Source organism: Poecilia formosa, unplaced genomic scaffold, assembly GCF_000485575.1.
Source record: "Poecilia formosa unplaced genomic scaffold, Poecilia_formosa-5.1.2 Scaffold27, whole genome shotgun sequence".
NCBI classification, from domain to species: domain Eukaryota; kingdom Metazoa; phylum Chordata; class Actinopteri; order Cyprinodontiformes; family Poeciliidae; genus Poecilia; species Poecilia formosa.
The window spans coordinates 2,692,267-2,817,900 of NW_006799966.1; the positions used below are offsets into that span (position 1 = coordinate 2,692,267).

General features: G+C 37.1%; 4 protein-coding genes across 12 annotated transcripts in view; 3 read left to right on the forward strand and 1 right to left on the reverse strand.

Moving 5' to 3' along the window:
- The window catches only part of st18 (ST18 C2H2C-type zinc finger transcription factor), a 48,369-nt gene extending 28,559 nt beyond the window's left edge, over window positions 1-19,810 (forward strand). For 5 of the 7 annotated variants that reach the window (XM_016669737.1, XM_016669739.1, XM_016669741.1 and 2 more), the window contains 18 exons: window positions 172-359; window positions 3,807-4,511; window positions 5,230-5,364; window positions 6,963-7,053; window positions 7,151-7,243; window positions 7,785-7,993; window positions 8,134-8,333; window positions 10,766-11,011; window positions 12,845-12,954; window positions 13,549-13,611; window positions 13,874-13,942; window positions 14,225-14,287; window positions 14,743-14,823; window positions 16,219-16,440; window positions 17,745-17,833; window positions 17,924-18,027; window positions 18,131-18,277; window positions 18,402-19,810. In XM_016669737.1, the coding sequence (XP_016525223.1) occupies window positions 172-359; window positions 3,807-4,511; window positions 5,230-5,364; window positions 6,963-7,053; window positions 7,151-7,243; window positions 7,785-7,993; window positions 8,134-8,333; window positions 10,766-11,011; window positions 12,845-12,954; window positions 13,549-13,611; window positions 13,874-13,942; window positions 14,225-14,287; window positions 14,743-14,823; window positions 16,219-16,440; window positions 17,745-17,833; window positions 17,924-18,027; window positions 18,131-18,277; window positions 18,402-18,542 (2,956 nt within the window). In that variant the 3' untranslated portion in view covers window positions 18,543-19,810. The remainder of the gene's footprint in view (window positions 1-171; window positions 360-3,806; window positions 4,512-5,229; window positions 5,365-6,962; window positions 7,054-7,150; window positions 7,244-7,784; window positions 7,994-8,133; window positions 8,334-10,765; window positions 11,012-12,844; window positions 12,955-13,548; window positions 13,612-13,873; window positions 13,943-14,224; window positions 14,288-14,742; window positions 14,824-16,218; window positions 16,441-17,744; window positions 17,834-17,923; window positions 18,028-18,130; window positions 18,278-18,401) is intronic. The other 2 variants (XM_016669738.1, XM_016669740.1) reach the window with 1 other exon arrangement.
- Window positions 19,811-25,568: 5,758 nt separating this feature from the next.
- On the forward strand, window positions 25,569-46,521 carry pcmtd1 (protein-L-isoaspartate (D-aspartate) O-methyltransferase domain containing 1). Of its 2 annotated transcripts, none has more exons than XM_007548670.2 (6): window positions 25,569-25,807; window positions 33,422-33,886; window positions 35,051-35,153; window positions 37,364-37,535; window positions 42,110-42,233; window positions 42,621-46,521. In XM_007548670.2, exons 2-6 carry the CDS (start codon window positions 33,580-33,582, stop codon window positions 42,998-43,000), a joined length of 1,086 nt encoding a protein of 361 aa, XP_007548732.1. In that variant the 5' UTR covers window positions 25,569-25,807; window positions 33,422-33,579; the 3' UTR covers window positions 43,001-46,521. The 2 variants fall into 2 exon arrangements, with proteins under 2 accessions (XP_007548732.1, XP_007548733.1); XM_007548671.2 differs by having other exon boundaries at window positions 25,569-25,784.
- Window positions 45,317-109,311, reverse strand: sntg1 (syntrophin, gamma 1). 2 transcript variants are annotated; one of them, XM_016669743.1, is made up of 19 exons: window positions 108,716-109,311; window positions 91,668-92,004; window positions 90,946-90,995; window positions 84,999-85,133; window positions 81,187-81,243; window positions 80,972-81,029; window positions 80,827-80,870; window positions 79,729-79,770; window positions 79,303-79,441; window positions 78,157-78,239; window positions 77,731-77,861; window positions 72,872-73,001; window positions 66,769-66,807; window positions 62,426-62,542; window positions 60,734-60,805; window positions 60,122-60,274; window positions 59,906-59,998; window positions 51,875-51,985; window positions 45,317-51,215 (listed from the first exon to the last, which is right to left on the reverse strand). In XM_016669743.1, exons 3-19 carry the CDS (start codon window positions 90,970-90,972, stop codon window positions 51,033-51,035), a joined length of 1,614 nt encoding a protein of 537 aa, XP_016525229.1. In that variant the 5' UTR covers window positions 90,973-90,995; window positions 91,668-92,004; window positions 108,716-109,311; the 3' UTR covers window positions 45,317-51,032. The 2 variants fall into 2 exon arrangements, with proteins under 2 accessions (XP_016525229.1, XP_007548734.1); XM_007548672.2 differs by having other exon boundaries at window positions 79,339-79,441; window positions 108,716-109,309.
- Window positions 109,312-117,325: 8,014 nt separating this feature from the next.
- snai2 (snail family zinc finger 2) lies at window positions 117,326-119,372 on the forward strand. Its single transcript, XM_007548673.2, has 3 exons — window positions 117,326-117,601; window positions 117,772-118,293; window positions 118,487-119,372. The coding sequence occupies exons 1-3, from the start codon at window positions 117,523-117,525 to the stop codon at window positions 118,666-118,668; spliced, it is 783 nt and encodes a 260-aa protein (XP_007548735.1). The 5' UTR covers window positions 117,326-117,522; the 3' UTR covers window positions 118,669-119,372.
- The last annotated feature ends 6,262 nt before the right edge of the window (window positions 119,373-125,634 follow it).

Here is a 125,634-nt window from a genome sequence, read left to right on the forward strand (position 1 = left end):
TATATAGATAGATAGATAGATAGATAGATAGATAGATAGATAGATAGATAGATAGATAGATAGATAGATAGATAGATAGATAGATAGATGAAAATTGAGCATTTTCACAGTTTAAAATGAGCATCCTGACTCCTCTCCCGCCTCTGCTGTCCTCCCCTTTTTTTTGTCCAGCCCATATGGGTCCGCGGCAAGGAAGAGGAGCGCCCAGGATGGGGTGCAGGGCGCCCCTGTCAATAAGCGAAAGTCCCTGCTGATGAAACCCCGCCACTACAGCCCCAGCGATGCATGTGAAGAGGAGAGCGAGGACCTGGCACCGCCACAGGACAAAGAAGAGCTGAGGAACATTGACACTCCAGCAGGTAAACAGATGTCCTGTTGTTTTGTCTGTTTTGATGAACAATTGACGCTGAATTTTAAAATCCCATCTGTTGCATTCATATTTCCCCTCCCTCTGCCATCAGCCAGCAGCCGCAGTCATTGTGCAGTGGAAGTGAAAGACTACACTGCTGGGCCCATATTAGTTGTGTCTCACGTCCACAAATTGAAGTTTTGACAGCTGATCTGCCATGATATTTTTGGCGTGGCTTTACCCCCTCTTGATGAGGCCAGATTTCAGACCCCTCATCTGTCCTTTTTTAACAGCTAAGCCAAACCCATTGATTCCATACAATAAAAACTGAATGGAGGCGTGCACCAGTTCACTTGATTTAAATTAAAACTTCCCTTTTCTTTGTTGGTATCACTTTATTTATTTATTTATTTATTTATTTATTTTTTTTGGCTCATATTTTTTAACAGTTCAGATACACCACTTATTCTCCCGTCCATTGCAAAAGAAGGCAATTTTTTTTTCTTCTTTTTTCCGGATTAACTGAATTTTGTGCATTTTGGCAACAACGCTCATGGCGTACATGTGCATTCTCGCCCACTATAATCTGCACTGATTCGGTATATTTTTAACGATGTAACTAAGCAACAAACGTAATTGTCCCTTTCAAAAGCTTTTGTTAGGCCCTCTAACACAGTCTAATACATAATTAGGCATAATGTCTTCAGCTCATTATAGTACACATGTGTGTAGTTAAATGGACCTGGAGAGTAGCTCACCAAAATTGTGTGGATTTATTGGAAATGGAATTTATTTGTTTCCTGGGTTCATATTACATTACAGTGATTTAAGTAATTCACTGTTTATATTCAGGTTACTGCTGTTTATTTTTCCCTCATATAAACTTATTATTCAGTGGAGTTGGTTTAAAACACACACACACACATACAAAAAAAAATACCAAAAACTACAAAAGATAAATCTGAAATGTGTCAAAAACAACAACAACAAGAATATTGTTAAGCATATTCACGGCATATTTTGCTGTTATTGTCAGATTCATGGGGCTATTTTCTGTGAAAAAAAAAAAAAATTGGAAAAGTGGACTGGAAGCTGTAAGAAAATTTTTTTTTTTTGTTTTTGTGGAGAGAAGCTGGTCATATCTGCATTTTAACAAAAAGGGAGGAAAAAATAAGCCTCTTGTTTTGTTGAGCCACGCTGCGTTCAGCTCCAGCCAACTGCAGCCCTGCTGCAGAGTGCTGGTAATGGCTATTCTGGAGTACAAACTGTTCACCTGTTCCAACACACAAACCAGCGGAGGGATCCAAGTTTTTTTCCTCCGTCTCTTTCCTTTTTTTTCCACTACACTTCAATGTGTGTGTGTGTGTGTGTGTGTGTCTAACTGTATGCGGCTGTGTTAGGCCTGGGAGTCCATCTGGATGAAAAACAAAAACCCTTGCCTCATAAATGTAAATACGTGTTACTGACTTTAATTTTTCATTCATCAAGGTTTGCCTTTAGACATTCTTTTTTTTTTCTGTTCTTGCTCTCAGTAGGAAATATTGACCCACTGAAATGTTTGCCTGAGCCAGACAAGTAAAAGTCCCTCGTACTCAACAAAGCCCCAAATCCTGTATTTTTACTGATAGGTAGTTTTGTTTTATGAGCACCACATAATGCCTGTGATTTTAAAGCTCTTTTGGTCAGGATTAAGAGTTTTTTGTTATTAAGTCTCAGCTTTTTGCTAATGCCTGTTTCTATATCGTTCTCTGCACCATGTGATCTGATTCTCGCAATCCATATCTATCAATCTTCTCAGTCCACTGAATCCCACTTTTAGTTTGGACTCTAATTTCCAGGTACTTATGTGGATACACAGACCTCCAGTTCAGCCTGCTGAAAGTAGAAAAAAAAAAAAAACCTTCACAGTCTAAAGAGCTTTAATAACACGTAAGTTTAAATGGTTTGGGGATCAGGAGAGATTTTGTTGAATCAATCCAGATGATAGCTTTCCTTTGTTAATCACTGACCATGACTTAACATGATCAGCAGTGTTAGTAAAGTGTTGTCTCCGATTCATTTTCAGGGATAACCCTAACCCTCTTTGTCTCTTTACCGGATCGGCATTTCCTAAAATCTTCTGGCCCTCTGCACATGTGACTGGGATTTATTCTAAATGATAAAGGATCTGTGGGTTAATGCAAATGAAATGATAAAGACCTCTTTGCAAAATAACCCACAGAAAACAGATTTATTTCTTTTTAATATGGCTGTAAAATTGAAGGACGTTGAGAAATATATCCAGAATTTAATAATATTCAGTAAAGTCACAACATGTGCTTTACATGGCATCATGTCAGAGCAGAGGAATTTAACTACATGCTGATTTTTATACAAAACCAATGCAAAAAAATGTCTCATAAGATCCTTTCTTACATCTACTGGCATATAAAACAGAAATATAACTTAAATAGACTGCTGCCAGCACATATTCTACTCTATTATAATTTCAATATTATCACATAAAACGCTTTGCTTACGTTTGATTTTCAGTCATATTCACTCTTAGCAGTAGGAAGACTTGTATTTTTTTTACATATTTCAGAATTTTGGAAGGTCCTTATTTTCAGTGTAAAAGTGCAGAGGGTCACCAGTTTTATGAACAGTGGATGAGTATTCAGAGAAAAAAAAAAAAACTAAGCCAAATTAATAAATGCCTCAGCAGTTTAAGGTCATGTTTATTAAATTAGAGATTTCATGGAAATTAGACCAGAGCTGCTGACAACATATTACATTTTTTTTTTTACCAACACAAAAACTTGTTTCTGCCCTTTTTAAGCATTCATGTTAATTCATATTTTTTATTTCAACTTTTCCAAATTTCTGAATTTGTGTTTTAATCAATCCCCCCACTTTTCCTCTGATTTTACTCCTAGAAACAACACTTTGTTTTTTTGCTCCTTAAATCAGATTTGACAGACGACATGTTACTCCTCGGCTTGCACTTTGAAACGCAGATCATGAATTAGAATTTAAAAAAATGTGTGTTCTGCCCATGTTCTGTAAATCCTCTCATAATCTTGTTCTAAATCTTTATTGAGTTGTTGCTCCAGATGGAGGCGGCAAGAAAGTGAAAAGCAATTGTTTTCCTTATGTCATAGGTTTTTGCGCTGAACTAGCAGAAGGAAGGTTTTACATATGTTTTGAAAAATATGTCGGAATTGCTTGGAAATTGTGAAACCTTATGACTGTTGATCATCATTCCTCTGCAGCATGTATAAACATTATAAATCCCTGTTGATGCGTATAAAAACATGTTTTTCTCTGAATATTATTATTAGAGAAGTAAGAGAAAATCTAAAACCTTTAAGGGATTTGCTAAAGATTACTAAAGAAATACAATTCTTATTGTGCGAAGGGCAAAAACAGCACAAGTTCACTATGCAGCGCAGTAACGCATGTTCTCCTGTTGTTTCAGATGGAAATTTTAAAGCAGTGAATGGAGCGGCTGACAAAAGCAGCTGCCTGGATGTTGCGTCAAACTCCGTTTTGCTCAGATGGCCTGAAGTTGCGTCTAACGGCTCGCCCCGGTGCGAGCTGGACACCTCTGAGCATCTGATGGCGGAGGAGGATGAGGAGTTCCCTAACAATGAAGAAGAGGACCAAAGTCAAGACAGGATGAGCGGCACCTCATCGCCGCAGAGTCCATACGGAGACATGAGGGAAGCTGAGTGGGAGCCCCTGTCTCTGTCTGCCAAAGACCACAGCTCAAACTGCAGCCCTTCTCGAGCCTCCGAAGACCTTCCAGGCAGAAACAGCCACATGAAGGACGAGTCTGAACTGGGCAGTCCGCTAGGCAGAGCGAGCATTTTCCAAGCCGAAGCTTTAAGGTACAGGCTGCTCCCCGCTGAAGAGGACAGCGAGGGGGAGGCAGAGGCAGACCGGCTGCCCAGGCTCGACGGCTGGGCTCTGGGCCTCCACGACAGAGGCCTTGACATGAGCAGAGGAAGAGTGAACCTGAGTCTGCTGGAGCAGGCCATCGCCCTGCAGACGGAGCAGAGGCAGGCCCTACACCACGCCTACAGAGAAATGGATCGATTCCTCCTGGAGCAGATGACCAGCGAGAGAAGGCATCATAGGATGATGGACATGGAGAGCAGGCTCAACTACCATGGAGGCAAAGGTATTAACACTAAGAAAATGATCTGGAACATTCTAATATTGTTCAAGAATAATAATAAAAATAAATAAATAAATAAATAAAAAAACGGAATCCTCCATCTAGCGTAAATCAGATAGATGACTTGTTATTTAGAAGATTGTGTGCGCCGAAAAAACATTTGAAAGGAATAAAAGAAGCATATGCAGGGGAGTAGCGGGGGAATCAGAGGACGGAAATCCTCTTAAGGACTAAAAACATTTTGGCAACAAGTGAGGTAATAAATAAACAGACTAAAATATAAAGAAGAACATTTTTTTTTAATATGGAATTGGTGCTACTCAGAATATTGGATTTTGATAGGAATCAACTGGATATTTAACCATGACCATAAGTCTTAAATCCTGCTAAAGTACCTCTCATGTTTCCCTCGGATTCTTCAAATGACTGCAGATAAATGTGTAATCCTGGATGTAATCTTTCGATGGATGGGCATTAAGAAGTGAATGCTCTGTGTTAAACTGTAGCCTTAACTAAAACGGCAGCTTAATAGATGCATGTAGTGCAAAACGGTTTTGCCGGTGCATGATATTTCAATCTTTTGGTTTAAATGCTTCATACATGCCGAACATTGCAAAACCTTAACGTGTAGATTTAATTTCCTTCTTTGCTTTTTACGTTTGAAACAGAAACAATTCCGTTTTACTTCCTGTAAAAATCTGCTCTTTTCCTATGTCTGTAGACTCTCCCAGGACAGATAAAAAGGATATAAAGTGTCCAACCCCCGGCTGTGATGGCACCGGTCATGTGACGGGCCTGTACCCACATCACAGGAGTCTGTCTGGATGTCCTCACAAAGTCCGGGTTCCCCCCGAGAGTGAGTTACCGAAGCAACGTCGTTTAGTGGGATGATTTTTATTTAAGAAAAAAAAAAAAAAAAGCCCTCTGGTTTTACCATTTACAATCAGCCACAGTAATTGAAAACCTCTTAGCAAAAGCAAAAAGACACGAAAAGCCTGCTTATACATTTAGTTCAGTTCAAAGATGAGCAACAAAAAAACTTTACACATAAACTTAAAGGATTTTCTTTCTTTTACTCATAATGTTTGAATATTGAATTATCCTTTCTCCCCCCCACATTGGCGATTGTTAAGTCATTTCAATATAACTCAACAAACATTGAACATTAAACGGTAATGTTACAAAAGGGAACAGAAAAAGTAATTAAGTTTTTCAAAAACGCACATGCTCTTAGACTGCAGGCTGTATTTGCAAATCAAAGGGCTTCCAGGCGCAAGAATTCAAAAATAAATAGACAACTCCAATAAACTAATTGGCGGATATGTACAGAGGAGAACTTTCTAAGGATACAGAGCGGACCTTTAACAACGCATTTGGTTTAAAGAATGTAATCTGTCTTATTTTCGCTCCTCTTTTTGCTAAGCTGTTTACATTTCGGCCACATAACAGCATTTTACTCAATAGGCAAACAGCTTTTTGCTTTTTCTTCCTCATCATGTCCCTGCAGGATCGTTCTTCTTGTTCTGTGAAACATCAGTTCATGCACAGAAATATATGATGTTACATGCAGCACAGTTTTTTTTTTTTTAAAGTATTAATAACTTAAATGTTTTCAAATCTTATCACATTTTTGTGTTTCAATGAGTTTTTATAAGAAAGAGCAACCTAAGGCAGTGCATATACAATCAAAGCGGAAGAAAAATGGTTAATGGCTTTCCAAAAATGTTTACAAATAAAAATCTAAAAAGTGTAAAAGCCTGCACCGGCTGTGCTGCAGAAAAGCAATCCCACAGCATGATGTTACCACCATGTTTAAGATATATTGGGGTGGCAGCATGATGCTGTGGGATTGCTTTTCCACCTCAGAGGCAGGGAACCTGATCAGTGCTGATGGGAATAGGGGTCGGGGGGCTGGGGGGATTAACATGGTTCCGGTCAGAACCACTTAGACGGTACAAAATTCTTGAGACTCGAAGCATACAGCCTGAGCTCCAACGGAATGGTAAAGATCAAAGTTGGAGCATTAGAGTGGCCCAGTCAAAGTCCAAATCTAAATCTAGTTGAGAATTTGAGGGAAAATTGAAAACGTATGTTTTCAGATCTGTCCAATCTAACTGAACTTGGGCTAGAATACGAAGAAGAATGGGTCAAATGATCTGTCTGCTGATGTGCAAATGAAGTACAATAACAGGACAAAAGACTTAGAATGAAATACGCTTCTATAAGTTTGCTTATTATTTGTACACACAGTTTTAAAGAAATTGAAAACTATCATTTTCCTTTCGCTTCAGTGTCGCCATCCGCTTTACATTGGTTTGTTACCTAAAATCATTGAAAATATATTGAAGCTTTCTGTACTGTATTTGCACTGGCAGAAAGCTGATCTTAGAACATAACTTTTCCTTGCATGTTCAAATTCTCATGCCGTCCGTCTGTTTGTTTTTGTCTACGCAGTCCTGGCAATGCATGAAAACGTCCTCAAGTGCCCTACACCTGGGTGCACAGGAAGGGGCCATGTCAACAGCAACCGTAGCACCCACCGGAGGTACAACCACAGACAGGAGCCATTAGAAAGCCTGCACCCTGTTTGGCGATGAGTTTCAGAGCTCACCTAATGTGTTTAATCCCCTCTCCCCGACCAGTCTCTCAGGCTGCCCCATTGCCGCCGCAGTGAAAGTCTCCAAACCTCAAGACGAGAGCCTGAAGTGCAGACAAACGCCTGACCGCTCGCCGAGGTATGGCGCCAGATCATGCTTTTGGACTTCCACTGCGCTCAGTGTGAGCACGTGCGGACAAACAATGGCATTTCAGCTCAGTGGTGGACTCAGTTCTTTACACACAGCTGAGATCATCTGAAAAAAAAAAAAACTGATAAAGACTATCGTTATTGAGGAAAAGTGGAATATGTTCATTCCCTGATCCCAGCTGAACACACAGCCTAAATCTGAGCTTTCCAAGCAAACATAAGTGACGCTTGCTGCTCCTGTGAGTTCCTCTCTATTAGGAATGATAAAAGAGCAGAACTCTTTGTTCCCTGTGGATATATCATGGGCAGGATGCCCATTCCTTCTATATTAATTAGTCTGGCAACCTGACTGTGGATCTTCAACACACATTAGATTCCAGGCTCCATTTGTACAAAAGCACTGGCATCCCTCAATGAATTAACACAATGTCTACAGTTTTATTGCTTTTTTTTTTATTAGCTTTTCAGCCACCTTTGTTTGTAAATTCTTCTATACAATAAGGCACACTCTTCTGTTCTCCTACTTTTAGGGCAATCAGTTTAATAAAGAAGTTTGAAATGAACCAACTGAACTACAGGCTATCTCATCCAGTAGCAGCCTTGCAAACCAGCCTCACAAAAGAAATGGACAAGTACAGCCGAATTCGCTTCGATTACGCCAGCTTTGACGCGCAGGTCTTCGGCAAACAGCCACTGCTGGGGACCAACCAAGACCAGGAAATGTTGCAATACCCCGACTGTAAGTTTCATACTTTATGGGAATGAAAATTCAACTGCATGTATTACAAAGATTTCTTTGAAATATTTCTAAGGATTTTGACGTTTGAGTTTAACACATTGTGGCTTAGCAGCTAAATGGCCGGATTGTTTGTCTTTTAGCACCTCAGCAGTATTCTGGCATACTCGGAGCTTCGGGTGGCTGCGTGCCCATCTCTGGTCAACACAGTCCTCCAAGTCAATTCAAAAAAGAAGACAGTCTCCAGGCCACTGCAGCGACAGCCGCCATTCTTAACCTCTCCACTCGCTACCGGAAGAGCATGGAAACCATCAGCGGCCAGGCCTTGGCAACCTCAACCAAGGTAATAAAATTAGGCCATTGGAAAGATCTTTGTTGTTATTCTCTAAAAGAGCTCTGATTTGTGAGTGAAATGAAAGGGAAACCAAAGAGAGTTTGGTGCAAAGAGTTCAAGAGTGACACCAAGTAGAAAAATCTGTTTTGTTTTGTTTTTTACCTCCTTATTTACCTGCCATTTTGTGCTTGAATATTTCGTAGGAGCAAAATGGCATTGTGCTAGGGAGCAGTATGAGCTCTCCAAAATATAACAAATTAGAAAAAAAAAAATTTTTTGTTAGTTTCACAAAGCAAGTTTTTGTTATTGCTTATGTCCAGTCAAAGGGGATTAGGCAGACAACATAGTGGTGCACTGTGTAAAAAATGTATGAAAATATGAATACACAATGCAGCCAATGTTAAAGTTGGGATCTTATTCAAGTAACATAATAAATGCGACACAGAAGGCCGCTTTACAGTTTTACATAAGGGATTTAGTGTGAATTTATTCATCTTTAGTTTGCGAACTAAAATACAGTCTGGTTAAATGTGAGATGAATTATTCTAACCAGATGCGACTGTTTGCTAAATAATAATAATAATAATAAAACACAATATATAGTTACATTTTTTGTTTTGCTCTTGACTGTGGAAGGAAGGTCTTTACCGGGCCGTCATTCATGCAAGAACCGCCAGAGCATCACGTCTGAAGAAAAAATCAAATCTGCCGGCTTTTCCCTTTTAGACTGCTCGTCTCTTTCTCTCTCTCTCTCTCTCTCTCTCTCTCTTTTTTTTTTTTTTTTTGCTTTTTGGTGAAACATGTGGCATTGTATTTTGTTTTGACATCAGCTGGCATGTAAAACCCTTGAACTGATGTCTGAAGATGCATCTTGCCCAGTGCAGATGGCAGAGGATATTTTGCTTAGTTATATGATCCAGCATAGGCTGTGTGTATACACCAGATCGTCTTTAGAAGCCTTCAAACGGATTAAGCCAATTAGCAAAAGGAGTTAACATATCGAAAGTTTAATTCACACCAAATCCAAACTCTTTGCAGGAAAATGTGTGCAGATCAAAATGTCTTCTGTTTTGCGACGAATGCCCAACATGGCATTGTGCTCAGCAACTTCCCAACTCACGTCATGATTAATATTGATCACATTCTGTGGGTTACATACGTGCACTGTGTACTGTAGATGATTCAAGGTTTCCACACCTACACAGCACAGATCCTTGTCTCCCAGCTTGTTGAGCTGAGAATGTGGCCCTGTACCAGGTACCAGCCCACTGAATGAATAAAACAGTGTTAGCAAGTTAATCATCTGTTCTCGTTTACAGCTTAGTTGTCTTGGACAGACACACAAAATGAAGAACAGCTTTCGCGTCTGAAAAAGAGGGGGCCATATTTAGAGTGTTATATGTCGCTGGATGCTTTAACTTATATGCATATGTAAATATATTACACTTTGAAATATACCAGAAAGAAATCTATCCAGACGCTTAAAAAAAAGCACAAAAAACAAGGAAAAGCGTGAAACTGCTGTTATAGTTATTCAATGAAACAAAAGAGAGAGAAAAGCAAATGTTTTTGCTTTAGATTTCTGCTAACATTAAATCACAATCAATCAATAAAAGTTCTTTAATTTCACACTGGTGCCATTTTCGGTGCAGGATAATTAAACTGGACAGTCACATTTACGAAAATTACTCTTAATTAATCAAACTACCACTATCAATTGACCCTGTAATCATAGATAGGGTTTAATGAAACATATGGATTGAGTAATTGGTTTCTTTTATGGAAAAAAAGGACTTTAGCCTCTAATGAGGTACAACTTTTAATACCTTAAAACAGCCATAAGTCATCATGCCAGTACGTTTCAGTACTAAAAACGCAAATGCACAAACGACAAACACATCTGTCAGCAGGGGAAACTTATGCCACATTAAGCTTTTTAATTTTTGCTTTAATAATGATGACCTAAAACCAACAACCCAACCCCCCACCTAAAACACACACACACACACGCAAACACACGCACACCCTGACTCCCAGCTGCCATCTTGGTTGTGTGTCCTAGAAAACAGATGATACAGCTGTCACCAAAAAAAAAAAAAAAAACTACACACCAGTGATTATTTTTTTTGTGTTCAGCAGAATTAATGCTGGCTTAGTTTGGTATTTTGTCTGGTGTGAGATAACTGCTGTATGAATTATTTAAATACGTTGTTTGTTCTGCGTTTTTAAGTCATTTTATTCGTGTTTACAGAGAAAGGGGTGAAAGTTTTTACAGCGTGACTGCTGGCTTATCGTAATTAGAAAATACTTTTCATTTTTCTTTCATTCCCCCTACATTTTATCACTCGCAGCACTAAAATAATTATTTTTGTTTTATAACATGTTGTTACATGTGTCAACTGGATTCTGTAACGGTTTTTTGGTTTTCTTTTTTTCTTTAGGATATGCTAATTGAGGTGGATGAAAATGGGACATTGGACCTAAGCATGAAGAAGTGCAAAGAGAATGGAAAAGCCCGGGCCAAAACACCTTCGGACGAACAGCTGCCGCCTCCCGAGTCTGCCCTGGCGAAAGGCGGAAGTTTGCTCATCGGCCCCGCCTTCTACCAGCCGCTGTGTGACAGAGAAACCTGGGAGAACTCCATCCCTGTCAACTTCAGCAAAGCACACGTTTTACAGGACAAAGAGGTAAAAAGCTGCTTGTGGCGCAAAAACACAAATGAAACCGCTGAGGATGGAAGGGGGAAAATATGACAGAAAGGGACTGTAACGCGTAGACAAACATTAGCTTCTGCTTTATAGTAATTCATTTTTAATCAAAATTTATCCATACCTGTTTTAAGTATTTTTTTTTTTTTTTTTTTTGCCGTAGATTTTTAAAAATGCAAGAAATTTCCATTGAAAGCAAATGAAGACAGGAAAAACACTGACAAACAACCAAAGTGTTACTACTTGACTTATTTTTAAAAAAGTAAAAGGAATCTAACTTTTAAACATATTTGCTTCAAATTCTCTGAACTTTGCCAAACTGTCTAACATTTCTCAAAGAGTTTTAGAAAGATATTATCAAATAAAGTGAGATTTGACTTATTTTTTTTAGATTAATCTTTTAGGTAAAATATAATATCTAAAACATCAGTTAAATTTAAGTATAAGCAGCAGGATGTGAGTTTATTACCAAATTACATATTATATTTCATAGAATAAAAAGCAAACAATTTAAGGAGCTGAAATAACAAACACATTGCAGTTTTGCATGTAGTCAGATGAATTAAGAACAGTAAGACGAAAGAAAGGTATCCATTTATTGGTTCACCAGTTAGTCTAAACATTTTAATTTTTATGGTTCAAATGCATTAAAATATTTTTTTTTCTAATGTACAAAGTGCAAACAAACATTCTAATGATTTTAAGTTAATTAGTATGAAGTTTTTGTAATACAGTTCATTCAAAATTCATAAACATTCAGTTTTATTTTTCAATTTGGCTAGTTAATTTAGTTATACATTTTATGGATTTCTTAGAAATGCATGAAATTTGATAAACAACCAAACCTTTACTTGAGTTACTTCTGAATATGAAAAATAAAAATATGTCTGTCTGCACATTTGTTTTGTGTGGTCTGGACTTATGCTATATTTTTTAAAGACTTTCAGACACATAGTTTTTGAACTGCTTCACTTGTCCTTTAGTGAGAGCTTTAAACACAAAGCATATTTCTCTTTGTGCAACGTTTAAGTAAGTATGCGGAGTGGTAAATAGTGAAATTTTAATTTAAAGCTAAATATAGTGCTTCTACAAATTAGGAAACATACTTTGTTAATTTATAAATTACATTTAAACTTTAGTGGTGTGGTAATACCTTAATCGATGCTTTTTAAATAATTTTATAAGGTAATAAAATGTGTGAAAAGCAGAAATGGTGAAATGAGGAATGTTTGAACATATTCGCACCAAATAAATAATCAAAACATTTTAATATTTAGTCTGAACTGAAAAGTAGAAATATGTGTATCTTTTTAAGATGGCCCAGAGCGTTGCTAAAACAGAAATTAAGTCACCGTTCTCTTTAATTTTAGTGACATAGTCTCGTTTCTTATTGACACGTAGCTCCTTAAAAAATATTTACAGTGACATTTTTAAAGACATAGCAACAGCATGTCTGAAAGTATACCAAATCAGTGCTTCTGTGCTCCACATTGTTGCGCAAGGGACTCTGAGTGAACCATAATATGGCTTCTTATGTTTCAAAGACGGGACTTATTTGTTGTAGATATACGTTGCCGGATTTAAATACAAACATCAGTGCGCCGTGGCTTTGCATCATAAACACTTTGTGGGCTACTTTAAATGGATGTATGGTTTATATCCCGAGTGTCCTCGGGCCTAATCTCTTTTTGCTGCACTCTGACCTTTAGCAAATGTTTTAAGAGTATTACAAAGGGATTTTCTTAATTATTGACTTTTAGGTCAGTGAAGAGAGAGTTTCTAGCCATGTTGTTGTTTTGTTTTTCTCTTCAGGAGGATTACGATCAGGTGTCCTTGGAGGACCAGCACTATCCAGGGGACGGCAGTATGTTAAGCCCCAAAGCCAAGCTGCTGCTACGGGATTCAAAGAAGGAGCTTTTGAGGTAGGCTATACAGGGTTAAATGCTGAAACATCTTGCAGCATCTTTATTCAGTCAGATATGTGTAAGCTGATCCTCCCTTTTTAGTCGGCAGATGGTCAGTATTAATGATTTAAAAAGAAAAAAAAAAGTGTAACTCCGAACCCAAGAGCAGATTGATTTAAGTGGGTCAAATGAAACTCCCTGTGTCACATTTGACTGTAACTGATATGTCTGCAGGTTCATGTGGAGAAGAATTGTCTGTTTAAAAGTGAGTTTTCTCCCTGTAAAAGCTTCGCACAACTCTTGACTCTTGTAGTTAGAGTGCATGCTCTACTCTACTGGGTCTTCCCACCAGAAAAAGTAGGACCCTTTAGTTTTTGCACAGCACAGCTTCCCCTGAGATCTCCCGAACGGCGCTCAGAGACATTACCACACTGAATCCTAAGCACTGTGATCACAAACACTTACTAAACTTCTCGCTCTACTAACTCTTGTTTCTTTTTAACGTCAATGAGAGGGCTCTCAGTGTCAAATAAAAGATGTCAGTCGCAGCTTGGCAAAATCTGTGGGAAGTGGAGTAATCTGTGTATTAAATGCTTTGTGTTCCCTGTGCAGCTGTCCGACCCCAGGCTGTGATGGCAGCGGCCATGTGACAGGGAATTATGCATCACATCGGAGGTAGCGCAATTAATTACAGTCTCATTAGCAGCAGCTCAAAGTTATGCAGCCAAGGCAAACAGTGCTTATTGTTTAAACTTGTCACAAAACGCAGCTCTCACACTTCACAATATTAAATGACGGTTTGATGAAAAGGCTTTCTTTTCCCGAGGAGGAAGTTGCGTTTTCAAATAATATTGTATTATTTATGCATTGTGATGATTTAATCCAACAGTGATCAAAGCATGAATTAAAGTGACTCTTAGCTCTTTATCCTCTCCAGTGTGTCTGGATGTCCCCTGGCTGACAAAACTCTCAAATCACTGATGGCAGCCAACTCTCAGGAACTAAAGTATGTGCTTTAAAAACTGGTATATTTTTTGTTTGTTTGTTTGTTTCTTAAAGCCGTTTTCACATAAAACTAGGCAGCTTGTTCTTGCTTCCATTGAATTCTCTTCTGCTTTCCCCCCCATATCCGATCTGTTTATCCCTTTCATTCCCATTACACACTGTGCAAGATTTCCATGTCCTCAACATGAACTCGTTTAGCTATTTGTGCTGCTTTCCTGCATATTACCATTGATCCACTTTATGCTGTAAAAAGCACCTGGTGTCTGTGTCTCTCAACCTGCAGGTGCCCAACACCTGGCTGTGATGGATCTGGACATGTGACTGGGAACTATGCTTCGCACAGAAGGTAGAGAGACAGAGAGAGAGATGGGGGAAAAAAAGGCACCATCACCACTGAGCATGAAATATATTTGTCAGAATCGTGGCATTCAAGCAGATGGTGAAAGTCTCACTTTAAACAGCAAACATGCTGCACTTTTTGAATTCTTGTTTTTTAAAAAAAACTTAGCTGCTATCTATCTATCTATCTATCTATCTATCTATCTATCTATCTATCTATCTATCTATCTATCTATCTATCTATCTATCTATCTATCTATCTATATTGTAGGCATTCTGTCCTTTGTTAGCCTTTAATNTATCTATCTATCTATCTATCTATCTATCTATCTATCTATCTATCTATCTATCTATCTATCTATCTATCTATCTATCTAAATTGTAGGCATTCTGTCCTTTGTTAGCCTTTAATGGAACTTCTCAGTAGGTTTGTGTTATTTCACCTTCTCCAAATGTTTTCAGCTTGTCAGGTTGTCCACGTGCCAGAAAAGGAGGTTTGAAGCTCACACCAAACAAGGATGACAAAGATGAGCAGGAGCTTAAGTAAGATATTTTTTTTAACTGTCCTCATTCCGCCGTTATGTTGGTGTAAAAATAAAACAAGGCAACAAACCAAAACCGGCATCGTGCTTTCGTGCATTATATACCTGGAGGCCGTGTAGTTAAACAAAAAATAATAATACTTCTGTTGTCCGCAACATTAGTGAATTATTTTGTGGAGGGGATTAGCAGTGTGTTTTCTGTAGGATTTTATTTTCCCTAGGGTTTTGTGCTGGTCCTATTTTTTGAATGGGATATCTGGCTTATCACTTTTCGCCAAGTGCTTTCTTTATAATTATATTACATTAAGAAAATGTCGAACTGATGATGGCACGGCACTCATTTGCTCTAATCACTGTTGTCTGTGAAAGTGTTATTGGAAAAAAAGAAAAAAAAAGAGAAAGAAAGAATAATGTAATTGATTTGGAGTTTAAATCCAAAGTCAGATATATGAGCCCTTGTTTACTTCTACATCTGGACCCTGATTTTTTCTTTTTAATTACTAATGCAAGGCCATGAGCTTAGGAATTATGGTGGAGTAGATCTCATACACATTAAGAGAGAAACGGGGGATTGTAACAAATGTCCCTAGATTATTGTAAATAGTGAGCCATATGGCATGCCTCCATTGTCTGGGTGCCTTGCATCAAGCTACCTACCTGTGGTGGATGTAAGTAATGGGGACTGACATTGTTTTGTCCTATAAGTGAGGCCATGCTGTGTAGTAGCAAAATGCTGAAACAGGCTTTTTGCAGGCAGCACTCCACAGTGTGTGTGCCATTTGGATCATCTCAGGCGACCTTTCACCTTTATCAATAAGGGAATGGGTTAGCCACCTCCAAATTACATTCTTTCGCATGAGGGGGGGAACATGACAATTATCTGTAATTCATGTCACTCCATTACTGACCTGCAGAAAACAGGCCTGGAAATGCAACTGACAAACTCTTAATGACATTCAGCATGAGTTGTGCTGATGTTTTTTTGTTTTTTGCGCCCCCCCTCCCCCCTACCCAGACACAAATATTGCTCACCGCAACATGCACGCACTAACCCGAGCAGAGCGCTAATTCCAATCCAAGTTTTAGTGGATTAATAACTTACAGCTAATGTGATTATTTGAGTCTGTGGAGTTTTTTGACTTTGTTTTTAATCAGCATTTGGATGGATTAATCAAGGTAATGGTTAAAAAAATCTTCCGGTCTAGTTATTGAAAGTGATTTTTTTTTAATACTCTTTTCTTTTTTTTTTTTTTTTTTTTTTTTGTAGTTTAACAATAAAGCTGTGTTGTACCGCAAGAAAACAATAGCATATAACTGTTGCTAAATGCAAGCCTGTTAGATTTTTTTTTTTGGCAGAGTGTGAAGCATTTCAGCATACGCATCTCTTGACCTGTAGGTGTCCTGTGATTGGATGTGATGGGCAGGGCCATATATCTGGGAAATACACATCCCACCGCAGTGCAGGCAGTTGTCCGCTAGCTGCTAAAAGACAGAAAGAGTCGTCCATCAATGGCCTGCCCTTTGCCTGGAAGGCTAACAAGCAAGAACTGCCCCATTGTCCCTTGCCTGGCTGCAACGGCCTCGGACATGCCAATAATGTATTTGCCACTCACCGAAGGTAAGGTCACTTGCTTATCATTTCCTCTCTCAGCATAACTGCTGGCTGTAATGTTGCATCTTTACTGTACATTGCCACATTTACTGGTGGTGCACTGATCCAAATTTTCTGACCAATTTCCGATCTCTGATTTTTGTAAAGAATTTTTGATTTCTATTTACCAACTATAATCAATAGGCTTTTTTTAGCCTTGCTGCATGGCCAATACTTGATAGTTTTAGGAACATTTACAACAGTCTTCACAATCTAGAGAGTTGATATTTAACCCTAAAGATCCATTCATGCTCACTTTATGTCTGGAAATAGGTAACCCTGTTTCCAACTTTGCTAAGCATCACAGCCCACAGTGGAAGCCATCTTGATAATGTGCAGTCTCAGAAAGAGACATAAAAATAAAGACTGCAGTAAACAGAGGTGGTCTGTGCAGCATGATTATGCGGAAGCTCCACCATTTCTGTCACGGTCTTCTTGGACTGAACGATGAATCTGGACAGAATACTCCGTCTGTATTCTTCAGCACAAATGGGCCTTTATTCCACGTTTTCCCAAGGGCTGCCTGCATCTCCAAATCCAAGATGTTATAAGACAGATGCAAAAAAGTTTAAAAGAGTAAAACAAAACCAAAAAAGAAAACTTTGTTGTAATTAAATAAGCCATCCAGTTATCTGCTCGAAAACCTTGCGTCATCATTGCAAAAGCAATGTTTGCAATATAGTAATTACAGAAGACTGCTTGGCTTCAGCATGACACAAACATATGTGTACAATTTTAGTGAATGAGATTTTGAAGAAGACAGAAAATAGAGGGAGATAGTAATGGTGTGATAAAGAAAGAATATAAAAGATTTTAGTTTATTGTAATCAATAGATTTCTTATCATACAACTTTAAAATGGTAAAGAGTCTGTCCTTGTAGAGCATTTCATCCAGTCCAGAAGACTCCAAAGAACTTAACTGAGTCACAGATGTAACTGTACTTGTTACATCTGCATTGTTGCAGTGAGATCCTTTCTAAATAAAAAAAAATACAATGATAATGAAAGTAGCTAACGTTAATAGTTGCTTACTCAATAGAAGTATCGACACCAAGGAGGGCTGCTGTTAGCACAACATGACAGTGCTTACATTTGGCCTACTTACCGATTGGAAAAAAAGATTGGATTTTTTTACATTTCTGATTGGCCTTGTCCTCAGTTAGAAGTGATCGAGCTAAAACAATAATTTCTCTTTGCATCCCTATCCTTTACGGGTCTATGTAGATCCGGTGCTGTTCTACAAACTTAAACTGTTATTTGTGCTTAACTAGCTTGTCAGGGTGCCCGCTGAATGCACAGAGCATCAAGAAGAAGCACTCAGAGGAGGAGATGATGACTATCAAACTGAAAACCAGCAGCGGTGAGTTAATTCAAAATTGAATGTTATTGTTTACGTTGAAAAAAAAACAACCACTTTTAACTATAATACCTGGGGGTCTGTGTAATCCAGGCGTTGAAAACAAAGAGGACATTCACCATCTGGATCATGAAATCAAGGAGTTGAACAATTCAAATATGAAAATTGAAGAAGACATGATGCACCTCCAAACACAGGTAAGTATTTACTCCCACAGCTTGCGTTCAAAAGCGTCAGTTCAGGGTGATCGCTGCTGCTCGCTAAATCTGATGAGCCTCTCCTCGGTTTTGAACCCGAAAGCAGATCTCGTCGATGGAATGTAACCTGAAGACAATTGAGGAGGAAAACAAGATGATCGAACAGCACAATAACGGCCTTCTGAAGGAGCTCGCTCGCCTCAGCCAAGCTCTCATTAACAGCCTGACAGACATTCAGCTGCCTCAAATGGTACAGTAAGCTTTGACCACACACACTGCATCTGTCGAACCCTGTCAGTGGGAACTAGTTTCCTTCAAATTGCCATTTCCTGCTGCACTGTTTCCACTAATGGTCAAACTTGTTTTTGTTGCAGGGACCCATCAGTGAGCATAATTTTGAAGCCTATGTGAACACATTAACTGATATGTACAACAACTCGGAGCATGAATACTCCCCAGAGTGCAAGGCCCTCTTGGATAATATCAAACAGGCTATTAAGGGCATCCATGTTTAAGCTGCAGAGCTACCAAGAGGTTCCTTTGACTTGGGATAATGGCACTAGATAGCTCTATTTCACTGAAGAGTGCTGGCTCGGCTGCATGTATAAGACAAGGCTTTTGGAAATGTGTTCGGCATTTCCCCGGTAAACACGCTGCACTGAGAAAATTACCAGCCAGATTTGTAATGCTTTTACCATTTCTGCATTTATCCTGGTGAGATTTTTTTTTTATTATGATGATTATTTTATTTTTATCCCCTCTTGCACTTAATTATTTTGTATGATTTGCTTGATTTTAATCTGTATGTGTTTATGTCATTCTTATATTATTGGTATTTATTACTATATTTGTTCCTCAGTGTATTTATTTCCTCAGATTTTATTTATTTCTTGAACTGTAAATGCTTAATATTTGAGAAATCTGTTGGTTTTTCTGCACATTGTAAATTACACAAAAGCACATTCCAGTTTTTAATGGCATACTTTCGCCATCTAGTGTCGAAAAAGCTAGTCTATTATTACTCTTCTTATTAGTTCATGAGTTTAACTTCCCTTGAAAAAAGAAAAAAAAAAAAACTACCAAAACTAAGTATCACCGGTTTTAGGCATTGCTTTCACTTTTGTTATTGGGAACTGAATGTATTAGACTAAGTGAGATTGAAAAAAAATATATGATGATAATAAAACAAAATGCAATGCAAGAGTACTGTACCTTTTTATACTCAAGGCGGGGTGAGAATGCAGCATCATTTAGGGAAGCGAATGTGAGTTTATGCCCAAACGGAGCGCATCTAAAAGAAAAAAAAATAATAATCAAAAATTCACTTTGTCACAATGTTTTTTTTTTTTTTACAGAAATATAGATATTAAACTGCCTTCTGTGCACACACGCTGAAGTGTGCATATAGTATGTGCCTAAATGTATATGAATCCATGAAAATATACAAGTACTATGTTTTGTGGTAGGACAGTATTACGTGGATGGTGTCTAATTTATTCTACAGTACAATTATTTTCATAGGAGGACGAGTTCCTGATGACTGTTTGAAAACTGGTGTTTCAGTAGCTGTAATCTCTGAGTCAGGTTCTTAAAGTATGACTGAGACTGAAATTGTTTTTCTTTTTCTTCTTCTTCTTTGGCTTTTGTTTTACTCTTTTCTCCTCACAGGTCTTAGCATTTCAACAGCTATCGGAGTTTAAATATCCTATTGGCACATTTTAATAACTATTTTAAAACCGTGTCAAAAAAAAAAATCAATTTGGTTTAAATCAATCATCACAGATAAACAGTTGTTAAAGGCTGATCAGTTGTTATTTTGAGCAGCACTTTTGTATCAATATATTGTATGTCTACATTAGATCAACAAATATAAGAAAAGGGAACATTGTATTTACTTTACACCTCCAAATATTTTAGTCTCTCAGTTTGAAATTAATCCAAGAGTTGGGAATGCATAATATTCATTTAAGCAATATGTATTTAATTTTTAGTCCAATGTAGCCTTGACGGTTTTAAAAGCAAACATTGTAATAGCAAAGGAGCCAAATTGCAGAAAATTGAAACCATATTTTATCCAAACACAAGAATTTAAATCTTTTAAAAATCCAATTATGTTCTTAATCCTTTATACGTTTTTTTTTAATTTTTTTTTTTTACTATTATTATTTCTAAACCACACGTTGCTTGCTCAGGAAGTTTTGTGAATAATATTTATTTATTTTTTCTTCTCCCTGTTAGTATTTGATGTTTTGTAATGTGAAAATGCTCTTTTTGTGGAACGATATTAGTATGAAATTGTACTGTATTTTCTTTCTTTTTTTTTTTTTTCTTTTACATTAAAATGTAATGGTTTTTTTCAGTTGGGGTAGTTTGTAAAATGGAAACTTCCTATTACTTTTACTATTTCATAATAAACAGATATGCGCTGTGTTGTACAGTTTGTGTATGGTAGAAATAAACTTTTCAAACGGTTGTGTGATTTTTTTTTTTTTTTTTTTTTTTTTTTTAGGTTTTAGGTGCACCGGCAATCCAACAATAACGTTGATGCCCGATGGGCAAAAATTTTCATGGGGCAACACTGGCACCTAGTGGTAAATCTGAAATATTACATTAAGAGCAGGGAGTTGGTCCCGGGGAGTAAGTAAGCTCACGTTGAGGAGCTGTTGTAGTTAAATTTATAAAGATCAAACAATCATGACATCCAAGGAGTGACTGAGAACAAATGGCTACATCTTATATGACCAACAAATAATAACCTTACCTAAATTAATTGTATTTCTGCTAAATATTAATTAATCTACTGTTTGTTTAAAAGCATGTCAGCTAAATTTCAGAAGTGGGGTAGAATGTACAGTATGTCACATGTCCCATATTTTCTCTTTACTAAATGGAAAACAATGTGCATCAAACAACACAATATATTTACAGCCCGAAATAATTGGGGGTTGTCATTTTTTAAGCATTTATGTTTTATCATGTCACAAAACTTTAACATATTTTATTGAGATTTTATGTAATAGACAAACACAAATATTGCATGTTTGCGAAGTAAAAGGAAAATGATGCATAGCTCTCAACTTTTTATTCCCAAAAGTGTGGTGTGAAACCATGTTATAGCTGGGTGTCTTTCCTATATGTCTCTGAGGTTTCTTCATCAAGCTTAGAGAGGCTACATGTGCAATGTAGTCTCTGTATGTTTTTCAATTGCCTTGCCACATATCCTGTTTCAGATTAGGTTAGGACTTTGAACCATTCTACCAAATGAGTATTCTTGGATCTTAAACCATATCATTGTCGCTCTGGCTGTATGCCTGGGGTTGTCCTGCTGGAAGGTGAACCTTCATCCTAGTCTCAAATGTTTTACAGCCTCTAACATATTATATTTCCAGATTACTCCATTTAACGTCATTTGGTTTTTCATTAACACTGCAAATTGCCAATGAGGCTTCTTTTTATTTTTCTTCTAACAATTGCTTATTTTTTGTTACCCTTCCATAAATGCCAGTTTTGTGGAGTGCTTGACTAACATTTGCCAACATCTGTCAACAGATATTCCCACCTGAACTTTGGATCTCTCCAGTGTTACTATTAGCCTCTTGGCTTCCCTAAATTTCTCTAACAAATCCCTTCACAGAACAGATGTATTTACACTAAGACATGCAGGTAGACTCTGTTTAGACCTGCATTTGATTGAGGAAAACAATTATTTGCATTTTATTTAGGGTTACCAGAGTAAACAAGGCTGCATACAAACTGTGCACCTACTCCACACTTTTGAGATTTTTTTTTTAAATTTGTCTCATCAAATCACATAAAAAACTACTTTTTGTGAATTTGACAAAATTTTAAAAAATTGCTAATTAAATATGATAACTGTTAGCAAATAGTTAACAAAATAGAAAAAATAATGGACAAAAGACATCAAGTCAAGGATGACTTGTTCATCTCTCTTAGCAAATGTGTCTCTTCTTTTTCCTTAGTTCCTTATAGTTCCTCAGTTTTATTTTATTTACATTTTTGAGTTAGAAAAAATCACCACTAAGAAAATTGAACACAAAAAACTGAGCTCTGAGTGAAATCAAAGTTTAGTTACTTTGTGGGGTCAATAGTAATTGCACAGTTTTTTTTTTTTTTCTTTTTAGAAAAGGCTAGACTATGTTAAGCCACAACCCAATTACCAGCTTTCTGCCTCAAAAGCAGGTAAAATTAATAAGAAGATGGTAAAGAAAACAATGACTGCCAGCATTTGTCCTTATATGTAACCTCACATGTTGATGTGCATCACCGGAGGAAGCACACAAATCAAATGTGTTGGAAGACTAAAACAACAAAACAAGACAAGAGGTATGTGCTGCATGAAGCCACTTCCTGGAAAGTTGCAAGTCTGCCTTCCTGTAACATTCCTTCTATGGTTTTCACTGCTGCACAGAGACACTGGTGCTTCTGTATTCAATCTAGTCTGAGCATAAAAATAAAGAAAGGCATATAAAGGGCACCTACTAGAAGTAATCTAAGAGTACTGCAATGTAATATTAGTGGCTTTTTAACATACCCAATGTGTTGGATCCTCTTTAAAATATGGTAGATGATGGTTCTTTAAGCACTGGATTGGCCGCAGATATCAGCTAATTTTGTCTTTGTCATGTGCTAGAGAAGACTAAATGCTGTGCCCCCATTTCCACATCATCTAGACTGTGGCAAAAATAAAAAATAAAAAAAAAATAAAAACATTTAAATAAGATATCTGACAAAAGTAAACTTAAAAATTTACAGATAAACAATGTAATCAGAGCTAAAGAGTTAACGGTTAAAATTTTCCGTGTTAGTATGATGTAGAGAAAGTGTCAATGTGCGGACCACAGTTTTCCTAACCTCCTCTCTCCATCCCTCACTTCAGATCTCATGAGACTCTAATTATAACGCAAAAAAACAAACCCTTCTTGTACAGAGGTGTGGATTTTGTTTGATTCAGGGACTCTGAGAGTGGCAGTGAGTGACATTACTAATGATCCTGGATGAGCAGCTATTCAGTTACGAGAGACACTCAAATGTGCGTCAGGGTTTATTTTGAATTAATAGTTTTGGCTCATGCAAGTGGATCTCAGCACCTCTGTTGCGTAACAACACCACTGGGGGAGAAAGTAAGCAAAATCTTCAGGTACAGGAAGAATAACTACTCATAAAAAAATATTTATTTGTGTAAATATATATATATTTTTTTTACGAAAGCTCAAAAAAAAAGAGAGAGAGAGAAGTAAAAGATAAGGTAGTTCAAAGTGTCTAATTTTCTCCCACACAAGAGGAAGTTTGAGATGCACTAATACATGCAACAAAAGATCACGTGCTGCCTCACACATGAGAAAATTCAGAGGAAAAAGCCCGTTAATGCAAGCTGGCCAGCTCAGAGCCAAAGCGCATGTGATGACCGGAGCTTCTTCCACATTAAACCAGGTGATCATCCATTCCCAATCCTCCACAGGTAAATTTAGGTCTCTCATTATAGGAACTGTGCGGGGTTAGAAGGTGCATGACACTTTCTACAACCTTTCTATTTTTAAATTCTCTTGTCGAAATAATGAACAGGTTGATCACAAGGTACAGTGCTGCTTCCCTCTTCCTTATTTCCTTCACTAAATTTGTAGATATTGGGAGATGCTGATATAAAGATATAAACAGTGATTTTTAAGTAGGGCTCTATAACTTATGCTAACAAAAACAGTATTCTTTACACAGTGGTTTTTGCATCATGTCCTTCCCCTTGTGCGCTCTGAAGAGACCCCATACTGAAGTATAACCAGATGTGTGAACACGTCTTCAGCAGGTAAGCTCCTGCTATATAGTGCTCATTGAAAAAAGTATGGGTGAAATTTTACAATCTACTGTGTCCTTAGAAATGAAGCTTTCTTCTCTGACCTGACAAAGAAATCACATTATTGGGACTGAATATTTGCAAAAGTATTCATACCCAATGAAACCCATGATCAAAACCCCTGCGTCCTCTGGGGCCATGAGATGATCCTCACATGCAGATACTGTTTGGAAGAAGGTCCAGCAGAGACTGCACTTTCTATAGCAACTCAATTGTCATCTTTCACATGACCGTTATTTAGTCCATCCTGTGCACATCCATCACTCTGTGGTTTGGTTGTTCCACAAAGAAGGACAGGTGCAAAGTGCCATGAACAACTAGGTCTGCAGAAAAGGTCGGCCTTCATATATTCTCAACATAGGAAGGCCTACTCAAGCTGTAATAAAGCTATAGCTTGAGTGGTTAACTACTCTGCTGTGAAACAAAAATAAGAAAAACAAAATAAGTATTTTGCCATTTTTCTTTTTCTTTAAATAAACAAAAAATGGCTGTACATACAATCACATGTACATACTTTTCCTTTCATTCTTTATTTTATTTCTTCTAAAGAAATAATATTTCACATTTGATGTGTACATACATTAAGCAATATTTATGTTTAATCTGTACACTGCATGTGAAACAAAAGTCAAATTCCTTATTTGAGGTTTATAAAGCTGATTTTAAACTTTCGTTTTTTTTTTTTTTTTGCATTTATTCACATAGCAAAAAGCTTCATTTGTTATATGAGTTTATAAAACAGTACAAATGAATAGATAAGTATGGAGTGGTAGAAAAATTACACATTACAATAAAAATATCTTGAAATTGTATGGTGATTAGATCAAGCTGTGTGGATGCTTTGGTATTTCACCGGCGGCCGAGGAAACTGGTCGGACTCATTTAGTGCGTAGGACTAAATGTAGAGAAATTCTGAAAGAAACCCTGTTTGGGGCGGCAGTAGACTGGGGCATTGAACCGCCCTTCAGCAAAACAGCAACCCATATGTACCTGAAAGCAAATGTCATAAGACATTGTGACTGACCATCAACTCTGACAACATCATTCCCCAAACTTAATATTTTGGTGGCAGAGTCATGCTGTGGGGATGATTTTCTGTAGGAACAGAAAAGCTAATTAGAGATGGAAGGATGTTTGGAGATAATACTGTAAACAATACTGAAAGAAAACCTGCAGAAACAGACTTGGAGTAAGGTTAATCTTTCAGCATAACAAATACAATAAATATAAATCCTACGAAAAAACATCCAAATTTTAATTGAAAGGTGACAAAATTAAAAAAAAAAGTGCAGTTGTGAATATTTTGGCAAACAGTGTATGTTGGAACACAATTACATAACATTTTTCGAATAATAAAAATATAATTGCAACATTTTAGGAGCAAAAGCATCCGGACAGTATGATTCTGCCACCACAACTGCACACCACACTTTTCAGATTTATATAATAAATTGAAATAAAAAAACAGATAGATAGATAGATAGATAGATAGATAGATAGATAGATAGATAGATAGATAGATAGATAGATAGATAGATAGATAGATAGATAGANTAGATAGATAGATAGATAGATAGATAGATAGATAGATAGATAGATAGATAGATAGATAGATAGATAGATAGATAGATAGATAGATAGATAGATAAGCAACAGTTTCCTTGTTTCGACATTTCCAAACCACGTGACCCGTGTTTACATTTTCCCTCAGCTGTTTCTTTCTTCCTTCTCTCCAGCACAGCGTCTCGCCGTTACAACTCTTATTTTCCCCAACCAAACCACTAAAGTTAGCCCAGACCAGGAGTACTTAGTCTCTGGAAGAGGCTGTTATTGTCTGAAAGTGGCTTTCACTGACCGTCGCATTGCACGGTGCGTTCACTTGCAAGAAGTGAGTAAATGCGACACGACATTGTGAGTATTTTTGTTTTCCTTGTGGTTAAGTTCCGTGTGTTTGCGTTTTACCCGGGTTCATTTTTCTGTTCGGCTGCAGTTATGTCCAGTTAGTGAGGACTTGCACAACACAGTAGCAGCGTTGTGTTTGTGATAGGTTGTGTGTGTAACAGCAGGATAAAGAGCCGAGCTTACCTAACCTGCTTTGTCTCTGTTTTGATGATGGCGTACTCGGGGCCCACCAGAAGCTAACCTTAGCCAGCCCCAATCACACAGCTGTTTTTACACACCTTCTGATAAATAAAATGCTAGCCTCCGAGCTAAAGATCGTATCCACCATAGCATATACAGGTTTTATTTCTCGATGTGAGTATCAGGCTGTTGATACGTGGCAAGGGGGTACTTTTTCCGTCACAAATGTTGACATGATCGACGAGGCTGTGGAATTTTTTTTTTTTTTTTTAGTTCTGTGTTGGATTTTTAACACAACTATTACCAGAAACCCACAAGTTGTAATATTTAATTCGTTTTAACAGACCAGTTTTGTGAGTTGCAAACAGCTAAATAATGGGGTTAATCGCACTGCAGAAAGCTGGCCAGCAACTGCGTTTCAGCTCGACAAGTGGGAACAAAAAACTGCATGAATGCTCAGTCGCAGCACAAACTCTCTGTATGTTTAACAGCAGCTTTATTTAATGCACGACTCCCCGTGGGTTCATCGCTATCAGACGTGAGTGTTAATAAGGAAGAATGTTGGCTTCTAAAGGCTGAAAAACATTTCATGAAAACGGTGTTGTTGTTTTGCTCCGTCGTCACACGCAGTGAAGGCAGCGTGTTCGGGCCGCGGATTGGCTGAGGCGATTCTGTCTGTGTGGCAACGGGATCACGTGACCAGGCGCACTGTTGATTGGCTTCCTCGGGTGTCAATTGATGTGAATTCAGATCTGTGCATCTCACCGCATTTAAAAAGGCGACCCCCTTTTTTAGTGGGGTTTTCTTTGCTAACGTAAAAAAAAAAAAAAAAATTATATATATATCAGATAGGGAACCCTAGTTTTAAGATTCTATCTCAACTATCTCAACTATCTTTAGATATGTTCTAATATATATATATATATATATATATATATATATATATATATATATATATATATATATATTACGACATATCTAAAGATAGTTGAGATAGAATCTTAAAACTAGGGTTCCCTATCTGATTCAAGTCTGTGCTCTAGCTGAGCCTCTCCAAAATGTTATTATTCTGGTAATAAAAAAATGTGATGATAAAATTAAGATTATTTTAAACCTAAATCTGCCTGGTCTGTGATTGATTTTGGGACGAACTATAGTTAAATCGTAGAAACAAGCATCTATCCTGTAAGTAGTATTGTACTTTATAATCTTGTTACAGCTGTCACCCTAATAATTCAAGATTAAGCTCAATTTACACGAACAGTGTAAAAGTTTTATTGAAGTAACTAATTTCAAAGCTGCTAAAAATGGCCACATAGCAAAGAAAGGAATGTTTTAGGACTGGAAAGGGCAGAGAATAACAGATACAGACAAAACATGTAAAACTGTAGAATTTAAATGGGGCATACATTCTTTTGACTGTGCATATTGTGTTGTTTGTCATAATTGTTAGAATAATGTAATTCTGTTGAACATTTTTTTAGTGTCTGCACCTTTGTACTACAGAGACTGGTGTCTCTGTTGTAACAGGAAAAGTAGTGGTTGAGGAAATTCCCTCAGTGATGTTAACTGCTTAAACAGGTTTCGCAAACTTGTAAAGTAAAGTTGGAGAGGTGGGCAAACTACTTCTATGCAAGTTGGTACACCTAAAAATAAATGTTGGTTGACTAAATGAACATGTTTTCTTTTGACATCACACTTGCGATGAGATCTATTACTGTATGTTTATGCACAATGCAGAGAGAAAATTAACTAAATTTGATTGCAGCTTACATTTGTTAGAATGATACCTAATCTAATTCTTTTTTCATGTAACATTTACGTAAAGAAACAGAGTGTTGGGTATAACTGAAATAAATTTTGAATACGCAATTGAATGGCTATTGGAAAAAAAAAAGGGGAAAAAAAGTTGATTTTGAAACAAGCGGCAGTATTTATCCATCACAGAGCACTGAAAGGATTTAGTCTGAAGATGGTGCTAAAGCTAAAGTCATTATGGTAAACATTTCATAGATTCACATGTGTGGCTCTGGAAATAAAGGCAGTAGCACGCAGGCTGCTTAAAATACAGGAAAGTCCCTCTCAAAAGGCTGATTTGTTGTTGTTATTGATATACGACATAGATCCTAAACAATCTGTAAACTGTGTAATAATTGAGTCGCACAATTAAATTGATATTTTGTTACATGCATATTGCTTTTACCATATAGACTCCCCAGACTCACTGATAAAGCACTGACTGCACAGGGAAGGTTGAAAAGCCACCCTGCTTGACACTCCATCTGGTTGGAACCATAAATTTGCTCCCTGTAGATTCAGGAAGGTTGATTATGCTTAACACATTTGTCCTCCTTTTGACCCTGCAGGGCATGTCCAATTGTCACAATCTGAGAGCTTTTAAATCTTCAAGACGTGTTAGTTTTCTGAAATGAATATTAAGTATTGGGGTAAAGGTTAAGGCCTAAGAGTGTTAATCTCAAGATTATTGCAGTACTGCATAAAACCATTGTGATTTATTTTAGCGGATTGTGATTAGTTTTGCGTACTTAACAGGGATTGGATTGTTAGGGTTTGATTTACAGCGTCTTGACGTGAAATGAAACATCTGAGTTGTGGGGAAATTTGATCTAGTGGGTGAAAAACTGAAGCACACAAACACCAGACTGCAGAAGTGCTAACTCTGCTTTTCATTTATCTAAATTAATAATATGGCCTAGATTGGTTTTAGCATCTATGATGTGACTGTAATTTTAAAGCTTTTGAAGTTTTGTCAAATTTGCTTATGATATTTGCATTCATTAGCCATTGAAAAATGTAGTTGCAAAACATTTAGCAATGATTGCAACCTGATCCCTTTATAATCTAAAGTACAAACAAGCCAACAACCCCTGACAAAAATACACAGAAGCCGTATTCTTGGTGGTTATTTGAGCAGTTGTTTTAGTTTGTGGCACAGTAATAAAAGAAACAGTGTGTAATCATGTACTAAATTAAACTCTGGTTTTTAAAGACTACTTGATGTCCTTTAGGCATGACCTTTATTCATTATTGTAACTTTGCCATTCAATTTTCTTAATTTCCTTTTTAATTTACTTGAGATTAGAACTACTCTGGAGTTCAGCTGCCTTTCCTGAAGAAAAAAACAAATGTTTTTTTTTTTTTTTTGTCCTCCACACTTTGATATCCTCTGTGGTACCTAAGTGCTTGCTTGGATGGACTTGCTCCAAACCAACTGAAAGGTCTCATATTTTTTGTGAATCAGCCAAGTTTAACTATTCATTATGGTCTGCAGACCCTCTTTTTACTGCACTTTCATGTTCAGAATTAGACTTGTGCAGGTATTGGTTTTAGAAAGGCAAATTGCAGAATGATCTTTCCCAACTTTGGTCCCACAGTGTTTGTTTTGCTCAATAGATCTCACATTTTTACAAAGCCAGAATATTTTGTCAGCAAATAAAATTTCCACGAGATGTACCTTTTAAGTTTTCTAGTACAGAAATAAATAAAAGATAAAAGTAATGATTTCAAGCGGTTTGCCAGAGTGTGTACATTTTGTGCTATGTTTTGTGATGTGCCAAATCTAAATTTGTTTTTATAGTATACGCAGGGATAAACTGATCTCAAGAAATGACAAAATAAACTACAGGCATAAATTGTTTTAACAAAATGTTTGCCTTTCTACGAACTTGCCACATTTACAATTTACTTAGTTCTAGCTGTACAAATTGTTTTCCCTCATTCTTTTAAAAAGCAGCTTCTCACAGAGTTTAATGTTAAAGTAGCTGTTTTACCAGGCTGTTCATTCTTCTGGCTTATATGATGGGAGAAGATTATTTTAAAAGTTGACCTTTGTATTAATGGGCCGTGTGAAACAAAACTGTAACCAGAGTGCTAAAATGTTTAATTAAATTTGCACCTTACGATTATGTCATTAAACCTGAACTTAATAGGCAACAGATTTTTTTTTAATATACTTGCATAGTAAAGTCTATGACTGCTCTCGTAGGTAATGTGCCTTACAAGAATATCCGTGGCTTTTTAAATTTTATTTGTTTTACTGTTTACATTTTACACATTAGAACCACAAAGTTGAGTGCATTTCATTTGGATTTTTGTTATAAACCCAGTACAAAGTAGCACATACAGTAATTATAAAGATGTCTATGGGCTCTTGGGGGGCCCAAGTGTTGATAGGTGTCCAATATGTTTGGCTGAACGATATTAGGAAATCACATTTGTTAAGTATTGCAATTCTGATTTTAGTTGTGGTAAATTGACTTTTCTCTTGACTCCTCACTATGCCGCTTCCAAATCTCCCTGTGACCTTTTAGCATCTGCTCTGCCACCTTTGTTATCCATGGGCTTCTTTTTAGTTGGACTCCATCCAACGGGCTGAAAAATATAACTTGAATGCTAAGTGTTGATTTCTGACACTCAACCTTTTGTAGCCAGAAATTCTAAACATTCATTTGCAATTACCTATTTCCCATGACATTCATCTTGATTAAATATTGTGAAGCCGTCATTTGCAGTTGTGCCATGGACTTTCTAGCTTAAGATTATGTTTGATGCATATAGGTTACAGCTTCATAATCTAACCCTTAACCTCTTCACAACATTATTCTTGTCCTGTCTGCTGTATTACTTGGTCTTTATGACATCCACTGATGTTCTATGACATATCTCTTCTAAAGTCAATCGGTTGCAAAGGATTTTGTTTCCTCGCGAGGCTTGGCAAATTTATTTGCACAGCACATTTGAACAACATGGTGATTCAAAGTACTTTGCATGACGAAAACACAAAACAATGTGGGGTGAAACAAAGTTGAACTAAAGGCAAAAATTAATAATTTTTCTGTTATGAATATATCACAAAGGCAACTCTAAACAAATGGGGTTTTAAAAGGAGCTCAGAGTTTCTACAGTTTTTCAGTTTTCTGGTAGTTTATTCCATATAAGTGCTGCTTCTCCATATTTGTTTCACATTTTAGGGATGGAGAGTAGACCTGAGCCATAAGACCCATGTAATAGATTGCAATCCATGCTTTTCAAATCCTTAGAAAATCAAATGCCATTTTCCTTCCACTTACCAGTTATGCACCACTTTGTGTTGGTTCATCGTAGGAAATTCTAACAAAATGCACGCAGTTGTTTGGAAAAAAAAAGTCAATTGATGTGTATCTTTGTAAGCTGCTGTACATACTAAAGGGATCACAGATTTCAAGCTAGTCATTGTTAAATATATCTTGCGACAAAAATTACAAATTTGTCTCGAAGGAGAAAGCAGGGGTGAGTTATGTAAGTTTACTATAAGAATAACACAGTAAGCCATATTATTCTGGGATTCATTTCTGCGATATCATTTATATTGAAGGAAGTGTTTTGGTTGTCAAACCCAGAGGTTATGCATATAATTTATTTTCTTATTAGCATAGCCTTATCAATTTTACTTTACACTGGATAAGGAAACACACTGTCTGGCAGCGTGTTTCCAGTGTGCTGCCCAGACAGGCCTGTGGTATTTGGTTTCTGCAGGCGAGCCGCTAACTGACGATCTGTTACACGTTTCTTCGTTCTGGGCGAAGATTCTGGGTCACATGAGCCAAGCATGACCTCAGATGGTGTTCGAAGTGTCCCAGTACACAACTATGACATCAGCTGTGTTTCTATAAGCAAAGTTGTTTTGCGCTTTTAAACTGGCGGTGCTGTTTTAACAAATGCTTTTCTGTACTTCCTAATTTGTGCAAAGGTGTTTGTAATGACCCTGTTTCAACAAGCCTGTGGATTATCAGAGGTAGGACTAGAACATCACTCCACAGCATTTTTGCTGGAATACGTTTCTGTTTTTTTTTTTTTTTTTTTTTTTTTTTTTTCAATGTCCGCAGAGGAAAAATTGGATGAAAAATGTTCTGCCGTGGGTCCAACGATGGGGAAGAGAATCAATGATTCTTTTTTGCCTGGGAGAAAAAGCCAAAGGAAAATTACCTCACTGGGTCTCACTACAAAGTCACCTCTGATTTTAATCTTTATTAGCTGAGTCAGATGTGAAGATGCTGAGGAGGCAGAGAAGGAATTCAAATCTTGTCTCTCTGAGCTGCATTACGAGCTATAAATGATCATTTTTGAAAAAAATGCCCATATCCATCCATCCATCCATCCATCCATTTTCCTTCACCCTTGTCCCTCAGTGGGGTCGGGAGGGGTGCTGGTGCCTATCTCCAGCTCACGTTCCGGGCGAGAGGCGGGGTACACCCTGGACAGGTCGCCAGTCTGTCGCAGGCCCATATCCATATCTTTAAGAATTGTTTTGCTTACTTGTCTTGAGATATTTAAGTTTTCAACATATCTTTTCTCTTCTTATTTATGAATTTGTGAATTTTCATAGGGCTCATTACAGGGCTAAAAGCTCCAGAGATTATACAAGACATTAAAAGTAGCAAATCTGAGTATGAAAAAAATGAACAAATGTTCACAAAGTGTTACCAGTCTGAAGCCAACCATGTCAGCTCTGAGTCATTCTGCAGACATTATCTGCCTTGAGCAAAACCAGAACCAGTGTTTTTCCACACCTGAATATCTGGCAGGTTGCATCAAATAAAAGCACAGCTTGACTGAAAATGAGAAATATCCCGCACACTTTCCACTTTAGGCAGTATTCCTTAATATTAATAAAAATGGCTTTCAGTTCCTGGGTCCAAGCTGCAGTTTGAAATTGCTTTTTTTTTTAGTTTTTTTTAAAGAAACTTAATTATAAATTGAGTAAATGAATAAACTGGAGAAAATAAGAACAATTCAGCTCCTTCTATGTCTCTATGGTTTTACATTTCTGAAGAAATAATTTGAGATCTGATGCAAAAAAAACCCAAAAAAAAAAAAACCATGCAAATAAAATTAATCAAATAAATCATAAAAAGCCTAATTAATTGTCAAATCATGGCAAGGGGGAATGCTTACAAACTTCTGATCTGAACAACACAGAGAATATAGTTCTTTAGATACTCAGTGGTGTATAAATTTGTTAATATTATTTTTGTAACAGCAGATATTTTTGCCTTGTGACTGCTGGATGTGCAGAGGTTATAAATTGCATTGATGATGGCTTTGTTTCATTCCTGTAAGTCACATCAGCAGGTCACCATGTATTATGGAGTGGCTCTTGAAGCCAAATTGAGTGAAAACCTCATCAAAGTTATTAATTGCAGTTGTGCTCTTCCTGCTGTGACATGTGAAGATCTTAGGGGGGGGCATGGAAAATTCATCAGCCAGCTTCTTTCAATTGTTAATTTTTCATCATCAGACAGTCTTGGCTGTGCATTAATACACCCCCAATAAGCCTTTCCAATCTGCATTTTACTAGTTAACCTAAGAAGACATGATGTTTTTTTTTTTCTGCAGGGATTTTGAAATAACACAGTTACAATGTTGTTTTTTTTTTTTTCTTAGCTCTCTTGTTGCTCGGACATGAGCCGCATCTGAAGTGACACTCGACGACTCGCGTTGGCAGGACCCCCTCAGCCAGCGTAGATATCCATGCCGCTGTGAGGAGGACTCACTCAACCTGTGTAAAAGTTCAGCCCTTCCGTGTCTCGTCACTTTTCGCCATGGGGGGAGCTGTGAGCGCCGGGGAGGACAACGATGACCTCATCGATAACCTAAAGGAGGCGCAGTACATCCGCACAGAGAAGGTCGAGCAGGCCTTCCGAGCCATAGACCGAGGCGACTACTATCTGGACGGCTATCGGGACAGTGCCTACAAAGACTTGGCGTGGAAGCACGGAAACATTCACCTGTCTGCCCCGTGTATATACTCTGAAGTAATGGAGGCCCTCAAACTGCAGCCAGGCCTTTCCTTCCTTAATCTGGGCAGCGGAACCGGTTACCTGAGCACAATGGTTGGGCTCATCATAGGTATTTCTTTATGCAGTTTTATTTCAAGGGATTGCTTAACATGTGGGATTCTTGGACCTTTTACAGGTTCGGCTTAGCGGATCAGAAGATCATGAAAGAGTTTGTTTATTTCAGTAGTTAATTTCAAAATGGAGACCTTCAATATCATATAGATTAGTTACACATAGTGTTTATTTCTGCAGTAATGACAATTGGTTCAGGTTAATGAAGACAGTTTCTCTCAAAATCCAATATTTTATTGAAACAATAAAAATGTTTTTTTTTTTTTTTTTTTTATCACCACAGTGAGTCTAATTGATTGAGAGACTCCTGAATAAAAATTTTTTTTTTTTTTTTTTTTAACAGTAATGTTTAAAACTGCTGACTCGACAGGGCACTGAAGACAGGTCGGTTGAATTTAAGTTTAAAGTTGCTGGAGGACCGTTGTGAAGTTTTCACAGTCAGAGATTATTTCTGGAACCTTGAGATCTGCTGGTGTTGGTCCAGCAAAGATAATTTCATTCTCCGGTGATACTTGGCATATGTCCATACTTCCAACAGTTATGCCTGGTTTATTGACCGTAGCATCACTGTGCTTGATGGACCTGCGGTGCAAGCTCTTCAGATGTAAACACTCTATAGAGTGTTGTGAAAAGGAAGAGGAGAGACACCAGACCCAGCAGCAAGGAAGAGCGGAAGGCCTCTATTAAAGCATCCTGAACTGCATTAGCTGTATTTATGCTCTAATTTATGCATATGGCGTTCTAAACTGTACAGTATATACTGTACAGCACAAGAACATGCATTTCAGAGTGTGGCATTTCTGCATTAAACCAACTTTCTTTGTTGGTGGTGTGTCATTTTATCATTTTCTGAAAAACTGAAATTACTGATTAATTTACTGAAATAAAATAATCTTTTATGATATTACACTTTGTTACGATTCCCCTGTGTATAATCTAGCTAATTTGGCTGTTTGAAATCTTACCTCATTGTCCAAAAACAGAGCGGCTCAAACATTTCAAGATTGAAGACCATAAATTATGAACTGCTTTGTTTTTCTTCTCAATAAGGGACCTTGTTGAAATGAAAAGCCCATGGTATTTGAAAACCAAATGTCCAAGTGTGTTTGAGATTAAAGCATTGTTTCTGTGTTTATTTCCCCCCCTTTTGTTTCTGCTTCAGGCCCCTATGGTGTGAACCATGGAGTTGAGCTCCACAAGGACGTTGTCGAGTACGCCAGACAGAAACTTGATGAATTCATTAAGAATAGTGACAGTTTTGATAAGTGAGTAAATGCCGTCAGAGTATTTCTATTTTGTTAAGTGTCTTTGTTGTCAGATGCAAACTGTGAAAGAGTCAGTTTTTTTGTTTTTGTTTTTTGTGCCTTACTGTAATCTCTCCTGAATCTCTGACGGTTGCCTAGCAAACAGTTTCATCCAAGAAGCTGCCCAGAACAAAACCACCCACGTAAATACTCTTAAAACAGATCACTGTCAATGTGGACAAATTAAACACAAATGAACGTTAATAAAAGGCTGTAGCTCAGAAGATGGAGAGGTTGTTTCTCAGCTGGAGGGCTGCTGGTGTGCTTTACAATCAGAAGGTTGCTGCTGTTTTGATAGCCAATTTTGCCAGCTGAAGTCAAAATGAAAACCACTTAACTGCTCAAACTGTTTCTCATTTGGAAGGTGTGTTTGATACAAGTGTCTAACTGCGGCTGTACGGTGAAATTTCTTATTGTGAGGCTTAGTTATTTGCCGTTATTCAAGTGCAAACAATGATTTTGTGAAATAGTTTAACCTCTGCCAAATTTGCACAACAAAACAGCAGGGTACGTTTGGGCACAGTAGAGTACCTTTCCACCATATGAATGCATACTGTTATAAAGTGAGTTGTTAATTTTATTTTTAAAAAATGATTAATAACATGTTAGGTTTTTTTTCTGTGTGGCAAAGATCTACCAGCTGCTGTAAACTAATGCGTCAGTTTTAATCAGTGAATCTACTTCTGGGTTTAGTCGCACACTTTAGGAATCATTTTTAGTGTATATTTATTTGCTCCTTGTACATGTGGAATTTTAACACAGAAATTGATCTTTTAACGGTTTTCCACAAACAAATAGATCCGCAGTTATTCAGCACACTTGTGACCTTGCTGTCTGTCATTTTAAAAGGAGCTGCACGTGACACCATTTCGTAAAACAATTGCGCAATAACAAACTTGTCTTTAAATGGGCCACATGTGATTGTTTTAGCCAGGTATATCTGCAGTAAAACGACTTTGAGCGTATAATCCTCTTTTTTATTTATTTATTTTTTTTAACGAGCCCACTGGTTTGGTTTATAAGCATTACATGGACAATGCAGTATTCATACCCTGTGAACTGCTGTCTTACTCTTTGTCATGTAGCAATCAGAAATTTTCCAGACAAGGCATAGATGTCTGCCTAAAGCGAAAGCTCGTGCAAAAAAAAAAAATAAAAAAATAAAAAAAGCATTAATCAGCCCAGAGGAATGAGGTAACTCTGGAACAACTGCAGATGTTTACAACTCTGGTTGGAGAACTTATCTGAAACTAGAGCTTCACAATGTATTGAGTCACAGTTGTCATCGCGGTTTCGACATGTATAATGCCACAGTCGTAAAGGAGTGCCTGGTTGCAATTTCGTGTAGGGCTATGATGTTTCAAGTATCACACATTTACACTCTGCATGTCAGTATAATACCTGGCCAGTTGGATAGATGTTTATCGGCTGATGTAGATTTTAGTGACCAAAGACTCACAGGGAGAAATGGGACTATTGTGATCATGGAAGAAAAAATAGAAGCAGTAAGTGAGGGAAAAGTTGGGTGAATTGTGTGAATTTTTAAAATTTTATTACTTATTTATTTATTTTGTTAATGAATTCCAAGCACATAAGAGAACGTTGTTTGTGCCAGATGTGTTTTCACTGATAATGTCTTGTGCTAAGACATATGTGCTAATGAAGTGTTCTAAATGTATGAATATCTGGAAGATTTATATTTCTGTAAAGTTTGTGGTTCTTTATTCGGTCATAAATGTCAATTTCCCTTATACTGTCCTTTGTGTGATGGCTTACAATGTCCCTGAGTTTCTTTTTATTAGACATTTTTATCGTCATATCAAATCTCACCATTTCTTCCCTCAGTTTTGTTTTTGCCTCTTCAGTGCCTGTTGCACAAAAGATAATGAACACGCACTGCAAAGTCCCTAGATGATGCCAGCTCTATTTACAAATGGGCTCTGTCTGAATTTCAAGGGCCTTTGTCTATTACAAGTCTATTACTGCTGATTCAGACATTTGCATTCTCACTCATGAATTGTTTAGAAAACTTCAGGGCTGCGGTGGACGTGTGAAAACACTTATGCAGCCGTGCTTATTTCTGTCGCTGTTTACAAATGCGGCAGTGACACTGACTGAATGACAAACATGTTTTCCCTGACTGTATTTGATATGTTGATTATTTTTCGCAGGTTTGAATTCTGTGAACCTGCCTTCGTGGTGGGGAATTGCCTTGAAATCTCAACGGACAGCCATCAATACGATCGCATTTATTGTGGCGCTGGAGTGCAGAAGGACCATGAAAATTACATGAAAGTTCTGCTCAAAATTGGAGGCATACTGGTGATGCCTATAGAGGATCAGGTAAGTGCTGCAAGCAATGGAACTGATACAGAGTTGACACACACACACACACCAGTTGCTATTTAAAATTCAAAACATAAGGGAAAACAAGGTAAAATGACTTGCAAGACTCATTACGCAACATTCTCATGCATTATTGAGCCACGACTGCCCCTGGATTTCAACAGCTGTGCTCGGAGCACACGGTGCTGCAAAAATAACAGTTTATTTAAAAATAGACGTTGTGCTGGTGTTGACACACCGTTGGGGCATAAGAAAGTACATGGGATGTTTTGGTGTTTGTGTGGCAAGGAACCTTTGGGACCACAAAGGGAGTCAAGTAAAGCAAAACTTAATTTTGACTCTGGTAGATTTTATTACCCGAGGTTGTAGTTTTGTTTAGTCTGGCTCTCTGGGTTGTGCAATATACATCCAAGAAGACTGAACCAGTTTCTCAGCTTGGTCATTTAAAAAATACTTTCATTTTAAACAATTTATTGCACCATAGTTAAGGTATTAAAATGCAAAAAAATAAATAAATAAAATATCAGCTAGATGGTCTATATAGTGGCTTGAAGAGGTCTTCTAGGATACATCTAGATGAGAATGCAGCTGTTGGCACCATTCCCTTTTTTTTTCCGTGGCATGCTGGCGGCCCTACTGCTGCAAGCAAAAGAATCTCACTAACCAGCCAGAAGAGCAATCCACACTTTCCACACCAAAAAAGCAAAACAAACAATCAACCAAACATTAAGTTAAGGCTACTGCACAAAGATTAGTTTGCACTTTATGCTCGTCATATAAAAAAATGCAAACTTCATGAATGTGTCTGCATGGTTCCCTCTGATGACACGTTAAAAGTTCTGTTTGGTGCTGATAAACTTTTGAAATACTCATTGTTTTCTTCCTCCACAACAAGGTTGAAATTGATCTTTGAGGTGCAGAAACCTCCCGTATTTAGAGAAAATCTGTAGATTGTTAGGAAAGATGTGATTGAAATGGCCGGGGAAATGAGGCTTTATGTGTGTTCACATCAAAATTAGCCTTTTCAGATATACGATGAACCAGCTATGTTTGAAAAGTCTCGGAGATGAAGAAACTTAATCTGGATTAAATGTTAAGAAACAACTTTTGGTATTTTGTTAAGTGAAGTCAATTTAAAGTTGGCCCATTGTTCAATGTAAAGTTTGGGGGACCAGAAAAGATGCATGAGGTTCAGAGAAGGAGGTTATATTTTCCGTGGGCTGTGCTCAGTAATCCAGGCCAAAGTTTCAGAAAATGTGTTCCGATTGAGCTTTCTTTGAGAGATGCACGATTTACACTCAGTGTACACTCAGGACAATTATGAATAATGATTAATTAGTTTATCAATCCATAATTTGCCAGGAGTATCAACACAATGAAATGGATTTATGATTCAACAATCCAACACACTACAGAAAATCAATGTTTTATATATGTTGTTGCTTTATGTGGTGTTGTGCTATACACATTTGTCCTTAATATGATAAAAAAGTACAAGACAAAAACATATTTTTAAAATGCCAAGTTAAATTAGAAATTATATTAACATTTTAAAATAACATTTTGCACTGTTAACATCTCTTAGAAATTAAAATCAGGAATAAACTTGGAAAACTGCAATCTGTATTTGCTTTGTATTGCTAAATAACCAACACCCACTGATCACTGAGGAAACAACATTTATAACAAACTGCAGATCTTTGTAGGATCTGAACAGCTGAAAAATGAAGAGTCTGTGTCTGTGGTAATGCAAATCTTTTTAAGAACAGATTGTTCTTTGTTCAATCTTTTATCAGCACCAAGCTGATGTATTTTCTGCCCTCCTTCTTGTCTGGGGCTCTTTCTTTTTAAATTGATATTCAAAATGGACAAATATGAAACCTTCAAAGGACAGGGAAGGGAAGAAGTGTGCAGAAGAAAACTAAAACACTGTAGGAAAGTCATCACAGGCTGGTAGATTGCTGCTGGAATAACCAACATCTGTAGTTCCCTCTTCTCATTTAGTTTTTTTGTCAGGATGAGGAATCACTTCTGTGAATTTCATTATGAGCAGATTTTTTTTCCGGCTAAGTACATATATGAAACACTTCTGAATCCCCCTTAAAGCATCTGTCATTTTAGCTGAAGCCCTGATTCAGTAATGGTTAAAGACATCTACAGTATGATGTGTTTACACAGAAGAAAAATGTGAATTATTAAATGAAGGCCTTGCTTCATACGCTCACACTTTGTTTTATGAAACCCTCATATCTTTTAAGTGTCCTTTAGCAATGAACGGATGGACTTTGACATCTGGCCTCAAGGTGTCAGCTCTATTAGCTAATAAAAGATGTGTTGTTCCATTAGTGGCACAGCTGGTAGCTGGAGCTAAGGAGGTAAAACTTGTGAATGTCAACAACAAGATTGAATTTGTACAAAGGAAGGAATGTGGTGTCGTGTACAGCACCTCCGTAGGCCAGTAAGTCCTATTCGCTACAGCTGCAGCTATGAAGTAAACACTTAACTTGTTATTGTCAAAAATAACTCCATTTCTCAATCTAGGTTAATAGTTTCTGAAGAACTGTCACCCTGCAGAAGGTCATTTGATATTAAAGGTCTGAGCTGTCGTATATCTGTCTCATCCCGAGAGCTATTCCTGACATATCAATCTGACATCAAATGACAACGTTAGTGATGTGATTGGCCAGCTAATGATAAGCCAGAACCACTGCAGAGCACAGAGCGATGCAACAGTTTTCTTATTAATACTAATTGATTCTGCTTTATAATTTTGTTTTCATTTCTGGCACCTGGAAGAACGAAAACATTTCAAACCTTTCATTTATGTTGTGTGTATATTAATAAAGATAAAGCAGATGTGTCGGGAAGCTCATGAGCACATTTTAGATTTGTTCACTTTGCAGAATTCATTTGCGCGTTAACAGCTGTAACATACCACTAGGAGGAAAAATGTAAATGCATACAGTAAAAGTACAGCACCCTACACACGTAGTTCTATGCATTAATATTTTACTGCATTAACATGATATTGCTTTGTTAAATATTTATGTAAAATCCCATGGCATTGTTTCAAAATCACCAGTGCCACAATTACGTATTCCTCCAAAGATTCCTACAAAAAGTAGTGTTGCTAAAACATTTTTGATGTTTCATTTTAATCTATACTCCCGTTTGTCTGCTGTATAAAAATAATGCCCAAAGACTAATATATCTTGGACACGCATCAAAAATGTATAAGACTAGAATACATGTGGCAAACATGCGACTGTGATAATAGTAATGTTCATAATTCTTTGTAGTTTTATTATTGAATCTTCTTTTATTCTTTTGTTTATGCTTATTTTACACTGACACAACTTTGTATTTCCTCTTTTGTCTTGAGTATATTTTGAACAGGTGACTGTAACATCAAATTTCCCCCCAGAGGTTGATAAAGCATTCTAAGAGGTTGGAAAATAGTAACTAAAATAACATTGTCTAAATTAATATGTAGTATAAGAACAGTAATCAAAGTTTTAAACCGCTGTAATTGTGGCAACTAAGGCTGGACTTTGATCCAATTTTATCTCGGCACAACACACAGTGTGGAGGTCGGTGTGGGATGTTAAACCTCTGCACAGCTCACTGCAGAGGACTGCTACAGAAAGCTGCTAAGTCTGCAGAAGAACTATTGGGCTCCATCTACATGCCAGCCTGTTATTTGGGTGACAGAAAAAGCATTTTCTGTCCTACCATCATAAACAGAAATGGGTAAAATTTTACAAACACTATTGGAACTTCAGCACCTCAGCAACTTCGGCATCTGTGTGAAGTTCCACACACAGTGTTATATTCCTAGATGAGACTATGACATTTTTGCCACACACTGTGGAAAAGCATCCACCATTGTTAAGAATGGTGGAGGTTTTATATTACTGTGAGTTGGTTTTTACCTAGAGTGTATAAATTCTTTGAAATAGCAGGATATTTTTAATAAAATGCTGGTGGCCTGGTAAATAAAAACAAAAACAAAAAAAAAAAAACAGGTTGCCATTAGGTTATCCAGCTTAATGATAGTCCAAATCAGAAATAGTTCACAAGAAACTCAGACACAAAGGTCAGGTTTCAGTTGTCTGAAGTGGCAGCAAATATCCAAGGTTATGTTCCTGATGACATGCAGAATGCAACTCACACACATGGAGTGGCTTTCAACAGCAATTAAAAATGTTCAGGATGAATAAATTCCAAACATTTTCCAGATATAATGTAACATTTAAGACTCAGATTAGTAACATGTTAGAGGGTAAAATTACAACAAATCTACGGCCACTTGACCGTGTGCATCATCTTAATAATACTTTTGTAACGTTTGCATATTTCTGCATTCAGTCTGACTTGGCACTATTTGCACACTCTATCTGGTGGAAGCTTTCCTAAATATATCATGTTGTGTGTTTGTATGGTGTAGGAGTGATTTGTCTTATCTGATTCTAGATCATGATTTAGGCATAATTTACAGGTTTTTTTTTGTTTTGTTTTGTTGTTTTTTTTCCCCCCCAAACAATAATAAAATTTTTTGTGTGTATATGCAGCTGACCCAGATAACGAGAACCGGTCAGAGCACGTGGGATAGCAGGAACATCTTGGCGGTGTCCTTTGCCCCCTTGGTCCAGCAGAGCCGAGCAGAAGGAGAGAAGCCTGACACTGTCCAGCTGCGTGAGTTTCACTGCCTTGACAACAACAATGAAAAAAAAAAAACTTGCCTTGAAGTGGAAAACTGGCTGTATTTTTTAATATATTTTTTTTAGGCACAGTGCATTGAAATAGATTGGAAGCGATGAGTCCTAGAGCAGCGTGATACCATACTTGTTTTGTTTTATGAGATGTGCTTGCAGCTGCATCATGAAGCCACTTTACTCTTCTCTTGAAACACTGGAGCTCACTTTCCTGTCACATTCTTACTTGTTTATGCTGACCTAGTTGAGAAAATGTGGTGGTAGTAGTAGCAGTAGTTGTAGTGTAAAAAATTCTTTGTATTTTTTTTTATTTTTTTTTTTGTGACACATTGTCCTGAAGCACTGTGTCATCCCTCTCTGTCCTCAGCCCCAGTGACCGTCCGCAGCCTACAGGACCTATCTCGCATTTACATTCGCCGCACTCTCCGCAACCTGGCGAATCAGGACAGTCAGGGGAAGGGCACAGTTCAGAGGGTTCCCCACAAGCGCAAAAGGAGGCGCTGTCGTCGGCGGCGCATCAACACCTACGTTTTTGTGGGCAATCAGCTCATACCTCAAATGGTGGAGAGCGAAGAGGAGGAACACGCTGAGGAGGAACAGAAGGAGGCGGCGGCAGAGGAGGAGGAGGAAAGAGACATTGGTGACATTGAAATCATCAAGCAAGTGAATGAGCTGAGAGAACAAATACTGGCTCTGCCTCTGCCGGAGTCGCTGAAAGCGTACTTGCTGTATTACAGAGAGAAATGACTGATCCACTCGATGTCCGTCCTTAATTAGTGCTCTGCCTGCTGAAATCCCGTTTTCTTCGCCCTTTTTTTCAGTTCGATGTAGCATTATTATCACCTAATCTCAAAGGCAACACTGTATTGGAACAAGATGACTTAATGTCAGATCATAATGTTTTGATTTCCATGGGTGTTCGTTTCTCTTGACATTTTTGTTTTTGATCTGTATAAAAACATATGTAAAAAGTCTCCTAAATGGACATTTAGTTTCAGGAAACCGTTTTGAGATACAGATTTTATCAAATCAGGATGTCTGCAGATATTATGCAGATAAAAACTGTATAAATGACAAAAAAAAAAAAAAATCTGTTATGGTTTTGTTAAAATATGATCATACAAAAATGAAAACTTTACTGCACCTTTTGTAGAAGCTTTAACCTGCTGTCACTATATGGGGATTTAATTATACAGAAACGTGCGAGTAAGGCCATATCTGATCCCATTTTTCAACTAAAGATTAAGAACTTCTTGCATAGACATGAATGGGGGGAGAAATACTTGTCTTGATGCATTTTATACCTTCCTGCTAACAAAAAAAAATAGATCACTGGAAAATATGAAATTGGTTCATATATATATATTTTCTACAGGGCACATTTTAATGTTAAGTTTTCTAAAGCATGCTTACATTCTTGTGGGTTCTCACTGCGATAAACTGACATGTTATTTGATGCAATGTAAGCTCTCTACTCTGTTGTCTTTTCTCAAGGATGCATTTAAATAATATATCAGAGGTTTAGCATTTGTAAGGAAATAAGCTACAGATGTTTATGGATAGTTCACGGTTTCAGAAAGGAAGATGTTTAATTAATATTGATCATATTATATATATATATCTCAGGTGTTTCTAGGCACCGTTTCACATGTTCTGACTGATCGCTGGAGGTGATGTCACAAGTGATTAAGTTTAGGAATATGTCTTTTAAAAAAAAAATCATAGGAATTTAAAGGGCATTTATCATAATTTATTTTTTCCCTTTTTAATAGGTTAAGGATTGTAGCTCTGAATAATTATATTAAATTCTATGACTAAATGTGAAAAAAAAAAACGTTAAAAAGCAAAACGTACACAAGAAACAGCAAGCATCATGCAGCACAGAATGCAGCCACAAGTTTGATTGATCTAGTGTTTCTAACACTGAACCTACCTTTAACAAAATAACATAATTCTATAATTAAACAAGTTGGCAGCAGTTAGTTTAAAATAAAAAAAAATAATAATTAATTGTACCTGACTTCTGACCAGCATTGTTACTCTTATATGCTCTTCCTTCAAGCAAACTAGCTTATTTTATATTGGTGAGCCATGCAGTGAATGTGCAAGTCTGCCTTTTCTTCAAACAAATAGTCGGGGTTTTACTTGTGAAGGTTTTAGCTCTCTATGGTGACGTAGCTGTTGAAACGTTATACTGAGGATGTCCGTCGTGTAAACTCCAGAAATTCACCAGCATTTAATTTTCACATGCCGTTTAACCCTAAAAAGTCACGTCAAGCTAATGCTACCCATGTAGTGAAAGGAGAGGGAGTTAAAATAGCAAAGTGCGATCACATTGCGGCTGCGGTTTGGCTCAGAAACTGGAAGAACATCCTGAAGAACATTTTCGTTTTGTACACTTAAAAAGTAAACAGTGTTTTAAAAGAAAACAGTTTTCACTTGAAAACTTCGCTCTCAGCTACTTCTTAGTAGTTTGGCTGTTCACTGCCTGCTCAAGCTGCATTATTACCCATAGATGAACTTTGTAGCAAAAGTGCTCAGTCCATCTTTTTGTTGTGCTACCTATCGGTGGTCATATATTCAATCTATCCTCATGAAAATGTTGGTACTTTTATACAGGAAGCATTTCATGTTTACTGTACTGCTATACTTGATCAGGCACTGCAGATGCAGGTGATCCGCCGTCATCCTTATAATGTACTCACTTCCAGTTTTGCAGAAAAAAATGCTTTACAAAAATGGGTTAGTTTTGAAAAATAATGTAAAAGTTGATGAGGATTCATTTTTGTTTCATGCTGTTGATAGCTTTCTTTTTCCTTTTTTGTTTGCTCTATGATATTTGCCCTTTAAAATGATTAGTTGGTTCCATGGCCTTGAGACAAGTTGAATTCTGTACAGTGCTGATGTTTTTTTTTTCTTCTTCTTCATTTTTATGTTTTTAATCAAAAACAATGCAAAATCACAATTGTCCAAGATTTTGATGCCTTTTGTATCCTGGACTACAGTTGTGTCCAACAAAGCACCTTAATCTGCAGTCCTCAAGTAAAGAAAATATATATATAAAAAAAGGTACCACTCTTGGCTATAATTGGGGACTGGACTCATTGTAATGTAAATTCACCTTTAATTACAAGGTACCCCAAGTACTTCCCTGATAGCGGTGGCTTTTAAGTGCCAATGTACCCCTGCATCATGTTAGGATTTCTGTGAGCTTCCTGGCACAGTAAATTATCTAAACAAAGGTGTTTTTGTACAAAAAAAGAAAAAAAAAAAACATTCCACACTGAAAACCAGAACGGCGCTGGCCTGACATTTGTAGGTTTTCCTTATACTTCACTGTCACACAGTTGGACAGTCTCTTCATCTTTCTTTGAATGAACCTTTCGTATTGGAAAAAAAAAAAAAAAAAAAAAAACTAAGTTGAATGTTGTTGATATGAATTTTCTTCAATATAAAAGTGATATAAGCAGTATATATTGTTCTCATATGATTTTTTTTTTAAAAATTTTTTCCATCTAGTTTAATTTGCAGTTGACTTGTTGTAGCACACCCCCTTTTGCTGTACTGTATCTTCACACTGGGAACTCCACTGCTGTCTGCTACGTAGAAAATATTAGCTCTCAATTTTAGTCTGATGTACTGAAAAATAGTTTTGTTTTGAAAATGAGCTTGATTACTTCTCTTGTAGATTTGTTTTGGGGGTTTTTTTGTGCGTGGGGAGATGATTTCTATTTTCAGTAAGTTTATTTTAATTTGCATAGTTTTTAAATGTTCTTGACGGATAGTTTTTAGTTTAGCAGCGCAGATTCTTATCTTGTAATTACCAATAACAACCAAACAGTCCCATTTGATTTGCACAGCCTCCATTAAAATTCACATGACGCATCTGAGCCGCACAACTGTTTATATACCATAACCTGAAATGTAATTGCTAATTAGTGAGCGACATTGAATCCGGCAGACGTACAGCTGAGACTCTGAGGTCGCCCCTTGCACCAAAGTTAATGGGATGGCTGTGATTACATTTAACGTGGACGAGATTCGACTATTAAAACTGCTCCCAGTAAAATAAACAAGCTCGTGACTTGCCCTGCACTCTCTATTTTGGATTCTTTTTTTTCTTTTTTTTTTTTTTCTTTTTTAAGCCAAATCAGTCCAGCTTCTCTTTGTTGGGGCGATGGGTTGATTGTTCTCAGTGTGTGCAGTTCATTTTGAAAATGTGTTGTTTCATTGTAACTGTGTGGCACAAAAATAAAGGTCACAATCACTTTGCTTGTCTTCCAGTCATTGTAATGCGCTCTTAATGTTATGTTCCATGGGAGCTGAATTTCTTTAGACTTGTTAGCGAGGCGGATTAGAATCAAAAGAAGATCCCGTTGAATTTTGTTTCTGGATCCTGATTGCTCGCAGAGTACATACAAAAGCGTTTCCCAGTGCTTGCGTATATTGCCTGGTGGGGATACTTTTGTGAAAGGCTTGCAAATAAGAGGACCGCTCATCCAAAGAGCCTCAAACTCGACACTGATCCTTTAAAGTGTTGAGAAATGCACCTGCCAAAAAAGTGAAGCAGATCAGACAAAGAGTTGTCAAAATAGTGCTTTTTATGTGCTCAAACGTAAAAAGCTGCTGCCTCAGACTGGGGATTTGCTGAATATTAAGTGTATGGGAGAAGTGCGCTGGGGTGACTGACAAAAGGCAGATGAAGAAAAAGGAAGCAGAGATTTCCTGGTTGTCAGTGGCAAACAGCATCTTTCATTAGATGCTTTTAAAATTTTTATGTGTTGAGGTCAGGCTCGGAGAAACCCTGACAAGGTCCTCAGGAATGTTTCTCAGAAAAAGCTCGGAGAGACCGTGGGAGTTTGTTTTAAAGGATGAATGTTTTTTTTTTTTTTTTAAAGGATGCCATAATGGAAGTGTGCATATTTAATTTGACACAATATCTTAATAGAAGCTGAAAAGTGGTTTTACAGTACTTGGCAAAAGTATGTACTGCTTAAACTTTTTTTTTCACTTTGCCACATTACAACAACACACTGCAATGCATTTACGTTGTTTTTTTTTTTTTTTTTTTTTTTTTTTGGCTGATATTTTTTGTGACAGACCAACAGAAAATAATGCATAACTAGAAGAAGGTAATGGTGGTTAATATATGTTTTACAATAAAATTTGGAAAATTTTACCATATATTTGTTTTTGATATCTTCATGTAAATATTTTGTGTATCAATTTTAGCTGCAATTTTCATCTCCACTGTTTTATGCAAAATAGTTTGAGTTCAATCAGACTTTATGTTCAGCATCTGCCAATGCCAACTGGTTTTGACATAGATTCTTAGATGAATTTAAGTCTGGACTTTGACTTTGACCCACTGTAGCTCTGGGTGTTTTGTTTAGGCTTGATGTCTTGCAGGAAGGTGAACATCAAGTCTTCTGCAGCGTCTCTCAGGTTTCCTTCACATATTATCCTGTATTTAGCTCCTTCAGTCTTCATGACCTTCATGTCTCCTTCATGACCAGCTTTCCTCACCCTGCTGAAGAAAAGAATCACCACCACAGCATGATGCAGCAACTACCATGTTACATTGTAGGAATGGTTTGCTCAGGCTGATGTGTAGTGTCGGTTTTCACCATAGGTAGCATTTGACATGCAGTCCAAAAAAGTTCATCCTTTCTACTCCTGAAGATAACTGAATGCACTTTATTCATGGCATCATAGCGTAAAGGGATATTTTCACTTCACACTTACGCACTTAAATTCCAACAAAGCACATTAAAATTTGTGGTAATGTGAAAAAGTGTGGAAAAAGTTCACCAAAAGTTTGGAAAAAGTTCAAACAATATAAGTATTTTGCCATGGGATTGTATTTGAGCAAAGTAAATTCACTCATGACTGAGCCGTGATACAAAAGTTCTCATTTATTGATTTATTTCACTGCATATCTGTTATTAAAACATCTGCAAAAAAAAAATAATAATAAAATAAAGTCAACCTTACCCTCTAGGTTCCTGTGTGGCACGGTTATTTCTTATCAAGATTGTTTTTAAAGCACAAAATCATCACACAGACTTTCTTTGCATAGACTGCACCACCGCCGCTTTCCATCAGACGCCTTAACAAGGCTGCACAGCACGAAAATGCTTTGACCCCTTTTAATTTGCTATCCTCCAGAGTTTCTCTTACCCAGGGGTCTCCTCCTCTGTAAATAGGAGGTAAGAGTGAGAATAATTACTTTAATTGACCTGAACTCTTTGTGATTATGATAGTTTAGCTGCCACTCTGCAGCATTTACAAACAGTTTGAAACAGAGACAGGTTAAAGGGAGTAACTGAAAGCATTTTAAGCTAGGATATTGGATATTTCTGTTTTCCTCCTGACCATTTCTCATTAATGTAATATTTACAGGGTAATCTCAAGCAACGATAAAAAAAATACATGATGGCTGATTTTATACTTGTAACTGGTTCAAAGAGTAAATGACAAAGAGAGCATCAGTGTATGAGCTTTTAACCTCTGGCACGCATCAAATATCGAATACTTTAATGCCAAGTAGTAGTGACAGTCCTTCAAGTTATGCTTTATGGTTATCTGAGTTTATTCAAATGTCAGTGTTTATTTACATAATTGTTTTGAGAAGAGATATTATAAACAAAAATTGATTTTTTTTCTTTTGTTTGTCCAATTGAGGCTGTTTAATGATGAACCTGATGTTCATAGTCATCTTCTTTATCCACCAACAAAATAAGCAGCAATAGACTTTCAGCCAACCTGTTCAGTGACCCAAAAACAGATGTAAATGGTAAAATGGTAAATGGACTAAACTTATACAGCGCTTTTCCAATCATTTTGACCACTCAAAGCGCTTTAAACTAGAGTCACATTCACTCACTTGCACTCACAAACGCTCACACGTTTATAGACCGATACGCAGATCGGTAGATGTGTTTGTACTTCACAATGCTGAGTGTCAGGCAAGGACAACACAAGAAACAACCTAAAACATACATTTCTCTCACCAGCAATGTTGCTTTTTAGTTATAGGTGGACTCTAATCTGAGGTAAATAAATCTGACTTTAAATGAGTCTTGAATTAAATTGTCCGTTTAAAAACACAAAAACACTTAAAATGAGTGTAAACTCTTCCTATAATCCAGTCGAGGCTATTTATTTTTTATTTTTTTTGTCTTTGAACAGGTTTACATGTTTTAGAAAAAAGTGCTTTTTCATATTTTTAACTCCAGAGGCTAGATGCATAAATCATGTGTACACACACACACATCCGTACGCACACGCACGCGCACACACACACACGCACACACACACACACTCACAAAAAATCATACATATGCTTTCACCTACTTATGCTATGAGAATATTGAGCCGGATTATTCAGATCACTTATTTAGAGAGTGATTTCATTCCAGTAGGATAAAGCAAAAATGAAAAAAAATGTGGAGATAATTTATCATGATTGTAAAAGGTTTTTACTAGAACAGAAATGAGAACTAACTATCTGAATACTATACTATACTGAATATATATATCCCAAATAGAAGGCTTCCTATCAGGGTATATAATCATAGTACAAAAAAGGAGTTCTTGTACATATTTTCATAATTATTGAGATTTTTGCAATAAAGCAGAAACGTCTTGCTCAGAAAAGATCATCTAGTGATAATGTGTTGTTTGCCTCAATACTTGAAAATAAGACTTTTTATGTCATCATATGAATTTAACAGTGGTATTGTGTTCAATACATTTAGTTGTTTTGACATAAAAAGATTTACTTTGTTGAGATAACTTTAAATAATTTTGCAATCATGAAACAAAAGCAAAGGAAGAACATAATGCGGACAGATTTCTAAATGTGAAATGCCCCGTTAAGGAACATCTGACTACTGTGGTACCAAACTGAAGTGTCATGACAGTGACAGTGAACAATGAAACTAGGAGTACTAAAATAACCTTCTGCACCATAATCAATTAGTTAGTTAGCTAAAGATAAAATAATATCCAGCCTGTAATCTGAAGAAAATCACATTAAAATTAATAATAAAAGCAAGTAAATCCATTATTTCAAGGAAATGCATGTTGTTCTTGAGGGACAAAGAAATAAAAATGGCTTGGTTTTCTTAAGACAAACGAACTTGTGACCTTGGGAAAAAAAATCACATCCAAATTAGCTTGCAAACTAAGATAAGGCTGTTATCCCAAGAGAAAATCCCACCTTATTATCCCCAGATGAAAAAAAAAAAGAAGTCAGTTTGTGATATTAAGAAAATCCCATGCTAATTAATAATCTTTAGTAAATTCGTACTTAGTTTCCATTAAAATGAAGGATTTGGTAGTCTAGAGAAAGTAATTCATATGCTTTTATGAGTACAAACCCACACAGCCATGAGTGTGCGCATCTTTATGCATCTAGCCCAAGATTCTCAGTGAAGTTTCACAGAAAAAAGACAAGCTACTGAGGGAAATTACCAGCAATTTCTGTTTGATGTGATAATCATGTGGTTGTCTGAGGCTTGAAAGAAAGACAAAAACCCATTTCATGTCCATCGAGTCGCTCTCAGAAGGTTTTCAAAGAAGAGGTTCAAAGTCAGGTCCAAAGTAATTCCTGAAGTCTTCAGAGATATCAAGTGTAATACTCACAAGGAGGTCTTTTATTCTACTAAAGCGTCCAGCTACCCGCAACACACTTATAGCCTTGATCCACGTTCAGCTGTTCGTTGTCTGAGGCGATTCTGGTCTTTTAAAAGAGGTCCGGAGACAGCAGCACCTGTCAAGTGGTGTATTTCAGTTTTGGAGTCTGTGAGTTGCAAGAGAGGCTGGACAGAGAAGGAATCCCAGCAGTCGTAGCGCTGCCCTGGCTCTCCACAAACACTGGGTCCAGACAAGCAACTTTGGCAGCAAAGAAAGCGTGAATACAGTGAAGAACAGCAAAGAGGTTTGAGAACTCCAGCTCCTAAACAAAAGCACAAGATCAAGCATTTACAGTTAAAACCAGATATTTACACACATACACTGTATAAAAGACACCAAATACTTTTTTTTTGCCTCAGTGTAATGAAATTAAATCACTTTTATTTATTTATTTTTTTTACTTTTAGGTCAGTTAGGAACATTAAAATCATTTTCCAAGAGCTCAATGTCAGAATAATAACAAGGACTTGACAAAGACATCCATAATTTTCTCACAATAGTTTGGTGGAGATTTGAACCATTCATGCTGACAAAACTGGAGCGACTAAGTGAAGTCCGTAGGCCGCCTCACTCACAAGCACCTTTTCTGCCTACACATTTTTAATGGGACTGAGCAGGGTCCCATTTAGGGTTTTGTGATGACCACTCTACAAAACACTATGTTCAATCATCTGATTAATCTATCAGTAATTTTAATGTGTGTAAATGCCACATTAAAAAAAAAAGTCATTAATTAATTATCTGAAAAATTTCTATTATATTATTGTATATTTAGGAATAAAATGAATCATTTTGGTGATCTTAAAAAAATCTAAAATGGGCAAAACATTTTCTCTGATTTAGTGGCAACAAGGGAAAAAACAGTATATATATCATTAGTATCATGGTTCAATTTGTATAATCTCGTAAAACCAGACTCACCTTTGCTTCAATAGACTTGGATTCTGCATTTTGGAATAAAAATTTGATCTTGCTCTTTCCGTCGTCAGATGATCCTTTTAGCTGGGAGAACTTGTATCTCCACAGTACTGCCTGAAATGACAAGAAAAAGAAAACTAAATCTCCATATTCGCTGCAATTCAACTACAGTATTTCTTCTCTAGTCACTTTATTCATAAATTATAAATGATAAAATCCTCAAGGAGCTGATTGGAAATGAGGCACATCAGCAGATTAGTCAAGCATGATCCATTGTGAGAGATGAATGTGCCGTTGCTGCCGGTAGAAAAAAAAAAGTGAGAAGTCGCAGCACAATTTAATATGAAGTAGCGCTTCGGTGACTCAATTAGTGCTAAAATCAGTAAACAAAAGCTTCCCAGTGAGTCAGTTTTCAGACTCCTCAGGTGGACAGTGAGCTGTGCTTTCCACTTGACTATGTCACAGTGTGCGCACGCTGTTGGACAGTGAAAACTGCTCCTGGGACTGTAGGAACAACTGTAACAGTTTGGTTAAATGTGGTATGAGAAATGATGCTATAACGCGACATGTGCATTAGATGCTTTTTTTAATACAGTCTTTCTTGTAAAAATCTACAGCGGGTAACAACCAAGCATAATCAGAGTGCAGCAGAAGTGTCACCTCATCTATTTTGCCTTTGAAATTCATTCATGCTAATCTTGTCAGAGGTAATGATAGAGCATTATCTTGTCCTCAATGCCAATCACAGCAACTTTATCAGGAAGATTTAGAAGGTGACGTTCTAAAAGGCCAGACATCTGCAGCGCTCAACTTATTGCAGCAGTGGAAGTATAACTTTTCATTATCTTTATTTTATGCTACAGACAATTTTTTTTTTTTAAAGTCTATTAGCTGCTATTTTTTCATGCATGTAAGAGGAATCTTGAATGCAAGTTCAACATGTTTTCACAGGATTCTTTTTAATATTCTTGCTTATATGTACAGTTCTTCAATCATGTAATGACACGCGTGCTTCAGCTAGGATATTGCATGGCAACAAACCATCTTTTAATTAACCTGGCACATCAGTAGCGTTACCATAATCTTTCTTGCAAACAAGGAAGGGACCACAAGAGAGAGCTGGATATGCTGTTCTTCTGAATTTACATTATGTGCTGAAACACGAGTGGGTTGTCCTTTTTTAAAAAAAAATTAAATAAAAAAGCTTGTCATCATTTGTGAACATATGTTGTGATACAGTAGCTGACAGTTAAAATGCCTGAATCCAAACCTTGATTAATTGGCAAAGTAGGTGTGTATTTATTATGACTGATACAAGTATATACAAGCATTTATATTTTTGATTCATTTTTGGTTTCCATGTTATGCTATCAGAAATTAGTATTTTATTAGCATACATTGAAGTCACATGTATTTATTTAATTTTCTTTGGTTTTATGTGTGCATTAAGACGACATTGGTAAGTTTCTATGAAAAAGTGCCTAGATAAGAAAATACCTGGTTGTTGTATATGAAACCTGGCATGATTCTGGGTTATTGATACTTGTTGATAACAAACTGGTTTCATCCTGACGATGGCTAGCAGTAATGAATCTAAGTCTTCATGGAACAAAAATAAATAGATAACATAGTGTATATATAGACAACAGATCATATTTTTACTTTCTGAAAACTTTATGAATTTTCCTGAAGATTCCTAGTTTAAAAATACCAGGATAAGAAAAGAAAATAATAAATTTCATCACCTGTAGCAGTCGCCCCAGTGCTATATTTATGTATCTGTCAATAATGGATTGCTTAGCAGGAAATTATCTTCAGTACAGCATCACTTTTTAATAACAACAGTAGAGCACTCATATTATATTTAAATATTTTTTAAACTAGTTTTAGATCAAGTGAAAGAAGGGCAGACTTTCCCACACAGCACATTTCATTTTCATTTTCAATGCTAACTAAAAGCCACTTCCCCACTGTTTTTGATATTACCCTCTTCAAGACCCCTGTAGTGACACAGCTTTTCTCTATTAAATGGACAAGTGGCACAATTTTTTAAGGTTTCCAAAAGTGAGAAATTCATTCTAAAATAGAGCCCACTTTTTGCAAAGTCTTACTTGTGTGGCAGCAGAGATTTAAAGCTTCACCATGAAAACTACAATGTTTTTCTTTAGGTAGAAGCAGAAATCTATTTATTTCTCACAAATATCTGTACTGGTGATTTTAAAAACAACACTCAGGGTTTCTGGGCTCTGCTCTGGTGTTTGAAAAAAGTTTTAGTATAATGTTAACATCTGAAGTGGGAGGGAGGCAGGTATTGAGGCTGTACTGAGGACAATGTTAAACAGCACACTGTTTTTCATCCTTCAGTCATAGGCTTCACTTGAGCCACTGTAATACTGACTGCTACAGGAGACCCTTCCTACCCATAGCCACCAACATCTACAACTCTTTGAAGAAGATTGTGTAATATGAGTTATAACAGCATTTCATTTTTGCTCTGCGATTAATAAAATATTTGCAATTGAAACTCATCTTCTGTGCACTTCCGGTAATCTTGCAAAAAGAAGAAATATAAAAAACCAAAACCAAACAATTCAGTCAAAACAGACATTTGAGAATAATGAGCAGAATAACATATCAAAAAGTAAAGAGAGTCAAGGTTTTGAAAATCTAAATTTACAAATAATTAGAAAAAAAATCTCCTGAATAAGTATCCTGTCTCAAAATTCATTATGGCAGCATATAGTAGAAGACCTTATGATAACCAGGATTAAAACAGTCATTCTGCACTTTTCATGGTTTATCTAATCACATCACTGACTCGTGTTTAAACTTCTGTTGCTGAACGCGATGCATATTGAATGCATATAATGTAGAGTATTTCACCAGATACTACAACTACAAATAGATAGCCTTGTCACGGAGGAACAGAAAGTTATATTGTTTCTTTACTCAGGATTTAAACCTGCTCGCTTTTGATCTGAGACAAAAGAAAATGGACGTAATGTCACACGAGTTTAATTGAATGGACTTGACATTTCTCGCTTTCCTCTTGTTTGGTATAAAATTCTCCAGTTGGTCTGCAAATTTTAAGACACAATTTAAACAATGGTAAAATAATCTTTCATTGTTTTATTCGGTTTTACTGTGTCACAAAGCTTGGCATCAGAAGGCCCAAAAAGCATAAATCATATGAGATGATGCCTCAGAGACATGTTAAGTTTTAAATCAAAGCCATAAAATCGAATAATAATTAAGTAGATTACAAACACAGAATACTGAAGGAAAAAGACACAACTGCAATCTTCACCCCGCACTTTGATGTGCTTGGCTGATCACCGGCTTGGCAGGCTCTGCTTCCCCAGGGAAAAGAACACACATTTGATTGGCAGAAACAAATTCATTACTGCGTGAGATCACATTCACCTTAGAATCTATCTGTCTTTACAGGCTCCAAGCTATTCATTTGAACCCAACACAAAGACTAAGATCAGTCAGCATCCTATAGTAGCAGCTAGTTGCGAGCTGAATCAACAATGTTAGTTTGTATTTGCAGAGTGCAGGGTCCTCAAATTTAATTTATGTACTCTCAAGATCTGGAAAAACACAAGAAAAGAAGATAAACATCCATGAATGAGGAGAAGCAGGAACCCTGTGTGGTTATCCCCGACTCCCCTGGTCAGCTCAGGTTCTACTATTAGTTTGACACACTTCACGTTTTCCAAAAGGTGCAATAAATCAAGGGTATACCTTGGTTAAACATTTAACTAGGTGAAACCAGAAATTTACAAACAAAAATTGTCATGTTGGAAGTTAATTCAGAGTAAAAAATGATTTGTATTTGTTAAAATGACTGAAAAGATCTCAGAATAGTATTTATAAAAATCTTTAAAATTAGAATTTTACATACTGTCATTATCCTGGCTTGTTTGTGTGTTGTGCTTCCTGTTTAGGATCCTCCCTGTATTCCTACATCTTAAATCTTGCCATTTCAGTTTTCTCTATGTTCGTTCTTTTCTGGCTGTATTTTCATTTGTACATTTAGATTGAGGCTCCTTAAATGAGTGTTTCTTATTGTTAACTGTTTATGATAGTTTCAGAGGTTTTCCCCTTAAGTTTTATGGTCTCCCATTTCTCCTGCTCTTTTTATCTTCCTCCCTCAGCGTGCCAGCTTGCTTCCCAGCACAGCTGTTCTCAATCACCTCGTTCTCCTCTGCGTGCTTTCTCCCTCAGCTGTTCTCATTTCCATCTGATTAGGCTTTTAGGTTGCATTGTCATTTCTACCTTTGCCTCAGTAGCTTCCCATCCTCGTTGTTTTGCCGTTGCTTTCCATTGTTTGGGGTTGCTCATCTGTGGCATGTATCTGGTTCCCTGCAGACCCTTTTTTTAATTGCCATGCATATTATGACTATGCCCAGTTTTTGTCTGCAATTTTGTCCAGCCTCTACAACACCAAGCATACTACATTTCCTCAGCATTTTGTAGCATTGCCTTTGAACTACATGGCTTGGGTCAAATGTTTTGGATTTTTCTTCCACAAGCTTCTCACAACAGTGTGCTGGAGTTCTGGCTCGTTCCTCCAAACAGAACCAGCGGAACTGAATCAGCCTCTCTCATACTCATCTTTTCAGATCTGTCTACAAATTCTCAGCAGGACTAAAATTAGGGATTTGTGGTGGCCATGCCAAGACATTTTAAGCTACAGAGGACGGTGTGTGCCCCAGTGTTCTCTTGTGTCTAAAGAGTCTGCAGTGTCCAAATGGAAGATGAGAAGAAAACAAAATCGCAATCACAACAAATGCAATCTGTGATGCCTACCACAGGAAAAATTATATTTATCATAAAATTGTACCTGGATTTCATTTTATGTTTACTAATCACATGAGAATTGACGCTTGACAATGATACCAAAAGTAGCCATGTCAATATTAGAACAAAACCTTCCATTGGCAACATTGTATGCTACTTCAAAGTAGAAAAGTCGAGTCAGAAAAGATACTTAACAAGAAATTTACTATCCTGCTAATATTCTGGTTAGGGAACATTTTATTCTGATACTAATGTGGATGTATCTACTCCTAAGACAATGCACTACAATAAATTTTGAAGAGCTCCAGGAGTACAACTAATTAGATGCAGTCTAAGGACCCCCCCAGGTCCCCATCACATTTACTATCTATGGGTCTCACCAGAGGAAAGCAGAACCACAGAAGGGCCACCCTGAATTCAAGGATCTACTGCTCTCATCTCACTGCCAGACACCCCCAGATTCCCCAGTCTGTCAAAATGGTTTAGGCAACCTGATGCTATATTGCACTATTTTAGCAGGGAGGTTATTACTTTCCATAGTAAGCACTGATTCTTTTTATTTTTTTAAAGAGAAAAGCTGTCAAGGATTTGTTAAAGTAGCCTAACACTGATTGAATCATTTTTTTTATGTCAGTGTTCTCATGTTGAGCACCATGTAGATTTTAGCAATGCAGTTTTTTCATCTGTACAACATTTAAAATGTACTAAGAGGGAGATACAGTCATCATCTACCTTACTATTTACATCTTACTATTACCAGATGGGAATCGTTTTGTCTTCAGAACTGCCTTAATTCTCAAGGGCATAGATTCAACAAGGTGTCTTATAACATTTCTGAGATTTTGCTCTATGTTGACATGTTGGCATCATACAGATGCTATAGATTTACGACGCAAATCTCCTTTCCCACCACTCTCCAAAGGCGCCCTACTGGGTTGAGATCTGGTTACCGTGAAGGCCATTGGAGTACATTACACTTACTGTCATGTTCAAGGATCTATATCTATAGGGAGTCCCTGACTCCTGTAAGCATGTTATCAGGAGCTAGATGTGAGTTTATTGAAGACCAACTCTATGTGTTGGGTCAGGGATATGTGGGAATAAATGATAAATCCATAAATTGTGTCAGTGCGTTGTTTGAACAAAGTATTTCTTAGTCAACCAGTTAGAGCAGAATTTTGAGAAAGTCTGCTGAAACTCCAGCTTGAGTAAAATAAATTAAAAAAAATAAATAAAATACTTGTTATCTTGCCTAACTTTGAAGCAATAAAGAACTTTATATTGACTTTGTATCCAACTGGAAGTCGGTATTGTCTGAATAATAATGCCACAGTTTAACACATAACTGCATTGTGCTGTTTGAGTTTACATATTTTATGTCCTAATATATGCAACACATTACTCAGTAGTAAGTACCATATTCATGCATTGATTCATCCGCCCACTCGCTGTGTGTTCCTCTTTGAAAGGTCAGAGATGAGCTTACTTGATTCTCATGTGTGTGAGCACAGAAGAGAACCGCAGCCATGAGAGGAAAAAGTCCAAACAAAAGCACTGGCAGAGAGATGGTGGTGGAGATTAACCATTAATATTTCATCCAGTGTTTTCTTTGCTTTGTATGTTGTCCATGTGGAAACGGTACTGCAGAGATGGAATAAGATCTGACTGTATTTTGAACCCGCAGATTACAGATCGGTTTGTCAAACGGTTACATTTTGGTTGGTTTCTGTCAGAAAGCAGCATGCTTGTCAAATTTGCCAAAAGCAGTTTTTAATTATGGAATAATCCCACTCACATTGTCTGCTACTGCAGTTTACATATGGATTGTGCTTGGTGAATTTCTCTCTATAAACAATACTCTGGCAACATTATTGTCATGCTTGGGGGACATTGTTGCCGCGTTCTGCTGGAATCGGGGCCAAAATCTTAGAGAACAATATGGCAGTGCTTGTGTCCCTCTCATCAACATAATGTGCACCAGTGGAGTAGTATGCGTGCCTGTGAGACTTGGGGAAAGGCCAAAACGAACTGTACGCTGCAGTAAGAGGTTTTAGCTGGGAGGGGTTCAGCAGTCAAAACAAATGAACTCACAACTCCTAAAATGCACAGTGAGCAGAATAAGTTAGCAGCAGCACAAAAAAAAAAGAAGTCAGCTGAGGCGTCATGATTTGTTCCATCCAACTGTATGCAACACGCGCTGAGGAGAGCGTTCCTCCATATTTGAATGGATAACAGAGGATTCCCCTGCCCTGGCAGCCCTGGCATAGAAGTTGGCCAACTGTATGACTGGATACTCACCGCTCAGAAGAAGCAGAATCTAAAAATTCAGCCCTTTTGTTTTTTTTTTTTTTGTTTTTTTTTTACCGATCAGCGAACACCATCTACGTAAGCTCTACTGGGTCGTGTTGAAATTAACAATCACCAGTGTGGAACATTTTGCTGTGAAAAGACAACTTAGTTATTTTCAATATCTCAGAGGTTTCTGCTAAATTAGGAAATATTTGCTTTCTTTTGAAAAAGGTCCAATAGCTCTATATGTAATACAGAGACTTGTTTGTATGTTATGCTCACCACATGCAAACCATGCCAATAATGCTTATTGTTAGGAGAAGATGTTAAGACAGTTTAGAATGTAAACTCTGACCATTTTGTCTTTGTCTAAAAAACTTTGTAAACTTCTGTTGAAACGCAGAGCTGTGTAACACTGACTGCTCCCCATGCATGACGTTTCCGCCGGTCCTAATTCATCACAATAGAATGCTTGAAGGTCATTAATAGATTATTATTATTTTTTTTAAAGATCTAAAACATAACAGCAAATCACAGCTTACTTGCATAAGACATGTTATTTTCTAGTCTTGTAGACAAAAATGTAAGTGTGCACACCTTTTTCATTCTGAGGTGTGCACAAAAGAATTATATATGGTATAATCCGTCTTGTAAATTATATATACTTAAATACTTTTCACAGTGAAAGCTCTCTGTCATGCCCTCAATAAATTATTTTACTACAAACATTTTAATGTGAAGAATTTTCAGTTTGTGCAAAAACTAGACAGCAAAAGTTTGTAGAACTGCAATAAATAGCTAATATCGGCATCAGCAGGTCAGAACTTGACAAAACTATTGATATGAAAAATGTATAGATAAATCCAACTTTGCAAGGCTGAGAAATGAACTGATAAATGGAGACCCTGAAGAATTTAGAGAGGATTGTCATGAACTTGCCTTTGAAGCAGCATCGAAGCACACAAATCCCATGCTGAAGTCAACTGTAAGTCCCATGAGGTGGCTCTCCATTATGCAAGCATATGTTTTACACTGCAGAACAGCAAGAGACGATGTTACAACAGTTACAGATATCTCGAGAGTATTATCAGTTTTTTTTGTGCTAAAGCAACTGTGCTGAAACAGCCTGAGGCTGTTTTAAATAAAAAAACAGACCTGTATCCGCTCCACCTCCAGAAACGTGGCCATCTGAAAAGCCTTTTCCCATATCAGCAGTTCACACTCCAGCTCTACGCTGAAGAACATGTCCTCCCCACTCTCTGTCTGAACACTGAAGCAGTGTCTCCTTTTGTCCAAAAGGTCACTGTCCTAAGATAACACAGAGCACGCTGACAGATAAGGCAACAGCAGCACAGTTCCCTGACAGGCGTTACTAACTTTAATAATCATAATCTAATGTGTCGCCTCACAGCTTTCTATAAACTAAATTGCAATTTAAGGTCAGCCTACAGATAATTGCATTTGTGAATCTATATCTAGCTATTCAAAATCCGTTTCTAGATAATGAGTGGCAGATAAATTTTCACCATCAAATTCAAAGTGACCTGAAACCTGCATAGAATAATAACTACAAGCCTCGAGTCTGTCTGTGGAACAGCAAGAAGAATACATGCAAATGTACTGTATAAGTGAGTCATATGAGAGCATCCCTCAGATTCACTTCTGCTGCTTAATATTCTCCTGGTGTACCCTGTTTGAGATCCGCTGCTCTAAATGCTTGGGGAATTGAGTAAAAAGACAAAAAAAAAAAAAAAGGGACTGTGATACCTTTAAAATTTTGCACATTATTTCATACACGGTAAAGCTTTTCTCTGCTCTGGTCCAGTCCCACGTCGTCACCTGAAAACAGCACATGAATGTTGTGTTTGATTTAAGAAATGTCTCAATGGAGAGGAATAAAAAAAAGATCAGGAACTGTGCCTAAGAGGAAACATAGCATGTTTTTTTTTTTTTTTTTTTTCAACAGGGAATTCCTTGGAAATACTTTTTATATACAGAAAAAAAATATTTAATATTTAGAGAACAATGCACAGTGCTTTTGCTAGTAACATGTCAAATCCAAAGGACTGGAACATTACAGTATTTCCTTGCTGATTGATTGATGTACCCAGTAACTTGCAAATAGAATTTTTCCCATTTTCAATGTAGTTGATTGAGATTTTGTGATACAAGTAATGCATTTTTGTGAAGCAGAAGGAAAATTATACTAATCTTAAATCTAGTCATATTTCCACAGGGAGAGCCTGTGAAGAGCAATTTTCAAGTCTTGCCACAGACTCTCAGTTGGATTCAGTTGGCTCCTGCTGTGTTGGATGGAAAACCTCTAACGTCTCAAACTTCTAAGAGGTTTACTCGCAGGGTTGCCCTGTATGTTGCTCCTTCCATCTTCCTATCAACTCTGATCAGCTTCCCTGTCTCGCTGAAGATAGCTCTCCAAAAGCACATTTCATTGTAGGTTCAGGGTGATGTGGCATGTTGGTTATTCACCACATAGTATTTTGAATGTAGACCATATAGCACATGGTTCATTTATGATGATGTCTGACAAGAAACCTTGTTCTATGTCTCAGCTGAGTTCTCTACATGGGTTGGGGAACATTGTTAATGGGACATCGTAAGGCTTTCTTTCAATAATAGCTTACTTTTTTTTTTTCAAAAATAACTGCACTATTAATAGGAGCAATGGGTTTCTGTTGCTTCTTCAGAGTTACCAAGGCCTTTTTTACATGCATACAAGTAGAGTGTGTATAAGACTTCTTGAAGCAGTTGGTTGAAGTGGATTTTATGGGATTTAAGGATGTCACTCTAAAGGGGGTCAGAATCGACTCTATGCTTTTCAGACTTGCATTTTCCATCCAGTTCACCAGTATGTGCATCCCAATAAAATTCATGGTTGTAACGTGACAAAACTCGAAAAGGTCAACGGGGTAAAAATGCTTTTCAAACCCACTGTAGCCTTTCGAATTCCAGTTACATCCTCCCACATGCAGGAAGCCATAAATCCCAGATAGCTAGTTTGGATTAATAACAAAACATGTCCTGACTTTTGAACATGCAGGCTCTCATGTTCCCTCATCCACTCACATTAGCATATTCCATTTATATCAGCACAATCACCATCAGCAGGCAATTTCAGTTATCTATCAATCTCTTGCCATCAACAGGCCCATTGACAGCTTATCCCACTCGTCATAATAACCCAAATAGCTGGCAGAATGTAAACACATTAAATGATCATCATCAATCAAGACAAAGATCAATGCACCACAAATGATTATAAGTGAGCTGCTTCCTGTTTCTTAAATAGGGAAGCATTTTTTCCCCCCTTTCCTCAACAGTAGATTAGCATTAAATGAAAATGAAATACCCCCCCCCCCCTGGCTTCAGGAGCAGAAAGCATCAATCCAAAACAGGAGTTTGATCTGATGAAATAGAAATCAAACACAAGAGAATGCTTACGGGAGGAGCTGTGAACTTGAAGAGTGAGGAACCCCTCAGAGCGAGGAACTTTGGTGAGTACATCCTGTCCTGAACAGAGTCCTGCTCCTTCTCGTCGACCCAGCCCATGTAGATAATCTGTGCAATAAAGCAAACAGCATTGTATACTGACTGTCATGACACTTTCATAAACATGACATAACACCTGTCATGAACATGAATAAGTCTTCATGAATATTTATGACTGTTGTCATAAAGCGTCATTCGGTAAATTATGACACTTTTAATACAAAGTTGACATTATTCAAAATATATTTGTTATGACAACTTGACATTAACCAAGAAATCATTACTGTTTAAACTTTACCTTTAATATCATAAAGTTACCTGATTTTTAAAGTGCAATCAGTAATACTTTTATAACAAATTTATACCAGTAATGATTTTTTGGTTAATGTCAAGTTGTCATAACAAAGACATTTTGAATAATGTCAACTTTGTATTAAAAGTGTCATAATTTACTGAATGACGCTTTATGACAACAGTCATAAATATTCATGAAGGCTTATTCATGTTCATGACAGGCGTTATGACATGTTAATGACAGTGTCATGTCAGTCTTATTCACCCCCCTTCAAATAAAGTGTTACCAAGATGATATAACTATGTTCACCAAATAATCACAAGAACATTTCATCCGTGAATATTTTGGTACTAAATCCAGCTTTGCAAAGCTGTGAAGTAAAGTGCCTGGAAAATGAGGGATTTTGCAACTGTAGAGACTATTTTTGTTCTTCCTTTGTCTTTATGAGCCTTTAGAGAAGAGTTTTTGTGTAAAGATTCCAATTTTTACCTCGGAAAACAAAAATCTACCTATATTCTGGCAAGTGCAAATTTTGACACAATCTTCAAACCCCAAACTAACTCAGCAGTGACGGGTTAGTATCTGTACTTTTTCAGAAATTGCACAGAAGACGGACAACTAACTATTTAGTTTGTTTTGGTTTTAGAGAAGACTAAAAAGGGCCCCATTATTCTACACAAATCATGATGAGATTCGCTAAACATCTAAACTTTAAGTGAGAGAACTTAAGATTGGCTCTATAAAAATGTGGAGGACAGTGGGGTGGTAATTTCAATTTCAAAATTCAAGTCGTAAAATTAAGAATATAAATGGAGGAAGAGACCTTTAACATTTTTTTTTACTAAACTGTAACAACAAAAATGCTATTGCTGCAGAGAAATAAATAAGGACACCTCAGCATGACTAGCACAGTCTACGCATTTTAAACATTTGCTTTGTTTAGACCCCAAACATTTCACCTGGTGTGCTCCTCACACCAAATGACAGATTGAACTTTATTATTCTAGATATTATGTTAGGTGATGGTCAATGTTTTAGGCTTCAGCACACATGATTTAAATTATTGGGAGATAAGGAGGCTTTTGCTGAACTGGAATTCTCTGAATCTGGTGTGTTAAAGCAGGGAAACGTCTAAAACATGCAGAATAGTCTTGAGGACCACGGCAATTTAGCACACTGGAAAAAGTCAAATAAAATACAACAACTTTGAGGCCCAACAGGAAGAAAAGTAATTTTAAATACAACCCTTCTGTGTTTTGAATTTGTTGCTACTTTGTACACAATTTATTTAAACACAGTTTTCTTCATATAAATATTTCCCTGACATCTTTACTTCATTAGTATTTACACACTTATTTTCCAGCTTTATTCCGACTGGCAGCATAAAGGTTTTATCACATGTTTTCACGCCTAATTTATGGAACGTTTTCTTCCAAAAATGTGACAAGTTTTCATTTTTGGATACCCCTGACAGTATTTAATGATTTATGTTACGGTGAAAAGAGGCAAACCCCTAATTATCAAACGATATCTCTAGTGTGTCAAAAATCATACATACTTAACAAGTCAGAGTTTGGCTTTATTTATTATTAATGTTTAACTCAGAAGTGCCAAATTTCATACATAGTTAAACAAGAATTTTAGATTCATGCTGAAAATACCAGAACAAATCTTTGTGTGTCAAATCGGGATAAGACAAAACATGTTCTTTTGCTGGTGAAGTTTTAACTTGACATCTTTCAGTTGGAGATCTTATCCTTTCATTTATGTAAAAGTGGGCAGAAAATTCTAAATCGGAGTGTTGCACAAAGAAGGATGAAGTTGTTTTAGGTAAAGTGCATTTAAACAGCTTATTGGTCAGTCTCTGTTAACAGTGCTGTTGTCCCTATTATTTCAAATCAAAATATTGGATAGGGAAATAAGTCTGCATGGTGTACCACGTAACATCCATTTGTCTAAAGTCCGGTAATTGGTAAAAATGTGCTGCATCATCTTGATGGTCCAACTAGAAAGAAAATGCACCAAATCTCTAAGTAAAATTACAATTCTTTATAAGAATAATAAACTCTGGCACGTTTACTGTCCTTTCTCCCTGATGGTACATACATGGGAATAACATAAGCTTTTTTTTTTCCCTGATAGATTTCTTCAGTTTTCGATATTTATTCCACCGAAAGGTTCCAGATCACCCAACAAATTCTAATGTTAGAAAAAAATAAGGCACATACAGTTTCATTTGCTGTATGTTTCATATGCCTAGCCAAGTGTGAAAAAGTCCTGATGATTCCCCGACTCCTGGGGAAAATATTCTGTAGACTGACTACATTAAATTTGGAGGTGATCTCTCTAAGGTTTTTCAGCTTGAAGTTGGTATTTGTTTGAGTTAAAGTCTCCACAACTTGCGAACAGGCTGTCAAAAGTCCCTTCATCCTGTTTGAAACAGACCTGCAAGCTTCTAAACGAGCCTAAATGCTTCCATATCCGGTTCCTCCTCCTCCTCATTAGTAAAAGTATACCCAAGGCTTTCATCTGACAAGTTGACAGAAACATTCTGAGTTTCAGCTTGGAGCTGGAAAAAAAAAATCAAACAAAAAAAAAAAAATCACAAGCTGCTTCTCTGATTTCTTTTTTTGTTTTCACGAAACCAGCTGTGAAATCAAGGGCTGGTTTTATTCACAATAAATTGAAAATGTGTGAGAAAAGTCAACGATTTTTGGCTTTAGCAAAAACAGTTCTCACACAACTATGTCATCCTTATTTCTTCATCTAAAAACATGGGATAGGAAAAAATTTAAACATCTAATTTCCTCTGAAGAGAGGTGAGATTTAAGATTTTCAAAAATACTCAGGTTAGGACATGTCAATATTCTTCAATGGAAGGACAAATCTGTTTTAAATATGAACTATATGTGAAATATCTTTTGAGGTTTCATCAGGTTTAAAATATATATTTTTGTAATAATACAAGGTTAAAATGTTCTCACAGTCATACATACAAATGTTACATACAAATGTGTAGAAGGATGATGATATCTTGGTAAAGGTGTTAAAAAATCGTGAAATATTTTTTTTACTTTTTTTTTAACTAATCTCACACTGAATCTTTTTAGAAAAAAATCCAAACTTTATTTTGAGCCTTTGTACTCATTTGTGGGGGAAAAAAACAACAAAATAATTGTTTTGAATAGAACCACCAATATCAATTGTTGGTCTGAAAACAACAACTCTGGTCTGAAAACCTCTGTAAAAACTTAATACAGAGGCAGGGACCTTTGACTGTTCCTTTCTGCACATTCTCTAAACATCCTTCAGAGTTTGGAGTTCACGTTTATGCTTTTTTTATGCTTTCGCTCAGGCACCTAAAATTCCAGTACATTGTTGCATTTCTTTACTGGTGAAGACAGAAGAGTTTATCGTCTTTCTCAATGTAAAAGTACAAACCAAGAGGAAAGTAACACTGATCTAGGAGAAAACCAGAATAAACTAAGAAACTAACTACTAGGAAATGAAGTTATATAGCAACAGCCCCACCAGACGATAATGAACAGAGGTATGAACTGACAAGAAGATGGCGAGACCTTTTCTTCATTTACAGAACAACAATGTGAAAAGATTTGTGACACTGTGTAATTTCCCATTGTGAATTATTACCTTAAATTTGCATGGCTGCTATTTTTTTTGTTGTTGTTGTAAGGAAGAAGCTGCAGTAAATAAGCAGAAAGCCCTTGATGCTTGCTTGATTTTCTCCATTTAGACTGAAGGTTGACATGATGAGTTAACTGACTGAAAGCACTTAAGTTGTTTTCTGATCATCTCCCAGTGGATGGACTTAAATGATGCAAGCACTTCCCATGTGCTGTAATAGCTGGCAATACAGGCCTGTGTAACTTCTCTGACTTACAGAACGGCTCAGAATTACCTCAATTTTAATGTCGTCTAAAGCACAAACATTAAAGACATGTAAAATAAAGTGTGTTGAATAATTAATAGAAGTGCTCACCTGCTGGTTTACTGGAAAATTCCTGTTAATCTTCTTCACCTGCAAAATTTAACAGGAGCATCAATACCCACTGTAACATTTGTCACAAAAAATTGAAAAAACCCATTGTGCCTCCGTGCAAAGAAAAAAAAGTAAACATTACAGTGGCAACATATTAACCACACATATTGAAGCAGAACTCAATTTATTCAAAGCATGCAAATTTCAAAATGAGATAGATCCAGCCACTTCCACGAGGTCCTGAGGCTCTTCCTTAAAAAAAATCCATTTAAAAACATCAATTCTCTCTCTGGTAATAAAAGCAGAGAGAGCAGTCAGGCTTCAAATTAAAACCCTGTGTTCAGATCACAGGTATCACTCGCAACTAATCCACAGCTACACTATCAATATAACTCTTTGTTAGAAGCAGAGCACCAAATTAAGATGTCCATTCCCAAGTCCATCCTCCTACAGAGACAAGAACAAGCCAGGGGAGTGAGCAATTGTTAAACGATACTAAAGTTTGGGGAGAGAAGAAAGAAAAGCTATGTTTTTACTTCAGCAGAGAAACTGTGAAAGGGGGGAAAAAAGACTGATGTGAGGTGGGTGCGAATATATGGGAACAGTGACAGCAGATTTTCTCAGATTCAGCTCTAGGGTCTTTAGGCTGCAGGTTTGTGAAGCTTTAACTCAAATCAGGAGAGATTTATCGGTTCACTTCTAAGCTTCTAAACTCAAAATCAATAATCCACCTCTTTCTGTTTCTAAAGATATAGACAGGAAACTTCAGCCTCTGCCAGAATGTAAAGAGAAATAAATGTGTGATCAATTCATTTAATCTCTTACTGGTAACAAATTGTGTTGGTTAGAAAATATTATTTAAATGTTCCCGATGATGCTTTTTCTTGAATTTGTCCTTGTTTATGACTTCTTATTATTGAGGATTCACAACATTTAGACCAAGATAGATTTGAAATTAATATTTACTGTACATTTAATTCCATTTTAAGAAACTTCACAAGGAACCATATTTTTAAAAACTGCACCAAAGAATCAAAACCCTGTAAATGACAACACAAGAAGCATAAGAACCATGCTGACTGAGCTAACCAGCTGGTCTTGCATTTTAGAACTGCCTACTTGTCATTGCATTATGTGTGAAGCAGCAGTTATGCAGAAAACATAATTGGGACTTAAAAATCATCTTGGAAACTCTTCCTATTTTTTATTTTTTATTTTTATTCCTTTATTTAACCAGGTAAACCCCATTGAGATCGAGATCTCATTTTCAAGGGGGACCTGGGCAGAAGTATGCCGAAAACTTATTTTTGGGAGGGATTTTATTGTACTTAAATCAAAGTACACAACAAATAGTAACAATCTGATACACTCACCATGTTATTGCAATGGTGGCAAACTATATCTAAATTGAGATTTATTGATTCTATACAAAGGTCTGGCTAAAACCCTGAAATGTAGCATTCTAACTCAATGCATGTGTTTCTTATGTGCTAAGCATTAGATGATTCCTATTTATTTGTACATCTGACTCAGATTAAAACTGTGAAGCATGAAGAGATCTGGGACGTGTTCACATCATCAACACAAAGCAATTGGTGAACGCACTTTCTGAACACCTGATGCCTCCAAAAACTGTCAGATCATTTAACGTTGCTGCTAAAAATAAAATAAAGTTTACAGAAGCAATTCAACGTTTTAACCACTGAGAAGTGCAAACAAAAATCTACTACTGTTTGTCTCCTTTTTTTTTAATGTTCTGTAAATTCAAATCCCTTTAATCTTTGGCTACAGTATTTATGCATTATTTTTTTTCTTAATGCTTTTTCGTTTGAAAATATTTAATGCTGTCATCTCTTTCTCATGCACTTTCTTCTATTTTTAAGTATCCTAATTAATTGTTAAAATCACTAAATATTTCCTGCTGAGGGAAACTGGTTTTTACAAATAAACTTGCTGTGCCCTGTCATGAATAACACAAGCTCTATATCAAAAGTAGGAAGCATTGTATCTTCACTTTAAAGTATTCAAAAAGTACTAAAATTATATATTTGTGGCTTTAATTCATTATGGCAAACTTAAATACCAATGTATGCATTTATTTGCCTTATTAGCAATGTTTTGTTATCCATCTATGTTACAGGAAACACAAATTTTACTTCAAGATTCTTTTTAAACTCACACAAAAAGGACAACACCTAATCTATAAGAAGGGAGAGTGATCCCAGCCCAATGCCCGCTGACTGAACTTAGAAATACTCTTAACAGTGGGAGCTGCTGAATGTTACTGAAGTAGAGCTTTAAAGATTTCCACTGAATTGAATCAGCACCTCTGAGCCCAAGTGTTCAGGCTGCACTTTGCTAGAAACAGCTGGAAACTTGGAGCTGAGCTGTGATTAAAAGAGAAAAAAAAACAAAAAAAAAAACGTAGGCTTGTATTCAAGGTCAATGCGTAGAGAAACCCGACACGGTGTGAAGAGTAGAGCGCCCAAACATGAACGCAATGAGTCATTAGAAATGGCTCGTCATCAAGCCTTCTCCGAACATCACATCTGATTCACAAATCGTGTTTGAAAATAAAATGGCAGACGGGCTTTGGCGTGCAACAGCACTGCTGCGCGGCAGCTGACTGGTGGGAGTCATTAGGCGCAGTGGAGCAAGTGCTTCCTTTCATAATGTCCTCAATGATGCCTTCAAATGCCTCGCTAAACAAATTCAAGAGGGGTTTCATGTACCCTGAGATGGCCTCTCCAGCCACTAGACCAGAACATCACTGAGCCTTTATGGGAGGTTGTTGAGCGCAGAGAGTAGAGTGGATTTTCCTCCTCCGCCATCGCTCAAAGAAATGAAAGCGTCTCGTCGTGACAAATGATACACGTTTGACTGCAAATAGATTGTTCAAAAGACTGACATCTGCAAGCAACAAAGCACTCTATTCCTTAATTTATTTTCGAAATGCTGTAGTTCAAAAGGCTGCTTTTATTTATAGAAGAACATACCCTCTATACATGAATAATATCTTTCCAGATTAAATTAGACGAGACCTTTCCTGTCTTTGGTCAGTTAGGATTACCAAAAATTACTTCTATTTGCTAAATGCCAAAACAATCCAGCGTGAGCAACACACTCACATGTTCAAACAATTAAATATAAGCACAAAGAGGACAGAGAATGTCCATATGTCATAACATTTAGCATGGAGATGGATGGAGATGGAAAAACCCTTCAGAAAGGAAAAAGGCATTATTTCAAATGCAACATGACAAGATAGATTAAAGACTGAATATTCACTCAGAAAAAAAAAAAAAAAAACCTTTGGAAGTCCTTTGGTCTGATACAAAGGTTTGACCCAAGTCACAAAGTGTGAAAGGATAATTTATGAATACTAAAGAAATGTAAACCTATGTATTTGAAGTTCTATTGCAAAAAGGGATAGTTTTTTAAAATGACCGAAAGCAGGACAACATCAGTGTGATTTAATATTAGTGAAAAAAGGGTTATCTTGCCATATTCTCTTTTTATACTGCACATGCAAATATCAGGTTTCAACTAAATATATATGGGAGTTAAATTTAAAAGTAGAGTTTTCTTACACTTTTTCAAAGATCTCTCTAGGACTCTGTTGGAATTACACAATGATGATTAAATCAATAACATAGTTTATACGTCCCAAATGCCTTTTTGGTGTTCCCTCAGTGTGATGAAAGCAGGAGGAAATCGGACGACCGAAACGAAACTCGTGCAGTAAATTACAAAATCTCCTTTCAAAGAGCCAAACAAGTAATACTGAAATGCACTAGTGGCTCATCAATTTCATTCACAAAACCAACCCTAACAATGAGATTTTCTGAGCAGCAATCTGCACCTCATGCATCAGTCTATGTTACTCCTGCAGCTCGATCAAACACCTTTGTAAATGCCAAGGCTGCAGTGAGAAATCCAGTGAGTCATGTGTGTTATGTTTAGTGTGTCCCTCACTTGGCCCTCTCCAATTAACCATGGTTCCATTATCCCCCCCACCCCACCCAGACACAAAACCATCCCCATGGCCACATGATAATTACAAAATCCTCAGTTTTTATTCTGCTGCTAGCTTTATGCCACATTCATGTCCCTTGGAGAGCCAACACAAAAGCCTGTTTACGTCTATGAGGTCTAAAGCTTCGTAATTCCTTATTAATTCTCAGAGATTTCTACAAAGAAACAACAGAAATATGTTGAAGTTGTGTAAAGAGCCTGAAAATAAATGAATTGGTTGTTGCAGCAGTATAATTTCACACTGAAATGAGAAAGAAATCAACTACTGAGTACTTATGACTCGGTTTCAAAAATCCAGTGTTAAGGAATAATAGATTGTTTTTTCTTTTTAATAAAAGAAATACTGCTACAATAACAGGAGCACTGTTCTGCTTTAACATTTTACAAGGCTAATGCATGCAGTGAGAGGAACCATAGACTAATATCTTTCCAAACTGATGATCTGTCTCTCGATCATCCAGAGTGTGTGTGTTTTCTACTCATCAGCTCAACCCAAGAGCTTCCTCCATGGTCATGAAGGAAAGGTGAACCATGCCTGTGATGGTTTTTGTATTTGCTTTAGATAATCTGAAAAAAAAATTAAGGAATAAAAGAAGATCATTATCCTGATGAAATTTTATCATTTCAGTAGAACAGGATATTTTTATATATATTCTTCCCAAATATAAAAAGCTAATTTGAGCATTTATTTGAAGAAAATTATCAACAGTCAATTTAAGACAAAACTTTTAGTTCTCAAATAACACAAGATTGTCTTTATTTTAAAACTACATTTTACTAATGTTTCATGTTTTTTGTTGTTTTTGGATTCCTGGGATCACTTAATTCAGGAGTCAACAACCTTTAGAATCCAAAGAGTCGTTTTTAGCATAGAGGTACAAAATGTTTTTTGAGGAAAAGATTACCGTACATCGGGTTTTAGAAGTATGAACTAAAAGCTATTTGTTTCGATTTTCAAACTAAAGAACAATATTACTTTCATGTTAAGGATTAAGTCTTGAAAAAAAAAATACTTGCAGATTGGCATAAAAAATGAAAAAAATAACAAAAATGTCTTTTTCTCAATTATTTCTGGCAAGATTAGTTTCACTGTTGTGTAAATTGATATAAAAATGCTGCTATAAACTAGCATTTTGTATTCATCATTTTTATTCAATCACATAGCTATGATCTTTTTTTTTTTTAGCTGTTCAGCTATCAAGAGTCAATGTGGAGGTTTTAAAGAGTCACTAGGGGCTCTGAAGCTGGATACTTGAACAATTTTAATTCAGTCAATGGTCCAGCTCTTCACAACAGTCACAGCTGCTTAAGTAGCTCACCGCTATCAACGAGACCTGTTGACCCCAAAATAAGCATTTTCTCTGCAGTTCTCTAACAATCAACTTTGGTAGTTTTTTTTTTTTTTTTTTAATTTTCATTTCATCCTACTTACTGTGAAGGCCAGTTAAATAAATGTCCTCATTCAGCCTAATGGCAGTCAGCTAAATACACATATACATCCACAAGGATGGATTTCTCTGCAATGTTCACCAGAGATTAAGCTACTGCATTAAAAACACATTCATTTTCAGATCTTTTTCGCATCTTTAAAGCAGTGTCTGCTAAAGTGGCATGCACAATTCATTCTTAACGTAGTGTCAAACATGTAAAATATTTCTAAGTGATACACCTTCACAGAGATTTTATGCAAGCCATTCTCCATGACTGAGCTCAGTCGGCTTGATGCATTTTCCCACATTAGCTTTAGTATAGCTCAAAAAAAGATAAAGCCTGGCTTCATCTTTGCTGTACTTGTACCTTGATGTCATTATTGAAAGATTCTGTGTGATGGATTTTAAATAACACAACCGGAGGAAGTGTAGGTTAATGGTATTGCTTTTCGTGCAATCTCTGGCTCTGAGATAAGTATGAAGACACATTATTACTCGTCTACATTACCTAATACCGTCTGTGACATTTCCAAGACAATCAACAAGACTGTGTGAGTGCTGCGTTAACAACATGCCCAATATCCCCCTGTTTTACACAGGGGACAGGGCTCTAAAAGCTGTTGTTGTTTTGTACTCACATTGTGCTTGGTGAGACTGGAAATGTTGCTTGCTATTGCTTGAAGCCAGTCCAAGCAGTCTTCAGCAGTGGGAAACTGTACGACTCCGCTACAAACTCCGTCCACAGCTATGACTTGGAAAGCATTTTTCCTGAAAGCGTCAAAGGAATAAAACATTACAGCAGGAGTTTTCTTTCAGTACATGTTGACATAACGCTCATGCATTTTAATGTGTTTCAGGTAGCTATCAGAATCTATTTTACAAGTTGAAAGGAAACAATTATTATTCATCGTCTTCATTTAGTACTCTTATTCCCAACCTTTTAGTTGATTTTTTCCCCCTGTTTTTGAAACAATTAAATTTTATTTTATTTTTTTCTGAGAGCAACACAAATATTTGAAATAAATAACACTGATAATAACATGGTTCTTTATAGTTGAAATCTGAAAAAAAGTGACGTTAGTATGTATTCCGCTCACTTTACTCTGATACCCCTAAATCCAGTGCTACCAAAATCCCTTGAGAAGTCACCTAATTAGTGAATAGTCCACCTTTGTGTACAGCTGTTCTGTAAAGGCCTGAAATGTTTGTTAGTTTACATCAGTGAACAATCACCATCACGAAGACCAAGAAACACATCTAAACAGCAGAATAGACCAGTGGTAATTCTGCAGGAGCAGCAGAGATGGGAGACTAATGGGTTGGAGGATCTGTTAACAGAGAGCACTCCACAAATCTGGTATGTATGGAAGGGTGGCAAAAAGAAAGAAACTATTGATAGAAAGTCACAATATGGCTCTTTTGCAGTTTGCCCCAAGCCATGCATGGAACACAGTAAACATAATAAGAAGGGACTCTGATCAAATGAGACTAAAATTAAGATCAAAGCCAGATTCCGATCAAAGCATGTTCAAGCGCTCCAGCAGCCCAGACAAAATCCAGACATTTGTCAAACTGAGAATCAGTGGCAAGACTTTGAAATGACGATTTGTGGACACTTTTCCTTTCAATCTGACTGAACTTTAACCATTTTTAAAGACGAATGGGCAAACATTTTAGCCTCAAGATGTGCAAAGCTGGTTGAGATGTATTCTAAAGAATCTGCTGAGGGAGTGAATACAAGTAGATCCCTTACTCTGATTTTTACAGAACAATTTCTCCCTATTTATTCATATGAATGACATTGTGTTGATTTATTGCATAAAATCCCCCCCAAAAATGCATAAAAGACCCGTATTGTAAAACGACAAAATGTGAACTGTTTAACAGATATAATGACTTTTGCAAAGCAGGATATCAACACAGAAAACATAAAAGCAATGAACAAAGATACGTTATATTTATGTCGATGTTTATAATTACACATAAGTCTAATTACTTCAGTCTATAACACAACACAATAAAAATGTATAATGCTGCTTGAAAACTGCTTCTTCATTGTACAAGACCTTCAGTAACAGGTAGAAAAGTTTGCATCCTTAAAATATAACTCCTCCATTAGTTTGTATTTGCTTCTCGACACTGCGGGCAGGAAAGTTTTGCTTACCAAGGCAGAAAACTGCCTTACAGCAGCTCTAAACTTGATAACTAAAACCCATAAATTAACATTCTAATTTTTAGTTTAGAGACAGTAAAGGAACAACAACTTCAGTCTGAACCAACTGTGAGGTTTTAAATGAGATTATATTACTAAATGTTTTATTTGCTCCATCTGTAAAAAAAAAAAAAAAAGCTAAAGTCTTAATGTCTTTAAAAAAAAAAACAACACAATAAAAAAGAACATATTTAAAGTCTGTGATGAATGTTTATCATCATTCAGCCACAACGAAAAACTGAAAACCTTGCCTGTAATATGGCCCATAAATCCTAAAAAACTTGTGCAATATCCTCAGCCAGCTGTCAGTTAATGGGCTAAAACCGGCCAAACCACAAGTGAGATCCATTAACGTCTAATCCGCAAGATTACTGCATCTATCACTTACAGGGTAATAAAAATGGAAATACATTTATTGACAGCTTAATGGCTTAATACGTCAAGCATGGAAAATTCAACAGATCAATTCTGATGCATATGCCAAGAAACACTGTGCAAATAAAACTTTGGGAACAATTTTTAATGTTTTGATCCTAGTTGACATTTAACAAAGAAACAAAGTTATAAAATATTATTGAATAATACCAGCAATTTTTACTCGCGTCATTCCGTTTTAACGACAATCAAAATTATGCAAATTAGGTTTAGAAGGCAGGCTGGTGTATTCCTTAATGGTTTTGATATTTGAAAACAAGCCAAAAATGTTCACAATTTTATTGTTACAACAGTTTGATAGGTGTTTTGGGAAATGTAATGTGATACAACAACATAAAGTAGTAAAAATTGTGGAAGGAAAGAGGAAAGGAAAAAAAACACAATTTTCAGAATTTTACAAAAGAGAAAGTCTGAAAAGTGTGGATTCAGTCCCAATGAGCCTTCTTGGTAGGACCACCTTTTAAAGCAGCTATGGATTTTGCAGAATGTCTCTACCAGCTTTGCAGATCTAAATATTAAATATTTACCACATTTTTTCTGGCAAAATAGCTCAAGTCAGTTTGGAGTTTTATATCTTGCCACAGATTCTCAGTTGGATTTTGTCTGGACTTTAACTGGACCATTTAAACATGTAGATATTCTTTGATAAAAGCTACATTTGGGCTGCTGCTCACAGTTGTTTCAGTAAGTATTCTATTGATTAATCAATGAATCACTTTAAAAATCTGCAAAGTTTTCATTTAACTACTTAAGCTTATAGAAAGTTTAAAAAGAAAAAGAAGCATTTTACTGTCTAAAAAGCAATAGCTTTATCATTTGTAGAAAAGGATGCCTCTGTGGCTAAAAAAAATACTGCGTACTGCATAACAACAACATGTGAAAAGCTCAGCCCTTTCTGCTTAACTTGTGTAGAGGTGATCTGTTAACAGTTTTTTCAAATGACTAATTATAATTGGATAGCAAAAGGCGATAATGGGAGGATTGGTGAGGTTAAAACGATACTACTTGAGGAGTTCTGGGTAGAGCATATTTATAAAGTAGGTTTTTCATCTTAAAAAATTTACATATTTTTTGTCAAGTTTTGGCTTAATTGCTGCTCTGAGTGTGTTCCTTCAACAAATGGCCTGTTTTAGAGCCTGTATACTCTAGTTAACAAATATTCAATTACCAAAGTAGTTGGTGAGTATTCCTCTAATCCATTAATTATGATTAATCCGATTACTTATTGCAGTTCTAAACCTTTTCATTGTAACTTTCTCTGAAGGTCCTTCAGGAATTCCTCAGTCTAAACTCTTTTGCAGCCTCTAACAGGTTCTCTTCCAGCATTGTCCAGTATTCAGCTCCATCTTCCCATCAATTCTGCTCAACTTCCCCACAGCATGATGGGGAAGTTGCCACCATATTTCACAGGCGGAATATTGCAAAGATCATAGGGTGATGTGCAGTGTTTGTTTTCTGTCACACGTGTTTTTATATGGACAAAAAAAGTTCCATTGCTGTTTCATTGACAAGCACCTTTATATGTGTCAGGTGTCCCCTATATGGCTGATGTAGGGGAACCTCTTATGGATTTCAACAAATGACTTCTTCTTGCCACTCTGTCATAAAAGGGGCTGCACAGCTAATAATTGTCCTTTTAACAGATTCTCATGCCTGAGCTGTAGGTCTCCTTCACAGTTCACATGAGTATTTTGGCATGCCCCTCTGATTAATGCGTTCCTCTAGCCAGCCTATCAGTACACATACGCCAATGGCTTTGTATTTCAGTAGTGCCATGTTTTTTTGTTTTTTTTTTCCATTTTGCCAATGATAAATTGAAGAGTGCTGTTTCAGACATTTAAAGTTTGGGACATTGTTTTTGATCCTGACTTCTCCAAAACTTTATCCCTAACCTGGCTGTTTGTTCCTTAGCCTTTCTAGTGTTGCTCCATTTTTAATGTTCCCCAACAAACTTCTGAGGCATTCCAAAAAACAGCCATGTTTCTACTGGGATGAAAACTAGCAGACTCTGTTTACTGTTTACCATACTTCAGAAAGCAATTGATTTTCAGATTTTGAAATTGTAAAAAAAAACAGATCCTTCATTATTTCTTCTAATTTTTGCACTTGTGTGGATTTGTAAAATGTATTTAAATCGGTGGTTTTGATGTGGTTAAATAAGGAAAAGGTAAAGTTGAAAAACGTTAAAGTGGTAAAAATAGTTTTGCAAGTCACTGTACATAATTTGTTAAAACAATAAGCTTTTTATATGATCTGATTATGAGCATTATTAAAGTGTTACATGGCTACTATAAATGTTACAAACTGGTAATAACATATTAAATGCTGTGTGACATTTCCAATTGTTCTAAAATATTATTGTAGGACTGTCCTGTTTTATGAAAATAGGTTATTGAGCTGAAGAAGTACGCAAAGGTCTGTTTTATTGCACTTTAGATTTGATCTATGAGGGACCCAAACAGCTCATAAATAGAAGGCAGTTTTATTGGTGGTTTATATTAGTGGCTTAGTAAGTAAGATCGTGCTTACTGCTTTATTTAGTCTGTTTTGTGGGTTTAGTTCAGTTGGAAGCAAAGTAAGCATGTAAAAAGGATGTTGTACTAGATTTGTGAACTACTTACCACACGAAAAGTTCATTTTTATCAAAGAGAGCAAAGTATGACCAAAGGAGCCACGAAGAAAAATAATAAAAAAACGGTCTATTTATAGATGGACCTCAGCAGAGTGCTCTGTTTTAAAATCCCCAAGAAAGAGATCTCAGCACAACTTCTATACTGAGCCTTGAAGAATAAAAAAATAAATAAATAAAAAAAACAGCCCTGTGCTTCAAGATTCTGCCTCACAGCTCACCTGCTAACGTCAGAGCCGGGGATGTACTGCGACAAGCGTGAGTGTAACAGAGGAATAAGGCGCAGGTCCACCCATCTCTTCTCCCACCGAAGCCCCGGAGAAGTGGGCCAGGACGAGCAGGACAACGTGTCCTGTAACAGCGTGAAGGATAAGTTAGAAGAGGATTTTATTTTGTGTGTGTGAGGTCTTACACACATATCAAGAGATGCCACTGCTGCAGCTACTGGTGTTGCAGATGTACAAACAGGCTGCAGATTAGAGCTGATTCACCCCTTTTCAAGCGGTAAAGATAGAGCGTCGTGGTTATCAGTGCGCAGTGACAGTCGCATGGAAACAACTCGCTGGTAGTGAGACGCTTGTTGCACGGCTACAGGACAGTTATGGAATCGTTCAGTCACACAGTCTGAGGAGAACAGTAAACAGTACCGTGTTGTTGGGGTGGTAGTTTAAGTGCAGACCGCTGTCACACAAAGGAGATGATGTCCCACTACTCTGGTCGCTGGGAATGCCTAGAAAATGAAGCAAGTACATAACGGCTAAAAAAGAATGTATATATTATTTTCTCCATCTCTCTCATCAACAAGCGCTTGTTACTTTGTTCTGCTCCATTGCTGGCTCCTGCTTTGTGCCAATTTGTATTCAGCTGACTGACTGACGGCCAGTCAACCTGGCCTACATACGCATATAAAAGGATTTTACAAAAGCTTTCATGTCTGATGATGAGCTGAAGTTCTCTCATGAGACACAATCAATTGCACCACAATGAGCAATGAGTCAATTCTTTCAGCTTGGTCTTTAGCGCCTTTTGTGGAGTTCGACACAAGTCTCCTTTCCCGTTTTTCTCTCCTTAACAAAGTATCATCTTTCTTGGTCTCAACACAAACCAAGTGGTCAATTTATTATGTTTAGAAAGACATTGTTGAATTTCATATGCTGTATAAAAAGACACAATCTTGTTTTTTTTCTCCCTGTCTGATATTAAATCAAACTTTTCTGTTTTAGGTCAGTAAGGGATTACAATGTTTCTTTTTTATTTTATTTTTTATTTTTTTCCATTTGCTAAATGCCAGAATTATCTGTCTTCTTCATTACTTTCTTGCTACCTAAAGCACTATGAAGTGCTTTAAGTGGTCACTGTGACTAGAAATGTCCTATATAAATTCAGTCCATTTACAAAGCTGGTCCAGTCATAGTGGTTCTGTCAAAAGGAGCCAAATATGTAGAAGATTGTACTCCAAATCTTTGAGCAAAACCTTAAATTAAAAGACATTTAAACCATAAATACAATATATGTAACCATCTGACTCTTAAGAAAGTCCAAAAATATATCTAAAACCCATATTATTCTGACATTTAGCAAATCCAAGTAATATTAGTAATCCTAACCAGTTTAAAACATTAAACCTTTAGACTGATTTAGTGTCACACAGAGAGAAAAAGTGAAAGTGTTGTCCATTCACTGTATGTAAACGTCACTTTTATTTTTCTCAAAGAGGCATGAGTTTATTGTTTCCAGGACAACCACTTCTAGACAGAAAATAAGACCAGCTAAAAATAATCCTGGTTAATTACTTTCCAGTGCTTCAGCGTTTGGTGGAGGGTTCTTACATGTGCAGTCCTCACACAGCGGCAGTTTCAAAAAGGCTGGAGTCTTCTTCAGGAACGACACCGTTAGGGTTACCTCTTCACCTGCGTTTCTCAAAACCTGCACCTACAAGTTACACAGAGTGAAGTTTTTTCTTCACTGGGGTGGGGGGGAGGGTTGCTGAGGATGAAAGAGACATAGCATGGCAGTGTCTAGCTAAGAATGGAAATCCAAGATAAAGGATTTAAAGAAGCTGCATATGATTTCTTACAGTTGCTTATGAGAAGGGATGAAGGAGGGAAAAAAGTGGCTTTACATGTCAAAAAGATGCAAATCATCAAAATAAGACAAGATAAGCTGTTGAAAGACTCGTTTCTGTGTAAGAAACTATGAAATGTGAGCTGACAGCTTACCACTTCCTCGTGGCGATAGCTTCTGACATTTATTCCATTTATCTAGAAAACAACAGTAACATCAGTTCTCTGAATAACATTTCACCACCAAAGCACTAAAGCTTTCTACAATATGATTAATGAGAGAAGCATATTATAATGCCTTTGGAAAGTATTCAAACTTTTACACAATCTGTGACAATCTAGCTGCAAGTTTCTGGTTGGAATCTAATAAAATGTATTTCACTATGACTGTAAGTCATGCACAAAGTTGCAAAATTGCAAAATGAATGGCAAATGATGCATGGTTTTCAATTGTTTATGGATAAAGCTCTGAATGAGTTATGTATTCACTCCCTTAGACTACCTCACCATCAAATATGAGGTCAGTTAGATGTGATTCATTTCACTGAATCATTTTAATATGTTTTGATCCGAGTCATTCTGTTGCAGCTATAGCTTTAAATTTAGTTGCCATACTCAAAAGGTAAAACTTCAAACCAGTCTCTAGACTTGTCTAGTGTGTTCGCCAACAAGTGCAACTATATAAAATCTCAACAGTGGGATTATATTACACCTAGATGGATTCTGATTACTAATTAGGTCTCTGAAGGCTTTAGATTGCTTTAGATTTTACTTAGTGGTCTTAAAATAAAGGGAGTTAATGCCACACTTTTTAGATATGCCATACTTTTTAGATATTTTTAGATATTTATATATATATATATATATATATATATATATATATATATATATATCCTTTTCTTCTACTTTATGTGTACGTAGTACTTAGTTGCTCTGTCACATAAAATTTTATAAAATTTTAGTTGTAAGATGGCAAAAAAGAAAAACACAGCACTATAATTGTTCTACACCAAAAGGTGTAAATATGAGAGTCATAATTACATGTCTCCCACAGTTACCAATTGGGACACCATGTGTTATTTTTTTTTAATTAATTCCTTTGGCTGAAATATATGTGATAAATGAGACTTTTGCCCGTGTGGATGAGTAATTATTTCACATAGTTTCCGGGACATGTGGCACATGAATTATTAAATATACCGGGTGTGTTATTTTGCACAATGAGAGGAGAAAACATTAATGTGACATTTTTACCTGAAGGATGCCGTCTCCGATGAAAAGCAGCCCAGAGAGTTCAGCTGGAAACAAACAGAGCAACAACAAACACTTTATAGCAAGCACAAATTAGAGGGGCTGAAACATCGGGAGATGAGAAACATCAACAAAATGGATGTCATACCTTTTTGTTCTTTTGATATTTTTGATATCACAACAGGGATTTTGTGCTCTGCTCCACCCTGTGGAGGCAATACAAAATGAGCTGGAACATAAAGGCAATAGAGTGTCTGATGCTGCTGTTGTTGCAGTTCGACAAGGAAATGATCAATAACACTTGTCCACACTCGACTTGAATAAGTCAGGTTGGGCAGCCTAATCAGCTGAGATCTAAATTACCTTGATGCTGAGACCAAACCCTCCAATCGTCTGCCGTCTGATTGTTACAGTCCTCTCCTGCAGTTAGAGGGAAAAAGATGAGATTAGGCTGCTGTCAGACCTGTCAGGGATCACTCTTAAATTCAAATGTAGTAATAATGAAAGGGCATGAGTCAAGATGAAAAAATTCATTTCAAAAGCACTCCATTTACTTTTAACGTGTACTGAAACTGCCAGCGTGGAGTCATATTGTCATATTGTGACTGTTATTTTCTCCTAGGTCCACATGAATGATTATGCCATCAATCTAATTAAAACAAACTAATTAGCAAAGCTTTCTTTGACATGGGGAGATCATGATCTGATGTTCAATAATAGACAGCAGTGGAACACACGTCACGGTTAGCTGGATGAATGAGAATGAGGCTGTTATTTTGGTCATGGCCTTAACCAAGATCAAAACTAATCTTTACAAATGATTTACAGATGATTTGCCCGCGAGTCTGTTTTCCTTTCAGCAGTCTTCATTAAAATGAGAATATCCTTATTTAAAACAAAAATACTGTAAAATATGGCCTACATCATATTTAATTTGAAATTCTGACTGATATTAAAGTAATTAGGATTCAAAATGTTTTTTTTTTTTGTTTGTTTGTTTGTTTTGCGTTCCACTTATGATGGTGAACTCCTAATTAAGAGAGTTTATTAAGAATTAGACACTGGGAGCAATGCAGCTGCCTGTTTTACTCTTTTCATTGTTTTCAGTGATTTAGCTGTGAACTATGTTATCGTTCAAGAAAATCAGACAAAAGCAACAAGAATATAAACTGTTGTAACAAGAATGCCAATCTCTAATACTTAGATATTAGTATTAGCATAGTGGCATAATATTCTGGTCATATGTTTGCAAACACACATTAATGCCATACTGATTGTGGGATTTATTTATTCTTTATTTAACTAGCTAAGCAATCTGGTCATGATTCATTGGTGGCACAAAAATTTTACATAAAACTAATATTATTTAAAAAGCAAAAACTGTGTGCACAGGTTTGAAACTATTTTTCTTTTTCTTTTTTTTTTCTTAACACAGGGTAACGATTATAAACACAGTCTTATACAACCATTGGCTTCTCTGACGGACACACAGGGGAAACTGCAAATAACCTTATGAGCTAATCACATGTTAGAAGGCTCAAAACATTCAGGCACCTATGTGTGGTGAAGATGGCTTGCTGAAGCTCAGATTGGGGAGCAGAGGGGGTTTAAGTGTATTTTAATGTGTCATGGTTGTTGAGGCCAGATGGGCTGGTCTGAGCGTTTCTGAAACGACTGATCCACTGAGATTTTCCACCATCTCCTGGGTTCACAGAGAATAGTCTATGAAAGAGAAAATATCCAGTGAACGACAGTTGATGCCTTATTAATGTCAGAGGTCAGAGCAGAGTGGGCAGACTGGTTCGACGTGATAGTAAGGCAACCATAGCTCAAATAACTCGTTAGAACAAAGGTATGAGGAATGCTGTCTCTGGACACACAGGAGAATAAATGTTGGACCAAATGGGCCACAAGAGCAGAAGATGACAAAATGTGCTATCCCTGTCATCAATAATTCAAGTAGGTGGTGGTGCTGTAAAGGTGTGAGATATTTTTCTTAACACAAGTTGGACCTCTTAATAACAACTGAGCTTTGTTGTATGCCACAATTTGAGCATTGTTGTTGCTCATGAATATTCTTGAATATTCTTTATGATCACAGCATTACAGTCTTCTCATTGATACTTCTAGCGGGATTATCAACAATCCCCAAACATGTCAAACTGTTTTTTTTTTGTTTGTTTGTTTGTTTGTTTTTTAAACTTTGCACTTGATTTACTGTTCTCCAACGGCCTCCATAGTCACCAGCTCTCAGTCCAACAGAGCACTTCTGGGAAGCGGTGGAACGAGACATTTACATCATGGATGTGCAGCCAACAAATCTGCAGCTACTGAGGGGTGTTATCAAGTTAATATTGATCAAAGTCTCTTAGGAATTGAATTGTTGAATCTGTGTCATCAAGAATTAAGTACTTTCTGAAGGCAAAATGGGGATCAAGGCGTACCTAATTAAGTAACCGGTTAGTGTAGTCTTACATACCGATACATCCCCACTAATAGAATACAACAGAAAGATGTTAGCTTCTGGCAGAATCCTTGCTGGATATTTAACCGCTCTTCTTGGCAGAAATTGTGGAGTTCATTCTGCAAAAAACTATAGTCATTTCAAAACCAACTTTATTTGCAACCATTGCACTATTAGAACAAATTTCAGCCAACTAGCTTTTTAAGGTAAGATCTATTTGTTCATAGTCCTCCAGATCAATCATTCCACCCACATTGTGCAATACAGGAACAACTGGCAGCAAAACAGACAATAAGAATTATGCTGCCAACGTCCCGATTCGCAGTAGGACCAGTGTTTTTTTTTTGTTTTGTTTTGTTTTGTTTTTGTTTTTTTTTAAGGGTTTTAAGGCTCACCTTGACACCTCCAAACATTTTTGTTTTCATTGTGGACAACAAATAAAATGTTTGTGCAGTTTGGCTATAAAATCTTTCTCCAGAGGGTTTTTGCTTCATCCATTGTGATTTCTGCTGGTCTCAGCAGATATCACGATGGAGTAAGTGCTTGTATCGAAGCAAAATTTGCATTCTTGGTAGCTGTCCTCTCAGAAACAGTTACATCTGAACCTGCTTTGACACAGGCCTTGAAATATTGAAATAGGTGTTGCAGCAGTTTCCAGACTGAGCCTTATTGGATCCTGAATTGGAAATTCAGTTTGCTTTTATGTGTAATTGTAATTGGTGATTGGTTAAGGTTATGATCTCAAATGGTTGTCAAAATTGGTTTTGGAAGGCTTCTTGAATGATGTTCCAAAACCTGAACATTTTGTAAAAGCTGGAAGCAAACCAACTAAAGAAAAGTCCTAACTCCAAACCATTTGTGCATGAGAAGTGATACAATATGCAGCCAGAATTATGCCCAAAGCAAGTTGATGGGGAAAAATGGCTTTTCATGAATACATAAACATTTTAATGTAATTTTAGCTTTGCCATACATTTTCAAGAATATAACCATTTCTAAAATATAAAATTTGCAAACAGAAATAGGCTATGAAGTCTTATCCAATGTGAATTCACATCAATTTTTAGAGGCTAAAAACTTCCTCGATGCATTTTTGAACCAATTGGTGCAAATAAGCTTAACACTGTTTAAGCATGTCCCTCCTCAGCCTTATCAAAACGGTGCCAGATGGCGACCCAGGCACGACAGGGTGGGAATGTGTTGGAACAGGAGGAAGGCCAACACATTCTGCCAGAACAAATGAAACATAAGGCCCCTCAGTCCACTTGTCTGTCTCCGACGCAGTAAAGTTTTATCAGGGGAAAGTTTAACTCGTCTGCAAGGTTAAAAACATCCTCACTTGACACGCTAAAGATGTGTTTGGACTTCTGTGTCTTTGACCTTTTCGTAGATTAGTAACAATGTTTCGGAGGACGTGAGCCTCCATTTGTCTGTGAAGACTTTTATCCGGGAAAATGTTATTACATGAATGCCATTTTGGTAAAGGCCATGGTCTCTAGACTTGTTTCTCATGAGGAAGAGTGCATTTATAGACGCAAAGGAAAAGCTGTCGGAAGTGGTGACAAGTGAGAGCTAAATGCTACATTCAACACAACGAGATCAGCAGGTGAATCACTATTTAATGAACATATTTCATTTATAGGGCATGATTCTACTGATGTAGATGTGTTGTGAACATGGGCAGAACCATGACTTTGACTGGGTTACTTACGCTTGAATAAAAAGGTTCTCCTGAAATGCAGATGACATCTTGTTCTTGAATGGTCAGAATATCTTTGGCCAAGTGTAGTCGAATATTAAATGGCTCCTCATTACCTTCTTGCATCAAATAAATCCCAGTCTTTGTCTGCAAACAGTCAAAGAGATAAAATCATTCATCATTCCCTCCCCCGTGACAAAATTAACTGGCCATGAAATGAAATGTCATTGAGAACCCTCATTGCAGGATGAACATGGAAATTAGTTCTGGCTGATGTCTGTTATTTTCCTTCCTCCCCTCCCCCAGTGCTTTAATTGTTAATATTAATATCAAAACAAATAGGCAACCGTTTCTATTAGAAATAAAGATAAAAATGGATCTTTGGCTTCAAATATTGAACTGTATTTTAAGACTCCCGAAAATAATTTTCTTTCTGTGTGCTTTGTATTATTTCATAGACAAAGGTGCTCTCAGATTGCATCATCTCATTTAGCCTGAGAGAAAGGCTGCGGTCAAATCAGGAAGCTGTGACATGGAAAGACCAAAAGAAAAAAACAATATTAAACTAAACCCTACGTTTGTTTCTTCCTCATAACAAGCAAAAGTGAGGACTGTGCGTGTATTTCCAACGGTCCCTTAACAACACGCTAATCTGCATAAATTTGCATTCTGCATCTCCTTTCCTCCTTCAAGGCTAATTGTGATGCCGGTCCCGTCCTTGACTTAAAAAAAAAAAAAAAAAGGTCTGAATAAGAGAAGCACCTTCACCTGATGAGACTGCTAATAGAAGAAAGCCACCAGTGTCAGCATCCTTGTCACCCAGCATATGACGCATATGAGCAGATAAGACACGGAGCTTCATTGCTGCTGGAAGTTTAAACTCGGGTAAACAGTCAGTTTGTGTCTTTAAGTTGCGATGAGATGCGCAAGAAACTGAGCCCGTCAACTCCCACCTGCAGCCGTGGTGTTGGAAATTGAATGAGTGAGGCATTAATTCACATTATTTGAAGTAATATGTGTCTGCAAGCATCGTTAGTGAAGCGAAATGAGGGCAGTAGTGTCTGTGTGTTATTGAGGTCAGGCAGCATCTCACTTGACTAAGTGTCGTCTGACCTGCTGTGCCTCTTATACTGCAAATAATTAGCTTTATCTTCCATCCTATTTTAAGGTGCACCATCACTCCCCTCCTAACAGTCCAATCTGCATCATCATCTTTGCTCCGAGATAGAGCGTATTAAATTTTACTGATGACATAAGTAATGAAGCAAGGACATCTTGTTATAAACAGGGAGCATAATGTTAAGAACTAACCGGGAGGAAAATATGAAAGGTGCAATTAAAAGTTGCTTTCTTTTTCCTATTTTTAACTTCATTAAGTAAATAAAATACCTTGCAAAAGTTGTACCCTTCAAACTTTTTCACCTTTTATAAGAGCACAACTACAAACCTCACCTCTGTATTTTATTTTATTAGGATTTTATATTGCAGGCCAACACGATGTAGTGCAAAATCATTAAAGGGGATGTTAATAACTGTTCAGAGCTCTGCAGCGGATTCAGAGTTATCATTGTGCCTCCTGGCTTACCTAACCCTGTTTTAAATGTATCACACTCTTTATCTTTGACACAACTATTATTTGGTCTTGCTGATATTGTTTCATCAGGTCTATTCAGGGATATTCAAGTAAAGGGGGCTTTTACTTGAAAAGATAATGAAAAACAAATTATTTCCTTCCACTTCAAATAATATACACAAGACATAAAATTTAAAAAAAGGAACATTAAAGTTTGAGGTTGTACAAAATGTGAAGGTAAAATTGGTGGTATTAGCACTTTGTAGAAACAGGTTGAAGACTAAACTATTAAAAATCTAAATTAAATTATAGACTGCTGTAAGTTTCTTTTGCTTACGTTATTTCTAATTTACTTTTAAGACAAATGCCTAGAGCACTTTGCTGAGTTTGTAAGTGAGCTTTCATTTCTTCATGCTTTTCTTGAGAAGAGGTAGATTTTCCTAAAACTTGTTCAAATGGTGGTGAAAAATATTTCATTAGGCTTTCTGGAGGCATTTTTACATTTTATTTTGACTTTGGCTTAGTTTTTGCTCATTTTCTGACTAGTGTCAGACCATCTTCCATGCTTTGTTGTTCTGGCACCTAATTTAAGAGGTTTTTACTTAAGAGGATTTTTTTTTTTACTTTCATGTCACCAGCTAAATCTAAAAAAAAAAATTAATATTAAAAATTGCACCCTTAAATAGATCAAAAAAGATAACTTTGTGCCCAAAAACTTTCTCAAGGAGTGATCAACTAAAATATTGGCATAGTTTATGAATAACCATGTATCTGTCAAGGTTTGTGTCAGACATTCGCTGGAGGTTGTTTTTTTTTTTTTTTTTTCCCCAATTTCTCAAGGGCATGATTTCAAGTACTTTTCATCACATTTTGATATATTTTAATGTTGAACATTTCTTCATTTGCTCTTCAAACAAAAATGAAAGCCAACTGAAGGACAGGTCTGAACATGAGTTTAAAGAAGATTGATATATTTTGTAGCTTCTTGTTATAAATGCATAATGACATGAGAAGTGATTTTAATATTTCCACATGTTTGCAAAAATCATATGTGTGCTTCACACATTTGTGAGTTGATTCTGTAAGTTACAAAAAAGTGACACAAGAAAAGAGGAAATGGTAATTTGTGTCAGGACTTGTGTCAGACCGTAGAACAGAGGATGGGTAAACAGCACATAAAAAGAAGGTGGAGCAACTGTGTGTTTCTTCTGGCAATGAACTCTGCATACAAATTTAATCAATCATTCAAATTACACAGTTTCTAAAGTTCTCCAAGTACAGTGTGTTGCGAGATCGGTTACACCTACGCGAACAGCAGAAAAGAAAAGAAAGTTACATAGGTGTTGGTTCAGTTTAGAGATAATGCATTTCAATATCAAAGAGTGGAAAAAAACAGCAGTAGTTTTCCATCAACCCAGAAGTTAGTTAAATGAGGCCCCAAGAGTGAGAATGAGCATGAAGTCATGCTGATTCAGAGTAGTACGGAAGTATTTTTTTTTGTTGTTCTATAATGATGTGTGCTTCATGATGAAGGAAGTACCACTGGCCTCATTTGAGATAAGCCCCATGGTTGTAGTTTACAGCCCAATTTAACAAGTGGACTGAGGACGGATGAAAGCTAACTGAGATCAGATTAGTTGGGTAACATTCGCTGGCAGTCCGGGCTGATTATTACAAATTATTGCTAAATTTGTAAGTGAGCTCTCCATGCTTTACTACAACTATGGCGTTTTGCACAAGAAAGCACCCCCTTTGAACTTGTTCATGTTCTTTTGTATTACAATCCCAGACGTCAATGCGTTTTATTGTAATTTATGATCAACACAGAATAGCACATAACTGGTTTCAGGAGGTTGTCTTTTTTAAAATAAAAATCCAAAAATGTAGTGTTTATTTCTAAGAGAATACTTAGAAAACTGCATTTTCATGACATGACACCTCCAAGTCTTGTCAGGTATGTCTACAACAGCTGTTTACATCTAGATATTGAAGTGGTGACCCAGACCTTTACAAAATATCTCACCTCAGTGAAATGGAGGAAAAGAGAGTCTAGAAGAGTAAATGTTCAAGTCTCAGATGGTTTGTTCACAGTGATGTGTTTTCACACCACATGCTGTAGGGTTTCTATGTAACTTGGCATATTATTGTATAAGTTCTCTGCCTGCAGAGTTCCTCACCTTTAACAATATTGCTTTCGTCAAAACTTTTAAAGCCATTCACAGAGCAGCTGTTTGCATTGGAGTAGGAGGTACCAGAACTGTACAAACAGATACAATGTTAGGAGTGATTTCATTTTCTATCAGTTTCACCAGTTTGTGTTGGTCTATCACATAAAATCCTGAATAAATCCCATTGAAGTTTGGCATTGTAGAAAGACAAAATACAGAAAAGTTTAGGAGCTCTAAATACTTCTGCAAGATGCTGCATAGTTAAGGAATGACTAATGACATTGAAGCAGCCTTAAAATATACTGAATGTATAGCTGCAGACATTTTTATTGCAGTGACGGTGGATGCATTCCCATACCTAAGCTATGAATCCGTCCTGTATATCCTGACTGCTCCTCCATAATCCCTGAATGTTTAAAGCCAAGACAAACTGTGGGTCTTTCAAATGGGTACTTTGATATATTATATTGGAATGTGTAGCGTAAAAAGCGGGAGGAAAAGCATTGTTGAACATTGCTCACATCTAATGCAGGCAGTGAAGCTGCAAAGAACTGTCGAGGCTTCTTCTTAGCTTTTCTCTTTTTTTATATATATATATATATATATTCTCACACAGTTACTGATCCAGTATTAAGAATGTGAAGTTTAAAAGCTTTAATTTTTCTCTTTAGTCAGCAGAGGTGGGCTTACACACAGAGAGGCTGCCAACACAACATCAGTCATTTCTCCATCAGAGCAAGCATGACTTACAAGAACCTCTGTCAAAACACAGTTATTAACATGACGCAGACAGATTTGACATGTGTCAGATTAATGTCTATGTCTATAATAAAGTCTGTTATGTGGTTCGCTCTGAAAGCAATTCCCGATTTTCTTCTTTTTTTTTTTTTTTTTTTTTTTTTTAATAAAACATTTGTAGAGCCGTGCATTGAGCCCCCCCGCCCCCCGCTGACTGTGAGTCAGATCCTCATATGTGATATTACTTTATCGGCATGTGGAACTGGAGCTCGGAGCTTATCGCAAACGGTCACTTGAGACTCATGTGGAGGCGCATTCTAATGCGAGGTACGAGCTAATGCATGTAAAGCTGTCCTTTTGTGATCACATAGGATGTAGAGTCATAATAAGATAGAAGTTCATCCTTTTTTTAAGGCTAGGGTTTCACGTATCAAGAATAAAAAATACATTTTTAGGACAATCATCTTCCCAGTCTTCCTTCAGTTAATTGAGGTTTGTATGCTAGAGGAAAGATACACATATAACTAAACCTAACATCACACTGGCTTTGTAATTAGGGGACAGCTGTGTGTCAAGATAAGGTCTCATCTGTCCTAAGTCATCCTGCTATTATTTTTGGATTCATATTTTTCTAATTGTACTGTCATGAACAAGGTGGTATTATATACTTTTTAAGCACATAGTGCCATTTTATAGCACAATCCATTAACTGTTACCTTCAGTTGTTATAAATATGCTCAATATATATGAAACATAAGTAAGAAGAAATTTGACTTTGTAATTTGATGCCTTGAATTTGGCCTCTGTCTCTTTAAGAAGCTCCTGAGTTCTCAGGATTGTTGGACTGAGAAGAACTTTGTATAGTAAGCTCAGCAGACTCGCAGTTCCACCAGGCGTTTGCTAATTGCTACTCACACTAATCTGGAGGAGTTGAGGGAATAACATTATAACATGATGGAAAGGTCAAAAAAGTTCATTTTACATAATGTCTATAGGTTGATTCACTCCGCTTCCATTTCTAGGAGAATGGTAAACTATCTTCAGTATTTTCACTTATTTACAATACTTCTCAGTGGCCTCAACTTGCTTGGAAATTACTTTAGAGAACCTCACCATCCATTGCTTGTTATTAGCAGCACATAGGTACAACATTTATTGTAACAAATGTTTTATTTATTGTGTTCAGATATACACACCCTCTAACTGAAAGAAGATGCACATCTTTTTTTAACCACTACTGCATATTAATAGCAGATATAAAGATGAGGCTTCTGTACATCCATCCTCACCATCTTCTAAGAGGCTAACGTAGCGAATAAGAGGCAAAACCGTGAGAAAAAAAGCAAAAGTTCTCCTGCAAGTCCTACTCTCTAGCTTTTTAAACATGCTGGGAGGCTTAGTGTTGTGTTCCAATGCTTGAAAATGCTTGGCCACTTTCTTTAATTACGGTCAATTGTCAGACTGATTAAATCCTACCAACCTCTTCATTTGAAGTCTTGAAATCCATGTGCTACAATGCAGTGAGAGATTCTGGAATGGAGAAAAAAAGCAAAATTAATTTAGGTCTGCAGGGACAAATGCTTAATGATAGGATGGAGTCATGCAGCAAAACCACACGGCGGAGTTTAAATCAGCATTGTTAGCAGGTTGCCCATACCCGTTATGCTCCACTATTTCTCATATGGAGCTTAGACAAAAGAGGGAAAGAGATTTTTCTATTTAAATGTGCGTCTTCTAAACTTGACTGAACAAGGAACCCCAATGGTGCAATTTTCTGCAGAAAACTGGAGACCATTAAGCATTAATGAATAATTTATTAGCAAAGGTGAGAGCCAAGGTATCCTAATAAATGTTTCAATATTGAATCCAGCCTCCCAGAAATGAACTGTGTTACCGTGTCTGATGGTTTGTCGCAGAGATGAGAAAACCAAGCCACAGTGGAATGTGCTGTATTATATAGCAAATAAAAACCTTAAGATCCTTAATACTAAACGGTCTATACTTTTACAGTTTTGCACTCATGATATTCTATTCTAATAATCAAGTCACTTTGACGGCTGTTTTGAAGAAGCTTAATCTGCACCACGTCAGTTTTAATGAGACATGACGGTCACTTGGATACAGAAAACAAGTGCAGGAAAAAGAAAATCAGCTCGCACTCAAGTTGGAGAACCAATGCAGCAGAGAGAGACTGAGACTTACCTCATCAGAAAGGCCTCCAGCTCTTTGAGTGTTGAGGTCTAGCCATCGAGCAGCGAGCTGATCCCTGATCTAAGTCGTAGCAGGGGGCCTCTCAGGATCATGGCTGTCAGATTTGGGCGGCGGGAGAGCAACACTGTCACTTCTCCTGGCTGGCTGGCTGGCTGGCTGTGTGTATGTGTAAGCAGCGTTATTCCCAGTAGAGCCAATGCTGGAGAGCAGATTGAGGTTATTGTTTGGAGGATGGATTCTCTTCTAAAGGTCCCTGAACTGTGGCTGCGCTGCAGTATCAGAGAGGATGGGGCTAAGATAACATTCTGCTCTTCCACAGAGGTGAAATCTGGAGAGAGAAAAAAAGGGGTGAATTAGTGAATGTTGTTGATTGCATGCTTTTGACTTTGAATGAAAATATATCATTTACATTTGCAAGCAATACAGAGATGAGAGTTGTTATTGTAAAGCCAGCATGTGCGTGCGGGATATAGAATCTGGGGCAGTTCTGGGCTTAAACTGGGAAATAGAAATGACACAAACACAAGATATGAATGATTCTGATGAAGGATCTGCTCAAACACTTCACACACAAACCTGTAGATTAACATGCAAGAGAGCAAAAAAAAAATGCAATTAACTCACATTCTTCTATTTTCTTGGATTTTGCAAATACCAAGCATAAATGATTTTATTTTTCATGACAGTTATGAAATTCCAAAAGCATACCCTTGAAAAACCTGTCTCATTAGTATCCATTGTTTACTCAATGCCATATTAGTGTTGAGCAGCAGTGCTACTACTATCAGCATTGTCCCATCTAAATCACTCGTGTAAACAAGCGATTTCTAAAGACAAATGAAGTACATTTTATTCAAATACATGTTTAAAACATTTTTTTTACTATAATTTGTACTTACACAACTTCTTGGTAATTAGCTGTACTATTTTGAGGACACTATTAATTGAAAAAGAAGTTTATGTTTTCTTTATGTATTCTTTTCACAGTACATTTAGCTATTTCTGTCAAATTTGAGCAATGTTTGGTGCAATGACAAGTCGAGAACATATGACAACTATAATATGAAATATTATGAAACAAATCTATTCAAATAATTAGAAAAATGCTTTAAATATGTTTGCAAAGTCGTAGATATCCTCATCTAGACTTAACTGAGCTTCCATTTTTTCTCAAATGAACAAAGACAAAAAAGCACTTTGCTTTGATGTCAATAAGGTAGCTCCAATCATGAGCTCTTCCTTAGAGATTCACAGTGAAAATAAAGGATGATTATTGTAAAAACTGTATTTACACAAGTTCAGATATATTTTTATTTCAAATAGCATAAAATGGGATGCCCAGAGGCTCTGTTCTCCCATCCGTATTACTAACATGCTTCCCTTTGGCCATGTTTTTGGGAAACAGTGCATTCTTGGATCTATTTTTAATAAAATATAGCAACTTGGTTTCTCTTTAACAATGGCTTGTTTGTTTTCTTTGGTTCTAGGACTCTTTGGAAAACATTTACGTTGAATCAAGGTACTCTGAAGCCTTGTGTGAAATTGCATATCAAGGATTTGAATGTGATATTTGACAGTGATTTTAACTTTGAGAAATTAGATTTCTCAAATTAGGTTTTTATCAAAATGCAATTATTTTAGTAATGTTAAGTTATGCTTTCATTACTTCCAAACTACAGCAATTCTTTCAATTTTGATAACCCAGGTCTTCTTAGCACTGGACTAGCTTGTTCAGATTGCTGCAGCTTGTGTGTTAACACTGAGGAGAAAGAATGAGTATGTCTCTCATATACTTGTCTGTCTTTATTAGCTACCTATCAGTTTTAGGATCGGGTACAGAATTTTTGTTACTGAACTACAAATCTTGTATCATGGTAAATTTCTAAGCGATCTATCAAATCTCTTACTACCACATGTATCTTAGGATCCTGACACACAAACACAAAAAACAATATTTTTTGTACTTGTTGACTTGTTATATTTTACTATTGTTATTAACCACATACAAAATTCACAACTTAAACATGTTACGAATGGGGGTAGATCTAGATATGTTGGACAGAGAAGTTTCAATACAATGTCCTATATTTTTTAGTGTGACAGTACTTAAATAAATTTCGTTTTATTACTCCTGTAGGGCAATTTGTTGAAGCTTTTGCATCACACCAAATGTATCGCAGACAAACTTTTTAGTTTAATCATAACAATAACAACAGCTTAAGACCATCTCAACGCACATCAGTCTATACATTAAGGCATCTCTTTTACACAGCCCTGAGCTTTTTCAGTCCTTCAACCTTAACCAGTGTGTCTTAACAAGCTGATGGAAAGAGAAAAATATGAGTTTGCAGCAGATGATTATCTACTAGAGTGCATGGGGTTATATTCTGTATAGAGAAGATGAGATATGTCATTCAGTGTCCTTTTTGTGCTTGCCTAAAGGACAGAATGTTCATAAATCCTCTGGAGGGAGTATTCCTTCATCTCCATCTTTAAAGTATGTTGAGTGCTGTTTTCTCAATAGAAAAATAACAGACAGATTTCTTCTTAAATAAAATAGCTTCAGAGTTTCTATATAAGGATAATTTATCCACATGTAAATAAAGAGACATTGTAAGATTGTGAAGGACAAGTCTTCATATTCCGCATTCCAATAAAATATTTGACTAATCCAATGGAGTCTCACTGCAAAAGATGCTCACACCTAATTGAGATGACAGTGGTGAAGATGCTAATGCACAGAGAGCGTGTCGGGAGCATCGTGACAGCAGAAGAGAAATAGAGGACATTTTGCACTTTAGGCCAAGATATATATACAATGACACACCACTTCATTAGGTCAAGTTTTATCTATTTTGCAAACAATATAGACAAATAATATAATTTATTTACTTTCCTTTCATGAAAATGCAGAAAAATCTGCAGGAAAAATCTGCATGTCTTAGTTTTTAAATTAAAATACATGCTACTTTACTTTTTTTTTTTTGTTAAAATAACATTGCATGTTATAGACACCTAAATGACAAAAACAATTAAGATTTTACTCCCTTACATTTGCTCATTGCAAATGTATTCATACTAGTGAAGCCTCCCCATCTTATATATAGTCACAAACTTCAAAGTACAATATGTCTTTGGGATTTTTTATGGTAGACCAACACAAAATAACACTTATCCGTGAAGTGTGATAATAATGTTGCATGGTTTCCAAATTTTTACACAAATAATGCTCTACATCTATATTCAGTCCCATTTACTCTTATATGCCACTGCAAACCTCCCAAGATAATGGTCACTAGAAATGTGGGAGTGGGTGAGAGAAAGGCTGAGCAAAAAGATGGTGTGATCATTTTAGTTTAAAACTTTTTGGGATACATACTGCATGAAAGACTTGTAGGACAGAAAACTGACAGTAAATCTATCATATCAGACCAGACCCACCCTGGAACATGGTGGCAGTGGCATCATGCTTTGTTGATGTGTGTGTTTCAACAGGATGAGAACCCTAAACACACACAGCCAGAGATACAATGGGGTGGTCTACATCCAAGCTTAAAACGATGCTTCAGAGTGGCCCAGTAAAAGTTCACACCTAAATACAATGGAGCAATTGGAAAAAGATAAAATCGAATTTTGTATTTGTAACATCATCAAATGCGTAAATGTTTAAAGGCTTTTGCAAAGACACTGTAAAACGAAATATTTCTTTCATCGATCTGTTGCAGTTGCAGGATTTTTTTGTTGTTTTTTTCCAAGTGCACTCTTATAAAACAACTGCGTGATTGACATGACAGCAGCCCAAGTAAATGTTAAGACATGCTTTAAAATTGAATGTCTACAAATGGTCAGCTGAAAGACATGCCTGCAGCTAGAAGCAAAGCACTTTCTCTTAACAGGCCCTCCTGTACAACCTGCAAGACGGCAGCACTTCCCTTTGTCCTCTGAGAATCCAAAGATTAAACTATGAACCTTTTGTGTCATTTCAGCAGAGTCAGCGTTGCTCCTTTTATAACGGCATCAGGTATTTTCTGTCCTATCAGTTTGCTAAGCACTGTGTTTCCAATAATGCTCTTCCTTCTGACAAGAAAAGGAAGCAAGCACGCAGGAAGGAACAGAGCAAAATCGCTCGGATGATGTGGCGATTGCAACATGACATCTCCATCTTTGAGAGCTGAGGACAGCTGCGGGCCATGCAGGATGACAAATGGCCCTTGAAGCTTGTAGGTGAAGCAGCTGTCCTCATTGAACTCCACTAAATTCAGTTTTACTCTTCAAATACTGCGATGGGTTTTATTCAGTCTCCTCTACACTCGTGTCATTTGACCCAGAACAGAAAGTTCCGGAGACTTTTTTTCTTCTGAGAGATGATGATAGGCATTATGTTTTTTTTTTCTTTTATTAAAAAAAATTACAGCGTCAAGAGATCATGAGCAACAGCAAAAACACGGCACAAAGAACATTTCCCTTTTCTGTCCCTGATGGAAAATGACATTTCTTCTGGGTATCTTTTGAAGATCAAAATCCCATCTTAAACAGAATATTTCTTTCCAAAATGAATCAATGTCATGTAAAAATGTTTAAAAATGTGATCAGTGATTGGAGTTTTAACTCATAAGATTGCTTTCTACTAATTAATCTCCAAGGTGCAAAGAAAATATATCTACAATTGTATCTTTCCAACATTTATACGGTGTTGATCAGCCTAGCATTTTAATGCTCAGCATGCAATTTATGGGACAGTGGAAAACAGTGTGTTTTCTGGAAGCCAGCAGGTGCAAGATACATGTAGATTTAACTTAAATCACAGCAGCCTACATCTGGTTACTTGGAGCAGGGTAGAGCTTAATATAGCCTTTCTGTCAAATGAAATGAATGTTTTTTTGTAAAAACAGGAATAAGACACAGGACCTAATTTTACACAAGGAACCAAACAAAAACAATTTATCATGTTGAAGAAACTACGTTTCAGGTACATTTTTTTTCTCATGCATAGTCCTCTCTAAACACAAACAAATCCTCTATTTTAACTAGTGATAGTGGTAATGTTCAACATATCACTAAGAGTATTTTTATCATTTCATATTGTATTCGAGATTTACCAATACTCTGTATTTCTCCATGTGGAGAAATATTTCTAACAATCAAAGACGAATCTCAAGGATTATAAAAAAAGTGAAGCTGATGTTTTAATCCCTTCATTTTCTCTTGTGAATAAAACTATTATGTCTACAAAGCAAAGTTTCCACAAATAAGTATTATAGTTGTAAGAAATAAAACTGGGATGAGCAGGTTTGATTGCAATAATATGTAATATATATTATTAACTAATAATTTTTATGTTTTAAAAATCCTTAAACTACTTGTCAAAAGTTTCACTGGCATAATTAAGACTGATAAATGTTTCTGTTGCACATGTATCATCGTGTTTTCCCCTTGACAACACAATGAAACCGTGACCACTGACACTGCTACCTTTCTAAAACCCACTGACAAGTTATCAGCTTTACTCTTACATGTGTGAAATGACCTGGATCTGATGCTTCTATAGAGCAAATGTTATTTTCTGAAAAGATTGCAAAGAGCCTTCTTCTGTCCTCCTGTCTGCTTGGTTTTAATAGAGACCATCAATCAAATTACCCAGAACAAATACAAGTCAATAATCCAGTTTTCTTTTCTTTTAAAGGGGAATTGGAAGCATTGTTCTTTTGATTTAGAAGATCTTTATATTTTGTAGAAGAAAATATCTTCACTGCAGCAAGTCTACAGGGGCAACGTTTGACCAGTTTGGTTTGGTCTCATTATGGCAATAAAGCAAACTTTTTATAACCATCCAACAGAGAGCTGCAGAAATCCTTTACTGCGTGAAAGTAATTAAATGAAGTGAAGGAAGAACAGTCTAAAGCCTCTAACATGTTATGTCACACGTTGTTGCTCGTACAGCCTCTTATTGTCACTCACTTCTAAATAAAAAGTGAAACTGTGTTTTGAAAAAGCGGCTCTGATTATCACACGAAAAACACATTTCAAGTTATAAGATCACAACATTTTTGACACTAATTCCATAAACGGCTCCATAATTTTAATCATCTGCAATTCATTCTTGGTGGCTATGGCATTCAATAAAAATGAAGTGTAAAACTAAAACTGCACATCACACTCAACGCACTGCAGCGTTATGCTCTGGGGATATTCTTCTTGAGACAAAATAACTGGTCAGTTAATGATGTTATATATTATTTTTCCTTCATAATTTGGTTTCCCAAACGTCCTTTAGAAATATTCATGCAATCCTTTGTTCCAAACAAAAAACATGTTCACAATCGAAACAAGCTATATTGGAAAAGTTTGTGTGCACCAACAAAGGTTTGGACTCCTGTTTTACACTGTTCAGACATTAAGTGATAATATTTCAACTGTAGAGGAAATCAAATAAAAGATAAAAAGAATAATGCTGTTATTTATTTCTATTAACACAGCAATGAGCAAAAATGTCGCTCGGCAAAAGCAATCAGTCCAGCTTCGTGGGGTTTTAGTGGAAACATCTGCGTATAAAATGATGTGTGATGCTTCCTCTTCCCCTGACATATTAATAATGCCAAAATGTCCCTCTGACTTTTTCTCCAGCAGCGAGCAGGCTCATACCAGGAGGCTGTAGTCTGAAATATTTGCGTAAGAACATCTTGTATTCATCAGGGGCCGTTTTGTGAGCCGCCAAGAGGTGCAACTCCTTAACCCCCCACACCCTCCTCATCCTCGTTCAGATTATGTTCAAGATCGATTACTGAGAAATGTTCTGAGTGTCTCATCACGCTTTCAATTCTTTTCCCGCATTTGTCAAAAAAAATAAGACTTTCATTACCTCGTAAGTCAATACCTGCAGCTCCGGGCACAGCGAGCGGTGCTCTCTATGCCAAATGTGCATGAATGATAGACAGAGAGGTAAATTAATGATGGACACATTTATAGACTGAAATCTTGACCTTGCTGACTATGATGTATGTCCATTGGCTGCAGGGAACCTCTAGATAACAGGTGGGTGCTGGTTTATATAATTTCACACACTATTAAAGGACAAAATATCAGAGTAGAAACAGATAAACACCAGATATACCCGATGATAAACAATCGGGAAATTGCCTCTTTAGGTGTCCTCTAACCTGATTGCTAGCCATTTTTTTTAAAATAAATGATGCATTAGCAGAAGAGAGGACACATCAGACCGTGTAGATACAGTTTTTGTGGCACTCTGAATTTAATTTGCTATATCATTCTGCTTAAGCATGAAAAAAGGTTCTGAATATATGAAGCATGTAGTTACTTTTGGTGTTTAAGCCAATGAGATCTACACTGCCTTACAGGAAAAGACTTTTGGATCTGGAAATGGCTCCATGCTGAGTGATGAGTACATGAAAGGATTTAAAAGCTCAGCTCTTTCCTGAAGGCTTGCTCGCTGAAATGATGCACATTTTAGGAACACATGTGCTTACTGAATGAATACAAAGTAAGAAATATATCCCCCTATCGCTCTCTGTTCCCTCTCTCTTCTGCTCGGGATAATTATTTTCAAATTCAAACTGTGTTGGGTAAAACAAATTAGTTTCCCGGAGAAGAACACTCATTACATCATAAACCATGAAAAATAAAGATCTAATTGGAGTTCAAGGCAACATTGTGAAATTTCTCAGGTTGATTTCCCGGTTGTACTTCATTTTAAAATGTATCTTAATGCCACAATGGCATACTGTGTAAAAATGTGGTGTCATACCACTTCAACGTCTTAAGTATTTCCACAACTTTGCCTGGTACTTTGCCTTGGTCAAGCATGACAACAAGCTCAAGGAGTAAGACTATTTTTGCAACACTGTAAACTCTACCAATAAAACCAAAGTTACCAACCTATAGGACAGGGAATCGGTGTAAAGTAGTTTTTCCATAATAGCTGATGATTTTCATGGACTTCCAATATTCATTCCCAACCAAGTTCATCTATAACAAAAATTATGCATTTATACACGCATATTTATAGACTGAGACGAGGCAGAGTGTAATGACATGTAAAGGTGAAAGACGATCTGATTAAATCCTGTGTTTTGTGAAACACAGATGGTCTACAAAAACAAATTTGATAATTACTTTGACAAGAAAATACATTTTCTATCACAGAGGTCATTTTCTGTCTGAGTTTTTCTATTGGAATAATCTCACAAGCAGTTTGTGGAATTAGTCATGATTCACAGTTTTTGTAAAACCCTTTTGTGTTGTAACACATTGAAAAATGTCGCATACACAAAGAAGTGTGTTTAGAGTGATAAAAGTAGGTAGCATATTGAGAGCCTGAAAGGAGGGCGGCTTTACATTTCCTGCTTTAAATTTTCTTTGAGTCTTTGAATTTTAGCGAATAAATGTTGAATGTCATCCTGTATCTAGCAATTGATACATTCCTCAACATTTTGACATTCTTATGAAATGCTATTGCTCAGCAGCTAAAATGACGTGATCTGAAATGCATGCCTCATATTCAGAATTAGTGAATGTACAATTCTTTTATTTTTTTACTTTCCTTTGTGCATTCGGCTCAGCTGTACATCTGCTTTTAGTATAAAAAACCATCACCATACATTACCCCAGGTAGGACATTATTTGTCAGACTGTGATGTACTTTGTTGTCTGTGGACAAATTAATGCACTATAATCTCAGAGAAAGCTGTACACAGAGTTTTATAAACCAAGAGAAAGAGCCTGAGAGGCTGTAGACAAAACATTAGTCTTGTGATTTTGCGCTGTTCTTTCAGTACTGGTGTCCATAAGTCTATCAAACAACGGTTGGCTGTGAGTGCTTATTGGCCGAAATCACTGCCTCTCTTTGTTCAAGGTCAGAAATACCTCTTTAGTTGCACAAGCACAGACAGACATTTTCAAATGCCTACAATATGTTTGTTGTTTCAGACAGGGCTCCAGGTCAATTTACCAATACATAATCCCTTTGGAATATTGCTATTTAATCCCTTCTTATTTAATTTCTTACCACTAAGCAAACCTGTTTGTTTTTATGTACCCAAGCTACTTAGTGCTAGTTTATTTCTCTTGTTAGGTAGGTGAATACATGATTTGTGGAGATAAATATTAATATAAATGGTCAAACCTTCGGGATTTTTTCACAATGCCAATTAACAACAAATGTAATCTCAGAACACTTTTAATGTTACTTGGACCAAATTTATCTCGTGCTTTTTGAGTTTTAATAACCACCCACAGTGCATTTATACTGCAGTCTCCATCACCCTGCCACGCGCTCAGTGATCACCCAACCATATACCAATATGCAGATCTGGAGGCAACTGAGAATAAGTGTCTTGCCTAAGGACAAGTGAATGTGCTGGGGAAGCGTGGAATCGAAACCCAAAACCTTCCAATTGCAAAACGACTATTCTACAATGTACAAAACAAATAGACTTAGTTTGTGTAATTAAAATTATAATCACCATAGTTTAACATCACAGTTTCACAGCTTCATTTTTTTTAAATCCCTGTACACACAAGGCAATATCGACTTGTAAAGGAATAATTAACAATGTAGAAAACAAGTTCTTTATTTGAACCAGATTTGAACAAAGCAGGTGACTTATTGAAAAAGTGCTTCAATGAGCTGAAATTTAAACTTGAAAACATCTCAAGACAAAAATGAATGAAATGATGAATTAAAAGAAAATCTAAATTACATGTGCAAATGTTTTACATTCAAGCCATTTTTTCTCCAGAGTCATTTTGAGCTTAAAATTAGTGAATGGATGTTCTGTTGCAATACTATAGGCAACGATAAACTTGATCGTCTCTGCCTGGCTTGTTGATCTGTTTGCTGCTGTCTGCCGCTGAAAGGCATCGTGGAGAGGGTAAACTTGGGCAGTGCATTTACCAGGGCATGTCATTTTTATAGATGCATTGTGCTTTTTCAGCGCTTCAATTCAAAATGTAGAACCGCGGGGGGTGTTTATGAGTGGTTCATTTACATACACTTTGAGATGTGAACGCAGACATTGGGCTGAGCACCAGAATGAGAAAAAGGAGAGTCGGAGTGGAGCATGTGTCAGCACAGCAACAGGGCTGAACACAAGCACAAAGGAGGCGGAGCAAGAGTTTGTCAGAGTGCATTGCGTGCCAGAAGTGTTGAGCGAGCAAAATACTTCTACATGATAAAAATATTGTTTGATCACATAGATATATGCGCTCACAGCAGTCTCGTTGGATGTTCACGTTGGGACACAAATATAACGCCATAATTAGTGGAAGTGCAGTTCCACTAATTATGGGACTGCAGTTCCATAATTGGAGAAGTAGATAGTTACTTACTTCTCTGAGTAAGTAGCCATCTTGCTCAGAGAAGTGTGGACCTAAAACACCCACATCTCCCACAGATATGATGCCCATTGCTTCACATAACCTGGAAGGTTGATGGCTTCATGTCGGAGCGTCGGTAATGATGCTTGGAACGTTCACCCATCAGCATTTCTATTCTCTCTCCTCGTCCACACTCCATCCACTCTGATTATCAGACTGCCCTAGCCTACTCACCTTTATATCTGACTACAAGACGCAATGTACACACATAAATAAATAACTGGACCACGGCCAGTTAGAGGAAGGGTCTTCCCCATCGCTATCGCTGATTGGTTTAGTACATAATGTGAGCCTAATGTGTGTTTATTGTTGAACCACGGGGAGACTTTCAATGTCAGAGACTTTTATTTTATTTTCTCAAATGAATGGGCCAATGTGACCTGAGATTTTTTGTAATTGCACCAGTGTGAATGAAGTTGCATGTGTGACCAAATTGGTCTAACTCTAGAACCCTGGCCTTGATCAAACCAAAGTAACATTATGTTACTCTAATACATTATTAGCTTGAGTAATCCTCCCAGTAGACAAGTAGATTATAAAAAAATTACTTACAATTCTTGGTTGTCAAAACCAATACAAAATATTCCCAAGGCATGGATGAACTGATGTAAAAGTTATGGTTCCAAACCGCTAAAACCAGATGCCATTCCAAAGGTTTAAAGTGCTTTTACTGAGATGCCATACAAAATCCAGGAGCTGCCAGAGTTTTCTCTGGTTGTGTTGAGCTTACAGTAACACAGTGTCTTCTCTTCTTTTTGTGGCACACTGCTAGACAGCTGGCTGAAAGAAGACTATGAAAAATGTCCAATCTTTAAGACAAGTTCCACTCTTTGCAAATATTATCAGCTACAAAAAGACACACTTAGCCCTACTCCACAAACTCTACTCTATTTTCACTGTAAAATCTTGAAGACAACAGCTAAGCTTCATAGGTATTCTATATTTCAATTGCAGCTTAAAGTAAAAGCAGTTAGATCCTGATTTTGCTTGAAGTGTTTGTGTATTTACTTCAAAACCATGGTATTAGTATTACTAAGGGTGTGAGAATTTAATACTGGACCATGCTTAATTACTGTCACTGATGAGCTGCTCCAGCTCCACATAAACTTCTGTTGCAGACAGCTCCACAGCTGTTCAAGAAAGCTATCAGTGCCATTTTGTGCATTATCCCTGACAAAAAAAAAAAAAAAAAAAAACATTTTCATGGTAGCACATTCTTCAAACCTATGCATGCGAGATATGTCCCACAGACATATTTCAAAAAAAAAAAAAAAAAAAAGTAAATCTGAAATGAGTTGAACACTGCTTGGGGCTATTTTAGGCTTCCATCTACTGATTAAATGGATTGCAAATATTAAATGGAAACACAGTAATGCAGATTACAGCGTGAGCCATCAAGGCTGAGCTGCTCCCATATCGTGGCTTCAGAGCAGCAGTGCTTAACGAACAAGCAGACTCTTACACATTAATCAAATATGACCTAAAATTGTCCAATGTGAGCTACTTCCCGGTTCCAAAGTGTACAGAAAACACCGTCCGCCCACAACAGAAGCCCTCCACTGGAGGTGCAGATGTTATCCGACTGGGTTTTGTCATGTATATGTTAAGTGATCATTTATCATTATGGATAATCTAACCCCTTATTGGTTTTCTCAGGGCAGTCATCACCACGCATGTGTAGCTTTAAGTGAGTGGGTCTGTGTTGCAGTCCCGGATCCTCTAAATCAGATAGGCTGGTATATGAGGTGCATATAAATGAGAGTTGTGCCGTCCCCTTCATGAAGAGTTGGGTGTGCATTCACTTCATTAGCCATCAGTCTCTGTTAAGACAGAGTAATGGTTTTCTTGTGGCATGACAGTGATGCCATGGCACAGACCGTCAATATATTTTCCCCACAGAGTCTTCTTCCTGGGAGAAATACCCACAGTTTCTTTTTATTTGTGCCGCTCATATATCACTCTGCAATAAAGCCGCATTGCTCCTCCTCCTCCTCCTCCACCTCCACGAGCTTAACATCTGGAGCAGCTTGTATGGATGACTGACCAAACATTTGTTATAAAAACCCCTCAGAAACATCAGGTAGGATACTTCTTCTTCCCTGCTGCTGAGCTCCAGGGCTCTGCTGTAATGAAGATGTCCAGGATTGCTGTTGTGGACGGTTTAGGTTGAACAATCGCTTGCGGAAATCCAACAAAATGTATTGTACACATGCACAAATACTGGCTCTGTTTGTTGCTTACACTTCATGTTAATTTCCTGTTTCCTATGTGCAAATATGAAGAGTGATTTAAAAAGTTTGAATTTTCAAATTCAAATCAGTTTCATGGATTATCACTAAAGTTTATTCATCTAAAAATAAATTGTTGTTCTTTCCAAGAAGCTACAATCTGCACTGATAATGGAAGAATAGTAGTTTTTTTTAATATATATAAATATTTCCTTTAAAAAAAAAAACATAGTTAACTCATTATTTCAGGCTCTTTATATGTTCTTATATTCAAATGTGGGGGTGTAGATTTGTCTGTGGAGCGGGGCTCCGCTCGTCAGAGTGAGTTGAGCTGAAACACTGAACTTCAATTCAATCGATTCAGTTTATTTACATAGTGTCAATTAACAACAAACTTCAGCACATCTGCATGAGGGTGTAACGTGCAAGCTGTAGGGGATTGAACTTGCCTCCTGGTGTCTTGCGAAGGTAGCGATCCCTGACAGAATTTGCTGCAGAATGACAGGCCTCACTTTCTTTTGTAAGCGGTTGACCGCCACGTTTTTTTTAAAACATGTGGCATCCGGGGTAGCCATTACCTTGACTGGGTTAATTTGAACAGGTTGTGAAGGACCTTTGTTTAGGCAGAGAGGGGTTCCAGTACTCCAAAGATATCCCACCTCCTTTATTGTCCCAGTAGCCCTTAAAGCAATGGTGTGATAGGAAAGTGGGTTATGAGAGAGGAGGAAGACAGGCGGCAAAGGTCATCAGGCTAGGACTTGAACCTGTGACAGCCTCATCGAGGGGTAAGGCCTCCGTATACGTGTGTCGCATAATTTACTCCTATACCACTGCCGTGCCCGATGGAAGACGTATTTAGTCTTCCATCGGAAGATAAATATTGACATTATTTGTGTAATTCGTTTTGAATGAAATTACTCTCTATGCATTTCTCATAGGACTGTAGCCGTTTTCTTTTTTGATCCTGGACTAGACATCTTTAGGTTTTTTGTTTTGGACTTACAACCAGACTACTAAGGCAAAAAGGATGCGCTTGAAAAAGTGACAAAAAAAAAGAAAAGAACAGAGAGAAGATGGGTAAAATCAGCTTTACTCAAACACAATCAACTTAGCCTAATACAGAATGTGAAGCAAATAATAATCTCAACCACAGATTGATCTCCCCCAACAGGGAGACTAATCCCGGTCCACTCTGTCGGACCCAGCTTCTTAGACCACATAAAGCTTTCTGAGTGTTCAACACTGATGACACTTTCACAAGGGGACCCACTCGTTCCATGTAAACCAAAGCCTATCCACAAATAGTGTAACTGCATCATATTATCCAGCTAATGAGGGAGTCAGAGATTACATTGAGTTTTTCCTCCCTATGAGATTCAGAGATTTAAAACATTCACTCACATCATTTCATCTCAATGAAAGCAAACTACCCACTGGCTACTGCTTTGCAAATTAATATTTTAAACTTATAACTATCTTGCAGGACAAAAACCTGTTTCCCATTCAGAACTTTGATGTAATCCGCATTCAGCCTTGAACGTTATAATGAAGAAATAAAATAGTTAACCTTTATAATCTTGTTTACAAATCACCAGACAGCTTTCATGTAGGGAGTATGGTACAACAACCTAATAGCAGCTTGAAATGTAAAGTAATATAGAGATATTATTGTATTGCCTTGAGAAGAGTTGCTAAACTAAGACTTAATTATTAAAAATCAGCTGGCCTGCTAAAGTGAGCAGGAAAGCAAATAATATCCGGAGGCGAAAGGTCAAAATGAAAGTTATTTTATGCTATATTATTCAGTACAGTGCTCACTTTTAAGATCAAAATAATTCTGAGAACAGGACATGTGGCATTAAAAAGGTCACGTATGCTTTATTCAAAGGAAAAAAGAGTAACCCTTGAATATTAAGAGCAGCTCGATGACATATCAAGTGACTAGGTGTTGCTGCAGTAGTGCAACAGCACTTTGAATGTGTTAACATACAAAATTAATGTCAATGCACTCATTCCCTGCTTTAAGTGACGCTTTTGGACTACTGATCCCGCTTATATATTAGAGAATGTTTTTTTTTTTTGTTTGTTTGTTTTTTTTTTCAAAATTGACTTTATCTCATGCCTGTGTCAGCTTGAGTGCCATATAGCAAAGATGGATTCTGAAACAAAGTCGTCTCACGGCCTGATGTGCAGCTCAGCAAGAGTGACAACCTTTTCACCCGTTCCCTTTATCTTTTTTTCTCCATCTTGAGACAGCGCAGCCCTGTCACTTGGTCAAAATGCTCTTTGATTTTGGATATAAGCAGAAAAAAATGTAATGGGGGTTATGAAATAAAACTGTCAGTGACAAATTAGTATCTATACTTAGACAGTGGATGGGTCCTTGAAGCACATCAAACCCAAATGGGCCCGATCTCTAACATCTTTTCAGTGTAGGTCCAAACTAGACACGCTGAACAATACTTGGTTTCTGGTTCTCCTTTACCTTTTAGCTTTTTGTGTATCGAACAAATATATGCTAACTTTGCAAGAGCGGTCTGTTGTGCAGTATCTTGCAAAAATATTCAGATCCATCGACCCATTTAACTTTGCATCTTAAAACTACAAATGTCAGTGCATTTTGTTGATATTTTATGTGATAGACCAACACAAACTAGAATATAATTGAGAAGTGGATGGGAAATGAAGCATGTTATAAAAAGGTTTTACAGCAAAAAAAACAAAAAAAAAACTGAAGAGTGTGACAGCCACATTGCATTTGATTTGGCTCCTTTACTCTGATGTCCCTAAATAAAAGCCGGTGCAACTAAATGTCTGAAGAGACCAATGCAGTTCCCCTTTGTGAAGGATTTAAAGGTTTGGTGAACAAGCACTGTCATGGTTTAGCTCTTGAAGACAGTGCTGATGGGATCATGTTGTTGGGATGCTTTTCTTCAGCTGCCAGGGAAACTACATGTCAAGTTTGATGGGAAGATAGAAGGAGCTAAATACAAGACAGTCCTGGAATAAAAACTCCAAATTGCTAAGTTCACCTCTCCTCAGGACAACGATCCTGACCATACAATCAGAGGTGCTATAGCATAGTTAAGATCAAAACATATCTGTGTGATTGAGTGGCCAAGAAACAGACTGAACTTGATTCCGACTGAAAATTAGAGGTAGGGTTTGGAAACTGCTGTTCACAGATCCTCTCCCTCCATTCTGTCTAAATTTGAGCTAATTTGTAAAGACAAATATGGAAAGATTTCTATCTCAAGATGTGCAAACCTGGTGGGAAGCATTAACCAACAGACTTTCATCTGCAATTGCAGCACAAGGTGTGGGGTAGAATGCAACTGCAAGCCAGACTTTTTAAGTTTATATTTCCCAAAAATACATCATGTTACCTTCACTTCATTTTAAAACCCCAATGAAAGACACTGAAGTCTAGGGTTGTAACGTGATGATATGTGAGAAAGTTAAAGGGGTATGAATAATTTTGTGCCACCATAAGAGAAGCAAAACAAATGGTCTGATTTAGAAGTTCTTTTTTTTTTTTTTTTGAGCAGATAACAATGCACAGTGGGGCCAGCAGCAGTTGCTGTCTGAAACCCCTCCACAGATGGACATTGCCTTGATGCNTGCTTTTTTTGACATTTTTCACATTATTTATAAAGTTATGTTTTTAAATGAATGCAACAAAACACTTCCACCTAATTCTTTTTTTTTTTTTTTTTGAGCAGATAACAATGCACAGTGGGGCCAGCAGCAGTTGCTGTCTGAAACCCCTCCACAGATGGACATTGCCTTGATGCTTCTTCCAAGCAGGGAAGGATCGAGAAAAAGAGGAACAGCACTGACAAATGATTTGTGAACAGCTATAAAAATTGGCTTATTCTTCTTCCCCCCATCCCCCCCACTCTACCTCCTCCCAACCGCCTCCACCCCCAAGTGGGGATGTTGTCTTGGATTGGCATCCAGCACAGAGAGAGCAGGCTACTTGAACGCAGCTGAATAGCTGTGTGGATGAAAGAGGTCTGCTGCCACTGCACTGGCTTGAGGAACTGCGGTTGCTGCCTGTATATACCTGCACTGATGCAATGCAAAGGTTTGTGCAAGCCCACGTATCCTCCACTTAATCAAATATATATCTTTGAATCCGTTTTATTGGGATGTTTCCATTCAGCGCACCTCACAAATCCAACTATTAAACGTGGGTGTGCTTCATTACCCTTTGGATCACAAAGGTGATGGGTGCATAAATCTTTGGTGCGCAACATTACGGTGCATTTCGCCTTTTAAAAAGTACAGTGCGAATGAATTCACGCTTCATTTCATGGATCTTTGGGAGAACAATAATGAACTACGTGCCGCTTACTGTGAATGACTATAAGGTTGTGCAAATGTTAAAAGCGACAGTGGGTTTATGAGGCTTACCTGATTTTCTGGTAACAGGTGGCGATCTCTTATTAGATCCCTCGTTACCTCCTTTGCTTGTTTTTAATCAATGCAATGGTGGCGAACACATCTCCGCCAAATCACAATATATCCCTTGTGACTGCATCGCCCACACGGCATCCAGGTCCACTATATACTGCGTGCTGGAGGAGGAGAAGGAAAAAAAAAAAAAAGAAAACAATTAAAAAAAACCGAAGGAAAAAGCAGCCCGCACTCGCGCAGGAAAACACGTATCAGTCCGTATAAAGGCTGTATCCCGGGTTGGCGGAGGTTTCAGGGACTCCGGCTCGTCGACATCCCTGGCAGAGGGTCCGGTTTCACAGCCCCGCTCCCGTCTCCGCCGCGCATCGTGCTGCCAACATGACTGAAGCTGGAAATCACATGCGGCGTGTTCAGCGCGCGCCTGCGTTTACCCAAAGGCACCTGCACAACTCTGAAAGCATCAATATTTCATGACTCCACTTTTTTCTATGCTTTTTTTTTTTTCCGCCGCCCTGGCACGCATTACTTCACACAGCCTTATTTATACACTGACATGCTCTGCAGTGCTTTTCTGGGAGTGTTTGCCTTTTACCTGTAATTTAGGCTGAATCCCATGCCACTTCTCTCTTAGCCCTCAAGCCTACATGGAAGGGTTAGGGTGTCCAAATTGGAAATAAAGTGGTAGTAAATGTAAGGCTGAATCAAGTATTCTTAGTTTATCTTTGGCTGTATCCCATTATTTTTAACCCTATTTTTTTTTTTGTTTCTAAAAGGAAGAACGTCCTAATCCTTTCTGTATAGGAGAAGAAAACTAAAATATTAGTTTAATAGTGAGGAAAAAAAGAAAAAAGTGGACACAGTAAATTAATGAAACTGCTATGCTATTTACATACAGGATTCAACATATCACAAAACATATGTGCTGACTTAGACTGTGCACTTAAATTATGTTGATATGCTAATACAGAAAAAAATGTCTGTTATTGAATGTTAATTCAAAATTCAATATTCCTATTACACAATACATCACCGTTGCAGACCTTTAGATTTGTTGTAACGTTGTAGTAACTTCATTCCCTTTATGCTTTTTTTGACATTTTTCACATTATTTATAAAGTTATGTTTTTAAATGAATGCAACAAAACACTTCCACCTAATTCTTTTTTTTTTTTTTTTTCATTCTTTGTGACCCTAATTCACTGTCACACTGCTGAGAATTGCTACTTCTCCTTAAAAAATACATTTAGAAGGTACTTGAGAACAATGAGGTATTCATATTTTTCCAGGGAATATAAAGTTATGTCAAAAAAGGAAATATCATTCAATATTAACAAAGAAACGTTCTTATCTTGTTGTGTATTCTCTTTTGTGTTTCTGGGAAGGAAAGTGATTTGACTACATGGAAACAGCAAAATGGAGGCTTGAACATAAGCATGAACTCATTAAATAAAGATCTCAACAAAAACATATTTTCTAATTGAGAGAAAAGTTAAGACACCATAAGTCTTACCCTCTTTGGTTAAAATAACTTCAATGAATCGCTAGATCCATCTATAGACTGACATGAGTTTGAGGAAAGTTTGACCCATTCCTTACTTTCAGCTTGCATTTACAAACCTCTTTCGAACCAGAGGCTGAATTCAAGAAAAAAATATTTCCATCGATATCTCTTCAAAAAGACATTGTGGAAATTGTATGATATTGTATTTATTTCATTTGATTTTTAAAATTCTTTAAACACTGCATTGTCATCTCAGTGAGATAAATATATGTATATATATTATTCCAGAATTTTTCCTAGATTCTCTTTAGCAAAAATTTACCTGGCCTTCATGTTTTCTCAGACAGGAAAGGAAAGCAGCAAGCGCCAGCTTTAGGACTCGTATTGACACTCCCAACGTTTTGAGAGTTTTCATTTAGCATTCTTTAGTCATCTCTGACCATGAAACATGAACGTCCCAGATGTGTTGAATGTCTTTGTAAAGTAGTTTAAGCACAAGGGTCAGAAGGTGAACAGAAAATCAGTACCAGCCACCCGGTTTCAGTTTCTTCAAGGGACTTTTTATTCGCTCTTTCCTCTGACTTCTCTCTCCTGAGCATCCAAAAGCTCACTGTTTTTATCTCCAATTGGCACCACACCTGTGCTTGATTGGACACAGCCACAATGGAACAGATCAGACAAACAAAATCTAGACAGAGAAACACTAAAATTACAAATCTAATTTACAAACTCCTACATAATGAAGTTGTCTGCAAAACAAACTACATAATACAAGATAACTCAAAAGGTTACTTTAAAGAAAAACAAACAAAGCAATACACAAAAGAAAACCCTCTAATTGGTAGAACCCAGGAAGGTTAATCACTGACATCATCCAGCCATTTAAGCAGGAAGTACCTCCCATACTCCTGCCCTGCTGAATATGGGACAAGTGGTGAACACAAACTGAACCACTTTGTCACAGTCTTCCACTTGTACTACCTTTAAATCCCTTATCGTCACAAACTGCTACAGTCTAATTTCTTAAGACCTCAGACAGCTCTTTTGATCTCAGCATGCGCCTCACGTTTATTTAAGCAGTCAAGAATACACATTAAGGTTTAACCATGTCGAGCTTCCTTGAAATGCTGAGCAATGATGTTCTCAACATCTGCACCAGATGTGATAGATCTGTACATTACTTCAGCCATTTTACGGGCAAAGGTTTGTGGTCGTGTTTTATTTTATTCCTCAATTCACATTTTACAGAATATTTTAAAGGGTTTATTCTCCCTTTTTTTTTCAAATGATTTCTTTAACTAAGACAAAACCACATCTAAACCAAGCTGGTCTGTGAAAAGCATTAGTAGATAAGCTTGGTAAATTATAAATTAACTATTTTTAACTAAATTGTTTGGGAAAATTGAGCTTCGTTTCACCAGCCACACACAGACCTGGTTACTGCCAGGCTCACAGAATCAAGAAATGAAGTAAATAGTTCCTGTCTGAAAACATGAAATTGGCTAAAAGGAACTTATCATGTCTTGATCTAAAAACAGAAAAAAAGAGAGAGAAAGAAATTACTCATAAATGGAGAAAACATGCAGTAATGAGTCTTCCCAGGACTGACAAGCCAAGCAAATAACTCTGGATAGCACTGCAGGCCTCACTTGCCTTAGTTAAGGTCTGTATTCATGATTCAAGAATCAAAAAGACACTGGGGAAAATAATAGCGTGTTCCAAGGTCAAAAGCACTAATGACCAAAAAAATAAACAAATTTCCATCTCATATCATTTGCTTAAAAGAACCTTGATAATCACAAAGACTTTTGGAAAATATTGTTATTTGTATTTTATGTAATTCTTACATAAACACCAACATTTAACACCTGCTGCAGCATTGATCAGTGTTTAAATGACAGCCGACAGGGAGGGGTAGGGCTGGAGGAACCCTAGGAAATGGGATTCAGATTTAGTGTGAACCAATTTAAGATTTAGATATTCAAATTAAGGACAGTGGACGAGAGTGAGGAAGACAGGTTGAGATTTTCTCTCTCTAGCTGCATAATTGAAGGACTGACAGGATCAAATTAGCTTGAGGGCAAGGGCATGGATATAAAAATATAAGTAGATTCAAAAATTTACTTTGCCAGTCACATTTTGCTTCTCTTTTACCAAGAAGCAGATCTAGCCATTAGCTTTCATCTTTTAATTTGAGGTGAAATAAAATGATTTGACATCAGGGTCAAGCCTAACAAGGTTGAGCAAGGACAGACCGTAAGGTTATATAAGTAGGAAGCTTTGTTCGGGTTATCTTTAGGGTATGATGTCATCCTGCTTATAGACAATCCAAAGCAAATCAATTCACTTTGATGTCATCAGTACATGACTCTCAAGGTTCAAGTGGCAGCGTGGAAGAGGCGAAACTCTCCTGAACGGTATAAAGAAAAAGCATGGGTGGATTTCAGAGTGTTGCAGAGTCTGACACTCCTGACTCATTTTGTGCCGTCAGTGTCACCGAACACACACACACACACACACACACACACACGCACGCACACACACAAGCAGAAACGCACACGCACATGTACATGCATCCAGTCTCCCAATATAGCATCTGAGCTCGCCATGAGGCCTTGTGAGCAGCTGAGCACAATGACCAGGTGCTTCTCATTTCCTGCACTGTCATCTCGACGGCTGTAACGTCTCGCTGTTTTAACATGTCAGATCATCTGATGTTTAAAAGTTGCTCATCAACCTGAGCCAGCCATCATAGTACAAGCTAATTATAAATGGAGGGGTACGTGTATAATTCTGTCTCAGGCAACAATCTCTTAATTAAGGCATGTTGATTAAGTTTTAACACTGCTGCAGTAGATTGCTTTGTATTGTATTGTCCCTAACAGCTGTTCTTGAGGTCATCTGCGTGAGGGGCAATGATGATGTGATTAGGGATAATAACTGTATGCCCTCTGTGACGCCTACCTCACCAAACAGGTTTCCCACTATTAGTAGCTGCTGTTTCAAACAGGCTATGTTTAATATATTAATAGAGTAAGCATATCTCTGAGTCATGCTATCATATTTCAACATCCCCAATATATCTGGATCGTAACTATAGAGTCTAATTATGGACTTTATTTGAACACAACTCGATGCAACAAAATGCAACAATATATAAAGACTGAACGACAACAGAAAGGCTGGAGTGCTGTATCAGAAATAACATTTTCTCAATCTTCTCAAGATTGTTTGAAAAAAGAAAAAGACTGGACATGACTAGTCCAGATAAATTTCTTTTACAAAATACACTTTGTGTTATTGTTAGTCTCAGTGTTTGTGTGTTTTTAATGCTCTCTTGTTCTTTGGCGGGGAGTGACCTGGGTCCTGGGTGACCTGGGAAATATGGCTAATTACAGTCGGGAAGCAGTTGCATTCAAGTAAAACTGCAAAAGAAATCAGGAATCAGCTTAAGTAAATAAACTGGTGCTTTTGCTTTATACGAGCAAATCCATCATTTTTCCTCTAATTTATTTTCTAAGTCTAACTGCAGCATTTATCCTAAAACACAATCACGGCATCCAATATATATCTTTTACTTCCCCTAAATGCAAGTTAGAGTTTTTCATATTTTCACCCGTTATGAGTATTAATAGTAATATATCTTCTTATTTTATAGAATCAACACAAAACTTGACTCTTTTGAAAATGAAGAAAGATTACACATAGGATTTAATGAACCTTAATGAACAGTGGTAACTCTGGAGGAGCAGCTCGGGTGACAAACTATTCACAGGACAAAGGTAACTTGTGCATTTCAAAAATCTTGCTATCATGGAAGGGTGGCATAAAGAAAATTATGGTCAAAAGAAAGCCACACAAAGTCCTGCCAGCAGGTTGCTACAGCTCATGTAGGGCATACAGCAAAGATGACAGTGTGAACCTTCCACTCTGTATGGCCAAAGGATACGGTCAGTACTGCAATAGAATAGCATGTTTCTTTGTCAGAATGACCCAGTTGAAGTCCAGAACTAAATCTACTTGGGAACCTGTAGAAAAACTTGAAATTTGCTTTCCATCCAAATTTGATCTCCATTCAGTGTAAACCTTTTTTTTTTCTTAGCTATTTCACAAAGAAAAATTTGCAAGATTTTTGTATAGAAGAGCAAAACTTGAAATAGTCTTCAAATTACATGAAGCTGTGGTTGCAAGTAAATGTGGTTCTACGAAGTATTGACTCAGCACAAACCTGTCACACTTGCGATTTTTTTCCTTCTACTTCACAGTCATGCGCATCATATAAAAAAAATAAATCCTGTTAAAATGTATTTAAGTTTGAACTCATAATATGATAAAATTCAAAAAGTTCAAGAGGCTTGATTACTTTTCAAGGCACTACAAAACATATATCAACGTAGGCAAAAGCACTTTTGCGTATAGTTACATATGTTTAGAAAGATTCAAGGAAAACAAAAGTAGGAGCAGAGGTCATGTGGAAAGACTCCTTTGAAACTCCTTTGAAACTCAACGCAGAGAAACTGGATTACAATTAATAAAAGAAGAGATGAAAAATGAAGCACAAAAGATAAAACAGAATCATTTCTCATCCTGGTGATTCCGCTCTTAACACCAGTTTGATGTTGGTGGTTGATTTAAATGTTTCCAGAGATTAAAAATAATAGATGACAGAAAACACAAAAGATTAAACACAACAAACATCAATCTAAATTAAAATTACTGGAACGTGAAGGAAGATGAAAGTGCTCGGATTGTGCAGCAGATATCTGCACAATCCGCATGTTATCCTTTTTATGTGTGCTTGACCAGAGAAACAGAAGCTCGCAATTTAATTCAGTCCATTTTTATTTTTTTTTTACACTATGACCTGCTACAACCCAAAGATTCAGAGAGCTGTTAAATAATTTCCAAGCTCCTGATCTGCAGCCTCTGCTTTTCAGGATTATTTGATATGATGTGAGTCCTGGTTGTTGCTTGCTTTAACTCCCACTGACAGTAAAATAGCATCCACAGGACTGAGGGGAAACAGAGGTGAAGCATAAAAACTGCAAGATGGCATCTTTCACCTGTCCGTGCATGCTCTGCTTCTCTCGGTTGCGGTTTGGGCGGTATTGATTTCGAAGCATTTTACTTAAGTGTGCACAACATTTTCTGCTTGTTTGCCGGCAAATGCCATTGTTCCTTGCTGTATCGCACACCATGCAAAGAGCTGAATCTGCCACGGTAGCTGGGAGTTATTATACACTGATAACCTTCCATTCCCTCTTCTAATCCAAGCGGGATTGGAGGGAAATCATTCTTGATCTACAATTATGCTTTCTAGATAAGATAAGCAAATCACAATTAACTTAACGCATGGCCCAGACATAAGGAGTTTTTATATATATATCTGCTGACCCAACCCATCAAAGTCCTCCAGGTTGTGGCTTGTTTTCAACTTCACTGCAGCCCAAGCCTCTGACCTGTTTGTAAAACACCCCAAAAGTCCCCTTTCTCTGAAGAACTGACTCCAACACAAGGGGGCGTACACTGCTAAGTTTGCCTCTCTTTGTCCAGTTCAGCAGCATGGGGCTAAACTTGATTATCATGCTGACCTTGAGAGAAATTTAAATTTACATTTTAAGGAGGAAAGCCTTATTGCATGTCGCTTTTTATTTATTTATTTATTTTTTTTTTTTTTTTGCCTAGATCAAACTGATCCATTGAGGAATGTAGCCATGGAGTTTTGTCTGTTGATGGTTCTCATGAACCCAGTGGTCATGTTTCTTCTTTGGAATAAATAAAAGTAAAAATAATGCAACATCACTCTTATGTAATTGTCATTAAGCGTGCAAATGTCTGTATAGGGAGTTTCAAATCTAAGACCAGATGGGGTTCACTTGATAAGATTAGGGTTGAAAAGCAAAGTGAAAGCAACGGTATCATTTCAGAATTTAATTGTCATCATTTTTCTTGTGTGTGTGTGTGTGTGTGCGTGTGTGTGTGTGTGTGTGTGTGTTGGGGTTTGTGGGTATCTGAATGACACTCTAAATTTGAAACTTAGGTCAGATGGAAAAAAAAAACAACAACTTTGATTGTAGGATTAAAGTTGGACTATTTTAAAACAAACTGATCATCTGTAGGTTGTTGTTTATAAGTATGCTGAAAATGAGCTGATTTGATATGTTAGAATTTTTTATTAATTTTTTTTGCCACTGAAAAAGTTAGAACCAACGATTTTAAAAATGTGTATCTCCTAATTTGTGGGCTAAATATATGATTCCGGTATCCTTTAGAGGTGCACCCAGGAGTGGAGGCTAGTACACTGCAATAGTCAGGCACCATGAGTGAAAAAAAAACAATCAATTAAATAAATGTAGGCACTCAAGAAAAGTCTGGGTGTTTTTTTTTGTAGTTGTTTTTTGTTTTTTGTTTCTTTCTTTCTTAAATTCATCCGTAAAAAGACCTTTGACATCCAAGGTGGTCTGCCAATGAAAATATATCAAGTTGGGCAGTTCCCGAAAGCAGTACATTTTAATGACTTAATTGCTAATGGTTAACCAAATAATTAAATTATATTGAATTGAAACTGATTGGAATTTCTTTTCCAAACAGTGAAAGTATTAGGCATATAAGATTGTTCTCACCCAATGTCTGCTGCAAACAACGTCCAGCCCTCATTCCCTGCTTGTCTATGCGTTGTTTTTGTGTATGAATGAGGGAAATATGATTGTCTGAGGGCGGATTACCACAGGATTTGTCAAAGAATGACATCATCCACCCTTGGTGGTGGTGAGCACTGGGCCCCCCATTCCCGCATTTGGTGGCGCCCCTGCTCTATCTTCGCATTCCCCACTGAATAATAAAGTCACACATTACAGAGTAGAAAACTTTGCACCTTACTGTTTCTTGACAGCATTTTTTTTTTTTTTTTTTTTTTTTTTTTTTGTTTCAAAGTGATGAAACAAGTTCTGCAGAAAGCACCTGTCTTAGCTGGAATAAACCTCAGTAAGCCTGTCCCAGTTTAGATTCATGTACTCCTATAGGCTAAAATCAGGCGAAATTTAATTGGTTTGAGCTCTCAGCATATGTAAATGGCAGTAGATGGCTCCTCCTATGCACCTGATGGGGCAGTATTTACAGCTCTTTACAGCAACTACCCGCGGCACTGTTTCCAAGAACGCAGCGGCGCACCATGACACTCCGCTGGACTTAAGCAATAAGGATTTCCGTCTTTACGCAACAAACTTTAAGGCTCGCAGACTGTTTGCGGGGGCGAGAAAAGGGAGAGAAAAGTTTGACAAAAGTTGTCCTCTTGTTTTCCAAGATGCCACGCTCTTTTCTGGTGAAGAAGCACATAAACTCCGCAAAGAAGCCAAATTACAGTGAGCTCGAAAGCCCAACAGGTAAACTATAAAAGTTTGTTTATAGAGTGACTTTATGAAGTTGTAAAAGTTTTGTGTGCATATTGTGCAGGAGTTCATTTTTAACTTAATACCACTAGCCATGCCAGCTCTGAAATCTGCGCTCCTCACTCGGGCAGATAACAGTGTTCATCCCACGCTCTTTATTCCAGTGTTCATCACGCCGCACTTCTACAAGGGCCTCCCCCTATCCGTCATCCCCCAGCCGGAGATCCTGAGCCCGGCCGCCTACAGCCCCATCACCGTGTGGACCACCAGCAGCCTGCCGCTGTCCCCGCTGCCCAGCGACCTGTCCCCCATCTCCGGATACCCCTCGTCACTGTCCGACACCTCCTCCAAGGACCACAGCGGCTCGGAGAGCCCCAGAAGCGATGAAGACGAGCAGATGCTGCCCAAGCTGACGGACCCGAGCGGGGTGGAGGTGGAGAAGTTTCAGTGCGGTATGTGCAGCAAATCCTACTCCACCTACTCTGGACTGCTCAAGCACAAGCAGCTGCACTGCGACGCCCAGGCGAGGAAATCCTTCAGCTGTAAATACTGCGAGAAGGAGTACGTCAGTCTGGGAGCTCTTAAAATGCACATCAGGACTCACACCTTGCCTTGCGTTTGCAAGATATGCGGGAAAGCCTTCTCGAGACCGTGGCTGCTCCAGGGACACATCAGGACGCACACGGGTGAGTGGATGGAGGATCACAAATTTGGGCCTTTTGGGTTAAGGAGGCAGCAAGTCTAATGTAGTTTGATTTATGGAGCTTAGGCGAAGATGTTTGTGTTTTTCAGTTCCTCGAGTTCTGTCTTGACTGAACCTCAGAGTTTGAAATTAATGCATCCTCATAAGGTCTTTTGTTTTCATTTCTGCCTCCACAGGCGAGAAGCCCTTCTCCTGCCCACACTGCAACCGGGCGTTTGCAGACAGGTCCAACCTCAGGGCTCACCTACAGACCCATTCGGATGTGAAAAAATACCAATGCAAGAACTGCTCCAAAACCTTCTCCAGGATGTCTCTTCTGCACAAGCATGAGGAATCTGGCTGTTGTACAGCCCACTGAACTGGGAATACATTTCTGTGCCTTTCGTGCTTTTTTTTTTTTTTTTTTCCTCTCCAAAGCTGCAGAAAAGGTGTCAGGGAATTACACCAAATAACACATAACATGCAGACTTATTTTGTCCTGCAGGCGGTCCATTTCATTTCAAACTGAGAAATAGCTCAGCGATCACATGTTGTTCTTTTTTCTTCAATCAGTGTTCCTGATTGCAATCAGTGTTGAGCTTTTATCGAACGGTGTAGTAACGTACCTGTGCTACTCAAGCACTTTCTGCTTGCTCAGAAAGTTTTTCAGGCCTTCACAATGTTATCTTCAGTGTTTGTACCAACCTTTTTCTACAAGCTTTAACCAAAAGCTGTCTTTGATTGGCAGTATTTATTGTAAACCAATGTAATACTAAAGTCATTGCTACATAGGGAACAAGTGCAAACTTAGATGTAGCGAGATTATCATTAACTTTTGCACACTCTGTAGAAACAGTTTGCCAGCACTCAAATATAGCAGAAACAAGTGCCTCATTTTTACTCTGCAATGTTATGTATTTTTCCCCAAAAGGGTGCCTTTTTTATATATATTTTTATATATTGAATGTAAGTGTGACTGAAATGATTGTACATTAGCAGTGAAAGCTGTGATGCTGAATGATTTTGATATTTTCATATTTTTTATGACACTTTTAAAAATAAATGACGTTTTTGTATAATTCCTTTGGCATCCTCCGAGTTGCTTTTCATCTCCGAGGCTCTCTGTCAGCAGCTCTTTCAAGCAGGAAGGACTCAGCTGGATTTACTGATTGTCACACACTTCAAAAGGAGAAGAAGCACACACAGGAAAAAAAGAGGAATAAAAACGTAAATGATATTTAATCTAGCTTGCGCCATCTCTTGTTATGGAGTTGTTAAAAAATGAGGAGCGGGGTGACTCAGCTTCTGTGTCAGGCCTGAACCTGTTCCTTGTGAACCTGTCCAGACATCAAACAACCTTGAAATTTAACACATACTAGCTATATTGATCTGCACTCTCTTGCTATACCCTCTCAAGGGTCCTTGACTCTATCTTTGTCCAAAGATTTGCTCAGTTGGAAGTGAAGGCACAATAAAGTTAAAACGTTTGCCATAAAAGTATAACTTCAGCTTCATTGAAGAAATTTTTTCTTTATGTCTTAAAGCTCAGTCGCTTCAGGGAGCTGGCGTATTCCTGTAATCATTTTTTTACTGAAACATCACATTTGCATTTGCTCTAACGACCTCCTTGAGTTTTGGGCTTCTTGTAATGGAGGATTAAATAGATTTCCTCTGGCTACATTTTGTTACCATATGCTATCTTGCAGCAGAAAAAGATTAGACCACAAAAAGCGCGACGCCTTGAGGTATACAGTCAAAGCCGAGCTCTGTCTAACAAACCCCACAGTGTGTTCCTGTTTCCACTAATGCCCAAAAGCAGCTGACCCAAAAGATGGGATCTGACAAACAAGACACTTGTTTTTGAGCTGCGAAAAGGCTGAACCACCCTGCAGGTATATTCTCTCTCTCTCTCTCTATCCTCTTTGAGTCAGCATTGAGCTGTTCCAGGTGCTCGCCTCTGATTGGACCTGCTGGCTTCTGGGGCTCTCCAACCTTGCTTGGAAAGCAGGTGCAGCGAGCAACCCCAACCGTGACCTAATCTGCAAATGGCACAAGCAAGCAGGTCCTATTATTCACATCATAAAAGTAAAGTACCATTGAGAGGGCACTTTAAACTCTCTCAAACACTTTCCATCCTCACTCCTCTTTGGAGGGTTTTATATCACTCCATCCATTGGCAGAACTTTATCTTACCCGTAACAGAGAGGAAGAGAAATCTGAATGTTATGATGCCTGTTAGCTTTATAATCTGGCTCGATTTTCCTTTTACAGCAATAATTAACCGCCTGACTGGTTTCTCAGATAATAACAACAATGTGTTAAACCTCCGCACTAACCCTAAAAACATGAATATTTGATTTAGCAGCTTTGACTGTATAGCGGGATGAGATAGCGCGGGGTGTGGTGGGGGGAGAAGGAGTAAGAACCTGTTTGCTTTAAAGCACGCAGCTATTGGGGGATGTGCTGCAGAAAGTGAGAGCAAATATTTGCCAGATTGTGGGGACTGCTAATAGTTGTGTTGTTGGTGCTAAAATCTTTACGATGCCAAACGATGGCAGAGGGGATGCCCTGTGGGTGTTTATGCAATTAGATTAGAGACAGGGGAATCTGAGTGGAGGTACGGTGAAAAGGCAGGCAAATTTAATTTCCAATAAATAGATTGATTGGATTTAAGCAAATCTGACAGATGAAGTGTCTGGAATGGCCCTATTTGTTGCTTTGCTTTGTTTACTTGGAAAATCTAGATTTAGATGGAGTTAACCTGCATCCCCACCAGGTCAGCATCCAGGCCTGAAAAACCCTTTTTGGGGAAAAGCTTAAAAGAGACCAAAAATAAAAAAGAGTCTACGATGTTCATCTTGCTAACAGTCTCATGAGGTCTGAGTGCATCTCTGCATGAATTGCATCCAACTCACAATTCACACAACAAAAAGATCTATTACTTGATCCAATTTGTCCCGGCAGACAAATTAGGACACATCCACATCTCCAAGCTCATGGTATAACTTGTCAAAGCAAGGAAAGAATAGAGTCCTGTTCAGTAATATGTGCTTTTTAACAATATTTTGCTTCATTATAGTGTTTTAGGATTTAATTTGAGTGATTTATTATACAAGTCTGCTTAATTTACCCTTTTATTCTCCGCATTATCATCAACTAAAGATTAATGTTGAATATCATTTCTCAAAAACCATTTGAATAATATATATTGATCTGCCACTTTATTGGGTACACCTGTTCTATTACCTTTGAACACAAACAACTCATCACCATGTCAGATGGCAGCGAGGAAAGGCAGTTAAACATCTAGAAAAGTTCAACATGACTTGCTGGTGATCAAGCTGGAAACCAGAATGAGGATGAAAGCACATAAGGAGACATTGAACATTGCATGGAGTATTCCAGAAACCATGGATGTGGGATTTCTATTTCTTATCCATCCAGAGATACAACAGGAAAAAAAGGAAAACGTCCAGCGAGACAGGATTTGAATAAAAATGTCATGTTGATGTGAGAGGTCAGATAAGAAAGACTTCAGACCACAATCTACAAAGTTTCAGAAAAACACAGATGAATCTTGATTTTAGCTGCAACATGCAGATAGCAGGGCAAGGATTTGGTTTAAACAAATTGATCCAAACTGCCATGAATTAACATGCAAGACAGGTAGGTGTGACATGATGGTATGAATAATTTTGTCTGTATACACTTTGGGCCCCTCAGAGTCAGTTGAGAATAAGTGAAACAGTGATATCAACGCTAACTCTATCTACATTGAAAAACATAACAATGAAATAATTAACTACTTTAAACTTAAAATTAAACACTGACCACAGTCGTCCTACGTTTTGACAGTAACTCTATCCATCCATTCAAATGACAGACATTTAAATATAAAAAATAAATAAATAAATGAATCTAGACTCTGATCCTGACAGGATAATGCACCATGTCATAATGCACAAGTTATCTTGAAATGGTTTCTTGAACACCACAAAGAAGTGACCAGACCTCACTCTAATAGGGCATAAAGAGGATGTGGTGGCATGGGACTTTTGCATCATTGATGTGCAACAATGCAACTAAGTCGTTATGTGACTGCGGACCCGGATCTCTGAGAAATGTTTTCAGGACGTTGTTGAAAATAATTAAAGTTGCTCTCAAGGCAAAAGGGACAACTGACCCAATACTACCAATCTACAGCTAACAAAGTGGTCATTGAGTGATATATCACTAAACTATGTAGTGAAAATAAAAGCAACAAGTTAATTAAACTGTTTTCACCTGTAGTATATTTTCATACAAACAATTCGTCTTCAGCAAGGTCACATGTTTTAGAAGTGCTAAACACGCCACTTAGCCTGAGCCATAAACTCAGTGATATACAACTTGCTCTTATGAAGGACAAAGAGAAGGCTAAATAGCTGACACTCGACAAATTGAAATAAAAGTTCAAAATGAAATAAAATAGGCTAATTGGGTACACCTGTTCTATTACTCTGATTTACAAGAGAAAACATGACATTATGACTCTTTTGGCACACCATGAATTTAACTAATGGCTGAATTAGTCACACCATTTATTCTGCCACATGTGCTTTGTCACATGTTAAATAAATGTCCTCTGCATGCACATTTAGACTGCCCAGGGCAAAAATAAAGTTCCAGCTTCAAAAGAAGACAGTGAGGGATGTAAAGTGTGGGATGATTCCCCCAAAAACCTGCTGACTTTATGGTGAATCAGGGAGCATGATGTCTTTATGACCATCAAGTGGAACAAATACAATTAAGGGTGTTCTCTGAGGTCTCACTGTGCTAGCCGGGAAGCGATCCTCAGGACTTCTCATAACCCCACCACATCAGAAAGGAGATTATTGTGCTTTCCTTTTACTCCAACCGCCTGGAGGAGGAATGTCTCACCAGTTTATTGAAGGCCTATATCTCTTTGTACTAAAGAAGAGTTTAGTACAATGCCATTCCCTCCAATGAGTGGTTTTACGATATGCAACAATGATTTTGTTGCGGTTTTATTTAGCTGTTTGGATCAAATTTTTGCTGTACGTTTTGTACGTTTTGTTTGATGGTAATTTGGTTTCCTGCAGCTCAAGAACTCATAATCTAATCAGTGGGGATGTTTGATTTCTTAAAAAAAAATGCTGGATGCAATGCATTTCAAAGAAGAAAACAATTCATCTCAAGGATTTCAAATTGTTTCACAGTTGGAAGAAAAAAAAAGAAGCTGACTGCCTTTTGATGAGTGATAGACTGCTGTCATGTTCAAAGAAATTGTAGTTGAACCCCCATGTCTGTCAAAAATGACTTTTCTTTGGTGTCTCATGTACAGAACAAACGTAAAGCAGCCTGTAGAGAATGACAAGGCAGCATTGTCCTAATCAGTTTTCTCTCTGGTCTCTTTTTTGACTTTCTATTTGTCAGTTGTCAAAGAATCCTGTGATCATATTTATTTTATTGTATTTCCTCCTGATTGCCTAACCCACTAAAATCCCATGACCACAGAACTGAATGGTGATCATTGCGAACAGCAATATCCTTTGTTGCCACATACAGTTTGCAGAACTTATTTTTTTTTATTCACTAAAACAAAAAAGCCCATATCTCGTATTGTAATTAGAAGAAAATTAAGCATGTTCATGGTAAACATACGAGCCTGAACTTAAAGACTAAAACCTCATCAATTATTTACATCCCACTAAATGTTTTCACATTCTACATCCAATATGTTGTTTTACTTTCTGACATTAATTCAGACCCAACTTTATCTGTCTTAATTTAGTTAATATTACTAAATGCATTTCCCTTTGCCAAATGCCAAAATGAGAATGTGAATTTTATATATATTTTTTTTTAATTCAGAAGTTTACATTCATCCCCTCAATATGTGGTAGAATGTTGTTTCAAATTGTAGGACTTTGCTTAGATGTTCAGTCCTATGTAGTTTGACAATAGTTGTGAACAGGCTGTGACTGAGTCAGGCGTCTGGCTCTGACACACTGTTTCTGCCCACAAGGTTTCTATAGGTCTGAGGTCAGGGCTTTTTTGATGGCAACTTCAAGTCACTTATTTTGTTGTCTAATTCGATTCTATCTTACAGGTCATTGTCTTTGTGAAAGACCCATTTGAACCAAAATTCCTGAAAGACAGTCCTACTACCCTCGCACTTACATTATTTAAAGTTTTTTTTGTTTTTTGAGGGGTTTTTTTGACAGTTTTAGGTCAGTTATCGCAAACTGGACAAACTTTATTTGTCTTGTCCAAATTCTAACCAAAAGAAAAGACAAAAACAATACACCCAAGCATATTTTTTGTCAACCAGATGGAGAGCAAAGTCTTTGAAGTCTTTTCAACTTTTTTTTTTTTTTTAAATCAAGATTTTTTGCTGAAGTTGGCGGTGGGACCCATGAGAGTTAAGAGTCTGTGCTAGTGAGGAGGTGCAACACTACCTCATTAAAATCAGTGGGTTGATTTCATCCAAAAAGACCAAACTCTCAGCAATATCTCAAGGCTATAATCCCTCCTTGCTTCTAAATGTCACAGCAAAGTTTAATTAGACCATCTATGCAAAGATGTTTGATATGATGGGGCTGATCTATTCCTGTAAAAGTGAAGCAATACTGTCCCTTATTTCCTGCCACTGGAGTAAAAAAATAATAATAATTGTAATTTTAGCTGCACAAACCTATGAATAATCTGATTTAAGTAATTTTATATATATACTGCTCAAAAAAATAAAGGGAACACTCAAATAACACATCCTAGATCTGAATGAATGAAATATTCTCATTGAATACTTTGTTCTGTACAAAGCTGAATGTGCTGACAACAAAATCACACAAAAATGGATAATTTATGTTTTTTTTTTGTTTGTGTAAAGTAAATGCCTTGAAGCTTTAGAGCTTTTCTCCAAACTCCAGTAGATATACTCCTGGTTGTACTAATCATCTCATGTTTTCAGATCTTTCCATTTTGAATTTAGTTGAATCTTTCATGGCTGATTGGTCAACCAAGTCTCAAAACATGCAAGATGACTCATTCAGTGTCATGCACATTTCTTGAAATGTAAGCACACAGATGTCACGTCATTTTGGATGATGATGTGTCCATCATCTTGAAACTCTCCAACGTGAAGCTTCTCTCCTTTATGTCCTGCACAATCACATGCTGTATCCACACATCTAACATCCTCTCCACTGCATATCAGGACAAGTCATTTCAGGACAGCTATCAGATGGACGAAAAAAATAATAATAATTGTAATTTTAGCTGCACAAACCTATGAATAATCCGATTTAAGTAATTATCTATCTATCTATCTATCTATCTATCT

Coding starts and splice junctions, on each gene's coding strand:
- pcmtd1 (XM_007548670.2), top strand. CDS start 33,580: ATGGGGGGAGCTGTGAGCGCCGGGGAGGACAACGATGACCTCATCGAT. Junction 33,887..35,050: donor AATGGTTGGGCTCATCATAG/GTATTTCTTTAT, acceptor TTTCTGCTTCAG/GCCCCTATGGTGTGAACCAT. Junction 37,536..42,109: donor TGATGCCTATAGAGGATCAG/GTAAGTGCTGCA, acceptor GTGTATATGCAG/CTGACCCAGATAACGAGAAC.
- sntg1 (XM_016669743.1), bottom strand. CDS start 90,972: ATGGATTTCAAGACTTCAAATGAAGAG. Junction 85,134..90,945: donor TCAAGACTTCAAATGAAGAG/GTTGGTAGGATT, acceptor GACTGTTTGCAG/ACAAAGACTGGGATTTATTT. Junction 66,808..72,871: donor CCAGTCTCACCAAGCACAAT/GTGAGTACAAAA, acceptor TAAATTTTGCAG/GTGAAGAAGATTAACAGGAA.
- snai2 (XM_007548673.2), top strand. CDS start 117,523: ATGCCACGCTCTTTTCTGGTGAAGAAGCACATAAACTCCGCAAAGAAG. Junction 117,602..117,771: donor TGAGCTCGAAAGCCCAACAG/GTAAACTATAAA, acceptor TCTTTATTCCAG/TGTTCATCACGCCGCACTTC. Junction 118,294..118,486: donor ACACATCAGGACGCACACGG/GTGAGTGGATGG, acceptor CTGCCTCCACAG/GCGAGAAGCCCTTCTCCTGC.